We start from the raw sequence: 144,179 nt of genomic DNA on the forward strand, positions 1-144,179 counted from the left end.
GGCCAGAGAATAAGCTAGTGCACAAGAGGGCGCACATTTTAATGCCTAAAGAGCCAATCATTTCTATTATAAAACAAGTAGATAAGATCACCAATTAAATCTTCTATAAGCACTTCAGTGCCAGGGAAGTATACATCAGAACGCCTTCTCTCTCCATCACCTCTTGGCTTTAGTTAATTTTGAAATGATTGCACAAGTGACTTCATTTTTTGCTGTTGGTGTTGTGACTGGTTCTCACCCTGTAGTCCAAGTCGTCATAATCGAGGTTGGATGCCCTCTGTGTATCTCAGGCTGGCCTTAAACTACAGGTGTCACTACATTTTTATTCTATCAGCTTTCCCTTTGTCTGCAAATACTTGTATATTTTTTTCTGAAAATATCACTGATTAACCATGCTGTGATTAATTGTCCCTTGTTGCTAGGATAATATTCATCCCAGATGATCTGATAGGGTCTGGGGTTGGGAGTCACTGCCAATAAGACTTCTTTGGCCAAATTTAAGCAATTAAGAGGTTTAGAAGGATTGACTCTTAGGTTAGGCTTACCTGGAGCCCATTTATTAAAGTTTAATTCTGTGTTCTCTATAGCTAATATCCTAACATCTTAAAGATGCTGCTCAGGAGGCTTTATTAGAAGTTTCATTGGAGCTAGAATCATTTTCTATAAGTACTTATAAATACTTAAGAAAAAAATAAAATTGGGTTACAAAATTCTCATGGTTAGAAGTATATATGTATAGATTAGAAGTATATATATATGCATGGAGGGATTTAGGAACACAGGGTAGGATTAAGTTTGTTAGAAATAAACAAGAAAACAATTAAAGAAAAAATAAAAATAAGTTAAATTTCAGCGTGGAGCTGAATTGGATCCCCCATGGGACATGCAAAGTTTAATAAGTCAATTGCCTGAACACTTTGCTAGAAATGAATAATGAAAGAAATTAGTATTCTCTGCCTCTGTGTCTCTGTCCCTGTCTATGTCTTGTCTCTCTGTGTCTCTGTCTCTCTCTCTCTCTCTCTCTCTCTTCCTGTACTGGGGCATGAATTCAGGGCCTGAGCACTGTCCCTTAGCTTTTTTACTCAAGTCTGGCTCTCTACCAGTTGAGCCATACCTCTACATCTGGCTTTTTGCTGTTAATTGAGATAAGAGTTTTGTGGGCTTTCCTGCCCAAGGTGGCTAAGTTAGGATTACAGGCATGATCGATCAGCACTCGTGAGAAGTTAACTCTTGCATAAACTTCCTTATCATAATACTTAAGGTTATATCTCATTTTTAAACATGATCAAAAAAACATGGATAAATATTCTCCTAGGAGAGACCAGATACAGCAGGGATAGGGGAATAGGATTCTTGAATGGATGTAGTATGGCAGAAGCAGGTCAGCTGACTTAATTCTGGGTAGATAGAAAACTGTGGGTGCTGGGAACAAGTCAAATACTCATTTAAATACTCTATTGTATTCAGACTGATTACCCTGACACTTGGCTCAGTATTTATTCAATACATTTTGAGAGCATTGGCAAATGTGGGCCATGATCAATCCGTGGTTAATTTCATGATTTAACCTTTATTGCACAAACTTAACTGAATTTTTCAAGGGCTCAACCTGTAGGAAAATTTCCTCTTTAAAAGAAATTAATTTCAGCCCTCTCCGCCCAGCCCTGAGGCAGAAACGCGGTGGTCCATTCAGGTCCTTTTTTGCTCCGAAAGCCGAGTGCCGCCGAGATGCTGGCCTACCATTCTCTCACGGACCCAGACCCAAGCTCATGGGCAACATGGCGCTGCTGCCTATCCGAAGTCAGTTCAAAGGACCTGCCCCTCGTGAGACAAAAGGCACAGACATCGTGGATGAAGCCATCTATTACTTTAAGGCCAACGTCTTCTTCAAAAACTATGAAATTAAAAATGAAGCTGATAGAACCTTGATATCTATAACTCTCTACATTGCTGAGCATCTAAAGAAACTCCAAAAGTGCAACTCCAGAAGCCAGGGTGAGAAGGAGATGTACATGCTGGGAATCACCAACTTCCCTATCCCGGCCAGCCTGGGTTTCCCCTCAATGCCATTTATGCCAAGCCTGCGACCAAACAGGAGGACGACTATGCTTATTGCAGCATTCTTTACCATGGCTAAGATATGGAACCAACCCAGATACCCCTCAGTAGATGAATAGATCAAGAAAATATGGTACATTTATACAATGGAATTCTATGCCTCCATCAGAAAGAATGGCATTGCCCCATTTGTTAGGAAGTGAAAGACTTGGAAAAAATTATGTTAAGTGAAGTAAGCCAGGCCCAAGGAAACATAGGTCCCATGGTTTCCCTTATTTGCAATAACTAGTATATGTCTAGGACAAGCAGAAAAGGTCAAAAGCTATGTACATATGACCATATAAGATGATGTTAAGCGAAATGAACCCCAAGATAGGGACAGAGTGGTTTTTTTCTTTCTTGCTATTGTTTTAGTGTACTTATAATGTACTATGTGATTTTTTTGTTTCTTTTGTATGTTCTTCCCCCATGGTATAGCCCCTGTTTTCACTGTATTTGATTCTAGTGCCCTGCATCCTGTATATACATTTTTCTAATTGGGGGAGGGTAAGGGAAACAACAAAATGCTGAAATAAGGATACAAGTTGACCCACTGTAACAATGAAATGTACAAGACACTATGTTGAAAACGAACTTGTATAATTTCAGGGGGGGTGGTGAGGGAGCGTGGGCAGAGGTGGGGAAGTGGAGAGGGAAGGGATGCCAGGGGAAATACAGAGGAGGAGGTAACAGTGCTCCATAGGAAATATACTCATTACCTTACTCATGTAACCCCTCTGCACACTATTTTTACAATAAAAATATATAAAAAATCTTAACAAAATGTAAAATGTTTAGCTATCCATTTTATATTTGTGAGCGAAAAAAATGTTTTGACCCTAAAAGCAAGGATATGGACATGTGATTGTAAAGATCTTGTGAAGATTTCTATTCTTGACCTATTCAATAACATCAAAGTGTTTATTTTATGCACTTTTCTGTGTAAGCATTATTTTTACAATAGACAACATTTAAGAACAAAGCTCAGCAAGAGTGCCAGACCCCTTGAACTGAAGCCACACTGCTTACACAGAAACAAACAAACAAACAGAAAGTATGTTACTACTGCAAACAAGCTCATATGTTGGTGTACACACACGCTACTTGCAAGACATAAATAAAATATAGCATCATATATGCAAAAAAAGAAATTAAAGGTGTCTGGCTACTGCCATATTGGATAGACCAGGTGTAGCACATTTTTGTCACTTCAAAAATTTCCACTGGGCAGAAATGCCCTGGGGTGTACTTTGCATCCATCTTATCATCTCTTCATGTATGTATTTCTCACTTATACATATCATAGATCTATGACTCTATTGATATTATTTAGCAACAATTTGTAAAAGATATTCTAGGAAATTATATATTGTTCAAGCACGCAAGAAAAACCTGGAACTTAGTCTAGTATCTTTATCTCGCTGTTACTTTTCCAATGTTTCTGTCTTCTTTGCTTAAGCAGAAAATCACTTAAAATGTCTCAAGAGATTTTATATATAAGCAAGTCCAAAGGAATTACCTCTGCTTATATCATTTTTAATACAAGTCTATTGTTATTATAGGGTGTTTGAGTGTATTTCTTTCCATAGACAAGGTCAGCCCTTCCTTTGCTTTCCCCAGTTTCCCCTTCCTGTCTCTCCCCACAAGTTATTTTCCACATTGTGTCTACTGAGTAACATGACTGCATTTGTTCACCTTTCCTCCCCCTCTTTCTCCATCCTCCCCTTTACCAGTACAAAAATGAAGCAAAAAAAAAGCAAAATTAAGTCCTCTGTTTATAGTCTTAAAACATCCTAAAGGCATCACAGTGTAACATAGGAAAAACATGAGGAGAAAAACAATTAGTAATGATTTAGTATCTTGACATATTGAGATATCCACTTGAATTTTCATTTAATGCTTTAAAATAATTACATATGCTATGTGCACGTGTAATATAAAATGAACTCTAGGAAAGGGAAACGAGGCTTTTTTTTCTTTTTGCTGTTTTTGTTTTCTTTCCTTTTTGTTCAGTTTATATTTGTTTATATCTTGGGGAATGGAAGGGGAAGCACAGAAATGGAGAGATAAAGGGTGGACAAATGCAGCGATGGTACTCACTGGATACTGTGTTGAAAATGAACTATACAACTTGTGTGTGGGGTGAGAGGGAAAAACTGGGAGAGAGCAAGGGAAGGAGAGTCATTGTCCAAAAAGATACATACTCGTTACCTGACTTATGTAACTACAATCCTTCGGTACATCACCTTTATGATAACAAAACAAAAAAATTTAAAGTAATTACATATGAAAACTATACCTCTTTCTGGACTAATTTAAACTGTGTACTAACTGACTCTCTTTTTCCTGCAATGCCATCTACCAATATCTGCTACTTCCGTTCCACATTGTATAAAGAAGCAATGTCTGTCTTCAAGTGTCCATCTCCAAAAACCTTTCTCCAGGAGTATGGTTTGGTACTTTCCCCAACACCTGCCTCTTTATTTACATTTTTCCCCCTTGGTTGAATTTTAACAGATTGCCGCTAATAAGCAACAAAACCACTGAGCCAGAAGCTCCATAAACCCCAAACGACTTTTTATGCAAAATTATCCAGCATCAGTCATTTTTTAAAGAGATAGATTTAACAAGCTATAATAATTGACTAGCGCTGTGGGATTTCTGACCTTTCAACTAACTAAATAGAGGGGGATGAAATCTTGAAAGTATTTTTTCCATTAACTCTTTCGCTTGGATGGAATAATGACCATGACTGACTTCTTATTCACTCTAAAGCATGAATGAATGAACACAAAAATAAAACAAATTGATCAATCTAATGTTTCATTTTCCTTCCCAGTGTTCCCAAGACAAGGGATTCCTTTTCTCTTGAGAAGCCCATTCACCTTTTTTACACTTTTAACTGGTACAGATAACTTTTGTGTGAAATTATTTTCCTTAGTTTCCATCTCTATGGTGCTTATGTAGATCTTCAGGATCATTAAGCACAGATTCAATAATACCTGTTGATATTTTTCAAATATCAGAATGTATTTCTGTTTGCATCTGTAATCTTAGCTAGTCAGGAGGCTGAGATCTAAGGAAGGCAGTTTGAAGCCAGGTGAGGCAGGAAAGTCTGTAAGACTCTTATTTCTAATTAACCACCAAAGGGCAGGAAGTGGCACTGTAGCTCTAGTGGTAGAGCAGTACTAGCCTTGAACAAAAAAGCTCAGGGACAGCACCTTGGCCCTGAGTTCAAGCCTCAGAACTGGCATACACACAAAAAATTACTGAGCTGGATATAATTAATGTAGGGAAGAAAGCAAGTATAGAAGTAAAAAGTATAGAAGTAAAAAATATTGCCTATGTGTTAATAAGTATTGATATTGGGTGATTGAAATATAAGTAATTATTACATTCTTTTGCTTTTGTATATAATTAATATTTTCCAAAGAAGATTAAAACACTGTGATAAATTTTCATGACAATTGAATTCTTTTCACTACCTTTTAAATGTGTGCTTTGGTGCAATAATAATCTTTTTTTAAGAATGAGAAATCTGTTTTTATCAAACTCACCACCTTACTAATATGAATGGCAAATTACCACAGAATTCAGTACATTGGGTTTGACCACATAGCTATTTTACCCTAGAAAATCCTTAGTCAATCTTTTCTTTGATGCATTTTGAAATACAAGTTTTCTAGTGGCTTTTCAGTGAACTTTTCAGCACACAGTTCTTTCTGTTGAGCTCATTATTTAGATGTTTATATAAGCAAAAATGCATCTAAAATATCAGCTTTTGTTGGTAGGCATACAGAACTGAAAGAAGTCTGTATTCTTACAAAATATCAAGGCAGAGTAAATTACTCTGAAAATGATCTTCCCTAGTAGTCTTCTTTGCCTTAGCTTTTTTTTCCCTTTGACCATTTTGAGTATATTTCTGGGGAAACTACATTACAGTGTTTAGGCAAACTAAATAAAAATTGTTGGTAGTCTACTGAAAGCTAGAGACTATATAAAAAAGTAGAGACTTGTGGTAGTCATGGCTTTCAAAGTTTGTTTCCCTTTTTCTGCTACGAGATCTTTTTTTTTAAACTCAAGCCAAATAGCTTTGATTCCTTGAAAAAGGAAAATATAGTTGACCACCATCCTTCAGATTATCCATTTGAATAAGAGACAAATTTCAGTCACTTGAAATACATGTTGGGTGAAGGTAAGGGGTCATAAGAGAAACTGTGGGAGATAGGAAGAATATTATTATATTATATTGTTTGTGATTTTTAAAATTTATTATTATTATATATATGGTGCTATGGAATTGAACCCAGGGCTTTATGCATGCTAGGTAAGCACTCTAGCTCTAAGCCACATCCCAAGCTCTATATTGTTTATTATTTATTTCAAGCTAGTATGCTAAGATAAGGTCATCTACACAAATTTTACTTATGTGTTTTGTTTTAAAGATTTCTTAATGCAAAATGTTTATAAACTTAATAAATGTCTTGTAGTTCCAAGATGAACAGTCATCTTGACCTAAGAATCATCTGGAAATATGTTAAGTGGAAACATAAATTTAAACAGTGTCTATGAATAAAACCATTCTGTATTAAATTTTTTCTTTCTTTTTTCATAGTACTGTTGCTTGAACTCAGGGCATTACATTTGCTATGTAAGTGATCTACCATTTGGACCAGACCCCTAGCCCTTTTTGCATTTATTTATTTATTTATTTATTTATTGTCGGTCGTGGGGCTTGAACTCTGGGCTTGGGCACTGTCCCTGGGCTCTTCAGCTGAAGGCTAAGGCTCTACCGCTTGAGCCACAGTGCCACTTCGGTTTTCTAGTGTTTAATTAAAGATGAGTCTCACGGACTTTCCTGCCTGAGCTGGCTTTGAACTGTGATCCTCAGATCTCAGCCTCCTGAGCAGCTAGGATTACAGGCATGAGCCATTGGTGCTCAGTGCTTTCATTTATTTTTTAGCTACATCTTGCTTTTGGCTGATCATGATCAACCCCTACACGTGATTCTCCTACATTATTTCCTGTAGCATGGGATTTCAGGCATGAACCACACAGTAACTTGCTTTTAAGACAGGGTCTTGCTGTGGTGTGTGTGTGTACGTACGTGTGTGTGTGTGTGTGTGTGTGTGTGTGTGTGTGTGTGTGTGTGTGTGTGTGTGTGTGTGTGTATGTTTTAATGGCTAGGGCTGGCCTGAAACCATGATCCCTTTATCTCATACTCCTACCATAGCTGTGATTATAAATATAAAACACTACCCATAGTCCCTAACATATGCATACAAAAATATTTTTACAATGACTAAAGAATCCAGGTGAGAGTTTATAGCACCAAAATGGAGGACAGAAATAGGAGAAAATCCATTGAAGACAATAGGAAGGATAGAAATGTTTCACATCACCTATAAGTCTAGGCAACGTAGCAGGGAGAGATACACCCTCTGTAAAGTGAAGTGAGCTCTCTGCTTTACCTTGGACCTCAGCACCAGGCCTGATTCAATGAACCACAATGTTAGCCCCAGACTCCAAGCTTACACAGGACCCCATTGGAAGGCTAGATCCTTCACACACATGACTTCTATCTGTGCTCTGAGTGGAGAAAATATTTATGAGCCATATATATGGCTCACATGTGTATATATGTGTATATATACACACATATGTTATGATATATAGCTAATTCTCAGAATATGTAAAAACATATTCCACATGTATATACATGTGTGTGTGTGTGTGTGTGTGTGTGTGTGTGTGTGTGAAGTTCTAACAACTTTCAGGAGGACAAATAACACAATTGGACAACAGACAAAGGACATGAGCAGACATTTCTCAAAAGAAATTTCATCAATATTCCACAGTTTTATGGGAGAAATGATCATTATCAATACACAGGAAAATGCCAACTAAAACCGCAATGAGATAGTACTTTGTAGTGGTTAGGATGGCTATTGCCAAAGAGATTAAGGTAAAATAAGTGCTGGCAGAGTATGTGGAGATAAAATAACCCTTGAACATGGTTGGTAGGAATGTAGATTGGGACAGTTGGATTGAAAAATGTTACAGAAGCTCCCCCAAATCTTGTAATATGATCCAACCATTTCTGGATGCACAGCCAAAGGGTAGACAGAGGCATCTACATAGCTGTAATCATTGCAGCAGCCATATTCACAATAGTCAGCCTAAGGGTCTTTCAGCAGAAAAATGAATAAAGAGAATCTGTATGTATACATAGTGAATATTATTTGCCACAATGATGAAAATATCCTTCAATTTGTAATAACATGAATGAATACAGAGGACATTTTTCTAAGTGAAACAAACCAAGTTTAGAAAAGGCTGATCCCATTTATAGATAATGTCTTACAGCGAGTCCAATTGTGAGTTCAAGGATTCGGAGGTGGAGGAAATGAGGGGCTCTTTGTCACAGAGCCCAAGTTTCATTGAGTGAATCAACTGTGGAAGTCCAAAATGCAGCATGATTATTATAGCTATAGTGCTCTGTTATATATTCTGGAATCTTCTGAGATTCTGAGAGACTAGATCTTAAATGTCTAAACTATATCCAAAAATAACTCTATTTGAAGAGATGGACATGAGAGTTATGGTAATAATTTCAGTACACACACACACACACACACACACACACACACACACACACACACACACACCTAAATACATCGAACGTCTGTCAATTATAGCTTCATAAATCTGAAGAAAAAAAGTAATTCAAGTGACAAACTTTTGATTATTTCATAATCTGAAATTGTTAAGTATTTTTGTCAACAAATATACAATTACACATTTTGTTTTCTTCCTTCCTAAACAATTGCTAAGGTAAAACTGTACAATATAATAAAAATAAGTCATGATTATCAAGTATATAAGATATTGGTGTTTAAAAGTAAAACTATATTTAAGAATTCTTAGGTAAATAGCAGAGAATAAAACAAGTCTGGGAGAGACAAGCACTGATTCATTTTTTTCACCCCTGCAAATATGCATAATCATTAACTTTACTTAGTTTTGGTTTGAACTGATCTTTTGAATGCCCATTTTGTTTGACGTGGGCTCCCAAATATGTTTGGTCAACAAATGTACAAATATTTACCCTGACACCAGTGTAACCGCCACGGCCCCATTCCCGCAGAGGTGTTCTTGTTGAGAGTGCAAATTATTCCATAATTTTCCTTCCATATATTTATATATAGACTATATATACTTTATATATGTAGGTACTTTATATACGAAGGTATACGTAATATACCTTCTGTATATTTAAGTGCTAATTTAATAGCTTGCAACTTTTATATTTAGCATTAAATATGATTCACAACAGGATATGGTCTTAATCTGTATCGTGCTTTCATGTGTATGGACACCATTAAAGTAATTAGGCTGTCTTACTGTGGGCCTTGTGTCTTTGCTGAATTTTGCACTTTCAAATTATCTTGTGCACTGCCTGGCTATAATTTTTTGGGGGGGGGTCTGGTGTGGGGCCTGAACTCTGGGCCTGGGCGCTGTCCCTCAGCTGTTCAGCTTAAGGCTAGCGCTCTACCACTTGAGCCATAAACACCATTTCCGGCTTTTAATTTTTTCTGCTTATGTGGTGCTGAGGAATCGAACCCAGGGCCTCATGCATGCAAGGCAAGCGTTCTACCACTGAGCCACCTTCCCAGCCCCTGGCTATAATTTTTAAATTATAATTTGAATAGTTTTATTTATTTGAATTCAGTTGTTGATCTTAGTTGCTAAAAGCAGGTTTTGTTTTTAAAATGCATAAAATGTGTCCCTTTTTCAAGAGATTCTTCATATTCCTCATGGCTTTGGAGAAGGCAGAAGGAAGAAAAAGCAACCAAGATATCTTCCAGTCTATTTGTGCTCATCTCTGACACTCCACTATCTACCCATTTTCATTGTATAAAGAATGTTATACAATTAGTAATATTATAAAATTATCAACTTGCATATTAAATCAGATGTTCAATATTTATTATATTAAATTTATGTAAGATACAAAAGAGTGTTAGTTTGAAGAAATGGTTTGGGAAACTTCTGCTATCAAAGTTTTAGCACAGAGTAAAAATGATGGTGTAGGTTGATGGCAACCTCAGGTGATTGGTTTTGAATAGTGTTCATCCAGACTTCTGGAGATATATATATATGTATAATATATGTGAGATATATGTATCTATACATGTGAGATACATCTCAATATATATTGCATATCATCACACACCCACATATAAAGTATTATATAACAGATGTAATTTTAAGATAAATCCTTTGTGAAAATTGAGACATAATAGAAAGGCTTGTGACTTGACTATCTTCTCTTAAGCCAAATCTGTCAGAAGATTCTTCGATGTATACCATAACACTCAATGCTTACCCAAATCTTAGAACTTAACTGTTATTGTGATTACTTATTTGCCTACAGTATTTCCCATTATATCTTTGCTGTTTTGAGGACAATTCCAAACTCAGTGAAGCTCAGTTACCACACGTGAAGATGCTTGGGTTACTAAATCTAACTTCTTAAGAAGTTAGAAGAATATTAAGTTAGGAGGTATCTGTATTTTACACTTAGCTCTTGGAAAGACTTTTTGCATGAACTCGGAGATCGTTGGAAGTATCTTGCATTTGTGTTGAGCAAGTGAAGTCTCAAGGTATTAGTATTAGACAACAAAGTAAATGAATAAAGAAGTTACAGCCATAGGAATTAGGCAAAGAAGAAAACTCAGAAGTTAAATTTTTATTTTCTTCTTTGAGTGTTTCTAGAATCCTAAAACATTATTTCAATGCAGCATAGTAAAAGGGCTCATCCAATGAAAGCTCTGAATTGAAAACATTTCATTTGCAATGTCGTCTGTGGACCAATAATTATATGGCTCAGGAGTAGCTTCACCAGTAATCAACTGTTGACAGACTTTGCTAGGTGTAGGTTTGGTGAGTATCTTTCCATTAGCTGGAATAGAAAGGAGTTGATGAAACTCACCAGTGTCAAGCTATCTGAAGCTCAGAAACTTTCAGGAGCTGTTCTGGTAGGATATGCTTGCAAATAATGGATTATAGCCAGGCAAACACAAGAGTGTTTACTCATTAGTAAGAGTAATAGTTATTTTAAATATGACAGACAATTTGATAAAGTTTGAATAAATAGTCCCAGTGATTATTTCAGTACAGAATATTAGATGAATTGTAAAGAAAATAAAATTTAAGAATGTAAGTATTACCTGTAGAGTGGATATTTGGCAAAGTGTTTAAAAGAAAAGCAAAAGAGAAAAACATCCATGTTTTCCTATCATAATATTTTTTAATGAGAAGGAGTCTTGGAATTTTAATAAAGTCCACTCCAAGGGCCTCGGCAGGAAAGGAGGGTGTTGCTTAAGTTGGCAGAAGATCCTGTTCTCATCAGTAAGAACAATGAGAACATCAATCACTTGAATTTGATAGGATATGTTGAAATTTCAGACATAGGGGATAATGGAAGCTCTGTTAACTCAAGCAAACAAACAATGTTGAAGATCTCATACAACAGATGAGAAAGACTTTAGAGACAAACTCCACATTGATATCAAGATAAAATTTTACTGTGAGTCTTTACTTCCATTTGGCTAGGGATCATGCACCTGATTAGTGCAATCCTCTCTTTTACACACTTGGGTCAAATATAAAATTTGGAAAATCCTTAATGAATTGCATGATACATTAAAACATTATGTGTATGTAATTTTAATATATAATTTTTGATATATAAATTTTTAATATATAAAAATTTTAAATTCTGTCTGGTGTGCTTTAATCCGTGTTGCCAACACAATGCCAACACAACTGTACAACGCTCTGTTCAATTACATAATCAGTTTTCTGTGTTGAAACATCCCACGAATCCCCAAGACAATTGGATTCTGTCCCATCTGATCAGAAAACCACTAAGCAGAAAGTCTCCCGTGCATTTCCCTTCTCATTGAATTGGAATCAGGAAGGCCAGGGACAAAACAAACCCAGTTGTATAGGGGTTTAATTGGGCACAATTTCACTCTGCCTCAAACTGATGAGGCTTTCAGGGATGGTCTGACCTGGCACATGTACCTATAAACCTTTGCAAATCATTCTAGGGCATCATTCACATCTTGCCACTTAAACTGCAAATTGTTTGAGAATACATTTGAACAGTCTTGTGATGTGCAAGTTGATTAAACTTGCCTCAAATAATTCCGAATACAGACAAGTGAGGAAGCATCAGCCTAAGGAGGTGAGTTTTAAGGAGAACCCATAACATATTAAAAGGAATTTCTCCTTGGGTCTTTTGGTAATATGTTTTCTCATATAAAATTAAATTTGGGGGGGCTGAGAAGATGGCTCAGTGGTAGAGCTTACCTAGCATGCATGAGGCCCTCGGTTCAATTCCTCAGCACCACACAAACAGAAAAAGTAGGAAGTGGTGCTGTGGCTCAAGTGGTAGTGCACTAGCCTTGTGCTAAAGAGCTAAGGGACAGCGCCCAAGCCTAGAGTTCAGGCCCCCATGACTGCCAAAAATAAATAAATAAATATAAATTTGGTGAATTGTTCAAAACAGATATCTCTCCAGATCAAAAGAACAACTTTTCATTTATGAGTTCTAAGTTAATTTGTTGGTCATTGATCAACAATCAAATCAAAAATTGCTCAACAATGATTCATGACTCTGTGTGTGTGTGTGTGTGTGTGTGTGTGTGTGTGTGTTTGTGCCCATCCTGGGACTTGAACTTAAGGTCTAGGTGCTGTCCCTAAGCTTTTATACTCAAGATTAGCAAACTACCACTTGAACTACAGTTCCACTTCTGGCTTTTAGGTGGTTAATTGGAAATAAGAGTTTGTCATCCTGGTTCTTGTGGCTCATGCCTGTAATCCTAGCTACTCAGGAGTCTGAGATCTGAGGATCATGGTTCAGCTGGGCAGGAAAGTCCCTGAGTCTCTTATTTCCAATAGGCTACCCAGAAAAAGTCACAGTGGTGCTGTGGCTCAAGTGGTAAAGCACTAGCCTTGAGCAAAAGAATCTTGAGGACAGCGCCCAGGCCCTGAGGACCCACACAAACACCACCACCAAAAGAGTTTCATAGACTGTCTTGCCCAAGCTGGCTTTGAACCCTGATCCTCAGATTTCAGCCCCCTAAATTGCTAGGGTTACTGGCATGATTTTTAACTTAATAATTTTAACTTTTAATGTCTTTAGAAGTTTTTAGAGAAATCATCAGTTGTAAAGATTAGCTTTTTGATGTCATTCATTACAGCACTAATTATCGTGTGAAAATTTAAGTAATGTGAAGAAATTGTATAAATTACAATCATTTACACAATGACTATTCTACAGTTATCAAAATATTAATGATAGTACAAAATTCTTTTGATATTACACCTAAATTTAATAGAGGAAAACATATAAATGCATCAAAACAAAAAAGAGTGAAGTGTGTTATTGAATGTCTCTAGACAGTAGACTTAAGAATGATTCTTATTTCCTTACACTATTTATTCTTTCTTATTTTTCTACAATGATGATATATTGTTTTTAATATTGGGGAAAAAGCTTTAATAATCTAGTGGTTCCATGATGAGTTAGTCCCTATAGGCTTTACTGACATCAGATTACAGGAATGTGAATCACAGCTTTTTGTGATATTCATTGTGTTACTCTACAAATATATACAGGGGGCAAAAGATTTAAATGTTGCCAGGAAAATGTGTTTGAGAAGGAATAAAACATTTCCGTTATTCTTTCAACATAAAAATCAGTACCACTATTTTTTGCTTAAGTCATTCTTATCAGCTAGAAATATAATTTAAAATTTTATTCTTAGACTCTATTTTTATTAATATCTAAAGTATTTATTTCTAAAAGAAGTGTTTGTATGTTTTGATTAGACATGTTTTTAATTCAGGTAGCACTACCTGGCTGACAAGATGTTCTGGATGTTCTGTGTATGAATTACTAATGACAGAAATAAAACTACTTCCTTAAAGACTACATTTCAACTATCATACATGGAAGATTGGACATAACTATTTAACGTATATTTAACATCTTGCAGGTGTTTGATCAAGGCACAATTGGGCCTTACAACAAGATTTTGGCAAAAAAGTCTAAAATAACAAGATAATCAGATGCTTTACAATCAGATTATTAAATGTACATTTTATGTTGTGATTCACTAATACTGTAACAAACTTGGCACTTTTGGAACTGCTGCATTCGATCAGTGCAGAGCATTAATACTCAATCACTTAGATTTCATCCTAATGGTTTCCAAATCCTATCAATTCTGCAGGTGGTATTTCCCTTAGATAAACTGTGGATCTATAAGTGGGTTATTGGAACCATCTATTTTTTGAACTGGGGCTCTTTGATATGGACAAAGCAATAACTTATTCTGTAACGCTATGCCTTTCTTTTAAAGCATATTTCCTGCATGGACAAAATAGTTACGATTTCTCTTTTTTTATGGTTACGATTTCTTTTTTTTTTTATTGTGAAAATACCATACAGAGGGGTTACAATTACATGAGCAAGGTAATGAGTGCATTTCTTTTTTTATTTTTATTTATTTTTTATTGTGAAAATACTGTACAGAGGGGTTACAATTACATGGGCAAGGTAATGAGTATATTTCTTATCAAGCATTCTTACCTCCTCCTTTGTTTACCCTTCCTATCCCTTCTCATCTCCACCCTCCACCCCGGAGCCGGTCCCCCTTGCCCCCAGCCAAAGTTGTAAAGTTTGTTTTTCGACATAATGACTTGTACATCTCATTGTTGCAATGGGTCCACCTGTATCCCGTTTAAACAATTTGTTTTTTCCCTTCCCCTCCAAAAATTATACCAACATCAAATACAATGAAAACGGAGGTTAAACCATGGGGAAGGGACATACAAAGCAACAAAGAAATCATCTTATAAATATGTTAGAAACAATAGCAAGAAAGAAAAAACATTTGAGTCCTTATCTTGGGGTTCATTTCACCTAACATCAACTTATCTGACCGTTTCTGCTTGCCTCAGACATATACTAGTTATTGCAAATAAGGGAAACCATGGGACTTCTAGGTCTTCTTGGTACAAGCCGAAATTTTCTTAATAGAGATGCAGAAACAGAACAAATCAAAGAAAGGTTAGACAAATGGAATTGCATGAAATTGTAGAGCTTCTGCATGGCAAAGGACATAGCTAGCAAGATCAATAGAAAGCCCATAGATTGGGAGAAGATCTTCACTAGCCATACAACAGACAAGGGCCTCATATCTAAAATATACCTGGAACTCAACAAATTAAATCCCCCAACAACAAATCTTCAAAGAAATAACTGCCCAATAAATAAGCGGGCTAAAGACTTAAAGAGAAACTTCTCTGAAGAAGAAAGAAGGATGGCCAATAGACACATGAAGAAATGCTCAACCTTCCTAGCCATAAAAGAAATGCAAATCAAAACAACATTGAGATACCACCTCACCCCGGTTAGAATGGCTCTAATCAAGAACTCTAATAACAACAGATGCTGGAGGGGATGTGGACAGAAAGGAACCTTACTGCACTGTTGGTGGGAGTGTAAACTTGTTCAATCACTTTGGAAATGGTTATGATTTCTTACGCAAGTGACACTGTTACACAAACCTTTGCATAGGCTGACACATGCCAAATTGCATTCACCTAAATGTGTTCTTTAGAAATGTCTCCATGAATGACACATTCAAGATCTTGTGCTACCGTACATGTGAAATTCCTAGACAGAAGCCCTGGATTGCTAGATGAATGATGTTCTGTTGTGAACCATGAATGACAAGTTCTTTTTCTACCACTGCAGCAAAACCTGCAAAAACTCAAAATGGACATTCTACCTGTTTCATATCTTGGCATATCTAGTTGGACTATCGGTTCTGTTTTCTTACTGAGGATTCATGGCTCCATAACAACTCTTATGTACATGTACTGAATCATTTCCAGAATGTTCTACGCTAAATTTATATACACACATCTCCCATTGACTTTATGGATTCAAGTGTTTTGGGCTGTTTGTTTGAGATGGTTCTGGTTCTGTAGCTAAAGCTAGCCTCCTATTTATGATCCTCCTATGTCCACCTCTTGAGTACTGGGATTCTAGGTATGCATCACAATACTTGGCTTTTCCATATACTTCTCTTTCTTAAATGCTAGTCCTAGGGCTTGAACTCAGTGCCTGGATGCTGTCCTTGAGTTTCTCTACTCAAGGCTAGCTCTATACTACTTGAGCCACAGCTCCATTTCTGGGTTTATTGGTGGTAAGAGTCTCATGGGCTTTCTCCTGCCTGGAATGGCTTGAAACTGTAATCCTTAGATCTCAGTCTCTTGAGTAGTTAGGATTGCGAATAAAAGCCATTGGTGTCCAGCTTTCTCCCATATTCCTTTAACTATATAGAATACTTGAAATACACAGCCAATGTAAAAGCTGTATACACTATTGTTTCAGAAATAATAACAAAAGAAGAAAAAGTATGTTTTCAGGACAGTCACATCCATCATAGGCCTAACTACCTGAGACGTGCATGCGATGAGAACAATGCTCATCTGTGAGTGCTGGAGAGAGAGGGTTTGTGAAATGAAGCTACAGCAGTATACACATGCCCATTGGTTTGCTCATCTGCACTCAGCATAATGCTAGGTATGAAGCAAATTCAAGTTTTAATTTTTTATTTTTTTCCATAATTGTCCCCTAATAATTTCAATCTCTGGTTGATTGAATCTATGAAAGCAGAACTCATCAGTGAGAAGAACCAATGGAACTGACACTGAATACCAAATAGAAAGCCATTCTCTTTCATTTTGACAAGCTCTGGAAGGCACCACACAATTTTCCCCCCTCCATTATCATCATCTCCTCGATTTGGATTTTCTAAGAGCAGACTAAAATCTGTTCCTGTTCTCTGGGTCATCTAAACTGATGTTCAAGGAAAGTAGTCCATCTTTAGTTAAGGCAGCAGGAGGAAGTCAGCTTGGTATTTATGTTGTAGATTAGCATCACATAGTATTGTAGGACTCAGGATATCTCCATTTCCTCCTCTACATCATGTTCCCACAGGACTGAACTGGATGTAGAGCTGCCCCTGGATAACCAGCTGACAAACACCACTGCATTGGGACAGCTAGACTTTTTAGTTTTGTTTTTAACACCAACACAGGGGAAGGTATAACTAACCCACCTGATTGTTAACAGTGGGTTAACTTTGAGGGCTAGGGCGCACTGACAGCAGTATCAAATCCTGGAGAAAGAAGTTATATGTGTTTTCAAAAATTACACTAGAGAATTAAGATAGAACGTTTGGCTCATCTTAGAAAATGACTCTGTGACTTTTTTAAAGATGAATTTCTAACTTTCAAAATATCCTACATTCAGTAAAGATTCTATAAATGTTCATCATAGATAATGATAGTTCTTATCGCTATGATTATAGTTATTCCATTCTCTGGATTCTTTTTTCCCCAAATTTATTACTATGATTATTCTGAGGATGTGTGCCTCTCTATTATGTTTTAAAGACTGTTTTGTGCCTTATAAAATAAGAACCTATAAAATTGTCAAAAGATAACTTCTATCTTATTTTGAAGAATTCCATCCAATAGTAAAGATCTGGACATAAAAATGCCAGTTTTCAGTTTCTCTACATGCTTGGGCTGCTATAAAACAATGTTATAAACTAGATAGCTTATCAACAAGAGACAATTCTCACAGTTCTGAAAGGATAAGTTCAAGCAGAAAATGCCAGAAGACCTGGTTCCTAGTGACCACACATGCTTCCTGTTCCATAGATGACCATCTCCTTGCTCTGTTCTCCAGTGTCAGAGGGGCAAAGAAGTTTTCTGGGGTCTCTTTCCTAATCCAGTCTATGGAGCTTCAGAGCTCTTAGGACCTTGCTGCCTCCCCTAAGACCCACCTCTCATGTCTAAAAAATCCACCACCTTAGTGATTAAATCTCAGTGTACAAATTTGGGGGAGAGGGTGAGGTCGAGACATTTCTGAAATGAAATGAAACACGAAATGAAATCACAATGCTGATGAGTAAATATTTTGTCTGCAAAATGCTATAAGTAAAGAGGCTTGTCATAGTGTTATGCCTAGGTCGCAGGACCCCCCCACAAGAAGACCACGGAGAGTCAGACTCTACAGCTGTTTTATTTAAACGGGCTGCAGCTCGGGCCTCGTCCTACATTCAAACACAGTGGAGCCTAGGAGGAGAGCCCCAAGCTAAGGATTTGCATGTCTTATATAGTCACACAATCAACCAGCTGTTTTGATTACCACCATGCGTCACTGCCTCAAACTTTAACCTTTCAATGGTATAACCCCTGTTGTCACTGTATTTGATTCTGGTGCCCTGAATCTTGTATATACATTTTTCTAATTTGGTGAGGGGAAGGGAAATAATGAAATGCTGAAATAAGGTTACAGGATGACCCATTGTAACAATGAGATGTACAAGACACTATGTTGAAAATGAATTTTACAACTTTGGGGGGTGGAGAGAGAGAAGTTGGGGAGTTAGGGAGGAAAGGGATGGGATGGTAGGGGAAAAACAAAGGAGGAGATAACAATGCTTGATAGGAAATGTACTCGTTACCTTACTGCAAATGTAACCCCTCTGTACAATATTTTTACAATTAAAAATATACAAAAAGGAGGGAGAGCATTAGCCTTGAGCACAAAAGCTTAGGGACAGCAATCCAGGACCAGCAAAAAATAAAAAAAATTAAAAAGGGAAAAAAGAAAAAAAGTAAATAGGCTTCTATTTATAACTTCCTTATAGCTTCTCATCATGTGTAATAGCATTTTCTTCTAGGTTTTCACCAGAGCTTATGAAGGATGAAAAAATACTGAAGGAACATATTCAGCTGAGTGAATAATAAATTCTGCACTGTCTCAAAAAACAAAGGAGAAAGAAACAATGCTTGATAAGAAATGTACTCATGGAAGTGGCGCTGTAGCTGAAGTGGTAGAGCTGAAGAGCTGAGGGACAGTGCCCAGGCCCAGAGTTCAAGCCCCACGACCAACAAAAAAAAAAAAAAAAGAAAGAAAGAAATGTACTTATTACTTTGTTTATGTAATTGTAACCCCTCTGTACGGTATTTTCACAATAAAAAACTTTTTTTTACAAAAATGGTCGTTGTATATCAAGCAAAGTTCCACAGCCTTTATGTCAGGTCTTTTTGAAACCTGTCTAAGTAGAAGACATGAAATGAAATCTACCCAAGATGGTCTTGAGGTACTTCTTAAGAATTTAATTGGTATTCTCTCTTCCTAAAGTCTATCCTTCTGTCTCTTCCATCTTTGCTTGTCTTTCCTTTTTGTTGTTGTTGTTGTTTCAAATGTAGAATAATGCCTCCTCAATCTCCATACTATATAAGGTTGCCTTTCCAGGATAAAATTCCTATGCTATGAAAAGATATATTCACTACTGACTGATACAGTATGGTTTTGGAAGAAAGTTACTTCAAGTTAATTCATTCACAGAAAGAAAATTTCTATCTTTTTTTCTGTCCTGAAAGGGGCCCTAAGCAATCTCTGTAGGAGCAAATAAAGCCACAGGGCTGTGAGACACAAAGCACATGACTGTGTGACCTCATGTTTTGTCAACTGAACAGAGGTTTTCAAACATCCAAACTAGCTCCCTCCTAAGGGTGTGATACAATGTTCAAGATCATTTCAGATATTCTTCACACTGAAATAGGGGTTAGAAGAAGAATGAAAAAATGTAATTATTTCAACCTACTCAATTTATGTCATTTTTTTCTGTTCACAAAAAGAGCATATATATATGTATTTTCAGAATTTCTTCAAAGATCTTTTCCTTTCAAACTCATAAAGATTTCCTTTCAGACTCATTTAGATTATGGACAGATATTCTGATATAAAACTTGAAAGAATGAACTAAAAGGTCTAATCAGAGAACATACTCGTTAGAACTTCTTCAAGTTACAAATTCCTGCTAATAATGCTGATAATATAAGCTTGGTTTCCTGTTTCTCACATAATGCCTTTAGAATTTACACAGGTAGTTTCCTTTCCATAATTACTCAAATTATGAAATCATAGGAGAATTGAACAACTTTTATGCTTAAGATACTATGCCATAATCTTAACTGCCCTATTTTGCACTGTTACAGTGTGAATATAATTTGGGTCTATTTAAATAACATACTGAAAGTAAAAATTTCTTTTTCTATATAATGAAGAAATAATCCCATAACCAAATCAAACGGACAATTCTTTAAATATATATATATATATATATATATACATATATATATACTTTATTGTAAAGATTCTGTACAGAGGGGTTACAGTTACATGAGACGGTAATGAGTACATGTTCTATTGAGCATTGTTACCCCCCTCCTTTGTTACCCCCCTACCATCCCTTCCCTCCCTTCCCTCCCCAACTCTTACCTACCTATCCCCCCCTCCAGTTGTAAAGTTTCAAAAGGGCAATTCTTAATAGTAATATTCACCTATATTTCTATCCTCTCTTTTAAAATTTATTTAGTGATTTGATAGAAGTTCTTTTTATCTGATTTATGAAATAGGCCATATTCACCATGCCTGGGTCAAAGATGAATTTGAAAAATGCTCTTTCGTGGGATATATTGTTGGAAAGCTATTACGATTTTTGAATCATTCATTCATTCATTAAAAATATCTACTGAACAATCTTGTGTGCAGACATTAGGAATTATGCAATAACCCATGTTCTTATTTTCTAGAGGAAGAAATAGACAATAAATTAATAAATATCAGGTAGTGAGAAATTTAGTGAAGAAAAAGTTAATGTGGGAAGTAGAGAAAGTAGGAGAATAATGAAAGATGGTATCAGAAGAGTAGTTTCTACGAATACCTACTAATACCTGACACCTTCCTTTGATAACCATGCCCTGGTGTCCTCTTCCTCCATGGCACAGACTGACCAGTGCAACCAATAGGATACTGTGGAAATACTGGAGTCTGACTCTCCACAGAAGAGGCTGAGGCTTCCATATTCTTCACTACTGAATCATTGGCTCTAGGGATGTTACCAATCATATGAAGAACAGTCAAGTGGTCCTAAGGAAAGGTCCTTGTGATGAAGGTTCAAAGCCCCTGGCCAACAGCTAATATAAACAAACTTGCCAGCCAGGTGAATCAGAAGAACCAGCTGGCACCAGCTTGTCAGTAAGTGTGAGTGAGCTCTTGATGACAATGAGCTTCAAGCTGATATTCCTGAGTGAGGTCCCAAACTTCCTTACTTACACAAACTGAGATAATGAAAGGCTTTTGTTTGAAATTAGTATGCTTTAAGGATAATTTGCTATGTGGCAATTGATAACTAATCCCATAGGGCTCTGCAGTCCATGGGGAGGACTTCAGATTTTATTGTAAGTGAGAAAGAGGAACTTAATCTGACTTGGATTCTTTATTCACCATTTTGGCTTTTGTGTGGATAATAGATTTTTAGGAGGAAAGGGATGGAAGTAGAGGGGACAGGTAGACTTCTGTAATGGTGCAGATCAAAGAGGATTGTGGCATAGACAAGGCCGTAGAATCAGGGGAGGTGGTCGAAGGGATATGGACATGGATTTTGGACTTGTTTTGAATATAGAGATGAAGAAATTGATTTTACTGAGGTTCTGAATTTACTTCTATATTCACATGTATAATTTTTTTCTCTTCTAAAATATAGAATTCGTCAAAAAGTAGATCCATTAAAACTCACTATAAACCTCTGTCCGTCATTATCTCATTTTTATAAGTTATAAACAAATTATCAAGTGATTCACTCATCATTGCTGTCTTTGAGAACATGGGATGGAAATTTTTATCAATAAGTTGGAACAGGGGTACAGTGACAATTCATATGGTTTCCATGGACATCATAACTTTTGAATTCAACTTCTCATGCCATGGAATAGAATTACTATCCTAAATTGTGCCAATGAATTTAGATAAATAGTGTAAAATGATGAAAATAATACAAATTCATTATACTCATTTAAATGACTCAAATGCATTTAACAGTGGCCATCAATTTACTATATATGCAAATTGCTATCATGGAAGAGCTGAATATCCATTTTTGTTTCATTAAGAAGAGTAAGGTAAGGATTAGTAAATACAATTGGCCTTCAAATCAATTAAATATTATTGTCTCAGGGATTGTTGCAAGAGAAAAGGAGCAAAACATTCAGGGAAAGGGAGAGAGGATCTGGGATAAATGAAGAATATAAATCTCTTTTATTGTTTCCAATAAACTTTTTAAATGGCTAACTGTATTTTTAATTTATTATTATTATTAAGGTATTATGTAGAGGGGCTACCATTCACAAATCAGGTAATAAGTACATTTATTTTGGGGGAACAATGTCACCCCTTTACTCTCCCTCAGTTTCCAGCTTCCCTCCCTTCCCATAAGTTGCATAGGTCATTTCCCACATATTGTATACTGAATAGCATGATTGTGTCTGTTCAAGCTCCTTTTCTCCCATTCCACACCACCCCTCATATCTAATTTTCTCCTTTTCTTTTCAGTCATAGATTACTTCACATTTTAACCGATCACATTCCTGCCACCAGTCTTACAAGAATATACCTTATATGCCTTCTTTGGAGCTGGTTGTTTGATCCAGAGATCTGTGAATGGAAGTGTAGTGTACAATTTCTGTGCCCCCTCCCTGGTGAAGTAACCACCTGCTACTTCATCCTTTCCAGGTAGGCACAGGGAGGAGCCACTATGGACCAAGCAGGGAAGAACATCACTCTAGGACCTCCAGAGTAGAGAGACAGACCCACAGCAGAAGAAGCCCTTCCAGACCTGGAATACTCGCTTACCCCGCTTTGAAAAAAGTGGAATATATATTTCTCTCCTGTTGTGGACTGTCTTTATTATAACAACCTTATCTTGTGTTTTAACTCCCACAGTGAAGAGTTAATTTAAAAATTTAGTCTGTATCTTCATCTGATTACTGTTGCAGTGACAAAACACCCACTGAGTTAGCAAATAGGTTTATATGTCACAGTTCTGGAGGCTGAGAACACGGCACCAGTCTCACTGGTGAGGGTCTTCTTGCTGGGTCAGAACATGGCAGAAGGAAGGTAACACATAGTGACACAGAGTGCTAGCGTGGGTCTCTCAAAAAATGTCATCATAGAGGCCCCACCTTTATGATCTAGCCTGATCTTTAATTATATCCCAAAGGTCTTACTTCCAAATGCTATTCATGTGAATTTTAGTACAGTTTCTGACCTATAAACTATGGGTACACATTCAAGCTATAACAATCTGCTACCATGCTTTGAGATTTTGTGGGGGGTTTTTCAATTTTTTTAAAAAAATCTTTGAATGATTGTAAAAAGGATTGCTCAACTCCACATTTAAGTTTATGAATATAATGCAGCTTAATCAATAAGTTACCACTTTCAACATTCCTCCCCTTCTCTCTGAGTGAGTGTCAGGCATGTTAAGCAGCAGACATCAAATGATGATTAAATCTAATCTCTACCATCTTGAAATTTGAAGACCACTAGAGGAGAAATACAATAAACAATCATCATACAAGAAAGTAAACCGCGAAACTATGGCAATAGTCTTACCCTGGAAGAGTATTCAGGACAAAACTGAATGGAAACTCTCAAAATGGAAGTGCTTCCTTGGAAGTCCTTCCTGCTTCTTAGTGAAAAGTGTTTGTTCCAAGATGGCTTTCATGCTGACTTGCAGCTCCTTTGTGATTCAGTCTCTCATTATGCTTTTTTATACCCTTTTATGTGTAATGACCTAGTGGACTCTATTAATTCAGAGGTAGTCCAGCTGGCACACTTTGAGCCTGTACCAGTTTTCTACAACTACCGTAACAAAGTACCATACATTTAAGGTTTCATAACAGCATGAATTTATTCTCTTACATTTCTAGCAGTTCAAAATGGGTCTTATGGAGTCAAGAATAAAATGTCAGTAAGGTTAGTTGTTTCTGGAAGTTTAAAGATTTGTTTCCCCATTTAAAAAAAAATAAGCTTTGTTGTGGGGTGGGGGGGAGGATTGGGTGGGGGGTGGAGGGAGAGAATAGGAAGGGATGGGAAGGGAAAACAAAGGAGGACGCTACAATGCTTGATAAGAAATGTACTCATTATCTTGCCCATGTAATTGTAACCCCTCTGTACAGTATTTTCACAATAAAAAATTAAAAAATTAAAAAAATAAGTTCTAGAATCCGGGTGCTAGTGGCTCACATCTGTAATCCTAGCTACTCAGGAGGCTGAGATCTGAGGATTGCAGTTCAAAGCCAGGCAGGGCAGGAAAGTCCATGAGACTTATTTCCAATAAACCACTCAGAAAACCAGAAGTGGCGCTGTGGCTCAAGTGGTAGAGCACTAACCTTGAGCTGAAGAGCTGAGGGACAGTGCCTAGACCCAGACTTCAAGCCCCATAGCCAATAAGAAAAAAAAAAGTTCTAGAAGCCAGCTATGATGCTAGGTTGTGACCCTTGCTTATGTCATGTTACCTTTTCTCCTTCAGCTTCTTTTATTAAATCCTGTTTCAACATTTCTGTAACCAAATCTCCTCTTCCTTCTCTTGTGAGGACAATTTTTACATAATATTACATCTAAAGCCTACGTTGATAAGCCAGGATAGTCTTCTGATCTCAAGATTCTTTTTTTCTTTCTTTCTTTCTTTTTTTTTTGGGTCCGGTCGTGGTGCCTGAACTCTGGGCCTGGGCGCTGTCCCTCAGCTCTTCAGCTCAAGGCTAGCACTCTACCACTTGAGCCACAGTACCACTTCTGGCTTTTTTCTTTTTGCTTATGTGGTGCTGGGGAATCGAACCCAGGGCCTCAGGCATGCAAGGCAAGCGCTCTACCACTGAGCCACCTTCCCAGCCCTGATCTCAAGATTCTTAATATACTCATATTTACAAAACCTTTTTTAAACTATATAGAGTAAAAATAAAGGGTTACTGTTACCTCTATAGTTTGGGAATCATTATTTTTTCTATTATTACTAGACAAAACTTTAATTTTTTCATACACATTTTAATGGGTATTTCTCTTACCTTGTAATTAAGCACCTGGATTTTTAAAAATATTCATGTGTAAGGCCAGAATTCAATAGCCTTATCAAAATCTACTCATTCAATTTAATTCCTTAAAATATCTGTGAAGAAATTTTTGAATCTGTATTCTATTGCATAACATATTTTCACAATGTATTTATTTGATATCTGAAACATGGTATCACAGGATTCCAACTCAACATTTTTATTATAGTTTTATGTGTATAACCTAAACCTAAAATGGATCTATTATACATCAATGGTTCTGGGAGCAAAGCTGAAAGAATTGTCCTGAAAGTTAACAAGAATGCTCTTGAAAGTTATCGCTAACAATCTCCAGTCTTCAAAGGGAGTAGTCTTGGCTGTGTTAGTTTCCTGGAGCTGCAGTTCATGAATGGACCACTGAGATGGAAAAAGTTCTTCAGTTCGCTAACTGCCGTGATAGCAGGATATGATCTATTTACAGCAGAACCTGATCTGAAATGGAGAGCATAAGCAAAAGTGTTCTAATCTTCCCAAGGAAGAGAATTAGCAAAACATCTAAGTGCAGAATCAATCTAATTGAGGGTTTGAGTAAGAAAAGAGTGCTCACTATAAAACCAAGACATATTTACAAGCCAACTGGGAAGGTGATGGAAGCTTAGCAACTGAGTAAATGTCCTTTCCTCCACATTGCTTTCCAGAGTGGTTGAACAAGTTTGCATTCCCACCAACAGTGTAGTAGAGTTCCACTTTGACCACATCCCTGCCAGCATCTGTTGTTGTTAGATTTCTTGATTATGGCCATTCTAACTGGTGTAAGGAACCACTCCATTAATAACTGGGCTAAAGACTTAAAGAAAGACTTCTCTGAAGAGGAAATAAGAATGGCCAATAAACACATGAAGAAATGCTCAACCTCCCTAGCCATAATAACTGTTTGTAGTTATTTCTTTTTCTTTTGTATTTTTTACCCTCGGGTTTATTCCCCGTGGTCACTGTTTTTTATTTCTGTACCCCTTTTCTTGTATATGTTTATCTGATTTGGGAAAGGGAAGGGGAATCACAGAAACAGTGAGACAAAGGCTGAACCATTTCAGCAGTGATACTCACTAAACACTGTATTGGAAATGAATTTTACAGTTTGGAAAAGGGAAGTCAGGGGGGGAGGGAGAAAGGGAGAAAACAAGGGAGGGGGTAACAATGTTTGAAAAGAAATGTACTCATTACCTGATTTATGTAATGTAACCTCTCTATACATCATCTTAAAATTTTTCTATACTGGAGAGTATCTGGGGAAGATACAATTCATGAATTACAGAATAATTCTAGCCTTGAAAGAACTGTGATAAAGGTTCTAAGTGATTGATTTCGCTTCTTGAAATCAATCTACATTGATGCAAATCCCTTTGTTTGAGTTGTAAAATTAAAAGAGGGAAACTCAGACAAAGTGTTTAAAATTCTCCAGAAATAACATTGACTGATACATATGAGGTGCTTGCACATGTTGGGCATTTTTGTAAGTGATTTGATGCATTGTAAAGTATGTCAGTCTCACAATGTCTTAGAATGTATTATTTCACAAGAGGCAGAAAGTAACGCAAAAAAGAGATCAAATCATTTTTCAAGGTTATACAACTAACAGCCCTCTGCTCCAGAAGCCAACTGGTGACCTCCACAATATACTACCTTCTCTGAGAAAACCCCTACAGTGTACAATACCTTCCATAGAATCAAGGCCCAAGAAACATTTGTTGAAGTGACAGATAAATGGGAATGAACACATGGGTGGATAAATGGAAGAAACTCCAGCTGGGAGGTTACCATTTCCTTTCATCAAAAAGACAACCTGAGAATCCACCTATTATAGATTGATTCATAAAGTATCACTTCACTAATAGCCAATCTTCTCCATCTTTTATCACTAAATGCTTACAGTGAACTTTCCATAAGTAAAATAGGATCCAAATTGACTAAGTATCATGAACAATATATGCAAGTCTTTAAAAAAATCAGAAGTAAACATTGAAGTAACTAGAATAAGAATGTTCTGAGCCAAACATAGAAAATTGCCTATCCTCCTCTATTAACTTATTTTTAGTGTATTAAATTATTTCTCTAAGTGCTCATTATTCATATTTCTAGTAAAAGAAATTATGACTTGAATGAAGCAGATGCAGGAATGATAAGTTTTTGCATCCATGTTTTTCCTTTAGATATAATTTTATCTACATTATATTAACCAATTAAGTTTAGAGTTACAAGAGATTTTTATGGCATCTTATAATGCCTGATAATGCAATTTATGCCCTACTGCAATTTATGCTTGTTTTATTTTAGTATTTTGCTTGAGTAGTAATTACGTATGACTCCATTAAAAGTGTTCTTGATAGAGAATTTTTCCAGGTATCTTTTAGAGTGTAGGAGTGTGGTATTATAAGAACACATTTCTACTTAAAGTAGCAATTCTAATCATAACAAATATTATCCAGCTGGGTTTGATTGAAATTTTTTCTCTCACTTCTGGATCAAAATTATTTTCTCCTGAGATGGAAAGAAAATTAATAGGGGAGAAAAATCTGACTTTTCTTTAAGCATTCCCTCCAGGTATTGTTCAACAAGTCACAGAATTCTTTGCTGATCATTTGAACATATCTAAATTTTAGAGTCTGGCAGGTTTTCAATAACTAAAGGCTGCATGATGCCCTTGATAAAATTTACTTTGCACAGAATCTGTGATTCACTGTTGAGAAATCACTTGCCAGTTTTATGACTCCTGGCTTCCAGCCTGCCCAGCGTAGGCCTTGTCTGATCATCTAACCATATTTTCACAACAACTCAAGTGATAGAATCTTGTCCAGCAGCATCTGAAATGCCTCGCAGCTGTCCCCTGTAGACTTTCTATTTACCCAGACTGAGAGCAAAGGGCAAATGGTTCTCTCAGTTGAACTAAAGAAAACCATGAAACTTTAATTTTGTTTAGACATAACCCAGGTCATATATGCATTTTTTTTTTTTACTCTCTTCAGTGCCTAATGGCTTGATGACCTAAGTCATAGTGATTTTCTACAAGTCATGCTTCCTTTTATTATTTATTTATTAACTGGTTCATTCAACATAATTGTGCTGAATGCTTAACATGAGTGTCCAGTTTTATACTACCTAAGCAAGTAATAATTAATTGCTACTCTTGGACGTTTGATGATCTAATAGGAATGAGCAATGTATAAATAGACTTTAGATGATCACAGTCCGTGTGCTATTATGGAGGAAAAATGAGTACTTGAGTGCATGATATCTCATTGGAAAAAGGAATGTGGGTTTTGGCAGTAGAACGGAGAAGAACATTTGAAATAATCAGGTACCTATTAACATTTGTCATTTATTCCAACACATTTTGTTTTTGAGAGTCTTTTAAATATTTTTGTTTTAGCTAGGTACCAAAGATTCATGCTTGTAATCCTAGCTATTCAACAGGCTGAGATCTGAGTATTGTGGTTTGAACTCAGCCCAGAGAAACAAATCCAAGAGACTCTAATCTCCAATTAACCAACAAAAAGTCAAGAAGTGGAAGTATGGCTCTGGTGTTAAAGTGGCAGCTTTGATTAAAAGAACAAAGCAAGAGCTTAAGACCTTCAGTTCAAACCCTATTATTAGCTCAAGGAAACAAACATTACATATAGATTATATACATACATATATGTATATATGTATTTATGTGTATATATACATATGTATATATGTATATGTATGTATATAATCTATATCTATGTATATGTATGTACATACATGTATATACATAGACATATGTGTATATGTATACATGTATTTATGCATGTATATATGTCTATGTATAGTTTGTTTCATTTCTATCATGCTCTGAGGCACAGCATATACTGGAAAGTAAACAGACATAAAATACAAAATATAATTCATTCATCCACTATTTTTTGTCCTTGACAAATCCCAGACCCTCTGTGACAGGTGAAGAACACCATCATCTCTATAACACCAGGTCTACTTCCAAATTCTCTTATCTATTTACAAGAGTATTAGCTTTCCTGGAGTTTCAATGAGATTCCATTTTTTTTGGCAAAAAAATGAATGATGAAACTTACTCTGCCCTACTGTCGGAAGCTAGGATCAGCAGATCTGATCTCACCACAGAGCTTACATCTCAAGTAAATACCACAGCATTCCACTCAGGGCAGTGAATCTGGTAGTTTCTTTCAGCAGGAATATTCGGCAGTGGTGCCCAGGGTAACATCCACCCAAGCTGTTATATTTTATTTTATTTCCCTAGATTCTGCTCCCAATGGCATCTGCTCATTTTCAGGTTGGTACTCCAGCCTCTTCACTTTGAAATTACTTTTCTGATAAGTCAGTAAGGGTTCATTTCTGTTGCTCGCTGCTATGATTTCTGATTAAGATATACAGTTATTCCTGATTAAGACACACAGTTTGACAGTGCTTCTCAGTGATTAAAAAATGATAAGTCTGACAAATTCCAAAAGGCAGTAGGACACCTGGCATACTAAGAATTTGTTATCAATGTGGGATTTTGCTTTACTGTGCTGGGCTGGAATATCCAATACCTTGATAAACATATATTCTATACTTCTCAACAATGAGACTTAGGATGTGACCTTGGTTTTGAGTATTAACTTGATGACACATGCAATCACTGACATATAGAAGCCTTCTAGTGTTCTTGTTGACTATATGGTATAATATCAACTTATTTGTTCAGACATGCAAAAGCTGGAAACCCAGAGAGAGCCTGCATATATATACATACTGTTTATAGTGCTGTAAACATATCCATTAATAAACTGATTAATTCTTATCTTTAGGTGTGACAGTGAGGCAACCCTCTACTCTTAAAGAAAGATAAGTATAGAAGTGGGCAGAGAAAATGAAGTATTTTCTCTCTCTAGCAGGTGCACAATATGTAAAATTTAATGTTATTATAAAGTGAGCTCTCCAAATTAAAATTGTAATTAATGGCACACCTCATGAGCTCAATAAGCATCAACCAACATTTATTAAATTCCAGTGGTAGAACTAGACTATTGTACTTTTATATCTAGCAGTTGAATGGTGGTTCTGAGAGTAATTATTTTTTTTTTTTTTGTCGGTCGTGGGGCTTGAACTCTGGGCCTGGGCGCTGTCCCTCAGCTCTTCAGCTCAAGGCGAGTGCTCTACAACTTGAGCCACAGCGCCACTTCCGGTTTTCCTGTGGTTTATTGGAGATAAGAGTCTCACGGACTTTCCTGCCCTGGCTGGCTTTGAATCATGATCCTCAGATCTCAGCCTCCTGAGTAGCTAGGATTACATGCTTGAGCCACCAGTGCCCAGCTCTGAGAGTACTTTTAAGTGTAACTTAGCTTCTATTGGTCTTCTAGAAAATGACAATGAAAGTTGCCAAAAACTTTTATTTATGTGTGGCAGTTCTGGTGTTTGAACTCAGGGCGTGGGCACTGTCCTTGAGCATTTTTGCTTAAGGCTAGCACTCTACCACTTAAACCACAGCTCTACTTCTAGCTTTTTTGGTGATTAATTGGAGTTAAGAGTGTTATGGATTTTCCTGACTAGGCTAGCTTTGAACCGTGATCCTCAGATCTCAGGCTCTTAGGTAGCTAGGCTTACAAGCATGAGCCACTGGAATCTAGCTCCAACTCTTTATTTTGAAAGTAAAAAGAGCATAGTCAATCATTTCCAGATAAAGTCAGGTTGTGAACTGGTTTTGTAATAATGATTCTAAGGGTCCAGACTATAAAACTGTGATGATGCTAATTTTCAACCATCCCCATTGAGCCTTGTTTATAGTCCACACTTAAAAAGAACCAAAGTTTTTTTTTCCCAAATAATTGCCACAATGCTACTCAGTGTTCTTTTTCTTTTTCTTTTATTGTGAAAATACGGTACAGAGGGGTTACAATTACATGGGCAAGATAACGAGTACATTTCTTATCAAGCATTGTTGCCTCCTCCTTTGTTTCCCCTTCTCATCCCTTCCCATTGCCCTCCCCCCCCCACTGTCCTCCCCCCCCAACCAAAGTTGTAAAGTTCGTTTTTCAGTATAACGACTTGTACATCTCATTGTTGCAATGGTCCACTACTCAGTTTTCTTTAAGTAAAAAACACCAATTCCTATCATTGCTTCTTTTAAATAGGAATAGATTCATTTCCTAAGTATTAAAAACTGAAGTCGTAATATATAAAATGTAACCTACCGATCTTTCCTTTTATTTGTTCACAAAATATGTATAGAAGACTTATCAGAGGAGTGGGGGAGCTGGTGGAGGAAAAGGATAGTAAGAGAAAAACAAAGGAGGGGGTAACAATGCTCCATAAGAAATGTACTCATTACCTTACTCATGTAACTGTAACCCCTCTTTATAGCATCTTTACAATAAAATAAATTTTTTTAAGACATCATCTTCTGGGGCTTTTTCAAGAACTGAGGCCTAGAGATGATTGAGAAATTGGTATACCCCCAAGGAGGATAAGGTGTAAACACTGTAATAAGGTCATCAAGTGTTGTAAAAGTCACACTAGAATGTATGAGTCAATACATATTTACATTTTTGCCAACAGGGCATGAGGGTTCTTATGTATCCATATCTTGGATAATATTTGGTATCATTTATGTACTCATTTTAGGGCTTTTAAAATTTATTTGCTGATATTTAAATACACATTTCCTGATTACTATTAAGTCTGAGAGTCTGTGCATATGCTATTTCTTCCTGTAAATTATCCCCTCACATCTTTTACCTACTTTTTAGCTCCTTTCAATTTCAAATTCTGTTTACTCTAGATATAAATTTCTCATTTGTTTTACAAGTTAGGAAACAGAGTCCTCAAATCTGTCAATATCTGTCTTGGCCCACATTAACCAAAAATATCATTGTTTGGTAGTCAAACATACCCATTATTTTACCTTACCTATGTTCTTTGAAGTTTGGCATAAGAAGTCTCTCCCAGTCACTAGATCATATAGATTCTCTATTACATTTTCCTTCTATTGGGTTTGCAATTTTGCCATTGTTAATTCATCTTTAAAATGTGAACTGAAGACAGAAATTGAGCTTAAAAATTTAAATTTCCCAACTCCATTTACAAAATAAGCTATTCTTCTTCCTTGTTGCTGTGGTAGCATTATTATTAAATAGCAAGCATGCATGGAATATACATAAGCTAGCTTTTTGTCTGCTCCACCAGCTTATTGGTGTAGTCTTTAACAAGCACTACATTCTTTTCATCCTTTTCCCCATGTATTGTACCTTTCTGGGTAAACACACCATTTTGTTCTTTATTAAAATGAACTTTATATGAACCTTTGTTCTCTATGTTTTTAGAATTGATTGGAGAAAATTTTCAAATATATAGTGAAAATTCATTGTGATTCAATAATTTTCTAATATTGAAAAACAGAATTTTCCATTTTGCTCTACATTTACCCATTTTACATGGCCTATAATATTTACTTGAAAATAGATACTAATTCTTTAGAGTTTATTATTCCCTTATGGCATTGTACATGACTCACACTTTGTGGACAAGAGAGAAAAAACACAAAAATATGTCAAGGCAGTAGTCTATCTGTTCAAACTCAATGCATTATGCAAACATTTGGGGGGTTGCATAATTTTTGTATGGTTTCTTATAAACTCTTAACCATAATTATTGATTTTTACCTTTTCTTCCAGTAGTTTTTATTTAGGTATTTGAATGGTACCATGATTGTTTTATGTATATTTATTCCTTTTAAACATTAATGGCTCTTTGTTTTATGACTTAGCTCTCAAATTCTACTTTGACAGAAAATTGCTACTCACATTTTCCTTTTTTCAATAGGTTTATTTCAATGTTTCTGGACTTCTTGTTTTAAGAATATATTACATTGATGCTCTTATATTTTATTTTTTAAGATCCTTTGCTTGCTTGTTCGTTTTGCTGCTGGGTATCAGATCCAAGGCCTTGTGCATATCAGACAAGTACTCTACCATTGAGCTACACTCTGAGTCCCCTCTGCTTTTTATACACTATTTGTACTTGGTATTATTACTATTTTGATATTCTGAAATGTGATTTTTAAAAAAAATTACTGTTGGTGATGTTTTCTAATTTCCTACCTTCTTTTAGCAATATATTTTCTTCTACTTACTTGAATATCACTTTCTTAACCTTAAAAACTCCATCTTCTCCCCAAGGAAGTAGAGAGCTTTGATAAGCTTCATCTTCTTTCATGACTATGATTCTCAACAATTTCAGTCTCACTGATAGTTCTGCAATGTCATCGGCATGATAAAACATGTCTATGCTTTAGCACTTGGAAGCTAAGGCAGGAGAATTGAGAGTTCATGACTACCCTTGGTTACATAGCAAGACCCTGACTCTAAATCTTTTTAATGAAAGGAAGAAAGAGAAAGAGGGGGGAAGTAGGGAGGAAGGAGAGAGAGAATGAGAAAGGAAGGAAGGAAGGAAGGAAGGAAGGAAGGAAGGAAGGAAGGAAGGAAGGAAGGAAGGAAGGAAGACAGTTGTGTCCTCAATCTTTTTTTTTTTTTAATTTAATTTAATTTTATTTGTGAACATACTGTACAGAGGAGTTACAGTTACATGGGCAGGATAATGTGTACATTTCTTACCAAGCTTTGCAGCCTCCTCCTTTGTTTACCCTTCACATCCCTTCCCAGCCTCCCCCCTCCCCCCCCCCCGTCCTCAATCTTTTTTAACTATGGTTGTTTTTCTCAGTTATTTACCCACCCTAGTCTTTCCATCTTTAATCCAAGATCCTCTTGGGTCACTTTCTATCTCTGCTATTATACTTCACAAAAAAAATGCTTTCATGTTTTGTAGAAGACTTTCTGAGGCTTGAGTATTTGAGGATATCTTTATAGCAATTCATGCTTAAATTATTGCTTAACAAGATAAAAAATTCAATTTCAAAGTTATTTTCTTTTCAACACCTAGAAAATATAGTCATTTATCTTTCTCTTTTCTGTGTTTCTGTTCCAAAGTTTTATAACAATATTATTCTATTTTGTTCTTTCTCTCTGGAAACATTTGAGTTTCCTCTGTAATGTTTTGAAATTTCATAATAATTTTCTGTGATTTTTTTATTGCATTTGATTCTGGGAAAATTTGGTTCTTAATTTCTGAATATATGTTATATTATTATTTGATAGTATTTTGATCTTTAAAGCTTTGCTGTCCCTACTTTTTAGTTGACTCTTCCTTAGAAAAATACTTTCTCTTTTCTTCTCTTTCTTTTTTTAAATTTTATTTTATTATAAAGATACTGTACAGAAGAGCTACAGTTACATAGATAAGGCAATGAGTACATTTCTTGTCGAGCATTGTTTTTTCTTCTTTTTTCAAGCCATTTAGAAATCTTTCAGCAGATCTACAAATTCAATACGATACCTATCAATATTCCAACCTCATTCTTCAAGGAAATAGAAGAGGCAATCCAAAAATTCATATGGAATAATAAAAGGCCCCGAATAGCAAAAACAGAAAGAACAGTGCTGGAGGAATATCGATAACAAATTTCAAACTTTACTACAAAGCCATAGTAATCAAAACAGCTTGGTACTGGCACAAGAACAGACCTCAGGACCAAAGGAATAGAATTGAAAACCCAGAAATGAAGGCGCAGACCTATAGCCATCTAATCTTCGATAAGGGAGCTAAAAAAATAGAATGGAAGAAAGACAGCCTCTTCAGTAAATGGTGCTGGCAAAATTGGTTAACTACCTGCGGAAAACTAAAGCTAGATCCTTATATATCACCCTGCACCAGAATCAACTCCAAATGGATCAAAGACCTGGGAGTCAAAGCAGACATCCTGAAAACATTACAGGATGGAATAGGAGAAACCCTAGGTCTCCTTGGCACAGGCCGAAATTTTCTCAGTAGAGACCCAGAAACACAACAAATCAAAGAAAGGTTAGACAAATGGGATTGCATGAAACTGCAGAACTTCTGCATGGCAGAGGACATAGCTAGCAAGATCAATAGAAAGCCCACGGATTGGGAGAAGATCTTCACTAGCCATACAATGGACAAAGGCCTCTAAAATATACCTGGAACTCCAACAACAAATCCTCAAAGAAACAACTGCCCAATAACTAAGTGGGTTAAAGACTTAAAGAGAAACTTCTCTGAAGAAGAAAGAAGGATGGCCAATAGACACATGAAGAAATGCTCAACCTCCCTAGCCATAAGAGAAATGCAAATCAAAACAACACTGAGATATCACCTCACCCCAGTTAGAATGGCTCTAATCAAGAACTCTAATAACAACAGATGCTCGAGGGGATGTGGACAGAAGGGAACCTTACTGCATTGTTGGTGGGAGTGTAAACTTGTTCACCCACTTTGGAGATTCCTCAAAAGATTCCACATAGAGCTCCCCTATGACTGAGCAAACCCACTTTTGGGTATTTACCCAAATGATGACAAACAAGACCATACCAAAGCTACCAGCACAACTATGTTTGTTGTAGCATTATTTACCATAGCTAGGATATGGAACCAACCCAGATGCCCCTCAGTAGATGAATGTATCAAGAAAATGTGGTATATATACAGAATGGAATTCTATGCCTCCATCAGAAAGAATGACATTGCCCCATTTGTTAGGAAATCGAAAGACTTGGAAAAAATTATATTAAGTGAAATAAGTCAGGCCCAAGGAAACATAAGTCCCATGGTTTCCCTTATTTGCAATTATTAGTATATGTCTGAGTCAAGCAGAAACTGTCAGATAAGTTGATGTTAGGTGAAATAAACCCCAAGATAAGGAATCAAATGTTTTTTGTTTCTTGCTATTGTTTCTAACATACTGATAAAATGATTTTTTTGTTGTTTTATATGTCCCTCCCCCACAGTATAAGTCCTGTTTTCACTGTATTTGATGTTGGTGTAATTGTGGAGGGGAAGAGAAAAAAAACAAATTTTTAAATAGGGATTCTGTTTCTGTTTGTTTTTTTTGATAATTCTTCCTAATCTAGCAAAAAATATTCATATGTAATCTTGTCTTTAGTAAGCTGTGTGTTCCTGCTGTGCACTGGTGATTCACAACTGTGTTCATGAGGCTGAGAGTCAAAGAATGACGGTCCAGGCCAACCCAGATAGAAAAGTCCATTTGAGTCTACAAATAACCAGAAAAACAGTGAGGATAGAGGCATAATTCAAATGATAGAGTGCCAGTCAAGCAAACACAAGGCCCTACTACCATGAAAGACATGGGGAGATGTAGAGAGAGATGCACAGAGAAAGAATAGAAGAAAGAAGGAAGGAAGAATGGAAGGAAAGAAAGGGAGGGAAAGAAGGGAAGGAAGGAAGGAAGGAAGGAAGGAGGGAAGGAAGGAAGGAAGGAAGGAAGGAAGGAAGGAAGGAAGGAAGGAAGGAAGGAAGGGGAAGAATAACAAGGAGACAGACAAATTACTAGAGAATACTATGCTCCTTATATGACTGGTGATTATTCAGAAAAATTCAGTTTACTTTAGGGTAGAGGTCACTCAGGCTGGCGAAGGACATGAATACAAAGCACAGTCCTTAGCTCCTCTACTGCTCAAGACTCTCTAAGTGGCCCTGCAGAACAGATTTCCCTCAGAGAGTCTTCCTATATCTTTAATGCCATCACCATAATGTGTTGAGTGATATTCAGGGACTTGGGGTATAGATACACCTGCATGCCCCAGTTAGGCTGTGGTGCTTTCCTGATGCTATTCCTACCACCCTAGGTAGCTACTTTTCTACTCTTCATTTGCAGCACTCTGATCTGTCCAGGACCATATGGAGGTTCTGAAAGAGAACATCTCTAAAAGCTTTTGCTTTGCAGTCTAGGACCATAGTGTCCTCTTCCAGGAGGATGCCTTTCCTCTGCCATCTCCTAGGATAGAGCTATCTTCAGTGTTTTAATTTTATATTTAATTCTTACGATTTGCATAAATGTCCTATCACTTTGAAATCATCAAGTGTTGAGGGAGACAGAGTCTTCAGTCTATACAAGTTGGCCATTGTGATATTTTGTCCATTCATTGCAACATTCTTTCACCTTCAATCTTATCATCTGTCCCCAACAAAATATATACACAACAGCAAGACACACACTGGAATAGTGCTATTCAACCAAAATCCTAGGGGAGCAAAGGGAAGGACATAGACTAAAGAAGATACATATATAGAAAGGAACAAAACGAGTTTTATCTTCCCCTGTAACTAGTGACTCCTCAATTTTTTCTATATTCTTTTGATCATGGCTCTTAATCCCAGCTACCCATTGTAACCATCTGTAATTTCACAAAAAGGTGATTTCATGTGTAACCAGGGTAGAGAATTACATGATTTATGGTAACCAAGTTAATCTATCTTTTATGTTTGAGACAAAGGTCTCACTTCCCAGAGTGGCCTGGAACTCACAGTCCTTATGGAACTGAAGATCTTTATTTTTCAACCTTCCAAATACTGGGATTATACTCATATAATACCATAGCTGGCTGGAAATCATTTTAATGTTTAATATATATTCTCTAGCAATTCCAGACTGGCTTCAAGAATTGCAGACAGAATAGCACTACTAATAAGTTTTAGGCTCTGAAGGATGGGGAGGCATCAAATAAGGCTTAAATACCCACGGAAACAGTAAATAAATATAAACCTCAAGGGCTCGAGTTACTTCTATAATCATGCCACGTGATAGCAGATTTGTCATGGGAAATTTTTGTTAGAAGTGAAGATCCAAACTGCTCTGATTTAATATGAATTGTATGTAGCACTTCAACATCTGAGTTGTGGAATATCTCCAGAAAAGCAAAGTAATTACTCACATATGGAAAATAGAATCCCAGGGACAAAGTAAGTGCATCTTTTTTTAGTTATATCAAAAGTATTAATCTTTTCTGCCTTCTTAATTTTCATTCTTAAGAATTTTCCCCGTTCATTTTATAAAATGATTTAAGTACTATGATATGAGAGATATCTGGTGTTGTAAAACTGAATCTACAGGTAATTCAAGTGTCAATTTGCTGTATAGAAATGCTTTCTGCCCCATGTCAGAGAGAATCACCTGGCATTGCCTTTAAGAGGATGTGATAGGTGAGAAGACAAAAAGTTTCTCAAGAGTTTTGTCTCTGTGGCTGTGAACAAAAATAATTGGTTTCCATCTAGCTCTAGAAATTCATTTTGAGCCATTTTATCAGCGTGTCAGCAAATATTTATTTTAGACTTGCAGTATATGAGATGATTCTAAACACTCCTCGCCAGCTACTAAGCAGCAGTAAATCTCTACTAATTCCTCAATATCATTGTCTGTATGCTGGTAGAACTTTTAATTTTATTGGATTAATTTAACCTTTTGGGTAAATATGGTTAGCTCAAATTTCCTAGCAAGGATGCTCTGTCCTCTCAAATTATGCACCCCTCCCTCCACAGCATCTCCCATAATGAAACCTGAGCTTAAAGTGAAGCTTTCCGTTAGAGAACTCTTGTTCTTCTCTGCTGGGTTCATTGGATTTAGGTTATGTCTGCTCATCTCTGTAATGAGGGCATGATGAACTGTTGAAGCTCTAGAATTTGAGGGCATGATCTGTCCTCATGATGAGGGAATTCCAATTCCTGAGACTCACGGGCTCACCTTGCCTCCATCATGGCCTGCCCTGGTACTCAGATGCTTTGAGTCTTAATTTATCTCTCTTCCTACCTGTGCATTAGGTTTACTGTCCTCAGCCTCTGTCACGAAGGTCACCTCATCTCTCAGCTACTGGGACACACTTATCTCTCTTCTGTGGCTCCAACCCACACTGTCATAAGCATCTGTGTACTCAGTTTGTACAAAGACCACTCTGTACACTAGCTTAAGTTGTTTGGGGTTAACTGATAGCACTGCATAAGCACTTTAAAACATATTCATTAAATGGTTAGTAAAGGTTTGTGTCTGTTGTTGAAGAATGGGGAACAGTCCTGGTGAATGGAAAGTCAAAGTGAATAACTTGGAGTAACAGGAATCAGTGTGCTGAAAAAAATAGTTGCCATGTTAGTTGCAGTGGTAGCCACAGGAGCCAAGACATGAAATTGTCTAAATGTCCCAGTGGATGAACTGACAGAAGAAAATGTGGTATCTGTATACAATGAAATGCTATCTGACCTCAAAAAAGAAGAAATTATGTCATTTACAAAAGCACTGATGAATCTAGAAGATGCTGTACTAAATGAAGTAAAGCAAGCACATGCAGATAAATATGTGATTATGCATAGATGTGGAATTTTATCAAAAGGTAACCACAAAAGTAGACAATAGAATAGGGATTGTCAGATGTTGGAGTGGGCAGCCTGGGAAGACCACTGGAGAGATGTCAGATAAAAGATGCAAACTTCACATAAGTAAGAGCAAGGATAAGAACCACATGGTTATCTCAATAGATGCAGAAAAAGCATTCGACAAGATCCAACACCCCTTTATGATGAAGATTCTGGAAAAATTAGGAATCCGTGGAACCTTCCTCAATACAATAAAGGCTGTATATGACAAACCTACAGCCAGTATTATACTCAATGGTGAAAAACTAAAGCTATTTCCTCTAAACTCAGGAACAAGACAAGGATGTCCACTCTCCCCACTGCTCTTCAATGTAGTATTAGAATGCCTACCTACAGCAATAAGACAAGATGCAAACATAAAGGGGATCCAAATAGGGAAAGAAGATGTAGAACTCTCTTTGCAGATGACATGATCTTGTATTTAAAGAATCCCATGGACTCGGCTCCCAAATTACTCAAGCTGATTAAAAATTTTGGCAAAGTAGCAGGGTATAAAATTAACCCTCAAAAATCAATGGCTTTTCTGTATACTAACAATGAGAAAAGTGTGGCTGAAATCAGGAAAACAACTCCATTTGGAATAGCCCCATAAAAAATAAAATACCTGGGAATTAACTTAACCAAAGAAGTGAAGGACTTCTAAAGGAAAACTTTAAAACCTGAAAAAAGAAATCAAAACAGAACTTAGAAAGTGGCAAAAACTCCCATGCTCCTGGATTGGAAAGATCAACATCGTGAAAATAGCAATACTTCCCAAGGCTATACCTATCAATATTCCAACCTCATTCTCAAGGAAATAGAAGAGGCAATCCAAAAATTCATATGGAATAATAAAAGGCCCCGAATAGCAAAAACAATCCTCAGCAGAAAGAACACTGCTGGAGGAATATCAATACCAAATTTCAAACTCTACTACAAAGCCATAGTAATCAAAACAGCTTGGTACTGGCACAACAACAGACCTCAGGACCAATGGAATAGAATTGAAAACCCAGAAATGAACGCGCAGACCTATAGCCATCTAATCTTCGATAAGGGAGCTAAAAAAATAGAATGGAAGAAAGACAGCCTCTTCAGTAAATGGTGCTGGCAAAATTGGTTAACTACCTGCGGAAAACTAAAGCTAGATCCTTATATATCACCCTGCACCAGAATCAACTCCAAATGGATCAAAGACCTGGGAGTCAAAGCAGACATCCTGAAAACATTACAGGATGGAATAGGAGAAACCCTAGGTCTCCTTGGCACAGACCAAAATTTTCTTAATAGAGACCTAGAAACACAACAAATCAAAGAAAGGTTAGACAAATGGGATTGCATGAAATTGCAGAGCTTCTGCATGGCAAAGGACATAGCTAGCAAGATCAATAAAAAGCCCACGGATTGGGAGAAGATCTTCACTAGCCATACAACAGACAAGGGTCTAATATCTAAAATATACCTGGAACTTAAAAAATTAAATCCCCCAACAACAAATCCTCAAAGAAACAACTGCCCAATAACTAAGTGGGCTAAAGACTTAAATAGAAACTTCTCTGAAGAGGAAAGAAGGATGGCCAATAGACACATGAAGAAATGCTCAAGCTCTCTAGCCATAAAAGAAATGCAAATCAAAACAACATTGAGATACCACCTCACCCCAGTTAGAATGGCTATAATTAAGAACTCTAATGACAGATGCTGGAGGGGATGTGGACCGAAGGGAACCTTACTGTATTGTTGGTGGGAGTGTAAACTTGTTCACCCACTTTGGAAAGTAGTATGAAGGTTCCTCAAAGACTCCACATAGAGCTCCCCTATGACTGAGCAAACCCACGTTTGGGCATTTACCCAAATGATCACAAACAAAACCATACTAAAGCTACCAGCATGACTATGTTTGTTGTAGCATTATTTACCATAGCTAAGATATGGAACCAACCCAGTAGATGAATGGATCAAGAAAATGTGGTATATATACAGAATGGAATTCTATGCCTCCATCAGAAAGAATGACATTGCCCCATTTGTTAGGAAATGGAAAGACTTGGAAAAAATTATATTAAGTGAAGTAAGCCAGGCCCAAAGAAACATAGGTCCCATGGTTTCCCTTATTTGCAATAACTAGTATATGTTTGAGTCAAGCAGAAAAGGTCAGATAAGTTGATGTTAGGGGAATGAACCCCAAGATAAGTACTCAAATGTTTTTTGTTTTTTTTTTCCTTTCCTGCAATTGTTTCTAACCTATTTATAAGAAGATTTCTTTGTTGCTTTGTATGTCCCTCCCCCACGATATAACCTATGCTTTCACTGTATTTGATGTTGGTATAATTTGTGAAGGGGAAGGGAAAAAACAAATCATTTAAATAGGGATACAGGTGGGCCCATTGCAACAATGAGATGTACAAGTCGTTATGTCGAAAAACGAACTTTACAACTTTGGAGGGGGGTGGGGGGAGGGGGGAAGTGAAGGGGAAACAAAGAGGAGGCAACAATGTTTAATAAGAAACGTACTCGTTATCTTGCCATGTAATTATAACCCCTCTGTATGGTATTCTCACAATAAAAAAAATAAAAAAGCAAGAGAAACAAAAAAATGCAAAGTTTTAGACAGAGGAATAAGTTTTATTGCTCAGCAATTAATCAATTTTATTTGCTATAATAATAATAATAACAGCAATAATATGTTAAGACCTCAAAATTCCTATATTCATAGATATTAAATGCTTTCACCACAATTAAAAATTGTATGTAAGATGATAATGTTAATAGCTTAATCATTCCACAATATATACATGTAGCAAAGTATCATCTTGCACTCTACAAATTAATATTTGTCAACCTAAACCATGATATAATATAAAATTACCTGGCACTTAGTAATGGACAACACCATTGAATCTGTACTGGTACTGAGATGTAGGACAATGTTTTATAGATTTGCTCCCAGAATTGTTACATGAACTTTGTATTTCTAAGTCTTTAGTCTGTGTTTTCTCTCATTACTTCTGCCTCTTTCCCATCCCCTACCAGGGATTAAAAATCACTTGAGGACTTCCTGTTTGAGTGTTTACACTTACCAGATCCAGATTTTTTTACCCGATTATTTTATAGTATCTTTGAAATTTTCAAAGCTGTTTTAGAAATAAAATATCTTGATGTTCACAAACAAAATATTCCTTTTGTCTTTATCCTCCTTATCCTGCCCTTACTACCTTAACTTTCTATAGCATTTGTTGTTGTTGATAGTATTTTCTCCTGAATGGGTATATGCTAATAATGTGGCTCTTACCAGACAATGAGTTGTACAGAAAAAAAATTAAGATACTTTAAGATATTTTTTTTGTTTTTTTTTGGGGGGGGGGGGTCCAGTCGTGGGGCCTGAACTCTAGGCCTGGGCACTGTCCCTCAGCTCTTCAGCTCAAGGCTAGTGCTCTACCACTTGAGCCACAGCGCCACTTCTGGCTTTTTTTTTCTTTTTGCTTATGTGGTGCTGGGGAATCGAACCCAGGGCCTCAGGCATGCAAGGCAAGTGCTCTACCACTGAGCTACCTTCCCAGCCCCTACTTTAAGATTTTTGAAAGAGGAAGTTGAGATTAAGCTTGACCAAAATAATTGGCCACATAACCTGCATATGAGAGACAGAAATAAGGGGGACTCTGGCTTACTACTTGATCCACATTCGTTTCTTAATGTGTCCAATCTGTCTTGGCTTGGAGTATTTTTATGATGACTATATTCAATAAACAGAAGCAATCCTTTAATAGTACTAGGACTTTGGAATAGTATTCTTAGGGAAAGAAAAAGTATCTATTTTTATTTGGAATTCAGTTCTAATCCTAAATTAGCTAAACTTACCAATACCCTCAATTAAGTTACTAACGATTAGTCTAACCAGTCAGCATATACAAATTCTGTCTAAATGGAAACCTTAAAATGGATAACTTAACTCTTCCATATATTGAAATAAGCATCAAGAAATTTATTATAGAGCTATACCCTGCATAATTTAATCTATTTCTTTCACACAGAAATAGCACACTGAAATTTTCCTTTTCATTTGTCGTTACCTCCTGCCAGATCTTTTGTTTCATTCTGTTCTCTTCAGACCTGTATTTCAGTTAGAAGGGAAAGTTATTACAATATTATTTCTGAGCAATCAATAGAAATCTTTCTTCTCCTTTATCTATGGCTGCCTACCAACAGAAATGTATGGTTTAATAACACAATAAGCATCTTAGTACAGTCAGAAGAAATGTCACATAGAAAAACAATTTGCTCTGACTTTACATAGCAATTTTCTGACCTCCAAACATGGCTTGGTAGAATTGTTTGCTGGAGTAATTTTCCCAAATTACCTATAGAGCTGAAAAATTATGGCTTAAAAGCTGCATAATGAAAGCCAGAATAAGTTGGACTGGCCTATGTATCTAGGACAGAGACTTGAATCTCCCTTCTCTATAAGATGCATCTGGTGAGATGGGTAGGTTTTATAGGGCAGTTCACAGTGGGCAGAATAGCACATTGCATTCAGGCTATTGACCTAACTGTATGCTTTATATCATTGATGAGGAATGGAAAAGTCACATATCCTGCTTAGATCTGAGCTCCCTCAATTGTACACTAAGTGCCTGCTGCAAAACTCCTCTGGGAGCCTGGCATGACAGTGTGCAGCCTTCTGTCCCTCAGAACTGGGCCTTATGTGGACAAGACTAATCTGTTGTTGTTGTTGTTGTTGGCCTGGCCGTGGGGCTTGAACTTTGGGCTTGGTCGCTGTCCTTGTGCTCTTCAGCTCAAGGCAAGCACTCTACCACTTGAGCTACAGCACCACTTCTAGTTTTCTGGTAGTTTATTGGAGACAAGAGTCTCATGGACTTTCCTGCCCTGCCTGGCTTTGAACCATGATCTTCAGATCTCAGCCTCCTGACTAGCTGGAAGCTGCCCAGGCAGACAAGTCTGTAAGACTCCAATTAATCAGAAAATAGCAGGGCTGGAGGCCTTGCTCAAGTGGTAGAGTGCTAGTTATGAGTGAAAAAGCCAAGCCTTTAGGTCCTGGGACCTAAATTTAAGCCCTGGTAGCAGCATGCACACGAGCGTGCGCGCGCGCGCACACACACACACACACAGGTCAACATTTCTTGTATAATTTAAAGTGAAACTTCATTTATTTACATCAATTCTACCTTCTCTTCTGTTCCTCATTCTAAATCTGTACTTATAATTCCTATAAAGCATAACTGCTATTCTATTGTAACTATGGACTCAGTCGACCTGCAATGAGTTTATGACCTGTCATACACATTTTAGAAGTTGTTTGTCTTAGGAAGTGTTATTTTCTCCTTGTGTTACATTTATATGCCTTATTTCTCATAATTATAACGGAGAAATCTTTTGAAAACGCAGTCGCTCAGTTTTGTGTGCTCCAACATGACAAGACCTAAATAAAGACCTGTGGATCTGGTGCAGCAAACAGCCCCACAGCAGGGAGTGCTGTGTGTCATGAGCACACAGCTGGAATCATTTAGAGAGGAAGTGTTGTAGTTAGTGGTCCATCACTGAACATGATCAGAGTTTTGATGCTCAGATTGGTACATTTTCCCAGAAGCTGGGCATGTTTTTTTATTATGCAAATGGTAAATGTTCAATGATCAAAATAATGACAGTTTCCTCTTTCCATTATGCCATATTAACTATAAATATACCTAAATTCTTTCACAGCTAAACTTATGAGTTAGGTGGATCTATTTTCATCTATTATTATGTAAAAATTCAGTAGCTTTGAATAAAGAGTCAAATTTGCACCTGGGCCTTCAGGTTCAGGACTATTGGAAGGACTCTGTCCAGGAGTTTGTGTCCGATCCAGGTAGTGTTGTTTGAGGGGAAGATGGATGATCCCATATGAGAATAGCTTCTTCACACATGTGTTCACTATGCCCTTGGTTCTTGGCCTGTCTCTCTTCCCACATGACCTCTCATCATCTAGGTCCCCTCATATATTGGTCTGTCACAGTGTGGCCGTCTCAAGGTAGTCAGATGTCTGACAGAACAACTGGCTTCCAAGGGTCTTCCAAGAAAGAGGAAACAAGAATTTTTTTCATGTCCCAGGCCTGAAGCTTGAACAGCATCATTTCTACTGTGTTCTGTGTTCAGAGCCATTCTGAAACTGGCTGAAGTTTGAGGATAGTTCCTCCACTTAGGGAGGGAAAATTAAATAATTAACACCTCTTTAGATTAACACTTGAGTATACCATCTTCCTGTTAAGTCAGACTTGTGTATGACAGCTGTTAATGTGGTTGGCCTTGGCTATCAGGCTCTTTGAGCCACACTCCAAAAGAACACTCCCATTTAACTGAAACAAATTCCCTGAGCTCAACTAAACTGTAAATATTTTGTAGAATTGCATTGGAGTAGGTTAAGCTCAGAGGTTCCTCTCCAGCAGTGCCACAACCTGAACATGACATAACACTCTTTCCCCTGTATTTCTGTTATGTAGTTCAGATTTTATAAGCTGGAATCTGTGGTGTTTTTAGAATAGTCAGCATGGGCTTGGAATTCCTTGAAATTACAACAAAACTTTGTATATAGACATTGCTCAAATAAAAGACCTATTGGCCTCATCAGTTTTTTAGAACATTTTTTCAATGTTCCTAGCTTTAAAAACCACCCTGCTAAAGGTTTCCATGCTAATTTTCTTTTAACTTTCTGGTTTAAGGTGTATTTGGTATTGATTGAAGAGGACAGGTAGTGTTAATTCTCTGACAAGGCCAATTCTGTCCAGTTCCAGCTAAAATGAATGTTATGCATGCTGGATGTAAATTTAAAGTGGCTAACTAATGACCATGCATGACATTCTCAACTAAAAATTTCTGACACTTTAAATAAAATATTCAACACAAAATACCCAGGGCACATGATTCAACCCATACAGTTTTCGCCTGAAGAAATTTATGTTAAGTCTAATGACAAATACACTCTTCCCCAGGATTATCAAGATAGTAGTACATGGCATGATCCTGACCAAAACATGAATGGAGTCCAAGAAATGAATAGAGAAATGTACGTCTAATGACATCATATTTCTTCCTGGCTGTCCTGCTTTGCCTGAAGCACCACCTCCTCGAACACACACACACACACACACACACACACACACACACACACACACACACACATTTCTTTCCTTTCTTTCCATTTCTCCCTCCCTCTATTCATCTCTTTGCATAAGCAAGTTAGTGTTAAATTTCTGACTGAACACAGAAAACTATTTATTGATACAATGGGATCTTAGCCTTGCTAAAGACCTTCTCTACATTTGATTCAGCTAAAATATGATCCCTTACTGGCAGTTTATTTGATAATACTCAAGGATAAAAAGAAGTAGTGCTGTGGCTTAAAGTGGTAGAGTACTAGCCTTGAGCAAAAATAGCTCAGTGACAGCGCCCAGGGACCCGAGTTAAAACCCCATGACCAACAAAAAAAAAAGATTAAAAGAAAATTAAAATGGCATAGAATTATAAGACACAAACTGTTAATTTTAAAACCTTAAAAGTTACTTTCATTACTTTGGGAAGAAAGACTTCTACTTGATTTCTGTGAGACAGGCTAGCTATGTCCTAACTTGTCTCTTCTTCCTTCCTTGATACACAAGAGACTATCTCCCAACTTCCCAGGAAATTTATTTGGAAATATAAGATCAATCATGGCTAGTGAACATGGCTAGAAGCCATTTATGCTACTTTAAGATCAGACCCCTACAAGTTCTTTTGCATTCTCTGGTCTGTTCCTGCTTCCTTACTCTTCATTTGGTCAAGAATGAGTTTGGAAGTGCAAAATGCCAAAGACAATAGTCTTAGACATAAAAGGTACCATGTAAGATACCAAGTCTACACATATTGAGGCACATGTGTATTTAAGATGCTACTTCTGAACTAATGAAAATAATGGTATTTTTATAACACTGACTGATGCCTTTGACTATTCACTATGCTGATGTGTTGCTCAATTTTCCCACTGAAAGAAATGAGTGATATAAGTGGGCTACCCAAATATCTAGAAGCTTGTTACATGCACAAGAGACAACTATTTATAGTCTCCTTTCTCAGGTAAGCTCAAAGAAGATCCACAAAGCTGGGTTATCCAGATTGATCCTTTCTTATATTATTTATAATTTAAAACACCTCCAATGAACCAAAGCCAAAAATCTCAACATTTCTTGCATATAGCTACAAAGCATGGTTAAGATAAAATCTGGGAATGTGGCTTAGTGGTAGAATGCGTCCATAGTATGCATGAAACCCTGGGTTCAATTTCTCAGTACCATATAAACAGAAAAAGCTGGAAGGGGTTCTGTGGCTCAAGTGGTAGAGTGCTAGCCTTGAGCAAAATAAGCTCAGGGACAGTGCCCAAGTCCTGAGTTCAAGCCTCGGGACTGGCAAAAAATAAAAATCTTCTTCAGAAAAACAAACAAAATAGAATGGCTATAATCAAGAAATCTAATAACAACAGATGCTGGAGGGGATGTGGACACAAGGGAACCCTACTGCATTGTTGGTGGGAATGTAAACTTGTTCGACCACTTTGGAAAGCAGTATGGATGTTCCTCAAAGACCCCTATGACCCAGCAATCTCACTTTTGAGCATTTACCCAAATGATCACAAACAAGGCCGTACTAAAGCTACCAGCACAACTATGTTTATTGCATTATTTGCCATAGTTAAGATATTGAGCCAATCCAGATGCCACTCAGTAGATGAATGGATCAAGATAATGTGATACACACACACACACACACACAATGGAATTCTATGCCTTCATCAGAAAGAATGATACTGCCCCATTTGTTGGAAATGGAGACACTTGGAAAAATTATATTAAGTGAAGTAAGCAAGGCCCAAAGAAAAATAGGTTCCCCTTATTTGTAATAACTAGTATATGTTTAGGACAAGCAGAAAAGGTCAAAAGCTATGTACATATGGCCATATAAGATGATGCTAAGTGAAATGAACCTCAAGATAGGGACACAACGGTTTTTTTCTTTCTTGCTATTGTTTATAGTGTACTTATAATGTACTATGTGATTTTTTTGTTTCTTTTGTATGTTCTTCCCCCATAGTATAACCCCTGTTTTCATAGTATTTGATTTCAGTGCCCTGCATCTTGTATATACATTTTTCTAATTTGGGAAGGGGAAGGGAAATAACAAAATGCTGAAATAAGGATAGAGGTTGACCCATTGTAACAATGAGGTGTACAAGACACTATGTTGCAAATGAACTTTACAACTTGGGGTGGGGCGAGGCACGAGGGGGGTGGGGAAGAGATGGTAGGGGAAAAACAAAGAAGGAGGTAACAATGCTCAATAGGAAATGTATTTATTATCTTACTCATGTAAATGTAACCCTTCTGTACTCTGTTTTTACAATAAAAAACATAAAAAACCAAATAAATAAACCATCTGTAATATTAAGAGTACAACCAAGCTAATAAGGGCAAGTCTTATGTGGGCTCAGAAAGAAGCAGCAGGACATGTTTGACAGCAGACAGTGATGTCTCTCCACAGAAGACTGTCTTTCCTTGCCTGAGCCGAAAAATCTCTGTTCATTTAGGATAGAAAAGGCTGCCTGGGTCACTTGCTATTATCAATGAAATATTAGTAAAGCAATGTGTGTCACTCTGGGTAGAGCTATTTAAGAGCCATTCTATCTGTTTTTGTGGTCACAATTGAGAAATATCCTCTGACATCTGCTAGATAGATGATTAATACCACAAATTGTCCTCTAACGCAAAAGACAGACATACAACTAATAGTTACTTCACTCAAAATGTCAATGGTGACAAATTTAAGAAAACAATGTGGACCATTTTAGTTTATTCACTCAACAAGGTTTATGGAGTGAGCTATGACATGCCAGGAATTTTTCTGGATGCCAAGATAAACTGAAAGGAGATAACTATTCCTTGAACTCAGAGTTTGCATAGTAGTGGTAAAGGTAGACAATCAAATAAAAAAAAATTAAATGGAAAAGATGAGAAGTGCTTTAATAGGTAAGAATAAAAATCTCACATACTTCTAGAAAAATAAAGCTACTGAACAGTGACTACAGTAACAGCTAAACTGAGAGGTGATTATCATAAACTTTCTAACCCATCCATGGCAAATCTATGGGCATATAAACGAATAAATGCAGAACTAATTTTAAGCCTGTTTAAAGAACCCATTTCGAGAAACACACTTCTAGGAACACACACCAGCAATAAAAAAAATAAGCTTAGAAAGTTAGTCATCAGACAGCCTCAGTCATGTCAGAGAATTCACTTCCAAGACTGAGAGCAACTCATTACTTCTTTTACCAACTGAGAAACGCTTCTACGGCTAATTCAAACATATGCCACAAACTCTAGAACAACACTAAAATGCATGCCAGTTTTATTACGCATTTGTCCTCTGAGCTTTTAAAAATATTTGTCCCTTTAAAAATCAGTATCACAAGATCATGGATAAAATGTATTCTTCTAGGCTCAATCACATTTTAGGCCTTGATAAAGATGAAATACTCCCCATCATTCTAGCCACTCTGTTAAACTGTTTCTGATGTGTAACAATGCCGTAAATCATGCTCTCTTGCTGAGACAGGTTGAAAATCAGTTTGTGAAAGGTCAACCATCAATGAATGCTATAAAAATGATGGAGGCAAAGAAAGATTCAAACTGTGAAATAATTAAATGCTGTCTGATTAGTTCAGATTAAAGAGTAAAGAGGCCTCAAGCTGTAAAGAATGAGGTGAATTCTGAGTTCATGTTACTTTGAGGATTTATTCCCAAGAACAGGGAATTGGAAAGAGCCAAGAAATTGCTCAGGGAGGGGGGACCAAGATGGCGACGGGGCAGTAGGGAAACGCCACAGCTCTCTCCAACCAAAAAGAGAGTTCGAGTTCCAACGTTTAATCTCCCCAAGAGACCGACAACAACAAAAAGACGAACACTCAGAGAAAAACCAGAGGTGGAAAATAACAAAAAAAAGAAAGAGAGGAAAAGAAGAATTTCAGAACAGAGAAGAGCGAAGACCCCTCCCCCAACCTTTACTGGCCGCGCGGCAGTGCGCCAAGCCGCCGGCCAGCCGGCCCGGCGGGGGCTGCCGGAGCCACAGAGACACAGGGGGCTGCTTGCAGATCACCAGGTACCGGATTGCAGAACAGCGGATCGCCAGGAACAGAGAAACCTACCAGCCGGGAGTCTCCAGGAGGATCCCACCTCACCCATCACTCTCCACCGGAGCGGAGAGGCTCCATCCCGCCAAAGCCGCCCGGCACCAGCAGCGCCACAAAGGGACCTGTCTGCAGACCCACCCGCCCAATCGCGATCGCAACGACCCGGCGGGGGGCCGCCCAACCCAGCCCGCAACCACCCCAACTGAACTCGGACTGCAACAACAACTGACGGACTGCAACAACAACTGACGACCTACAGGGTGAGTACCCATCAGGGGACAGGGAATCCATCAAGGGAGACCAGAGCTGGAGGGAATCCCCAGACCCTGACCTAGACTCCCTACCCCAACACCCGGACCACAGGACCCACTAAAACTGGGAACTGTTCGAGAGCTCCACCAGCCGGTAGAGCACACTCTGCTGGCCAGGCCAGAGCAAGAGCGCCCTTGGAAGGGAACTTAAATGCTCAAGCCAGGAACAGTGCCCCTGGGTCAAGACTACCAACAGTAGAAGAAATTTGAACTGTGTCCTCCAGGCTGCATAACCAAGGTGGTATACACATTAGCACAGGCCTAACGAGCGCGCTCCAGGCTGGGGCCGGACCCAGGCCAGGGGACCGGCGCCTGAACAAAGCAAAAAGGGTCAGAAGTGGGGCTGTGGCTCAAATGGTAGGGTGCCAGCCCTGAGCTGAAGAGCTGAGGGACAGCACCCAAACCTAGAGTTCAAGCCCACAACCAGCCCAAAACAAACAAACAAAAACACATCAGGAGCCCATAGCAGACTCCAGTATTTGGGAGAGTGCATCCAGAGCATCTGATCTTCCCAAGAGCACCCGCAGGAGCAAACACAAGCAGTCCAGGCTGCTCAACCCTTCCAAAGGCGGGAATTGCTACAGCAGAGAGCTGAGAATCCTAAGTGAATAGCAGCTGGAAATAGGCTCCCAACAGAATCCAGATCAGGCACAGACTCTCTCTACCAATACAGAATCAGCAACCAAGCAAAGACAGACACACCAAAACAAGATTGAAGAGCAGTCTCCTGAACCCCCATGCGAAAATCACAGAGAAAAATCACAAGGTTTACCACTACCCAGGACAGCAAGCTCACCTCAAAAGCCAGCAGCCACGCAGGGGAGAGCCCCAGTGGGAGCAAAGCAGGAATGGAAGACAAAAACTACATCCAAGGGTTGCTGGAGGCAATGACTCAAGAAATAAAGCGAGAAATGGATCAGAAATTGAAAGAGCACAAGGATGAACTATCAAAAGATATACAGGACATCAAACAAAAATTGGATGCAAAAATAGAAGCTGCACAAACCTCAGTAAGAAGTGAGATAAACGCCAAATTAGAGGTAATGCATACTGATATCACCTCATTGAGAGGTGAGATCAGTACTCTGAGAACCAACATTGAATCCATAAAGGGATCCATTTCCACCATGCAAACCACAATAGAAGCCACGGTCAACAGAGTGAATGAAATGGAAGGTAGAGTGTCAGATACAGAAGACAGAATACACCAACTGGACCAAAAAGTGACAGATATGGAAAAATCACTCAAATTAAACCAAAGGGAAATTCAAGAGCAAGCAGATAATGCTAAAAAATTTAACCTTCGCATAATCGGAGTGGACGAAGGTGAGGAATTCCAGAGCAAGGGAATGCAACACCTATTTAACAAGATAGTCAATGAAAATTTTCCCCACCTCAAAAACGACCATCTTAACTACATCACAAAAGCTTATCGAACACCCAACAAGCAAGATCCCAGGAGAAACACTTCTAGGCACATAATAGTAACAATGATGGATCTGAATAATAAGGAAACAATCCTGCATGCAGCAAAAATGAAGAAGGAGCTATACTACAACGGGAAAAAAATTAGAATCACTGCAGATCTCTCCACACAAACAATGAATGCAAGAAAAGCCTGGGAAAGCACCATACGAGCCCTGAGAGCCAATAACTGCCAACCCAGACTGATATACCCGGCAAAGCTAGCATTCACATTCGATGGAGAACTGAAAACTTTTAATAGCAAAGAAAAACTAAATGAATACATAAACATTAAGCCAGCATTACAAAGAATTCTAAGAGGGGGGACACAACCTGAAGAAAGCAACCAGGAACTGGAACCTGCCCCAAACAGGCATTACTCAAAGTCTAACTGAGCAAGCACAGGAGGAAAGGAAAGAAGAAAAACTTAGGAAAACGGAATGGCAGGGACAACAATGCATCTCTCTATACTTTCTCTTAATATAAATGGGCTGAATTCGCCAATTAAAAGAAAACGAACTGAGGACTGGATCAGAAAACAAGACCCATCCATCTGTTGCCTTCAGGAGACCCACCTCTCAGCCAAACATACAAACAAACTCAGAGTGAAGGGGTGGAAAAGGATCTACCAATCAAATTCCCCCAATAAGAAAGCAGGTGTAGCTATCCTGATATCTGACAAAATAAACTTTTCATTAAAATCAGTACAGAAAGACAAGGACGGACACTACATATTAATAAAGGGAACAATCCAAGAGGAGGATATAACCATCATCAACTTATATGCCCCAAATATTGGTGCACCCAGATATGTTAAACAAATGCTCTCAAACTTACAGAATAAAATAGATCCCAATACGATAATACTAGGAGACTTTAACACGCCACTCTCACCAAAGGACAGGTCTACCAACCAGAGGATTGGTAAAGAAGCTACCGAATTAAGTGAGGCCATACTTCAAGCGGAATTAACTGACATCTACCGAGTATTTCACCCTAAAACAACACAGTACACATTCTTCTCAGCAGCTCATGGAACTTTCTCCAAAATAGACCATATCATAGTTCATTCAAGGAACTTAAGCAAATACAAAGGGATCGACATAATCCCCTGTATCCTATCTGACCACAGTGGAATCAAGCTAGCTCTCAATAACAAAGCATACCGCAGAAATTTCTCTAATACATGGAAATTGAACAGCACACTCCTTAACAAGGCCTGGGTAACAGAAGAGATCAGAGAAGAAATAAAGCATTTCCTAGAACTCAATGAAAATGAAAACACCTCACAAAGAAACTTGTGGGACACAGCAAAAGCAGTCCTGAGGGGCAAATTTATTGCCCTCAGTGCCCACATCAAGAGAATGGAGACAGACCAAGTAAATAATCTCATGTTGCAACTAAAACAGCTAGAAAAACAAGAAAAAATGGGACCCAAAGCTACTAGACGAAGCCAGATAACCAAATTGAGAGCAGAGATTAACCAATTAGAAAATCAGAAAACCATAACCAAAATAAACCAAACAAAAAGCTGGTTCTTTGAAAAAATAAACAAAATTGATGGCCCGTTGGCAAGATTAATTAAAAAAAGAAGAGAGGAAACCCATATTAATAGGATTAGGGATGCCACGGGAAACATCACAACACGCACCCAAGATATCCAAACAATTCTAACAGACTACTTTCAAAAGCTATACTCTCTAAAGGAAGAAAATCTGGCGGAAATGGATGCATTTTTAGAGAAATACAAGTTACCCAAACTGAGCAAAGAAGAAGTTAACCAAGTAAATAAGCCAATATCCTATAATGAGATACAGGAAGCTATCAAAAGTCTTCCAACAAAAAAAAGCCCAGGACCAGATGGATTCACAGCAGAATTCTATAAGACCTTTAAAGAAGAACTAATACCCATACTCCTCAAGCTCTTCAGAGAAACAGAGAAGGAGGGAGCTATCCCAAACTCATTCTACGAAGCCAATATCACACTCATCCCCAAACCAGGCAAAGACCCAACCAAAAAGGAGAATTACAGGCCAATCTCCTTGATGAACACAGATGCAAAGATCCTTAACAAGATTCTAGCTAACAGAATCCAGAAACACATAAAAAAAATAATACACTATGATCAGGTAGGCTTCATCCCAGAGACACAGGGATGGTTTAACATACGTAAGTCAATAAATGTAATCCAGCATATCAACAGAGCCAAGGTCAAGAATCACATGATTATCGCCACAGATGCAGAAAAGGCCTTTGATAAAATTCAACATTCATTCATGCTAAAAGCTCTGGAGAAAATAGGAATAGAAGGAACATTTCTAAAAACAATAAAAGCCATTTATGACAGACCAATAGCCAATATTATACTTAATGGGGAAAAGCTACAACCAATCCTCCTAAAAACAGGAACAAGGCAAGGATGTCCACTGTCTCCACTCCTCTTCAACATAGTCCTAGAACCCTTAGCCAGGGCAATAAGGCAAGAAAAAGACATTAAAGGGATCCGCATAGGGAAAGAAGAAGTGAAACTATCCCTTTTTGCAGACGACATGATACTATACCTCCACGATCCCAAAAACTCCATCCCCAAACTTTTAGAAATCATAAGTCACTTCGGCAAAATAGCAGGATACAAAATAAACCCACAAAAATCAGTTGCCTTCCTATACACTGATAACGCACAGGAAGAGAGGGAAATAAAGGGAGCAACCCCATTCACAATAACCTCCCAAAAAATAAAATATTTAGGAATTAACCTAACCAAAGATGTAAAAGAACTATTTAATGAGAACTATAAAAAGTTAAAGAAAGAAATTGCAGAAGACACTAGGAAATGGAAAGACCTCCCATGCTCCTGGATAGGCCGACTTAATATAGTAAAGATGGTGATACTTCCAAAATTAATATACAAATTCAATGCAATTCCTATTAAAATCCCAATGACGTACATCACTGAAATACAGAAAACAGTCCAAAAATTTATATGGAACAACAAAAGACCTAGAATAGCCAAAACAATTCTAGGGGATAAAGACAATATGGGAGGGCTATCCATGCCGAACTTCAAACTCTACTACAGAGCTATAATCACAAAGACAGCATGGTACTGGCACAAAAACAGACCCGAAGACCAATGGAACAGAATAGAAGATCCAGATATAAATCCACAGGCCTACAGCCAGCTGATATTCGACAAAGGAGCCAAAGACATACAATGGAAGAAACACAGCCTCTTCAACCGCTGGTGCTGGGAAAACTGGGCAGCCACATGCAGAAAACTAAAAGTGGACCCCAGCCTATCACCATGCACCAACATCAACTCAAAATGGATTAAAGACCTTAACATTAAACCTGAATCTCTGAAACTACTGCAGGACAGAGTAGGAGAGACACTTGAACTAATAGGCACAGGAAGGAACTTCCTGAACAGAGTCCCAGGGTCACAACAAGTTGGAGAGAGACTCGACAAATGGGACTACCTTAAAATAAAAAGCTTCTGCACAGCTAAATCTATCGCAACTAAGCTAGAAAGACAACCAACTAATTGGGAAAAAATATTTACCAGCAATATATCAGACAAGGGGTTAACATCCTGTATATACAGGGAACTCAAGAAACTAATCCCTCCCAAACCTAACAAACCAATTACTAAATGGGCAAGGGAACTAAAGAGGGACTTCTCAAATGAAGAAATAAAAATGGCAAAGAAACACATGAGGAAATGTTCATCATCCCTGGTGGTGAAGGAAATGCAAATAAAGACAACCCTGAGATACCACCTTACCCCAGTCAGAATGTCCCACATCCACAAATCAGCCAACGACAAATGCTGGAGGGGATGTGGAGAAAGAGGAACCCTATTACACTGCTGGTGGGAATGTACACTTATACAACCACTTTGGAAAGCAGTCTGGAGGGTCCTTAGAAAGCTAAAGATTGACCTCCCTTACGACCCAGTCATACCACTTCTAGGCATCTACCCTGAACAACAGGAACCAATATACAAGGACACGTGCACCTCCATGTTTATTGCAGCACTGTTCGCAATAGCTAGGATATGGAAACAACCTAGGTGCCCCACCACAGATGAATGGATCCAAAAATTGTGGTATCTATACACAATGGAATATTATGCAGCCATTAGAAATGACAAAATAATGGCATTTGCAGGGAAATGGATGGAGCTAGAAGGAATCATGTTGAGCGAGGTAAGCCAAGAACGAAGAGACAAACGGTACATGGTCTCCCTCATAAGTGGATGCTAAATCCAAAAGGTTAGGTGATACGACAAAACTAACAGGACTTAAGAAACAAAGAACTCCCGCTCATCTGGTTGAACCACTACTAAATATCCTCATGCTGCTGATCACAAATATGGTACATAACATGTGAACACTGTTATATATTACAGACTGTGGTAGACAATTTGCTCCAGGGAAGTTAGAATGAACTTGTGACTTTGAAATTATGTAATCATTTAATCACAATCAAAAAAAAAAAAAAAAAAGAACCTCGGGGAAGGGAGGGAGGGAGGGGATGGTAGGGGGAAAACAATGGAGGGGGGTAACAATGTTCAAGAGGAAGTGTACTCATAACCTCACTCATGTAACTGTAACCCTCTGTATAGTAGCTTTACAATAAAAAAAAAAAAAAAAAAAAAAAAAAAAAAAAACTTCAAAAAAAAAAAAAAAAAAAAAGAAATTGCTCAGATAGGTTACAAGGTAGTTACTGCTCAGTAGAGGCCAAATATAGAAGGAAGGAGGGTGAGACAAATTAATTTTGTATGTATTGAGTTTGAGGCTTCTGCAGGACAAAATTGGAGATAGCAAAAAGGGTAATGTCTAAGTACAATGTAAAGATATATAAAAGAATTATAAATTAGTATAAGAGAAAATATTGAAATATTATTTAGTCTATGTATGCTTCATTTAAGCCAATTGATATATATATATATATATATATATATATATATATATATATATATATATATATACGTATGTATGTATGTATGTATAAGTATAGACACAAGCTATGGTCTATCTTATTTTGAAAGGCTATTTCAATCTCTTAAGCATATTTCCAAAATTCCATAGTACACTTTCACTAACAAGAACTGTTGAACATCTCACTAATTTAAGAGGAAATCCAATCATACATTTTCTGTCTATTTACAGAAATAGTCACTTCAGTGGTGTTTCTGGAAAACTTTAATGATGCTATCATCAGTCTTGTTTCCAGTATTTCTTATGGAGTGCCATATTGTTTCATATGCTTTCACCTGAGAAAAGAATGGATCCGTGCATGGTAAGAATTGGCAGATGTTTGGATATGTGTATGACATAACTGAGATAATAATTAATAATTTTATCAAGCATTTACTAAAGGATAGCACGCCATATCTTACTGAATTATGAAAATAAAAATGAGGGCCTACAATATTCAATTTGGCCAAAGTCACAGAATTTGGAAATAGCCAAGTTTCCACTATACTTCTAAGTCAGGTGACTACCTGAATCACATAACTAGTATCAGCTTAGCTATGTTTTCAGGATGGGGGACAAATTTCCTAGTCATACTTTACTATTCTCATCTATACAATGGAATATTCAAAGTTCTTATATTATATGGAACTTGTGTTTTAAAGAGTTAATACATGTAAAGAATGTAAAAATCTAAAAAGCAAGTGGTCAATAAAGGTTAGGCATATAATTTGTTAATATTGATTTTCTTTCACTATTCTAATCTTGACTCTAATTGATCCTACTATAATTTCTGGAAACAGCTAAGTAAAGTGATACAGGTGATACAGGTGTTCTAGTATTATATCTAGAACTTCTTATTTGCTTTTTTTTTTAAATCTATTTAATGTTATAAGCTAAGAGAGATTCTCAGTTCTCTTACTACTGATATGTTTCTGTTTCATTTTGTAGCTCCTAAATTTGCTTTATGGTTTTCTTTCCCTAACTTCTGTTGGGTTGATATCAAATTCCATTTCTGTTTTTAGCTCATTTCAAAGCTATGGATATTCTTTTTTACTTATTTCTTCAATTTTCACTAAGCATATTTAATTATAAAAGTTCCTAGCAAAATAAAGTTCCTAGCAAGCTACTAATTTTCTACTGCTGCATAAGAAATGATCATTAATGCAATGATTTAACATAACAAGTATCTCAGAGTTCAGAAGATCAAAAGTCTGGCATTGACCAATTTGGTTCACTGTGCAGGGCCTTACAAGGAGAAAACCAAGATGCCAGCCAGACGGTACTCTCATTTGAAGGGTTTAGGGAAAATAAACTAGCAGGTCAAATACAAAGTTAAACAGAGAGCCTGAAAGCCTTCTGTAAACATCAACTACACATTCATTCTTCCTTTTTACAAGTGATATCCATGTAAGAAGTCCCATCTCTCTAATTATTTGCCAGTACTTAAGGAACTGTAATGACAGCATCTTATTGTTATATTGTCCATTGCAGTCACCATATAATCAAAGAACATTTTCAGATAAAAGCCTACTTGAAAACATTTTAGTTAATGTCCCCAGGTATTTTGAGCCAATTATATTGTACATCCATATCGTAATATATTCAGAGACATGAATTCTTAAGGACTCGGACATTATACATTGAGGTTGCAGCACAAATAGATTGAGCCTCTTCTGCAACATGTCTACTTTACCCAGGGATAAATTAGAAATAGGCAATTATCACTATGAAAATCCTAGTGCAAAGTAAAATGTAGCATACTCCATATTTTGGTGCAAGAAAAAGATTTGAGAAATCTATGACTCATTCGGCAAGGATATGAAGGTCACACAAGAAGGGAAAGAGTGGATAAAGAGGAGAAAGGGAGAGAATGAAGCCCCACAACTGACAAAATAAAAAGGAAAAGTGAAGGGGATGAGAAAGTGGCTCAGTGGTAGAGTGCTTGCCTTGCATGCATGAGGCCCTGGGTTCGATTCCTTAGCACCACATAAGCAAAAAGAAAAAAGCCAGAAGTGGTGCTGTGGCTCAAGTGGTAGAGTGCTAACCTTGAGCTGAAGAGCTGAGGGACAGTGCCTAGGCCCAGAGTTCGGGCTCCAGGACTGGACCCCCCCCCCAAAAAAAAAGGAAAAGTGAGGATTGTGGGTTGAAACTAATACAAGAGTATATTGAAAGGGATGATATTGATAAAACTGTTTTGCTTAATGGCAACTCTTTTGTTCAACTATTTAAAGATAATAAAATAATAAAAAAGGAACAGAAATAGAATGTTTCTTACAACCTAATCCTGTCCAATCTAAAGAAAGAAGAAAATGACAAGCAAGAAAGGCTATAAAACATTTATTTATTGTACAAAAAATAGTATCCAAAAAATATAAGCAACCCCAACAAATAACATCCTTTTAATAACAAAGACTTTTTTTCTTTTGATTATACAAGTAATCTGCTAGTCTGCTAACCAGTCTTGAAGATTACCAAATTCTAGACAGAATATTGAAGGTACTGGCAATGATTTTTCAGGAACTTCAATGGCACATTCATTTCCTACGGCCAAAAATGTTAAACTCAACCATTTTTAAGTTAAAATTTTGAAAACAAACTTTAATTAGATCAATCAACTTATTTTTCCATGCAAGCTGATTTTCCAAAAATATGATTATAATAGCACTGATTTAGGAAATCTTTTTCATCAGAGTGATTTTTCTACTAATATGTAGCTGGAACTACTTGTATGCTATCAGTTCAAGATTTGCAAGGCAGAGAGTTGACTACAGACATTTCTTCCTTTCCAAACATAAATTTTGGCATCCTTCTCCAGAGACGACATGTGCTCAAGGGTAGCTTCCCAACAATCATTGTTCATTCTTCTAGTCACCAAGCTTTTTCTGACCTTCATATTCATACAATTCTTGGAAAGTCATTCCTATAACAATACTTATTCATTCATTCATTCTGCAAAGATGTGTTAGGTTCTGTGTATGAGAAGCATTTGGCATAAATGAGCATTTATCAATGGCTTTACTGTATGCCAATAACGAGAAGAGCGCGGCTGAAATCAGGAAAGCAACTCCTTTTGTAATAGCTCCACAAAAAATGAAATACCTAGGAGTTAAATTAACTAAAGAAGTGAAGGACCTGTATGATGAAAACTTTAAAAACCCGAAAAAGCAAATTAAAGCAGAACTAAGGAAGTGGAAAAAACTCCCGTACTCCTGGATTGGGAAGATTAACATCGTTGAAATGGTAATACTGCCAAAGGCTATCTACAAATTCAATGCCATACCTACCAATATCCAAACCTCATTTTTCAATGAAATAGAAGAGGCAACCCCAAAATTCATATGGAACAATAAAAGACCCCAAATAGCAAAAACAATCCTCAGCAGAAAGAACAGTGTTGGAGGAATCAATACCAAACTTCAAACTCTACTACAAAGCCATAGTAATCCAAACATCTTGGTACTGGCACAAGAACAGACCTGAGACCAATAAAATAGAACTGAAGACCCAGAAATGAACCTACAGACCTATAGCCACCTAATCTTCGATAAGGTAGCTAAAAAATAGAATGGAAGAAAAACAGCCTCCTCAGTAAATGGTGCTGGCAAAAACAGCCTAACACCTGTAGGAAACTTAAGCTAGATCCCTCTATATCATCCTGCACCAGAGTCAACTCCAAATGGATCGAAGACTCTGAAGTCAAAGCAGACACCCTGAAAACATTACAGGAAGGAACAGGAGAAACTCTAGGGCTCCTTAATAAAGACCCAGAAACACAACAAATCAAAGAAAGCTTGGACAAATGGGATTGCAAGAAATTGCAGAGCTTCTGCTTGGCAAAGGACATAGTTAGCAAGATCAATAGAAAGCCAACGGATTGGGAGAAGATCTTCACTAGCCATACAATGGACAAGTGTCTCATACCTAAAATATACTTAGAACTCAAAAAATTAAATCCCCAACAACAAATCCTCAAAGAAACAACTGCCTGATAAATAAGTGGGCTAAAAACTTAATCAAAACAACATTGAGATTCCACCTCACCCCAGTTAGAATAGCTATAATTAAGAAATCTGATAACAACAGATGCTGGAGGGGATGTGGCCAAAAGGGAACCCTACTGCATTGTTGGTGGGAGTGTAAACTTGTTCAACGACTTTGGAAAGCAGTATGGAAGTTTCTCAAAAGATTCCACATAGAGCTCCCCTATGGCTCATCAGTCCCACTTTGAGGCATTTATGCCATAGTTAATATACATTTTTCCTAAAAGTCATATTATTTTTCTAAGAAGAAACTCTGGTCTCATAGCTTAAACAACAAAAAAGAAAAGTCGTATATTGATATGGATTTACAGTACTAAAGCTGTGAGCTTTTATTTATTTATTTAACCAATGTTTCCTAGTTAAAGAATTTCTGCCTCCATGAAAGACTGGCTCTGTAGTTCTTTCTTGAGGACTTTGAAATAATAAAACTTGTATTTAATATTTAAAAATAGAAATTAGCATTTATTTAAGTTCAAATATAGGTGACTCCTACTCAGTGGCTTGGAATCCTGTGGTGTTGGTTAAGTTGCTTATTCATCTATAAAATGGGATAATAATAACCATCCTTACACACAGTTCATATAAAATTATCTCCAAAATGAAATGAAATGATAAACTTAAGGCACGTAAGAGCTTACTTGACATTTCTAAATGTTCATATTATCTATTACTACTGCTATTACTACTACTACTACTATTCCTACTATTCCTACTCTTGCTGTTATTGCCTTGTAATTGTCTTGCCCAAAAGAAAACCAAAGATATATAAAGCATAGTTCAAATGGTAGAGCACCTGCCTAGCCAGTATGAAGCCCTGAGTTCAAGCCCTAGGTGAGCAAAAAGAGAAAAAAGAACAAGTACAAATACTACAGAATGTTCTACTCTGAAAGAGGAAAAGACCATATGTGTATGAAATATTAAATAATCAATATGAGTCTGTAAGAACCAGGACCATGAGACTCACATATGGCAGTATGGAATCGTGATTAAGATACAAACTGCTAAAATCGTTTACTTCTGTTCAAGTTGTGAGCAGCATGTGTCACCTTCTTGTGCCTCCATCTCTGTCATTGTGAAGTGAAATTACAGCATAGGACCATTCACTGAAGTAATACTTGTAAGGCACCTGTGTCAGTACTTGGAACAGAGTGGTTTATAAATATTAGTCATTATTACATCCTGTCTAGGCAACTTAAGACCTAGTTCAGAGAAATGCAACAAATATTTGTTGCAGCTTATCACAGTATTGTTGCTATTAAATAAAATGCTTAAATACGGATATAGGTTGACCCATTGTATCAATGAGATGTACAAGACACTATGTTGAAAAATGAACTTTACAATTTAGGCGGAGAGGGAGTTGAGGGGGGTGGTAGGGAGAGTAGTTGTGGAGGTGAGAGGGAAGGGAGGGTAGGGGAAAAACAAAGGAGGAGGCAACAATGCTTGATAGGAAATGTGCTCATTACCTTGCTCATATAACTGTAACACCTCTGTACAGTATTTTTACAATAAAAAACGTATTTTAAAATATATTAAAAGTGAAGGGAAGGGGCGGGGAAGGTGGCTCAGTGGTAGAGTGCTTGCCTTGCATGCATGAGGCCCTGGGTTCCATTCCTCAGCACCACATAAGCAGAAAAGGCCAGAAGTGGCACTGTGGCTCAAGTGGTAGAGCGCTAGCCTTGAGCTGAAGAGCTGAGGGACAGCGCCCATGAATTCCATTTCATGGCATTTCCTCCCTCTCCCCCCCCCCACATTATCTCCCTTGATCCTCCCAATAATATCACAATTAGAAAGGGCAAATACTTTTCCCCGTGTTTATGATACAGCCACAATGAAGCAGATCTGTAGGCTTCAAGTCCAGTAACTCTTCAAGTGACTACCCTTGGGGATGAACTGGATAACAAATTGAATTTAGAACTGATAACTTCAGGGGAGCAAATCTTCAGGGGTTTGCTTTTACCTTCATTTCAGAACGAATTTTTTGTTTCTGAGACAATCAAATTTATACCACAGTCACTACATACAGATGTCTGAAGGGCAGATACCCACATAAAGTGTTTTTCTTTTCTTTCTTTTCTGGTAAAGACAGCCTGGAAACAGCTCCCTCTTGCGGTCTATAAAAGCATGCTTTCACCAGAGTCAAAACCGAATAGTTGGAGACGTGTAGCCACATAGATTCCTGCCCTTTCCTAGGGTCCCTGGCAGACTCCTGCTGTTACCCAAGTAAATAATTAATAAGAAAACGTTTTCTTCCTTCTTTCCTAGCGCCTCTTTTGCACCTGAAGATTCCTGTTTCTCTCCTTGGAGCTCAGGCGCCTGGAAATCTGGCCCTGGACAGTATTGCCTTGGCTTTATGCTGATTGGCAGCTAGTCTTTTTCCACTCCAAAGAAGTCTCCAATGACGAAGTCTTCACCGACGAAGGCCCCCCCAGTTCCCGCCATCACTGCTGTAGCAATCAGGCTTTCGGAAGAAACTCTTCGAAACCTTGTTTTAAGAAACCTTTCTTAGTCCCTAGTCACCACAATGCGTCAGGACAGCCTGAAGACCTTTGGCGGAGCGCACCGCCACCAAAGGGCGGAGCGTGACAAGTCCACAAGGGAGGTCGAGTGACAAGTCGCAAGCATTCAGACGTCCCTGAGAAAGAGGGCTTCAGGAGCGGGGCGGGGACAGATGTCATTCCCCGGAGCAAAATTGCCTCGGGAATAAAATCAACCACACTGGCTGTCCAGGGACGCCTTGGTCAGAGGAAGAAACTCGGGCTGGAGGGGGGGGAAGGCAGGGCGCCAAGTTCAAGTGCGGGAGCGAGCTCACGCGGGTGCATGAACGCGGGATTGCTATGCACCGCTTTTACTACACCTGTTGAAATCAAGTGTGCAGTTGAGGTGGCTGATGGAGGTGTGAGATCATTGAAGAGCTCACGGAAGGCGAGACACGGCCAGTTCTCCAAGTGTGGGAAAGAGAAGAGCGGGAAAGCGTCCCCGGATCCCGCCCTCAGTGTGGAGGAATCGAAGGCTCCCAGCCCTCAATCCCAGCAGCTGGGAGGCAAAAAGGACAAATCGCCGGCGGCGATGGGGAGGGGCTAGGCGGGAGGGAGGCCCGAACCATCTCCAGCCAGTAGGACACGAGGAAGCAAACCCTCTCATAAATGAGTTGAGTTTGGAGTCCAGGGCTCCTGAGCCGCTTGGAGCGCGTTGCCTGAGTTGCAAACGGGCAAAGCAGGGAGAGGGATCGGAGCGCGGGAAGGAGCGCTGCTCAGGGGGCCGGGTGGGAGGTCGAGGCGGGCGAGCGCAGGCGAACGGACGCGCGCAGCAAAGGCAGCGCGCTGGGCGCACAGATCCCAAGTCCAAGGCTGCTCGCTGGGATTTCCAGCAGCGTCTCGGACGGAGGTCACTGCATGGACAGCATGAGTTTCTCCGGAGGTTCCGACGCGGGGGCCGATGGCAACCGTAGCCGCTGGTGGCCCGTGGCTGCCGAAGGTGCTAATGCTAGCCAAGAAACGGAAGGGCACGGGGGAGGCGGCGGGCCGCCGGAGGACGTGCGCAACGAGGAGCTGGCCAAGTTGGAGATCGCGGTGCTGGCGGTGACTTTCGTGGTGGCCGTGCTGGGCAATAGCAGTGTGTTGCTGGCCCTGCACCGCACCCAGCGCAAGACGTCCCGCATGCACCTCTTCATACGACACCTCAGCTTGGCGGACCTGGCGGTCGCTTTCTTCCAGGTGTTACCGCAGCTGTGCTGGGACATCACCTACCGCTTCCGCGGCCCGGACTGGCTGTGCCGCGTGGTGAAGCACCTGCAGGTGTTCGCCATGTTCGCGTCGGCCTACATGCTGGTGGTCATGACCGCCGACCGCTACATCGCCGTGTGCCACCCGCTCAAGACGCTGCAGCAGCCCGCGCGCCGCTCGCGCCTCATGATTGCCGCCTCCTGGGTGCTGAGTTTCGTGCTCAGCACGCCCCAGTACTTCATCTTCTCCATGATCGAGGTGAACAATGTCACCAAGGCCCAGGACTGCTGGGCCACCTTCATCCAGCCCTGGGGAACCCGCGCCTACGTGACCTGGATGACCAGCGGCATCTTCGTGGCCCCCGTGGCCATCCTGGGGACTTGCTACGGCTTCATCTGCTACCACATCTGGCGCAACGTCCGAGGCAAGACCGCCTCGCGCCAGAACAAGGGTGCCCGGGAAGCGGGGAGCGCCTTCCACAAGGGACTCCTGGTGGCCCCGTGTGTCAGCAGCGTGAAGACCATTTCCCGCGCCAAGATCCGCACGGTGAAGATGACTTTTGTGATCGTGACCGCTTACATCCTCTGCTGGGCGCCTTTCTTCATCATCCAGATGTGGTCGGTCTGGGATGAGAAGTTCATCTGGACCGGTAGGTGCTCAGGACCATGGAAGGACTCTATGTAGTAGGAGGCAGGGAGGGAGAGTGAGGGGTTGTGCAGACAGACAGACAGACAGACAGAGACAAAAAGAAAAACACAGAGACAGACAGAGAGCAATTGCATAGTATTTACCTTTGCATGCGTACCAGTCACATTCAGGAGGAGGAGTAAAAAAATAAATAAAAATGAAATTCCTGGAGTTTCCACTCTAGACATGGTAGACATTATAACGCAGTGTGTCTGCAGTGGGTTCAGTTGTACTGTTCAAGGTCCTAAGACCACAAATCTAGACACGATGTCCTAGAGTCCTTCCTTCACTTAGAAAAACAGCATAAGGACCTTTTGCCAAATAACTAGTTACTGTGTGAATATCCTGCTTTGGGGTCTCACGGGACTCAGAGAAGTATTTTTACTGTCATGACTACTTTTTTGATGGATTATAGAAAGTATCACAACAAATTGATTGTGTAGAAATTCTCCAGGGAGAAAGGTGAGCAAGAGGGGCATATTTTCCTGGGGATAATGAGGAAAGGATGTTAGTAAGTCAAGACTTCTAAATTAGCATTTAGTTCATGCTCCTTTTCTTGTTTTAATTTTTTGGCAGACCTCAATTCTGTGTACAAGGGGGGTTTGTTTTAATAAGTTTGTTTATATATTCACTATATTCTGTCAGTCTTTCTACCAGTGATAATTCCCTTTTTCCTGCTATTTTAAAGCAGGTCTATGAATAAACTAACTTATTAAACTAACTCCCTAGTCTTTCAGTATTATTTTGGCCACTTACTACTCACACCAACACAAATCTTGCAATAGAGTTTACTGGGAATTTTCTCTACATATAGTAGCATGTTTGGTTTTTAGTTCCTTCACAGCTAGAAATTAAAAAAAAAAATTTCACTTAGGCTTGCTAGAAATTTCCTATTTTGAATTTCATTTTAGTAAGAAAAAGTTGTTTCACACCCAATATATTACAGAAATATTTTTGATAGCAAATGTTCTGAAGACACAGATATCAGGGAAAGGTTATCTTTCATGTTTTATGATTGAAGTTGGATTCATACACCATATTGGTGTATGAAGTTGATGTAAACAAATAAAGGCTCTTGTATGCTGCATTACCACTAATGGCAAACACAATATTAACTATATTTTTTTTGTTTACCATGTCCTGGCTTTCTTGATTTTTAGAAACCTCTGATATTAACAAATAAAAAACTCAAGTCCTTTGTTTTATTGAGATTGACATCCAACTACTAAAACTTCACTTGCACCTAGATGTGTTGAGTATTTCTATTGTTTTTGTTATAGCCATGGGCCATGATCATCATTAGCAGCAACATCTAGCACACACACACAAAAAATAAACAATCTGTAATTCATTCTGCTATACTGTGGGTGAGAATGCCACATTTATAAACTAGACAAGTAATTGTCAGTGCTCAATGATGGTATTTTTAAGTATATAATGAATGCAATAGTTTCACTGAAAAGTTGTGCTATTTATGTGGTTTACCAATGCTAGTTAGCATAAAATATTTCATAATCCTCCTGCACGTTCTTAATTCTTCTGGTCTTATTATAATTTGAGCCCCAAAGATGGTCTTTTCCTAAAAGCAAGCCACATGTCTAATTACCCACAGAAGACAACACAACAGCTTGCTTCATTCTTCTTTTCTGTGCAGTTTCCATATCAAAAGCATACGTTCAAAGTTTAAAACTTTAAAACTATAAATAAAACCCAATATGTATGTATACAACATAGTATATGTAATTAGAGACTTAAAGTGTCATGGAAATTGTAAACCGTTCTGTAAATGCTTTGTCTATTAGCACTTGTGCATTTGGAAGGGAAGGGATAGTATACAGATTTTTTAAGTGAACCATTTCATAGCTTTACCCTCTTCAAATTCCCATTTGAAATGGTATTTAATTGTTCCAATCATGGTTTAAAAGCTTTTTCATTCATTTCAAATCATTTTTATAAAACTATTTTTATAATCAAGCATATTCCAAGCAACACCCATTTCTCTGAAACATTATTTTATTAGTTTGTTTTCTTTTCTACTAACTCAGAACCTGTTTCACTCCTCTTTGGTCTTTAGGAAAATGAGTTTATACAGTGCTTGATTTCTCACTTTTATGGTCTCTCCGTGTGTTTTTCATACAGATTCAGAAAACCCTTCCATCACCATTACAGCTTTACTGGCTTCCTTGAATAGTTGCTGCAATCCCTGGATATACATGTTTTTCAGTGGCCACCTTCTGCAAGACTGTGTGCAAAGTTTCCCGTGCTGCCAAAACATGAAGCAACAATTCCACAAAGAAGATACCGACAGTATGAGCAGAAGACAGACTTCTTATTCCAACAACCGAAGTCCAACAAACAGTACTGGCACATGGAAGGATTCACCCAAATCTTCCAAGTCCATCAAATTCATTCCTGTATCAACCTGAGGCCTAACTCATGCAGCCTGACTCTTGTTACTGACATTTTGATCCATTAGCTGAGTCCAGCTAGAAATCATAAGAACAAACAAACTTACATCAGACACGCAGAAATCAACTCATCGGGTACAAGACTTTGTTTCTAGTTGTGTTTTCCACATCACTATGACCAAAAACTATGAATTATTTTATATAGAATGTAAATACAAAAACACGCCACACTGAAATGTGCAGGCCTGAGTTCCAGAAATACAACCAGAGTTCTGTGGAATTCATAACTACCCTGACTTCATATTTTGTGGTTGGTTCATTTAATATTTTGACTTAGGTCATAAGTAAGGCTTGTTTGGTTGAAGTGTCATAGATGCACTATTTCTGAACAAAGTGAGCTCATGCTTTAGGAGAGACTTCAGAGAAATCATGTTTCCATCAGATAAAATCCATTTATTCTTTATCAAATGCAACTCCAAATGGTAATTAGCTGCTGGGTTCCTTGCTAGAGATTTGAGAGGCATATCGGTCAGGAGGGTGATGACTTCAGAGTGAAAATTACCAAGTTCTGTTACACTTTATATGTCACCCTGAATGTAAAATTATAACTTGATAACTGGCAGTGCCCTCTTTAGGTTCTTCAGGTTTTACTGGCCGCAAAAATATAAGTACTAAGTTGCTGAATGTTAGAGAAAAATGTCACTGTCCAAGACAGTGACAATTTTTCTTCCCACTTGCAATTGTTCTAAAATCAGATTTATACAAGGAATGTCAGCTTTTCTATAACATGATTGCCTAAGGTCATCTGTTGACTTTCTCTTGGACATTGTAAACATATTTGACTGGTGTAACAAGGTGTCCTGTGCTATATTATATTCATATTTGGTGAATCTGGATCCAACAATTAGAAAGTGAGTCAGATAGAAATACCCCCACCATGTCAGTGTAGAGAAGATGCAGGTGTGAAGTTAGGAAAAAGCGAATGAGAAAAGAACTGCTCCACATCTTCTCACAATTCCTTCATTATTAACTGTATGGCTTTAGATATGTTTCTTAAAAATACAAAGTCCATTTCATTGGCTCTACCATGGAGTTGGTACCCTCACCTCACAGGGGTGTTATGAGGACTAAAGAAATTTCTATGTATGAAGAGAACTTTATAAACACATGCTATACATATGTCAGTGATTGCTTTTATTGTACTCTCAAGACCTTCAGAATTGTACAGATTTTATTTTCCACTCACTTGTTTTTCATTAACTAGAATTGTTTGTCTCATGTCTGGGATATAAAATCCTAAAATTTAAATATAGATCTGCTGATTCATTGCACAGCATTGCCAGCAACCACTGAGATCGACTTCTCTTGAACGACTGAAATTTTCCAACATAATGGTAGAACTGCTTTCTTTTCAATGTAGGTAAACCAAAGCCAGCCAAGAGCATCCATGTCTGTCCATTTCCAAATAGAGAGAAATTACAACACTGTTTGGCTCTTGCTGTTGCATTTTTTTTTCATTCACAGGATAAATTGTTTGGTTTTTTTCCCTAGCTATTTTGTCTGGCAAGTTCTTGGAGATGCAATGGTTTAAGAATGCACCATAAAATATTTTTCATCTTTTAGAGGAAATGTTGTATTTTAATGATATTCTTGGGTTACGTTCTTCATTTAGAGATAAAAGACTGTGGGCTGAGGCCATCGGCTTTCCTCCTCTTCATTTTCCTGTCTTTCTAAATTCTCAGCCCATAAATTCCCTGGTTTGATATACTAAAAAATATTTTCAAATGTTCTTTAGATATTATCCCCTTAGGTTTTAGAATTCTTTTTCTAAAAATAACAAATAAGGCTAGAATGCAGCTCAGTGGTAAATCACTTGTCTATCATACCCAAGGATCTGAGTTCAATTCCCAACACTGACCCGCCCCCCCAAAAAAGCCACATTGAATAAAAATAACAAATATGTATCTTAAAAGGCTATCAAGTAATATAATTGCTTTTTTATTATTTGAGTTATAGCAGTACAACCATAATCACATCTTTATTAGATAGTGAGCTCTTTGAACAATTGCTTTTTGATTATTCAAAAACTAAAGTCTTTCGGATTGGAACAAAAATGAACTCACCTTTTCCTAATCCATTTCCCAAATACCAATCCCCTGATTCTTTGGTAGATTCTGTTTTAAAATGTTGGCATTTATCATCAGGTGAGGCAACCCTATTTACTTTATCTCTAGGCCATTTCTGAAGTAAGATGCACCATCAACTTGCTCTCTCTTTTCTCATTTTAAATGAACATGAGACAGCAGGAAACAGGTGGGAGACACGAGAAGATGAGGATGTGAGTTTTAGGCAGAGAAAATTAATCTATCGAGTTCTAAACCTGCTTAATGTTATGTGCCTAGAAATGCCATTCATCTAACCCGACATTTCAAGTTGGAAAACTTGTGTCTATTTCAGAAGGAAGAAAACTGGAGGCCTGAGGAGAAGTGTTCAGGGAAAGGAAACTTTTCTTTTCTTGACCAAAGGAAAGATCTGAGATATTATGCTTGATGAAGGCTTCACTTAAGAGTAGATATATTGCATTACTTCATGCTATTTCATAGGGTTTTCTGTGCAAATCTCTGCAAATCACAATATTAGTGTCTTTAATGTGGGTACCATGATTGGTTAAAAATCCACCAGTCAGTAAAAATGGTCTGTTGGATGTTTGATAAGCATAAAATGACTTAAATAAATAAAAAAAATCTAAAGTACATATTAACTTACAATCAGTTAATCTGAGACATATTTTAAAAGATATTTGGCTTTTTATTGTGAAATGTTGCTTTGAAGACTAACTGATATGTAAGAACAAATGTGAAATGAACATATATTGAATGCTTACTTAATATGTGGATGGTCTAAAACTCACAATGAAGTGATAGGTTTAATGGGAAATCACATTCATAATTAAATTCTTATAATGGAAACTAGAAGCTCTTCTAAACACAAAATACAATAGATACACACGCATTCTCCCTTTTACTTGCTTTCTCTCTCTCTCTCTCTCTCTCTCTCTCTCTCTCTCTCCCACACACACACACACACACACACACACACACACACACACACACACACACACACACACAGAAAATTAACTGAAAAGGAAATTCATGAAATTTCTTGGGTCAAGTAGATATAGAATTGCTATCCTCACTCAATAAGACTTATACCGTGGTTGAAAGAAGGTTTTGGTTTTAAAGAAAAAGTTCAAGTAAACTTCACAACACAAAGTACTTTTCCAAATGTATTGCAGTTCCTAGAATGGAAATGCACTCATTGTGAAGAACCACAACATCCGTCTGCTACTATACAAGTAGTCCAGTTAGCTTAAAGTTTCACATTTTTTAGACTCTAAAACCAGTATTACAATAAGTTATTTGGGCATTGGAAGCTTTAAAGTATAGCTCCCAGTATCTGACTTTACTATAGTATAATAAGATGTCATCTTAGGAAAAGGAGAGCCTACATAACCCCATGTACGTGAAGCAGGAGAGGACCTTGCAGATTATTAGGTTGGAGATAACAGCTCTATTTAGAGTGAGGTCTGGGCAGCACCATCTTGATGGCCATTGTCAGGATCCCAGAAGCAGCCATTGCTTCCCCCCCCCACCTCATTCCCCTGCCTGCCCCCAATGTAACCCTTCAGTGCCAGTCAGTGCAACCCTTGTTAACAAACTAACACAGGATAGTCAATATTAGAGAATTATCCTTGATTAGAGTTTGACATCAGCCATTTTGAGTCAAAATGTAAAGACTATTAGTTGAAAGTTATTTCCCAAGATAGCTAAAATAGGGGGAAATCACAAATTGCATGCATAGACATTGAAAGAATATTTCACAAGAATTTATATGAATAGAATACAGATGTGACTTATAATATGTTATCATAAAAACATGTATTATTAAAATTAAAAATTGAATGACATTTGTGTGTGTGTGTGTGTGTGTGTGTGTGTGTGTGTGTGTGTGTGTGTGTGTGTGTGGTGCTGGGAATCAAACCAGAGCTCTATGTATGTAAGGCATTCATCTACCACTATGTTGCCAGCCCTTCTTTGTGTGTGTGTGTGTGTGTGTGTGTGTGTGTGTGTATGTCTATGTTTTTTATTGTCTAAGTAAACATGAAAATGGAGTATTATAGATTAAATAATTTTGTGTCCCATGGTCAAATTAACACAAGGGAAAAATATGACTAAGTCTTATAGCATCAGAAATATTACTAATATAAAATAATTAACATTTCTACACATGAAAGCAGCTGATTTTATATCACAAGACTCCTGACAATCATATTGTATATCTATTATTCCAGTTTGGGAACTGTTTTTCAAATGCAATAAACATATCCTCCAACTTTCTATGCTATATAGGAGAATTTCAGGTGTTTGTCTGGCCTGATTATATGATTCTAGCTCCAAAATGTTTAGTAGTTGTATTTAATATTTGGCCCTTTACACAGCACAAGTGGTTTCTGGTATTATTCAGAAATAATATGCATTTATCTGTTTTATTGCACATTAGCTTATGTCTAGAATAAAAATATATGACTGATTTGCTTGAAATAATTCTTTTACAACTTACATTTTACTATAAAATGTATGTCAAGTTAACAAATTGATTTTGAAACAACAAAGATAGTTTTACATTAGTTGCTAATGATAAGTTTATAGTCAAGCGCAAAAACTTCTGGGTTTACACTGCTTGACAGTAGCAAACAAGTGAAACACTGTAAGTGCTTTTTTGATAATTTTTTATCAAGAAAACAAATTATTGCGTATGGTAGGACATGTGTGCATTCTCATCTGCTCAGGAGGCGTGTGTAGGAGGATTACTGTCTAAGGCTGGACCTGGAAGACAGTGCACATATCCTATCTGAAAAACAACTGAAGTAGAAAGATTGGAGGCATAGGTCAAGTGCTAGAGTGCTTGTCTGACAAGCTTAAGGCCCTAAATTTAAGCCCTAGTACTGCAGAGAGGTGGGGGGGGGGGGGGGGAGGGAGACATTGAGGGAGGAAGAGAGAAAAAAAGAGTGGAAGAGGAGCAGAGAGAGAAAGCAAGACAAGGAAGGAAGGAAGGAAGGAAGAAAGAAAAGGAGGGAGGGAGGAAGGAAGATAAAAGAAAGAGAGAAAGAAAGAAAGAAAGAAAAGAAAGAAAGAAAGAAAGAAAGAAAGAAAGAAAGAAAGAAAGAAAGAAAGAAAGAAAGAAAGAAAGAAAGAAAGAAAGAAAGGAAGGAAGGAAGGAAAAGAAAATTGCACTATGGTCTACTTTCAGACACTAAAAATAACTGGAGTTACTGGAGGTAATGTGTGTTATCTAGTACTTAAAATGTCATTTTTTGTTCATTTATTTCTGAAAATCGGTGATTGGCTTTAAGGACCCTAAGGATTAAGAATATTTCCGTTTTTGTAGTCTTTATAATTAGAATTGTTTTCCCTGTGGACTAATATATTCAAATGGTATTTACTTTCAACTCATGTTGTCTAAGTTTGGGGTTTTTATTTTACAAACTGAATCTTAACAACATAAAAGCAAATTGAGGATTTGGCTTAGGATCAATGCAGGTCTAGAATAGAAGAAAGGGCATTTGAAATACATATTTTTTAATGTGAAAGTACCATACAGAGGGGTTACAATTACATGGGCAAGATAATGAGTACATTTCTTATCAAGCATTGTTGCTTCCTCCTTTGTTTCCCCTTCTCATCCCTTCCCATCTCCCCACTTCCCCCAGACCCCCTACTCCCCCCTCCAAAGTTGTAAAGTTTGTTTTTTGACATAACAACTTGTACATCTCATTGTTGCAATGGGTCCACCTGTATCCTTATTTAAATGATTTGTGTTTTCCCTTCCCCTCCACAAATTATACCAACATCAAATACAGTGAAAGCAGGGGTGATACCATGGGAGAGGGACATAAAAAGCAACAAAGAAATCATCTTATAAATGTGTTAGAAACAATCGCATGAAAGCAAAAACATTTGAATACTTATCTTGGGGTTAATTTCACCTAACATCAACTTATCTGACCGTTTCTGCTTGTCTCAGACATATACTAATAATTGCAAATAAGGGAAACCATGGGACCTATGTTTCTTTGTGCCTGGCTTACTTCACTTAATATAATTTTTTCCAAGTCTTTCCATTTCCTAACAAATAGGGCAATGTCATTCTTTCTGATGGAAGCATAGAATTCCATTGTGCATATATACCACATTTTCTTGGTCCATTCATCTGGATTGGTTCCATATCTTAGCTATGGTAAAGAATACTGCAATAAACATATTTGTGCTGGGAGCTTTAGTATGGTCTTGTTTGTGATCATTTGGGTAAATGCCCAAAAGTGGGATTGCTGGGTCATAGGGGAGCTCTATGTGGAGTCTTTTGAGGAACCTCCACACTACTTTCCAAAGTAGTTGAACTGAAATATTTATTTTTAAATGCCACTTATTATAGAAGACTATTATACATGCTGCAAAATAAACAAATTTGTACCAATTCATATTTGTACAAGATCCTATGGATAGAGTAAAACTAAAATAATACTTCCATTATATACTAACAAACTTATAAATATGCTAGGGTAAAGATTTCTCCTTATTCATTCTTTCTTTGTCATCAGTTCTTTTAATCTCTAGTTTAAGTATTTTTGTTGTGTTCATAGCAAAACATTTCACAGTGTTGGCTGATTAGTATGAGTCTTCTAAGATATCATGATTAACTTGAGTATAAGCAATGACTCATTTTCATCTTTGCAATCTCTGTGTCCTATCATTAAAAGATATGCAAATCATATATTTACCACACATATATTTACTACACACATATATTTACTACACACATATATTTACTACATCACTTATATTTACCACATATATTTTTGTATGTATATAAATGTATATATATAATGATAATGTTTAAAAGGATAGCATTTCTTTAATGATTCAAAAGAGCATTGTTTAGGGTTGTTTTTTCCCAAAATTTGTGGGGGTTTATTATTCTTATTAATAAGTATTTTATTGTGAAAATACCTTACAGAGGGGTTACAATTACATGAGCAAGGTAATGAGTACATTTCTTATCAAGCATTGTTGCCTCCTTTAAAAAAAAAATAAAGTAATATAGGAGTCTTGCTTTTTCAGTCACAAGTCTCAATTTTTCCACCACCACCCCCCACAAAAAAAATTCCAGATTTGATAATCCACTGTAGTACTTGTGTTTTGACTATAGTCCTATAACTTTGTGTAACTCTGTCTACTGCCTGGATAGATGCCTCAGACTTTAACTCTCTATTTGGATGGTGCATTAGTAGGTGGGTTGTTGTGCCTTGTAAATTCATTGCCTATACCTTGATCCAAAAAGGATCCTAGAGATTATCTTGAATTTATTTCTGCTGAACATTAACATATTAATTTACTTCTCATGTTTACTTTTCCTCGAGAGTTGTTCTGCCCACTTTTCTTCTAATCACTCACTCTGAGTATTTAGCTGCCCTATTGGTCTGAGTCCCTGAAGGTTAGGGTATTGTGTAGAAGCTCAGAATATGCCTTAAAGACCTGAGTCATATTCTCTATCTGCAAGTCCATGAGCATTCCTCCAGAGGAGGTTTGTCTTTCATCAGCCTTTTTGCTGGAACTTGCTGCTTGCCATCTTGACTTGTCTTTCTACTCAGGACTCAGAAACCTTGGTTTCCCAACTGCCAGAAATAAATATTTCTTCTACACTTTTAGCTGTCTAAAATTCCCTTCCCTAGACTATAGCTTTGAAAGCAATGTATTGACTTTTAGGAATTATTTTTTTTCTGAGCAGAAGAGCTATCCCCATTCCCAGTGAAATGTTTTCTTTCTCAAAATCAAAGAAATTAGACTTTCTTGAACTTCAAAAATAAATTTACTTTATGTTTTGAAACCTACATAGATAGCTAAATAATTCCAACTGCTGCCCTTTTATGTATTGCACATCTTACATAATTAGTATTACTTTGTGATGATTTGTCAGCAATTCTCATAGATATACAGTTATAAGATCATCTCAACACACATCAGATACTCACTTCATAATCTTCTAGAAAGAGGCCAGTCTTGAAGAGTTGGCTTTTCTATCCATTCCTGAGGATGGTGCATTTTTTGCATTAATGTACAAATTGTATAATTTTTTTCCAGAAAAATTCCTTTGGTTGGTTGTGGGGCTTGAACTCAAGGACTAGATATTGTCCCTGAGTTTTTTTGCTCAAGGCTAGTGTTCCACGGCTTTGAGCCACCTTACCACTTCCAGTTTTCTGGTTGTTAATTGGAGGTAAGAGTCTCATGGACTTTCCTAACTGGACTTGCTTTGAACCATGATCCTCAGATCTCAACCTCCTGAGTAGCTAGGATTACAGGCATGAGCCACTAGCATCCAGCTCAAAATGTACTTTTCTTTCTTTCCTTATCTTTCTTTTTCTCTTTCTTTCTTTCTTTTATCTCTTTTACTTTCTCTCTTATCTTTCTTTCTCTCTCCCTCTTTTTTCTCTCTCCCTCTCTTTCTTTCTTTCCTTCTTTCTTTCTTGCTTGCTTGCCTGCTTTCTTGCTTGCTTGCTTTTTCTTTTCTTTTCTTTTCTGTTCTTTTCTTTTCATTTCTTTTCTTTTCCTTTCTTTTCTTTTTTCTGCTGGTCCTGGAACTCTGGGCCTGGGTGCTATCTTGGAGTTTCTTTTGTTCAAGGTGAGCACTCTACCACTTGAGCCACAGTGCCACTTTTGGCTTTTTTTTTTTTGAGTAAATTATTGAGTAAGAGTCCCACAGACTTTCCTGCCCCAGCTGCCTTGGAACCTTAGATCTCAGCCTCCTGAATAGCTAGGATTACAAGGCGTGAGCCACCAGGCACCTGTCTTCAAAAATGTATTTTAAGATACATTATACTCTTAATGTCCAGGCCCAAATCCTTGGTCCAGTTTACCTAAGAATTATTTTACATTTCAGTGTCATATAAAATATACTCTGCAATAACTCTAATATATGTTTAAATATGCCAAAACTCTGTCCTAACTAATCATTCTCCTGGGCAGATGTTATCCAAAGGGTTAATACTCCTCTTACTCACTTCCACATTCCTCATGTCAACTGTAACATGCCGTCCAATGTTGCTTCAAGTTGTTCCAAGGAAGAGATCATAGGTTTCCACAATCTGAACATGAGTAATGTCTTTCTTAAGCAATCAATAAGAAATATAAGAAATGTTTACTGATGGGTGTTCTGAGAAGCAAGAGAATATTCTAAATACAGGAAAAAAAACTTTTACAAAGCCCAAAGAATCCAATTTCTTTATTCAGAGATAACAAAGAGTCTGTCTATTTAAAAAAATCAGAACATGAAAGTTTGAGTACTTGGAAGGTATTTCAACAGATAATTATCCTTCAATTGCTTCAACTTTCTCACCATATACAAATAAACTACCCTTTCTCTAGCTCAAAACAGTGCAGAGACCCTAATGACAGAGACAGATGAGAAACAGGATAGAAGAAAAAAACTCAGTTAAAAGTTTTTCTTCTAAATATGCATATGTGTTTTCTTTTTTTTATTTCTAGTGTAAGTTACAGTTTGGTGAAAAATGCTGCAAGAACTTCATTAATTTAGTTGACTATAACAATCATACTCCAGAGACTTTTTAATTTTTTATAATGTATATTTTTATTGTAAAGATACTGTCTAAAGGGGTTACAGTTATGAGTAAGATAATGAGTATATTTCCTATGAAGCATTGTTACCCCCTCCTTTGTTTTTCCCCTTCCATCCCTTACCTCCCCACCTCCCCAACTCTTCTGCCTCCTCCCTCTCCCGGGGTTATAAAGTTCATTTTCAACAGTGTCTTGTACATCTCATTGTTACAATGGGTCAGAGACTTTTTTAAATGACTTACCTACTTAAGCAACACAGTAATTTCCTCAAGCAAACACATAGCTAGTCAATGAAGAAAGAATACCTAGCCGGGAGTTGATAGTCCACATCTATAATCCTAGCTACTCAGGAGGCTGAAATATGAGGATCTTCATTTGAAGTCAGTCTGAGCAGACTAATTTATGAGACTCTTAGGTGTACTTAAATAGCAAAATGCCAGTACTGGATGTTCAGCCCATGGAGAGCCAGCAATAAGGGGAAAAGCTTAAGACCTGAGTTCAAACCCCAGTACTGCACCCCCCCCCCCCACACACACACACAAAGGGAAAACGTAGGGCAGGAAAAAGGAAAAGAAAGTACATAGTATAGGAATGCATATTTTGAGTAGGAAAATTAGATATCAGCTAAAAAACAAAAGATCCAAAAACTGTCCCCTGACTTCTCTGCTTCTATGTGATAGTCCAGGAGATAAGAAACTTCAGGACCTTTGAAACAAAGGCAAATGCAAATGTCATTTAATTTCTATCAGGTAAAAGGTTATTAAAATTAGCCTTTACCACTTAAAATAATTTTGATTAGTACATTTGTCTGTAGAAAATAGAAATGTGTGATCAGCTGAGCAGTTCTATTGGTAAATGGGAGTGGAAAAGGACATGTCATTAGGTGTCATGAATTTTAATGATTCTTATGAGTGTTTCAGGCTTAATTAGGTGTTGTTTACTTCTTTTCAAATATAGGAAAGATGTCTCCAAGCATTTCAAGAAGAATGATTTCTCATCAGTAATCATAGCTACTCTAACCTTGAAAAGGTTCTCCATTTTCCCCACAATGTGTGTGGTTTTGTCATCGGTCTGTCCAGGGTTGAGCAGAGTGCATGCACTAACTACAAGTTTCTTAATTAAAATACTTATTTTCCTAATCTGTAAAATTCTTTCCCCCCACCAGTCACTAGCAACTGACACTAGAAAACATCATTTTTTATTGGTCCATTTAGTTGTTTCATGTAGCAACACTAGCACTCCCTTCTGCACCCCAGCCTTATACACACACACACACACACACACACACACACACACACACACATGTTTATTAGCTGGCTCTGACCAATTATCACCTGTAGATCAACTCCTTCTAGCCTCTCCATACAACTCTATCAATCCACCTGTCTCTGCATCCTGGATCTTTTGGCCGTGATTCTCAAATTTTCAAATGTAGATATGATCACAGGATGTAGTGCAGATATATATTCTAATTCAGTAAGGTTCGGTACGATAATGAGATTGTGAATTTCCAATAGCCACTTTTACACTGGTCTGGATGCTGGCCTGTGCCCTACACTTTGAATATAAAGTCTTCATAGGTCATAGGGATTTATTTTTTACATAACAATGAGGAATATCACCTAAGTGTTTTCAAGGTTGTATTTCACATAAGTTTCATATCTGGAATATGTAGTTCTTGAAATGTCAAGATAAATTGAATTGTTCGGTCTGGCCAATTCCTTAAATGTAATCTCTGGAGTTTCTTATTCAACTTCGAACATCACAATGTGGCCTCTGAGATTTCCATTTATAGGTATCAGATCCCAAACATGGGAAAGGCAGGAAAGGAATGGACCAGGGAACTCAAAAGCTGAAGTAAAGGTAATATTAGTTAATGAAAGAAAAATAAATACTGCTCCTGATAAAGGAAGTTTTATCCTCCAATGCAGAAAAATTCCCTACAATCACAGTCTCCTAACAGTGGATTCACTTGCTTCTTGAAGAGACACTTGAATGATTCTCTTATATGTTTCTCCACAGGCAAGATGACTAAGCTAGATTTCCATAACATCTGGATATGGTCATTTCACAGTAACATTGTTCATCTATCAAAAAGCATCCACCTTGGCTACTGAATATCATTACCTTTATCATGTTTATGCTATCATTCCTTTCCACTGTAAGTTTTTTTAAATTTTGACCATATAATGCTAACATATAACTGAAAAGCTGAGACACTAGGATGACAAAAAATTCCAACATCCCAAAGATAACTACCACTATACTTCTAAATAATATAGAATAAGAGTGGCAATTTAATTTTAAGTCATTATTTCCTGACTTCCAGTCATGACATGAGAAATTTTCCATTCTTTCCCTCATATCTCCTCTCCCATTCTGTCATGATAATTATATGAACATTTTAGGTAACTTAGTAACCAATAGTTCCTATTTGAAAAGTTTGTGTGATATGTATATAGTAATGAGAGCTGACATTTGACTAGGGCCTGTACTGTACATCTTTCTTCTTTTTTCCAACCCATTTGTGTCCTCATAACCTTTTTATATAAAGTAGTTTTCCTGTATACAACACATAATTGGACCCTTGCTTTTTTATTTTTATTTTTTTATTGTGAAAATACTGTACAGAGGGGTTACAATTACATGGGCAAGATAATGAGTACATTTCTTATCAAGCATTGTAGCCTCCTCCTTTGTTTCCCTTCCCATCCCTTCCCATCCTTCCCCTGCCCCCCCCACCCAATCCTCCCCGCTACCCGCCCCCCCCCCTGCACCAAAGTTGTAAAGTTCCTTTTTCGACATAATAACTTGTACATCTCATTGTTGGAAGACCCTTGCTTTTTCATCAACTGAGACAATCTCCGCCTCTCAACTGGAAAGTATAGTTAACTACATTTAATGCAGTTATTAGTGTTCTTGAGCTTAATTATATTTTCTTGCTGCTTCTTTTTGGTCTTCCACTTGTCTTTTGGTCTTGTTTCCCTTTTTCCTGCCATCTTTTGAACTAACTCTTTTCAGTATTCTTGTTTTTTCCACTTTCTACTATATATGCATGTATACCTCTTTCTTCCTCCCAATGATTGCCCTGAGTTTTATACTATATATGTACTTTACAGCAGTCTACCTTCAAATAATATGACCACAATAATGTGAAAGCTTCATTCTGTATTCTTCCCCTTCTATCGTGTCCTTTATCTTCATTATCATATATATTCTTCTTATGTTACATGTCTTAAAAATCATGTTATTATTTTTTATTGAGGCAAAGGTATGTAGCCTAGGCTGATCTCAAACCTCTAATCCTCCTGCCTCAAGCTTTCAAATGCTTGGATGACAGGCATGCTCCACCATACTATGTAGTCGATAGACTTTGAAAGAAACTTAAAAAAAACAAGTATACTATATTACATTAGTGATAATTGCACATTCATGTTTATCACAACACTACTCACAATAGACAAGTTTTAGGATAAGCCAAGGTGCCCATCAGCCAACTAATATTAAAGCAAACATGCATATACAATGGACTATTATTCATTTATACAGAACAAAATCATGTCATTTATAGGAAAATGGGTAGACATGGAAAACATCACATAAATAAAAATAAGCCACACTCAGAAAGACAAGTAACACATGTTTTCTTTCTCCTATGCAGAATCTAGATTCTAAAAAGAAGACATGAAAGTGGAAGCAAGATTATTTTGGAAGAAGAAGGAGACAGAGGAAACCAAGTTAGTAATGGGGGGATATAATCAAAATATGTTAGAATCATGTACAAAAATATAAAACACATTTTGTACATTTTATGTATGCTTTCTTATTTATCTACATACCACTGCTACTGCTCTTCATTCTATTACCATCTGGAATTCTTTTTCTTCTAAGAACCTCATTTCATGTTTTCATTGGGTATATATGTCCTTCAAATTTTCTCACTCCTTGTTTCCCAAAGAAGATTTTAATTTGAATATTTTTTCTAAATATGGATTTCTAGGTTAGCAGATTTTTCTTCCAGCAGTTTTAAGCAATTGTTCCATTGTTCCTTTTTTTCTGAAATTCTTTGTTCTTTTTTGTGATGTTTAGTAATTTGATTCTGATGTGCTTGGTGTGGTTTTCTTTGTGTTTTTGTTGCTTGGATTTTCATTGAGCTTTCTTGGATCTGTAAGTTTATAAATTCCAACAACTTTGACCAAATTTTTCCCTCTTTACAGAATTTCAAGTAGTTATAACTTCTGATATCTCACAGATGACTTGTATTTTTATCCTGTTTTTTTCCTTTTGGCCTTCAGTTTATATTTTTCTACTGCTCTATCTTCAAGATCACCTATCTTTTCTTCTGCACTATCTAATTGCTGAATCATAACTAGTGTTTTTTGTAAATCTGTGAGAGTATACTTTTATCATCTGTGAAAATTTTACTTGTTTTACAAATACTTCTCATTTATTTCTTCAATGTTCTCATATTTTCCTTTAAATATTTGAACATACCTATTATTGCTTCTTTGATGTCTATTGCTATTTTTATATCTTGGTTATACCTATGTCTGTTTCTATTGACTACTCTTTCTGCAAGTTATGTATTTTATTGATGTATATAATTATGTTTTTCTTTATGAGCTGTTAAATATGATCGATATTGTAGTGAACAAAAACAAAACAGCCTGAATGGAGAGGGTCTGGCACAAATCACAATTATCATTGATAACATTTCAAACTTGTATTTGACCCAGGATGGAATGGACCAATGGCCAAGGAATCAAATTTGATAAGATAGGGGTAAGAATCCTTCAACATTTTTTTAATCTCCTGAATAAAGGAGTTCTACACAATTGAATTTAGATACCAATTTTAGGAAAAAACTATGTGTTATTCAAAGACAAAGTTCGAGTTGAAAAACTAGAGTAAAGCTATAAATATCAAATTTACATTTTTATTCTTCTTTCACACATTGCCTTCATATGCAAGCTATTTAGAAAATACCACAGTCTTTTTAAAAAAAATGATTCCTAATGTTCAGTCATATTAAGAACATGTGAAAAGGAAAATTTCTTTTGCAGTACAACTGTTTTTAATGAAGGAAATTAAATCTTAGTTTTAAATAAGCCCTGAGTCATGTGCCTTTAATTCCTTGGGTCCTGTTGAAATAACTTTAAATGAAAACTTGTCCTTTGAACACATTTAGTTGATGGCTTCATAGGCCATCAGATTTAGGAGAATGTAAATGCATACAAGAAGAGCTAATTTTTTATTTTAGATTTGAATTTTAGCCAGATGTGTTTATTTATCTTTTTTTTTTTTTTTTGTCGGTTACGGGGCTTAAACTCTGGGCCTGGGTGCTGTCCCTCAGCTCTTCAGCTCAAGGCCAGCGCTCTACCACTTGAGCTACAGCGCCACTTCCGGTTTTCTGGTGGTTTATTGGAGATAGGAGTCTCACGGTCTCTCCTGCCCGGGCTGGCTTTGAACCGTGATCCTCAGATCTCAGCCTCCTGAGTAGCTAGGATTACAGGCATGAGCCACCAGCGCCCAGCTTGTTTATTTATCTTTTAACTCAGACAATTAGGAGGAAAACTCAAAGACAAGAGGAAAGAGGGGAAGAGGACAGGAGGAAGGGGAAGAGAAAGGAGAGCTGGAGGGAGGAAGAGAGAAGGGGAGGGGAGAGAATGAGAGGGAAAAGAATCTAGGCTGCTTAAAAGCATGACTTATTTTTTCTGTTTGAAAAATAGTTGTGTCTGCACATATCCACATGATCTGTACTTTATGAAACAAATGAGGTCTCCAGAAAATGTATTGATGTTCCAACATATCTGAGAACCAACAAAATCATGTCAGATGTACTTGTCAATCAAAGGTCTACCATGTCATGGTGATGTTTGTACCTGCTTAGTGTGTTCTTCTTCTCCTTCTTTAAAACACAGATTAGTGGAATATTTTAAATGTTTGTAGGTCTATCTTTGTATTTGGGGTCCTAAGTGCTTTTTTTTTTTAGCAGAGCAATGGCTATATATTGTATATGATATTGTCTTCCTGTTTCTCCCAAGTAATCGTTGGTCTTGTCTCTGTCCCCTAAGATAATATATTTCAGGGCCATAGAAGAAAATTCCAGGCATGAAAGTTAATTAGGAAATAAAATATGTCTAATTATGCCTACTTGTATATTTTCAAAGGGCATTAAGAGACACTGTACAGTTGCTTGTGGTCAAATCTGTTTGTCTTTAGCTTTTAGGGCTATCCTCACCAAACTTTTAGGCTGACAAAATTCTCTTCAATTCCAAATCTTGTTAAGGATTCAGATTGATCTTTAATTATTTACTTGTCAGTCATTCTGAATTTTACATGGGAGCACAGAACGAACTGAGAAACTAAACTGATTTATTTTGTTGTACATTGCCAAGCACTCATACCAGCATAGTATATTAGAGTAATTAGATTCATACTTTTATTGAGTTACCAGAACTTTATCATATAAAACTCATCTAAAATATGAAATAGAATGTATTTAGGAAAATTGTTTTAATTTCATCAGCTTGTCTGTCTGTGTCTGTGCCATTAGTCTTGAAAGACAAGAGAGGGCAGGTATCTAAATGACTCTTAAATTATAGGGATGTAGAACATAGAAACATTTCTGAAGTATAAGAAGAAAAACACTGAAGTTTTCTACTTTCCACTCTTACTTTTCCAAGATGTAACCATTGCTGAGATGTAACCACTGCCAACATTTTGGTTATACCAGGATAAAATTTCAAACATTTGATAAAGGTAAAAAAATGTTGTCGGTGATATTTTTATTTTTGGAAATGGGTTGATGCTTATATGTTAACTAAGAAAAAATGCATGTTATAAATATTACCATCCCATTCAAAATATATTACATTTATTTACTGGAGCTTTAAGCTCATACATTTCATTAAAAATTCACAATTTTATTTACAAAGATCTAAATTATTTTACTAAATTTATTCCAGATATTTTATGTTCTTGATAATATGATGAAGAAATTTCTTTTTAGATATATTTCCTGTTTGGCTAGTGATGATATAAATAAATGCTCTCTGAGTTTGTCCAGTAGTCTTTTGTTAATTTTAGCAGCTTTGGAATGGGTTGTTTGGAGTTCTGAAACTACATCATCTCCTCATGTGTAAATTGTGATGACCATATATCTCCTATATTTGTACCTTTATTTCTAGTTCATATTTTAATGGCATTTTGAAAACTTTAAACAACATTAAATAGCAGTGTTAATAGAATAAATTCCACTAATTCTGTTAGTCCTGAAAATAATTAGACTGTTTCTCGTTGAAGGCAATATGAAATTGCACATCTTTGTTGTAGGGCCAAATGGCAGAATGCCACAAATGAACCATGTGCAGCCTTATTGCTGAATTTCTTCTTCATGATTATCATTTTTAAATAATTGTTTAAGGGGGCTTCAGTTTAATAGTCCATTTATGCACATAATGCATCTTTATCAGTTACCTTTCATCATTCTCTCCTCCCACACATAACCCAGTCCCCTTAAATCTTATCAAGTTTCCAAGTTCCATTTTCATGTAGGTACGCTGAGCCTTATGACTTTATTCACCCACATTTCCTCTTTTCATTCACCTTTCCCCAAACCCTTAGTCAAGACACATTTCAGTTTCTTGATACTCTTTTTATTAAACTTGCCTGTTAACTGTTCAAATGAGTTCCACCACAAAATCTTATTCTTGTGTGATCATACCTCCCTTTGTTTGATCATAATATATATATATGCTTATGACTCTACGTGTTTATATGTATGTTTATATTTTGTCTATTTTATATACAAGAGAAAACATGGCCTTTCTTTCACTCAAATACTTCAGTCAATGTATTTTCCAAATCCATCCATTTCCTGAAAAGGACAGAATTTCATTCTGATGGATAAATGAATTCCACTGTGTGTATATACACCACACATGCATGAGCGCTCGCACACATGCACACATACATATTTTTGATCCACTTATTGTTTTAGGGCATCTGGACTATTGTGAATAGTGCTGCAATAAACACGGATGGTTCAGTCCTAAACTGGGATCTTTCTGCCTCACTTTCCTCATCTTTAAAATGGACTTTATGATAGTTTCTACCTCATGTGAGGAATAAATTAATTCATATTTTATGAATATCATTTATATGAGTTTTAGCACTTCAGAAAGCCTGCTGGTGGTTTATTTCACCATCTTTTTGACAACTTCCATGCAATGGAAAATCTGGGACAACAGCAATGTACTAGTTGAACACATTCAACCACTGAAGTGTAGCACTTTAGGGCTTGTCTTTTTTTCTTTTTCTCTTTTCCTCTTTCCATGCTCAAATATATTAAATTAGCTCAGTATTTTCTGTTACAACATTTTTCTAAGGAATATTGTTTGTTCTTTGGAGTCTGGGTAAATCAGAACCACTTGTATTTTTAGAGATGAAGTCTGCTGGGAATGGAGTGTTGGGGTTTTAGTAGTTCTAAGTGCTATAAAGCCTATTGAGTAACTCGAGTCCTCCTCTGCCTCTGTACCATTTACTCAAAAGCAGTACTGTTGTTTATTGTTTGAAGGAACTAGAAGTTGACCAAACATGGTCAATTCCCTCTTTACATCATACTCAGCCCACATACAGTTGGTAGAGGGCTCCAGGAAGATCTGACAGGTACATTTTGGAGTACGTTAGGCTCTGGCTTCAAAATGTTCTTTTTCACAGAAAGTCTCATGCCTTGTCTCCTGCATCCCCAAACAAAAATTTTATATCTATGCTAATGACTACAAATTTCTTGACTTCACCTTCACCTCCCCCTGCTATTTCGTGAATCCAACCACCAAGTTCTCATTCTTATTCCTATTGTTAAGCAGAGTGTTTCTAATATCACAACATTTAGTATGATGTCTGTTGATTTGAGCGGCAAATTGGTCGGGAGTTTTAAGTATTAGGTTTCAATGTCTGATACATAGCTCAGTTGTAATCGGTCTGAAACAGATCCTTCCCTGCTTTTCCTCACTAGAGTAAATGGAATTCTGTTCTTTTACTTGCTCAGGAACAAAAACTACGTTCTGTCACGTCATCACTGGTCATTTCACACCATCTCCCCACTACCATTCCTACCCAAGGCATCACCACCTATTCAACTATTTTCACAGCTGTCTCCCAACTGCTTTCCCTACTGCAGTCCTCAATACATGGTCTCTGTTCTCAACATGCTGTTAGAATAGAGACAAGAGTGTACATTCCCTTGTAATGTTCCTCTACCCCAAATCCTCCATTTGGTCTTCCACCTCAAATGGAATAAAGCTTAAATGTCATACCAGCTCCTCTCCTCAGCCCTGATACCCCATCTCTGATATTATCATAGACTACTCCTTCCACAAGAACCTCCTGAGATTGATCCAAAGTCAGCGTCTTTACTCTGGTTGTTTTCACTGCCTGCTAGGTGAGTTGATTAGATATCTAAAGAATCTCCCTCGGTGTCTTTTAGGTCTTTCTACTTAAAATAACTCCTGTTCACTATCTCTGTATTACCTATCTCTATATAATTTACTTTCATTGAACACATTTCTTGTCTTGTTGCTTACCATTTCTCACTGGCATATAAATTCCAGGAGAGTGGGGACTTTATTATGTTCCGGAATATAACCCCAGAATTTAAGAAAATACTGGCATTTAGTAAGTATTCAATAAATATTTGTTAGGTGAATTAACATTATAATGAATGTCCTTATAATAATGAGCATATGTTATGCTTTTTCAAGTTAGTAAATACCTGAAAGGGGCATGAAAACTAATCATTGCCATGTGTCTCTTGGTTGACATCTACTTAGTAAGGTTTATATAGTACTTCTGAGAAAGAAGCACATTGTTCAATACAGCCTCACTTCTTTTAGATAGAGAGGCGACCAGTGGCCTACAAAGGTAACACTATTTTTAATTTGAGAAGGTATCATACTGTTTTCCATAATGCTGTACCTTTTCTGTTCCTACCAACAGCATTCAAAAACGGCTTCAATTTCCCTGTAACCTCACTTATAATTCTCAAACCAAGGCTTGGGATAGGATGGAAATAGAAGCTGCTGTTCAATTAGTATAAAGCTTCAGTTCTTCATGATGAAAAAGCTCAAGACATTTGCTATGTTGTACTGTACACTTAGAAATCATTGACAGGGTGGGCCTCATGCTATGTGTTCTTAGCACAATGAAGTAAGTTAAGGCCTACTATTGGCAGGGTGTGTAAAATACTTCAGACCTAACTAGCTAAAGCATAAATTGCTACAAACTTCCTGAAAATGATCTGATAAACACATAAAATATACATTTAAAAAGCTTTAAAGTATACAAAGTAGACATACCTTCAGTACAGACTATATAGTTGCCAATTTTTTATATAGCTGTCAATTTTTATGCTCAGGGAAACACAAGAAGTTTTATTTTAATATTGTGACAAATCTCAATGATGAATTAAAGCAAAAATGTCCAATGAGTAACTGCATAGATCAAATGAAATACTCATAAATTTAAGTATTATGCATATTTAGCACTGTTATTTTAGATAAAAAAATAAAATCATCTACACATTCACAATACACTCATACATTTAAAAAACAGGATATAGTACATTAGAATACTTTTTTATCTAATAGTACATCTTGATTTCCATTGTTCTCTGTTGGGTTCACTAACAGAAAGCAACAGTGAGAGACTGGGTGCTGGGACTTCCTGAAAGCGTCCTTCACCTTCTTTCTGGATGCTTTCAGCATGCATATCAGTGGTTCAAGTACCAGTCACACAGTGACTCTAGACTTCCAATCTAGAGGCTATGAGCCTCCCCTACATAGTACCACCTAAGTACTACCACTAGCTCTCTAGTTGTTTTATATTTTATAAACAACTTATTTTATGCCTACTTGCATTGTGTAAATCATTTCTTTGACCAATTACCAGAAAAAAAAAAGGACAAAAGAAAAGGAGCTGGATGCTGGTGATTCATGCTTGTAATTCTAGGTATTCAGAAGGCTGAGATCTGAGGATCTTAGTTTGAAGCCAGTTCAGAAAAGGAAATCTGTCAGACTCTTATTCCCAATTAAACACCAAAAACCCAGAAGTGGAGCTTATAGCTCAAGTTGTAGAGCATTAACCTTTGAGCAAAAAAGTTCAGAGACTGTACACAGCCCCTGAGTTCAAGGACTGGCACCAAAGGGAAAAAAAGAGGAGTGAGAAGAGGAGGTATAGGAGGAAGAAGAGAAAGAAGAGGAGGAAGAAAAGAGAGAAAGAACAATATAAGACATAAGGAACACATTTCTGATATAATTATATGGAACACATTCCTTATATCACCAGGAAGATGAGGAGGAGCAATATACAATTTTATGAAACAAATTTTAAACATTAATCTGAATACTGGTATCCATAATGTCCAATTAACATGAACTAGTTGGGAATTAAAAGTTATATCCTAGAGGATATAAATATTAAATTTTAGAAGTCTGAACATTTGGCAGGCTTTTTTAAAATATAAAACACCTTGTAAGAACCCGTTTGTGACTTGTTAATAGAGCAAAGAAATTTATTCTTGAACAGGGCTATATAGTCTTTGTGTTCCAATACTCCATTGGCATCAACAGTCCCTCCTTCAGAAAGAAGTTCATGTCTGGAGGTTCCTTTAGCAACTGCTTATATGGTTTTCTGGCTCTGCACCAGAAATTTCAGGGATAAAGCATCTCATCCTTAATAAAGATACCACCTAATAATAAATCAGGGACTTTTTGAGGATTATATCTAATCCCGGCACCAAGGCCAGTATCAGGCATGCACAATACATTGACTGAAGAAATTTTCAAGACAGGACTCCATACAAAGAATACTATCCTTTTTAAGCAGAGGAGTGAGAATCAAGGGAATGGCTCACATCTACCGACTTCACAAACAACAGAATATTGCTTGGGCATCAGATGGAATCCTATGGCCTCAGGAAAGATGGGTTTCCCTTTCCTTCTTGTTAGGAAAAGAGACTGACTATTTAGTCAGTCCAGATGACTAATATCTAAGAGACAAATTTTGAGTTTCTGAAATGATCAGGTGGATGAAAAACAGATCTCTGTGACTTGTGCTGCCTCCTGCTTCCAATCTTTGATTTAGCTGTTTGATGAAGCAATTTCAAGCTGTCCTGAACCACCTTTGGACCATTGTCCCTTGTGTTCCGGATAATACAGGGGCAATAGTCTATAGCCTTGGCATCAAGAAGTTCCTAGGCATCATAAGATACAAAAAGAGAACCTCCTCCTCCTCCTCCTCCTTCTCTTCCTCCTCCTCTTGCTCCTCCTCCTCCTGCTGCTCCTCCTCCTCCTTCTTTTTTTGCTTAAGGAGATAAACACTGGACAGCCTTCATGCCCTATTGCTGAGCATTTTGTACCTATGAACTATGTCACTTGTCAAGTTGAGTATTTTTTGGAAAAAGAAAGACTTTTAGAATCATTGGCCTTCATATATAATTGCACAAATCTGAATGCATATACATGTATACTTTCTATATAACAAACATTCTGTACATGTGATCCCATCTAAGGTATAATCCAACAAAACTGAAATGAGTGGGCTAGACAGGTTGAATCCCCTTTTACATGCCTACAACTCCTTCCTGCTCTTATTTTGTCCCTCGGAAATCTTGCTGGTGGGTGCTCTTACTATGATACACCCCTGGGCATCTCATCCCAAACCGTATGGTGGTACGACCACAAATGCTGAAATGTATAGCATATACTAGATATACTAGATTGTAGTACTGCACTAATGACAGCATTGAGGCCAATATGCTGAAAGGCGTCACATGCAGAGCATCTTTTGTGTTTATTTCATTCCCTCAGCAACTATGGTGAACAGGTCCTCTGCTAATGAAAATGTGTACACTAAGAAGGAAAAAAGTAACTTTCCTGAAGTGTCTCAGTTAGTGCACTAGCAAGGAACAAATTAGGTCAGCCTGAGATGAAGTTCAGACTCAGCCACTGTGAAATTCTGAGACAGAATGTGAGTTTTCCCTTCAGTATCAGTTACCCTGTGGATTGAATCAGAACAAAAAAACTATTTACAGTTTATCTTCCAAGAATTCAACAGCTTGGTCCTGTAACTCCTTATTCATGGTGGCATTTTCCTTTTATGCTATTAAGATTTTGCTAAGTTTTACAAATAGATCTACAGAGTAGAGTTCAGGAACAAAAGAAAATATTGATTGGATCATAGTTCATGTTATTCTCTGAAAGACTTAAGACTACTGAGAAAAATCCATATACCAAAGGAAAGTTTATTAATTACCTCATAAATAAAATAGGCCAAGATAAGTTCAGGCAAAGGAATATGAGCCATGCCATCCTGTGAAGTGATGGAAAAATTCCCATCTTACATTTGCAGTTTCCTGGCAAAGAGATTCAATTACCTACAAGATTCGCAGTGTTCATAAGCTAAAACCAAACCCACTCTTCCAGAGAACAACTTGCTCTGACGCTGGGCAAAATCAAGAATAATTTTTTCAACACTTTCTAAAACTGAGGAGCAAAGATGATACACTTCAAAAAGCCTAATATTTTCTCCCTGTGTGCTTCATTTGTAAGGAAAATCACACTTGGCCTCAAATATCTACTAGAAATCTGACTTTGTAAACATTTCCCTATTATTTGACCACATCTGATAAAATATAGAGAGATAGATATGGATATAAATATCTGGGTAATTTTTGTACATAGGGTTAAGTTTCAATTGTTAATAGATCTTTTAGGGGTATAGGTTGAGAAGAAATTTAGATATTCCACAAAGAAATGATGTATCTAGATGTTTGAGAATAGTATTCTAGTTGAAATGAAAGAACAACGTGGCTAAGCGCACAATTTGAACTCAGACAGGTTTGAATCCAGATCCACCATTTACTACCAGAGTGAAAGTTGATGAGTTGCTTCATCTTTGTGAATTTAACCTTTCCTTCTTAGTCCCTCACAGTTCTCCTTCTATGTTCATTATTTTTGGAGGGTAGAGGCGTCTTTCTGAGTTTACTTTATTCCACCAAACATCCTCTTCAGTTCTATCCATTTTCTTGCAAATGATATAACTTCATTCTTTTTGTGGCTTGATAATAATCCATTGTATATATACTATATATAATGTATAGGGGTACCTAGGCTTATCTATATAATTGATTAATAGAAATCTAGACTGGTTTCATAATCAGTTATTGTGAATAGTACTATAAATAAGGGTATGCAGCTATCGCTACTGAATGCTACACAAGTAGTTACAAAAAAGGACCACAAAATTATTTATTTTGTTGAGTTATAATATTTTTTAAAATTTTATTGTCAGGGTGATGTACAGAGGGGTTATAGTTGCATAAGTAATGTAGACAATATTCTTTTGAGAAGACCCAATGAAGTGCATAATGAAGAGCAATTGTACTCACATGATTTACAAATGGATAAAATGAATGAAGTTGTATTTTTATATATGCTTATGGTTTTATATATGTGGAAATGCAATCACAGAGAAGATGTCAAAAATATGAATATTAGTCACAAAGGAATTGTTTTACAGGGCAACCACTTGTTCTAAATTATAGTACTCGTGCAAAAAGCTACACAAACAGCTATTTGCAATGTTAGTTTTATCCTTTACAAAAGTAGCACCAAATATTTCAACATTTAATTTCATATTCGTTAATAAGCTAAATTGGCAAGAATGTTTAAGAAAGTCTTCTCAAACAAATGTTATCATAGAGTTATTAAGTTAAGAGTAATCTCTTGAATAATACATTATTTTGGAAATTGAGCATCAGCAACAAAGAACAGCTTTAATATTATTATCCTACTAAGGAAGTAAAATGTCCCTACATAGGAAATTGTTTAATGAAATTTTCTTCATTATTAGGTATAATCATAGAAATTTTTAGTTCAAAAGATCAGCCAGGCCCAGTGACTCATATCTGTAATCCTAGCTACTCCAGTGGCCAGGATTCAGAGGATCGTAGCCAGCCCAGACAGAATAGACTATGAGACTCATCTCCCAAATAACCAATCAAAAGCTAGGCTGGAGGTGTGCTTCAAGTGGTAGATATCAGCCAAGCAAGCAAGCCACACAAATACAAGGCTCTGAGTTCAAACCACAATACTGGAAAAGAGTAAAGAATGAAACATTCCATTCACAAGGTTTATTTGAAACCTGAGTGGAATTTTTAGTAATTAGCTTTCAGCCACTGCAACAAAACACTTGAGATAATCAACTTAAAAAGAGGGAGGGTTCAATTTGGCTCACACTTATGAAAGTTTCAGCCCATGGCCAATTGGCCTAGTCGCTTTCAGGGTTATGGCAAGGCCATGTATCATGATAAGAGTGTGTGGCAGAGAAAGCAAAGGAAGGGCCAGGAAGCAAAAGAGAGAATAATGACAGACAGTTCCCAACATCCCCTTTAAGGTCTTGCCTTCATTATGTAACTTCCCCCTAATAGGTTTCTCTTAACGTTTTCAAGAGCTCTCAACAGTACCATTGATAGAAGACAAAGACTTTAATACATGAGGGGCAGGGGGCACTTGTGTGTTAAAAGGAGCTTTAAAGCCTATGGGGACTTAGACCATAGCACTTATGCTTAAAGAAGGCTATGGACATAGATTGGTGGCTGAACGCTTATCTGCCATGTGAAAAGTCCTAGATTCAATCTCTAGCACCAAAGAAAAAGAGACATAATGCTTGTCTTAAAAGAATTAAAGTCAAAGGGTATCAGGAGACATACCAACATAACTGTATCACTTTAATGTAATATTGATTACCAATTATTTTCAGTTCTTAATCTACAACAGTTGAGGAAAGGCTCAAAGATCACAATATGTCACAAATGTCACATTGCTTACACTTTTCAATGTTCCCTGGACTCCCTGGGTTCCAAGAAACTCTAGGGGGAAACTATAGAAGTGTAAAATGGTTGTCTTTATGATTGTTGTCTTTATTTTATTAGTGCAAAGAATGAAGGTAATGCAGCCTCTCTTCTTTATTGATGTGTCTTTCCCTACCCAGCTGTGTGGCAGTTGCTTGGGATTAGGATGAAGTGAAGAAGAGTTGGAACTGACTGAGTTTGGAATTTTTCCAAAATAGGTAGCCTTGCAATGGTGAGTCAAGAGAATTGAGAATGTGTGCCTTAGATGACAATGAACACAGCAACTGTAACTATTGTTTGCAAATTATGACATAGCTGTCCTTGCATTTGTCCATGCGTCAGAATCAACAACCATTTCACAGGATTTGTGTCTGTGGACCCAAAACTAAACTTGTCCTTCTACCTGAAAATTGAAATATCCCTTTTCATGGGAAGTGAGAAAGAAAGTGATAACATGACAACAGTCTTAACATTGATCTGTGGACTTGATTCTATTCGTTATGTATGTAACCTATGCAAATATACTTTACCAAGAGCATCTCACGAAGAACTTTACTGTGAAGGGCATGAAGATAAGTGGTGTGTCCCTTCAGCAATGTTCAGTTAGTCAGGGTGACTTCATGCCCTAGCAAGGTTCTTGACAAGGAAAGGACACCCTAATCCATCCTTTATTTCACAAGACACAGGTTCCTTTTGATCTCAAAGCAAATAAGCAGGTCAAGATAATTCCAGCCTTTATGTTTCAGAGCAACTTTTCTCTATGCGATTGAGTTTAAGGTCATCCCAATTGTGAAATCTCTGGTAAGTTTTTCTGCAGTCCTGTTGCCCCACATTTGGAGTGTCTAGTAAAATCTCTGGTGTTTTCTCTCTCTTAGCCAGATACATATTAGCTATAGCTTCTCAGAGATGTCATCAGCCAATCTATTGATAAAATAGTGGGTAAACACCTCTCCATAGTGGATAAGCACAAGTGGAAAATTCTTTCATGGGATGGAAGGGGGTGGTTTTATCACTGCAAAAAAGGATTTTCAGTTTTCAAAGTTAAATCTAACGATTTATGAGGGAAGAGGAAAAGCTTTTTAAAACCAAAAAGAACTTGCTACCAAGTAAAATCAGTAGTGCTGGATAAATGAATACCAAAGAAATTGATATCACATATGAATTGATTGTTATTCAATAAATTCGGCATTGTGGAAAGGCACAAGCAAAAAAAAATGTCTGTTAACAACTGAAAAATAGTATTAGGAAAGGAAATAAATAAGGACAGGATAAAAGAATATTTTTAAATAAAAGAATTTAAAAGAGGTATAGATGATTTTCAAAAAAATGCTAGGAAAAATTACCTTATAAAAAATTTACAATCTAGAAGTAGTTATTCAATTCACCAATTTTAAGAAAAAAATGTGGTAGTCACTTCAAACACCTACTCATAGTTTTACTTTTTTTTCCATTTAATTATAAGTAATGTGACATGAAGGGAAAAATTGTTGTTTAGAGTTAAAAAAGAGAGAGAGAAATTATAGCTACCCTTTAAGTATAATCTCCCAAATGGATGACCCTTTTTGTTTGGAAGATTCACATGACCTTTTAATTATGCAAAGTATTCACCAAAGTGGAAGAAAAACTTTCTGAGGCATAAAAGAGTTAAATGTCTCTGCATATTAAAGTGTCATGATGTCCATAATTTAGTTTAAAATATGTCATCATGGACTGAGTGATATTTTGCATTAGTTAGGCTAATAAAAACGTCTGCTGCATTCAGATGTTCTAATCAGGATTTCAGGAAAGTGATCCAAGGGAGATTGGGGGAAGGGGCAGCTAGAATTTACCAGAAAGCCCCCACACTCCTGGGGCAATGATTATAAGCTCATAGATGGCTTTCACTGATCCACAACAGATATTTTGGGAATTAATACAATGGTGAAATTGGGACTTTATTTGTCAACACGTTAGGAGTTAAAAACAGGCCCTCATCAGAGAAAACAGTATTAGTATCTGTAGACTGTCACATACTTCAGAACCAGCTTAGCAAATTCATGATTCTTTGGCTAACTACAGCTCACCTATATTTTAGTGTGATCTTTGAATACATTTTACAACTGGAGTGATCGCAAAAGGAAAAAACAATGTTTCTTGAATGTTCATAAAAATAAACTTTTATTGCAACCATCATTTGTTTACACATCATCTGTGGCAGAGGTCAGCAAATGTTTGCTGTAAAAAGTGAGATGGTGGAGTTTAGGTTTTATGTGGTATACTGTCCCAGAAATACTCAGCTTTGCCACTAAAGCACCAAGTTAGCTATTAAATGCAGTGCCCATTGGGGAACTATATTCTCATATAGCATCATCAGCAAACAGAGGTGGTGGGCAGGATTTAACATATGGTTTTGTTTGCATCCCTTGATCTGTGGCTGCTTTGCCTTAAGATGGCAGAGGATAGAAGACCCAAGGACTTGTGAAGCCAAAAATATTTACTAATCTGGTCTTTTACAGGAAAAAATATTTTTAAAGACTTTTTTAAATTGTAAAATACTATACAGAGGGGTTACTGTTACCTGAGCAAGGTAATGAGTACCTTTCCTATCAAGCATTGCTACCTCCTCCATTGTTTTTCTCCTACCATCCCTTCCCTCCCACCTCCACAACTACACTCCTCCCCTCCCCCTGCCAAATTGTAAAGTTCATTTTTCAACATAGTGTCTTATACATCTCATTGTTACAACGGGTCAACCTGTATCCCTATTTAAGCATTTTGTGTTTTCCCTTTCCCTCCCCAAGTTAGCGAAGTGTATATTTATTGCTACTTTTTTTTCTTATGCTGGATAATAAACTCCATGAAATCAGGGACCTTGTCTTACTTTTTATAATGTGTATTGATTGTACAAAGGGATTTTATTGGGATACTTCCATACATTCATGTAACATACTTGGATCAAGTTCACCCACTGTAATACTCTTCCTTATCCTCCCTTCCCACCTTAAAAAAATTTTTTAACAGGTTTCATTGTGATCTTTTCACACACACATATGATGAACTTGGATCATATTCAACATACATACTTGCTCCTTTCACCTCCCTGTTCCATTAGCTCTCACCCGATTGGTTCTCTCATTGTACAGCCTGTGTCATACTTTTCCTAAGGTCTGGATTCTGCATATGAGACAGAGCATGAAACACTTGTCTTTCTCAGTCTAGCTAATTTTATTATCTTGGTGATTTCCAACTCCATCTATTTTGCTACAAGTGACATAATTTTTTTCTTCTTGATTGTCATATAAGACACATTTTCTCTATCCATTCATCAGTTGATGAACATGTAGTCTGATTCTGTAGTCTACCTACTCTGAGTAGTGCTCCTGCAGTACGAGTATGAAGATTTCTCTATTGTAAGCTGGTTTATGTGATATAGCAGGATCACATGACAGGTCTGTTTTTGAGGGACCTCATACTGATTTCTATAGTAGCTGTGCTAATTCACAATCCCACCAAGAATAGACCAGGGTTTTACTCCTACCTACCATTCTCATCAACATTTGTTTTCTTAATGATAGCCATCTCCCTGGGATGAGATGGAGTTTCACTGACATTTTCATTTTCATTTTCTTCATAGCTAAGAATACTGAATGCTTCCTTATTAGCCATTTATATTTCTTTTTTAAGAACTCTGTTCATTTTGTCTATTTATTAATTAGATTATTTTTTGGAGTTTTTAATATTTGTATATTCTGGATATTACATCATTGAATAGTAAAGATTTTCTCTCATTCTATGGGTGATTTCTTGATTCTAGGAATTGTTTCCTTTGCTGTGCAGAAGATTTGTAATTTGACACAGAATAATTTGTCAATTCTTGCTTTTATTTCCCTCTACTACTAGAGTGCTTTTCAAAAGGTAATATTTATAACTTTAAGGGTTTTCCTTGGGTCATTTCAAAGATTAAACTCATAAATTTATAATTTTGATTGCTTTTAAATAGTAATCACTCTATTATTGTAATTATCTTTTGTATGCAAGTATCAATTATCCCCAAAACTGTTTTGTTTAGCCTATCTTTCCTCAATGTATGTTTTTGATGCTTTTTTGTATGTGTTTGTCAAGGTGGCTGTAGTTCTGTGGGCTCATTTCTGGATCTTCTATTTTATTTCAAAGATCTACCTGCCTGGGCAAATGACATAGCTAGCAAGATCAATAGAAAGCCCACGGACTGGGAGAAGATCTTTACTAGCCATACAACGGACAAGGGTCTCATATCTAAAATATACTTGGAACTCAAAAAATTAAACCACCCAACAACAAATCCTCAAAGAAACAACTGCCCAATAAGTAAGTGGGCGAAAGACTTAAAGAGAAGCTTCTCTGAAGAAGAAAGAAGGATGGCCAATAGACACATGAAGAAATGTTCAACATCCCTAGCCATAAAAGAAATGCAAATCAAAACAACATTGAGATATCACCTCACTCCAGTTAGAACAGCAAAAATCAAGAACTCTAACAACAACAGATGCTGGAGGGGATGTGGACAGAAAGGAACCTTACTTCATTGTTGGTGGGAATGTAAACTTGTTCAACCACTTTGGAAAGCAGTATGGAGGTTCCTCAAAAGACTCCACATAGAGCTCCCCAATGACCCAGCAATCCCACTTTTGGGCATTTACCCAAATGATCACAAACAAGGCCACACTAAAGCTACCAGCACAACTATGTTTATTGCAGCATTATTTACCATAGCTAAGACATGGAACCAACCCAGATGCCCCTCAGTAGATGAATGGATCAAGAAGATGTGGTATATATACACAATCGAATTCTATGCCTCCATCAGAAAGAATGACATTTCCCCATTTGTTAGGAAATGGAAAGGCTTGGAAAAAATTATATTAAGTGAAGTAAGCCAGGCCCAAAGAAACATAGGTCCCATGGTTTCCCTTATTTGCAATATCTAGTATAGGTATGAGTCAAGCGGAAAAAGTCAGAGAATGTGATGTTAGGAAAACGAAACCTCAAATATGTATTTTAATGTTTTTGTTTCTTTCATGCATGTGTTTCTAACGCATTTATAAGATTATTTCTTCGTTGCTTTGTATGTCCCTCCCCCACAGTGTAACCCCCGCTTTCACTATATTTGATGTCAGTATAACATGTGGAGGAGATGGGGACAAACAAGTCGTTTAAGGATTCAGGTGGACCTGTTGCAACAATGAGAAGTACAAAAAGTCATGTCAAAACCAGCTTTACAATGTCGGTGGGGAGGGGGGTATGATTGGGTGGGAGGGAGGGGGGAGGCTGGGAAGGGAGGTGAAGGGTAAACAAAGGAGGAGGCTGCAATGCTTGGTAAGAAATGTATGCATTATCCTGCCCATGTAATTGTAACCCCTCTGTACAGTATGTTCTCAAATAAAATAAAATAAAATTTAAAAAAAAAAAAAAAGATCTACCTGCCTGTTTTTGTACCAGTATCTTACTATTTTGTTAAATTTGAAGTCTAATATTGCTCTTTTTTGCTAAAAATTGCTTTGGCTATTTGAGAGCTTTTGTGCTTATATATAAACCTTAAGATGTATTTACTATTTCTGTGAAGCATGACATTGGAATTTTGGCAGCAATTATATTGCAACTGTAGAGTGCTTTTAGCAGTTCAGTCATCTTTAAAATATTAGTTCTCCTAGTCCATGAACATGGGAGATTGTTCTGTCTTCTAATGTCTAGTAGTTAAAATCAGTCTCCTTATAACTTCCACCTCGATCACAGGTATGCACTCCTCTACTATGTTTAAAAAATCTACTCTATCTTTAACTGCAGCTTCTTCAACTTTTTGGAGATGTTTCTCATGTTCCCTGAGTTACTTCTTTAGACATAGTCCTCTGAAGAGTATCTTGTAACTTTCCTTTCTTGATGTGACTTTTTAGTTCCTTAGAAGACCAGTAGCCCTACTGAAGATTAATTATCCACAAATCCTTTGTTTATGTTTAAAGTCTAACCACAAGACTAGGAACAAAAGGTCACTGTAGTAGGAATCTGCTAGTCAGTCACTGAGATGCATGCAGCAATGCAAAGTGTGATTCTTCTTTCAATGTCTAATAAGTAAAATGATTTGCAAAAGGCAAAGTATTCCTCTTACATGAAGAATATACATACATTATACAGTTCTATTCATCTAATTTTTCTGTATCTCTTTCTCTTTGGTGAGATATAACTCTTGAGAGTTTGTTTGTATGTTGGTCCTAGGGCTTGAACTCAAGGTCTGGGTGGTGGCTGAGATTCTTTTACTCAAAGATAGGGCTCTACAACTTGAGTCACAGCTCTACTTCCTGCTTTTTGGTAGATTACTGGAGATGAGAGCCTAATGGACTTTCTTAACCTGGCTGGCTTTGAACCTCAATCCTCAGGTCTCAACATCCTCTACTATGAGCCACCAGTGCCCTACCTACAAAATAATTCTGAAATAATTTTATTAAGCAAATTTGTTTTCCTGAGACATTATGCTTATTTAATAGGTAACAACTAGACAACTTATTTTATCTTTTATATCCTCATTGGCATTAACACAAATGCAATTTGTACAGATCTGTAATACAATCCTGTGGTGGCTTTGATTTTAGATCTAGTCTTTAAAAACTTCCAGCTTATTTTTAGTTGCATTGCCAATCGTATAGCTATGCGTTAGTGATTTATTTTTCCCCATTTAAGATTTCTCAGAACTTTCTTTCCCCTGTGTTTTCCACGGCAGAAAAACAATTTTAAGCTACTATGCTGTTCCCTAGTAGGGTGAACTGAGAGAAAGAGAGAGATAATAACATTTCTAATCTGGTAAGACATCTCTAATATAACTTTTCTGTTAATCAATGTATCTTTTACAACAGATGGGCCATTGTACAATATAGTTAGCCAAGACACATTGAAAAGTACAAATACTATTCTCTTACCTGGAGAGCTAGATCGAATTAGAGGAGATTATTTGAATCTAATAAAATCTAATAAAAAATCTAATGGAACTCCAACTATAGCCTCTGGGCCCCTAGTGAGCATAGATTGTGACGATAACTTTTAAGTTCTCCTCTAATCTTAAGATAGGATGCTCTTGTACTTGGTAGATTCTCATTCGATACTGTGAGACAAACACAAGGGGTAGGAGAGTATACTTTACATGGTTGTTATAGCTCAACTGCCATATGCATTTGGCTGGCAACTATTTTCCCACTTTGCTTTTCTAGTAACTTCAAAGATACCAGAAAATCAAACAACAACTTCAGATTTGGAAAAATAGCCAACCTCTTAGTATGGAGGCCTGTGGTGGAAAGACTGCATATTTGGCATTCAAAAACACCTAGCATTGCCTTTTGTCAGCTATGTGGTTCTGAAAACTTTTCTGCATGTAGGGTTTTTGCTTCTTTATTGTAGTGCTTCTGTGGGGATGGAGTGGTGGAGATATGTAAGTCTGATGTATAGACAACAGCACCCAAAGAAGAGCAGTTTCCTTTATTGCCAGCAAATGTGGAATAGTACCATCCCGAGTTCTGTCAAGAATAAGAATCATGAGTAGAAAGGGGTCAAGGTATGGTAGCATACATCTGTGATCCTAGCCTTCAGGAGGCTTGAGGCAGGAGGTTCTCAAGTTCAAGGCTAGTAAGGGATACATAGCAAGATCATGTTGTAAGCAAAGACTACTAGGCATTTCAGGATGTAAAATTTTCAGTGGTAACATCATAAACAAACCAAGACATACTGTTCAAAGGGCAATATTCATAACCCAGATGAAGTGCCCATGTGGAACTATTGGTTTCTTGAAGAGTATTTCCTATTTTTGTGTATGGGGTGAAGAAACAGGTATTCACCACTTCACTCCAGTTAGAATGGCAAAAATCAAGAACTCTAACAACAACAGATGCTGGAGGAGATGTGGACAGAAGGGAACCTTACTTCATTGTTGGTGGGAGTGTAAATTTGTTCAACCACTTTGGAAAGCAGTATGGAGGTTCCTCAAAAGACTTCACATAGAGCTCCCCTATGACCCAGCAATCCCACTTTTGGGCATTTACCCTAATGTTTACAAAAAAGACCACACTAAAGCTACCAGCACAACTATGTTTATTGCAGCATTATTTACCATAGCTAAGATATGGAACCAACCCAGATGCCCCTCAGTAGATGAATGGATCAAGAAAATGTAGTAGATATACACAATGGAATTCTATGCCTCCATCAGAAAGAATGACATTGCCCCATTTGTTAGGAAATGGAAAAACTTGGAAAAAATTATATTAAGTGAAGTAAGCCAGGCCCAAAGAAACATAGGTCCCATGGTTTCCCTTATTTGCAATATCTAGTATATGTCTGAGTCAAGCAGAAAAGGTCAGATAAGTTGCTGTTAGGAAAATGAACCCTTAGATATGTATTTTAATGTTTTTTTCTTTCATGCATTTGTTTCTAACGCATTTATAATATTATTTCTTTGTTGCTTTGTATGTCCCTCCCCCACAGTATAACCCCTGCTTTCACTATATTTGATGTCAGTATAACTTGTGGAGGAGATGGGGAAAAACAAGTCGTTTAAGGATACAGGTGGACCTGTTGCAACAATGAGAAGTACAAGTTGTCATGTTGAAAACGAGCTTTACAACGTTGGTGAGGGGGTGGGGGGGAAGGGGGGGGGGAGTAAACAAAGGAGGAGGCTGCAATGCTTGGTAAGAAATGTATGCATTATCCTGCCCATGTAATTGTAACCCCTCTGTACAGTATGTTCACAAAAAAATAAATAAATAAAATAAAATGAAAAAAAAGAAACAGGTATTCATGATGTTTAAAAATTATTTTTCCATCATTTCATTGAGCACTGTTGAATGCTTTTTACAGCAATAGTTCTGAATGGGGAGCTATTGTTGGTCTCTCATAAAAGGTTTGGTAATTCTAGAAACATTTTGTGTTGCTATAACCATTGCATGGTGAAGGGATCTTCTGACATCCAATAGGTATAAACCAGAAATGTTGCTAAACTTCCTACAATGCACAGTGCAGCATCTCTCTTCCTTCACTACTAGGAATTATCCAGCCCAAAATATCAGGAATGTGAAGGCTAAGAAACCTTTTGTCTACAAGCTAAACCATCTCTGCTTTTCTTCTATGTATTCAAAATTATATGTAAAGCTAAAACTAGAAAAAAAAAAACACTTCATGATATATCTGTTCCCTCACAGAATTAATGCCCTGTGTGATCCAATTATTAAAATAATAACATCTGAGATGCTTTAGAATTTACTTTCATATAATACCTCACTTAATTTTGACAATATTGTAAACATTCTATTATAAATAATAACCATTTCAGCTAAGGCATAGTAGCTATGCCTATAACCCTAGCACTCAAGAGGCTAAGGGAAGATGATGGTAAGTTCTTGGTTACTCTGGGCTACCGAGCACACTCTATCAGAAAATAATAACAGTAATAATATTAATAATAGTAATTACTCATTTCAGAGCTGTACAGACATTTTACCCAAGGTCATAGCTTAGGAGCAGCCCTAAGACTCAATCTAAAAATGTTGAGACTCAATCTCATGCTTTTTATGGCCTCCCGTCCCATTTGACCTTATTCTTCCCATGGGATTCTCAGCAAAAAGGATGTGGTCACTTAAGTTCCACTAAGCCAATGGATCTCAACTGCGGATACACATGAGAGATTTTCATATGTATTAGCAACTCTTCCACTGTATTATATCTGAAACTCTGAGGAGGCAAAACAGGCATATTTTCTAAAAGAACCCCTATGCATGTCCACTGCTGGTGTGTTGTCTACCTTCCTCCCATGAACCCCAAACTGGATCTAATTAAATTTTATTTTTAACAGAACTCTATCCAAAATAGCAAAATACACATTTTCTCATGCTTACATGAAGACGGACAAATACCACATGACTCACTTATGTGAAAAACACGTGTACTTGGGATATCGTGCAGAAAAAGCCAAAGCTAGATCTGAAGTTGATCTATGAGCATTCTGATCCATATCCAGGGAGGGTACCAGTTGATTCTTGTACCAAGAGTGGTCAATCTTTAACCACCAGCCCAGGAGATTCTTCAGATGACTGGCAGTTGAGATTCCATTTGAATGCAATTGTACCAGATGTTCCAAGCAAAATCTACATAGATCAGCTCTGTCTACCTGCAAACCAAGAGAGGTGTTTTGCCCTGAACATTGAAGCAGTGTATTTAGTAGCAACAAATAACTGAAGCACTGGAATACAAAAGAAACTACTCTCGCCAGGTGCTAATGGCTCATACTCGTAAATCCGAGTTACTGAGGAGGTTGAGATTTGAGGATCTCAGCTCAAAGCTGAGACTCTTGTCTCTAATTAGCTAGCAAAAAGCCAGAAGTGGAGGTATAGCTCAACTGGTAGAACACCAACCTTGAGTGAAAAAGGTAAACAAGAGCACAAGACCCTGAGTTCAAGACCCACTACCAGGGCTTGGAAGGTAGCTCAGTGGTAGAGTGCTTGCCTTGCATGCATGAGGCCCTGGGTTCAATTCCTCAGCGCCACATAACCAGAAAAAGCCAGAAGTGGTACTGTGGCTCAAGTGGAGTTCTCACCTTGAGCTAAAGAGCTCGGGGACAGCGCACACGCCCAGAGTTCAAGCCCCACGACTGAGAAAATAAAATAAATAAATAAACAAATAAATAAATAATAACTCCAATGGAGAAAGCATGACATCAGTAAGTTAACATTATATGAGTTAATTGAGAGAGCACCGAGTTTGGAAAGGGTGGGGAAGAACTTCAGCATTAAAAATTTTTTTAAGGAATATTAAAGCTGGACATATTATCTCCTTAGAAGATCAATGACATAATCATTACTCATTTCAAAAATAGAATTTGGACATGTAAAAATGAAATTGATATGTGAAATGCTTTCATGGGTAGTAAACACTGAAATTACTATAAACTGTGATTTAAAATTAAAGAATTGTTGAGAATAGAGTTGAAAATCCAAGCACTTTCTAAATAAAATTAGATGACAAAGTAATGCCTTTTCCTACAGAGCTCTACTTACTTGGGAATCTTGGCTATGAACCTTTATTGTGACCATAAATGTTGCATCATAAAATGACCAAGGACTATGCCCCTTTGGCAATAATTTCTAGAGTACAATTCTCCAAACAAGAACATTTCTAAATGTCAGTTCTTCGATCTGCCAGCTGAATCTGGCCTCTATCTGAAACTCAAGCTGTGTCCCCTCCCTTTCGCATTTAGTATTCTTTCAAAAAATAATGGTTCTGAGATTGGATTTGGATGATAATTGGTTTTGAATCAAAACACGCACAAAAAGAATACTACACAGATTATTCGCGTCCCAATTTTTACCACAATGCGCTGGCTCTGCAGTAACATGTGCTATCAAAATACATTTTTTGACATTATAACTGGCTTGTAAGACACATCCAGTGAAGGTGAACACTGCTTCAAGGCTCAGTTTGTGATTAATGTCCCTCTTAGACTCTTCAAATGAATCTTCAAATGAATCACCTTAGTTTGGGGGGGCATTCAGGTTCAGTCACAATGAAACTAAGACTAGAAATTGGTTCTTTGAGTCACCCTGTTACCTATGCACTCTCTAATAACTGTACTTGCTAAGCTACCTTGTAAGTATTTATTTATCAAAAGATGAAAAGCAGGAAATACTACAACTGGGGATAAGCTTTCATATTCCTAAGAAATATCCAAATAGAGGTCCAAGTATACACAGTTTCAATATCCCCTCTATGTACCATATTGGAATTTAATTGCCATTCTGACAATGTTAGAGGGTAAGGCTTTGGGCAGATGATTAGATCTGTCCCCCATGAATGAATAATGTTGCTAACCCCAAAGTAGCTCAGTTCTCAATGTTGCTAACCCCAAACTGAGCTACTGCTCAGTTCTCATGGGAATGGGTTCCTGCCAAAACAGTTGGGTTTGGCCTGATTTTGCTCTCTTGTGCATGCTCTCTTGTTTTCCCAACAAGTTCTAAGGCCCTCAACAGATGCTGGTATCATGCTCTTTGATTTCCCAGCCTCCAGAGTAATGAGCCAAATAATCTTCTATTGTTTATAAATTACTCAGTCTGTGGTATTGCACTACAGAATATAAATAAATAATATAAATAAATAAACTAAGACAGGCAGAAAATAAAATAAGACAAGGCACAATTAATAAGCATATATGCAGTCATTCTCCCTGTTATATCTGTGTTAGAAATTACCCAGTCAATGATGGCTCTCATTTTCCTGAGCCTGGGAAAATCCCAGAATTCTGACATCCTTGTATTGGCTACTTGATTATACATCATGAATATCATCTCTTTATACAACTAGTTTTATCTTTTTATTAGCTTTCTAAATTTGGTGAGTAGATTAGAAAGGGATCAATCACTCTATTTTGTGCCATGACTAGGCAATTTATAGGAAGCATTTTTTATTCTGCACATAAAGTAATTTTCCATTTAATATTACAAATACTCCTGGTATCTAGTTCCAGAGGTAGCTAAGATTGGTTGCTGGTTGCTCACACCTGAACTCCTAGCTATTCAGGGGGCATGAGATCTGAAGATTGTAGTTTGAAACCAACCTGGGCAAGAAAGTCTGAGCGACTCTTTTCTCCAATTCACCACCACCAAGTTAGAAATGGAGGTGTCGCTCAAATGGTAGAGTGCTAGCCTTGAGTTCAAGCCCCAGGATACACCACACACACATACACACACACACACACACACACACACACACACACACACACACACACAATTTAACTTTTACTTTAAACAGCACCAAGGTCTACATCTGGCTAGCTTGTAACTGTAAGTTCTTAAGACAAGACTCAGACAAACACCAGGTTTAAGAAAGCCTATCCAGATAAAAAGAACCCCAAATCTACCCAAATATTCTAAGTATACAGAATGTTATCCTATGAAAAAATATTTTTAGCTTTTTCTCTGTTGCTGCCAGTCAATTAGAGATGACACTCACCAATGACCAGTAAACAGGATTTTCTTCCTATTTGAACAGTTCAAATTTATAACAACATTAAGACATAGTACTGTAAACAAAATTACACGCAGCATGTAATACTTCTATATCCTGAATATAGATTCTTTATTCATTCTTTTCTGATAGAGCTACATATCTTAAGCCATGACAGAATTATCTCAACAGTAGAGACATTTTTGACTAATTTTGCGCATTATGCAGTATTCTGAGCAACCCAAATGGCTTTGGTTCATTCTGGAATTGAAAAGAAAACTTTGAAGCCAGATGCTGGTGGCTCACACTTATAATCCTAGCTACTCAGAAGACAGATCTGACCATCAAGGTTTAAAGAGAGCCTAAGCAGACAAATCATGAGATTTTTATCCCCAATTTACCAGCTAAATGCCAGCCAGAAACCATGGCTCAGGGGATAGAGTGCCAGTCATAACCAAAAAAGTTAAGAGCATAAGCCTTGAGTTCAAGCCCCAGCACTGGCACAAAAATAGATTAAATAAGTGAGTAAATAAATATATAATAAACAAATAATGACATTTGAACAAATCTGCTTATTTGAGATATGATACAGAAGTCACAAGCCCTCTTACTCTACCCAAACTAATCACTGTCTTGCTTTGAGTGAAGCAGTTAGCCTGTTATTCTGAGGACTCAAGTTGAAGCAAATCTCAAAAGAAAATATTCGATCTTAATCCATAAATATGGGACAAGAAAGTTGGTCATATCCAGGAAATGTCATGAGAATAGTTATTATAGGAACTATTAGACCCCTGGGAAATGGTAGGATTTCTTGGATTCAATTTTGGGGTCTGAGCCAAATGAAGAAAAGTGGATTGGTGACTAAAAAAAGGACTTAACTAACTTTTCTTCTCAATCACTGTTACTAACAAAAAAAATGATGGTTTTGTCACTGTCTTCTTACTTACATTTCTATTTCTCAATGACAGAACACAGCTAAAACCCTGATCTACCTAATCTATTAGTGAAAGTATGTCAGAATTATATTTTTGTCCATCAAGATTCCAACTTCAACATACAGCCCCTGGCTTACCCTTTCTACTTTCTCTCTCTCTCTCCCTCTCCCTCTCCCTCTCCCTCCCTCCCTCTCCCTCCCTCCCTCTCTCTCTCTCCCTCTCTCTCTCTCTCTCTCTCTCTCTCTCTCTCTCTCTCTCTCTCTCTCTCTCTCTCTCTCTCTCTCTCTCCTTCTCTCTCTCTCTCTTTTAGTCAGTCATGAACTATTGGCCTTCCCGCTGTCACTGAGCTCTTCAGCTCAAGGCAAATGCTCTACCACTTTGAGCCACAGGGTCACTTCTGGTTTTCCAGTGGTTAATTGGAGGTAAGAGTCTCACAGCCGGCTGGCTTTGAACCGCAATCCTCAGATCTCAGCCTCCTGAGTAGCTAGGATTACATGTATGAGCCACTGGCACCCAGCTCTACTTCATCTCTTTTATAACCTCTGGTTGCACCATTAATTACTGCCACTAGAAACCCAGTTGTCTTGTTTTGACCATCCTATGAGCTATTCTCACTGACCAGGATAGTCTGGCAGGTCTCCAGTCTATTCAAAAAGCCAATTCTTACTCATCCCTTAGAATTCAGCTCAGAACCACTGATGTGGACAGCCTCTTCCAGTTCCCTTGACTCCCATCAAGAGGTCATTCCGCTTCAACTTTCCATAAATATCCTGTGTTCACCCCTCCCAGAGAACCTAGTACTGAGTCACATGCGTCCATCACTGTGTCCAGTTCAACCACTGGACTGTGCGTTCTTGGAGACCCAAGACATATTTATGACTCTGAGATCCCCAAAATATCGTGTGTGTCACCTAACCATCACTAAGAGAATTGTGCAATGAATTCATGCGTGAACACAATTTAATAAATACTTTAAGCCAACTGCACTACCCCAGGTAGATGCATTGTCATTTGCTTTGATGAAAGATTTCTGGGCTTCCAGAAATCTTGTCCCCATTATCTTTACCACTCTGCTACCATAATCTCTTTCCTTTCTTTTTCTTTTCTTTGTTCTTGTGTGTATTTTTTTTGCTTTTATGGTACTGGTATTAGAACTTGAACTCAAAGCCTGAGGGGTGGGGGCGGGGGGGCTGTCCCTTAGTGTTTTCACTCTAGGATGGAGCTTTACCACTTAAGCCAAAACACTACTTCTAACCCTTTGCTGGTTAAATGGAGATCAGAGTCTCCCAGACTTTCCTGTTTGGGCTGGCTTTTCAGCCCCCTGAATAGCTAGGATTATAGGCATGAACCACTGATGCCTGGTGGCCAAACTCTTTCTGAATAATACCATTGAGCACATGGTTCATCATAATGTAGTCTGGGTTACTTCTCCAGTGTATTCTCCCACACTAGGTGATGGCCACATTCACCCATTTGCAGTTCCCAGGGTACAGTGTGTTCATTCTTGCACACAGGAAGCTCTCAGTCAATGTTTGTTAAATAAATGGGAAAGGTCAGCTATGTTGTAATTATGCTGAAGCTTGTCAGTTGCAACCAAATTGGGGAAAAAAAATCTTAGGTGCCTTTAGGGTCAAAACCTACCATCTGCCAGGCACTGAGTTAGGTACATACAGCACATTTTACATTCCAAACCAACATATATTTATATGTAAATGCATTTAACTGAAATAAGCATTTTGTGAAAATTTTAACCCATTATGTGCTAGGAATGCTATTGAAGTTCTATTCTGCTCTAATCTGATTTCGTTGTTAAAGCACACTTTTGAATAACACCTTTCTAGAAAATGGGATATTAAATGGACTACAGAAGTGAAAAGGACTATTGGGTAGCCGAAAGATACCCCTTGAGGTTAACAATGATAAATTAATCACAAGCTTAGTCTTTCTGGCTATAAGTTCCATGTGTGTGTGTGTGTGTGTGTGTGTGTGTGTGTGTGTGTGTGCTGGTACTCAAATTTGAACTCAGGGCTTTGCACTCTCACTTGACTTTTTCATTCACAGCTGTTGCTCTATCACTTGAGCCACACCTCAGTTCTGGATTTTGCTAGTTAATTTGATTTTGAAGATAAGAGTCTCTTGAATTTGTCTGCCCCACTTGGCTTTAAACTGTGATCCTCAGATCTCTGCCTCCTGAGTAACTAGAATCACAGGGTTGAGCCACTGGTGTCTGACATGGCTATAAGTTTTCACCCAGCTTTGTTTAGCTACAAGGAAGAGAATTATATTTAACTAGGAATGGGGATTTCCAAGACCTATGATGAAGGACAAAGGAAAGCATGAGATTATGACATTGCAGGACAACAGACAGAACTGAAGATCATTAGTGTTAAATCAAATGAACTGGACTAAAAAATTATCATATAATTTCTCCCCTATGTGGAATTTAGTGGGAGGAAAGGACATGATAGAATAAGGGGGACCACTAAGGATGGAGAAGAGAAAGGAGAAGCAAATAGAAAGGTTAATGGGAGGGATATGTCAAAGTCCAGTGGGAGGGGGTATGTATGTGTATGTGAAGGTCATAATAAAATCTCTCACTTTGTTCATTAATTTGTGCTAATAAAAATAATAATATCAAATCATGTAATCAATTTCTGATAAGACAACAAGGGAGCTCACAAAGGAGTATGAAAAGAGAAAAGGTAATGGAGTCAGTGGACTGCAGAGCTAAGAAAGTGAAGAAAGCAAATCAGGGGAGTGAGGTAGAAAGACAGACCAAGCAGGAAGGTACATGCCAGAAACAGAGTTCATGTGTTGTCCAGGTTAAACACCAGAGCAAAGGTTTGACGGTGGACATGGATGGAAGGTCAGGTAGAGGGAAACAGCCAGGAAAGAAAGAAGATTAAAGACCCTGGAGCTTATGGTGTTGAAAGAATCATCCGTCTGAATACTAAACTAATGAAAAATTATCACAAGAATTTTGGAGAAAATTGCAAGTGATCCAGGAGCTAAAAATATGAAAGGAGGAAAGAACTAGAGGAGATGATTGCAACAGGAGGGTTTGTGCAATCATCTGAGGGCCAGGACTTCGACGCTGGAGTGACGGGAGGTAAGAGGGAAAATGGCCAGGTGCACAGTGGGGAAAGGGTGGCCTACAGGACACCCACTGTACCTCTAGGGCTGGGACTAGGAGGGGGTGGGAGCCAAGCGGCTTGTGCCCATGCAGCAGGGAAACAGGCCCTTTGAGCAAAACATAAAAAGCTATTCCAAGCAGAGGCAAAAGATCTAAGAATTTTGTAGGTGACGGTCTCTGTCAGTAACCTGGGCCATGTTGCTCTGTAGATCTTATGTGACTGGACAGCTACTGAACAGAGGATTTTCTACAAATGGCTCAAGAAATAAAAGGCTAAATCAGATCATTGAAGTTCTATACCCTTCACTTACATCAATGTCAGGCTTTGTGAAATAAATGGTATGGAAAGATGCTTTGATTCCTTTTCCTATTTTCTACTATATGTTTTTTTATTTTTCTGAACATTTTTATTATCTTTAACTAGTTGTACAAAGGAGTTGTTAGTCACCAAAGCAGTTCATAAATAAAGTGCATCTTGATCAATGTCACCCACCCATCCCTACCCACCCCCTCCTCACTTTTCTTAATGTTCAGATTATGTATTGAATTTTTGCCACTTAACAAAGTAGTCTATGTATACAGTGTATCTTTATCTTTTCAGTAGTTGTATAAAGATGTTTCAATTCAACCTATCTGTTTGTGAGTACAATGCATCTTGGTCAATATTACCCCTTCCGATTGTTCTCCTTCATCTCTCCCAACCCCACCCATTCCCTCTAGACCTTTCTATGTTTGTATTTTTTATTTTTTGGTCCCAGTCCTGGGGCTTGAACTCAGGGTCTGGGTCCTGAGCTTGTTTGCTTACCACATTTCCAGATTTTGAGTGGTTAATAAGAGTCTCACAAACTTTTCTGCCTGGGCTGGCTTCACACCACAATCCTCAGGTCTCGGACAACTACGTAGCTAGGATTACCAGTAAGAACCACTGGTGCCTGGCAGACCTCTCTATCTAAAACAGATTCTTCTCATTCTTTAATATTTTTAGTTTGGTTTTTTAACCCAGAAAGAAGTATGTTATGTGTAGCAGTCTAGTTGAATTCCATACAGAGGAGAAACTTCATTTGCTATGCTAAAAAGTCATTCATCAAACACAAACACCATACTAAAAGGCTGAAGTTCTATGTTAATTAATACACTTGAAAGGAAAACCAAACTGGTGAAAAAATTCCTGCAAAATTCACCCAAGGCTATGAAAACGTCTGTCAGTTTCAATTTCTGCTTTTTGCAGCTAACAAAATGCAACTTGGATACCACCCACTGGATCTTTTGTATTACTGCAATATTACCCTTTAATGACAAGTAATGGATATTTTGTGGTTCATTCATTATTATAATCTATTAGTATATACTATTTCTTTATTGTCTTCTTCATATCAGAAACATTTATAGGCTAAATCCTATAACTTCAGACACTTAGTAAATAAAAACAGTAAATAAAGCATAAAACAAAAGCTTCATTTGAAAGAAGTCAAAAATTGCCATTTCTAGACTTAGAAACATTTCTCTCTGACAGTGTTCTCAGGGGTAATAAAATCAATCATTTCATGTGCCTGCTATACTTTTGCATCTAAAACAGCTTTATGTTTGTGTGATTGTAAGCTTTAGATTTTAATTTTCACTTTCCAAAAATGGTATCATGCTGTATTTGTTTGGGAAATGGCTTTCCTTTTCGATTTGTATTAAATTACTAAAGTTCTTTCTGTAGTCTGGCTCCTATGTTTCTCCTTTACAATGCTCTATAGTGGGAATTTCCACAGCTCATGAACCCACTCGCCCTCTCTTCCACTGATGAACATTTATATTCTTTCCATATTGCCTTAAGTAAGGGGGTAATACATAACCCGGGCGAACATACATGAGAGATGCTCCCAGACATAGGATTCACATGATATGAAAATGGTCCTCCTTTTTTAGATTATGGCCAGATATCACTTCAAATGGCAACAGCAAATTACACTTCCTGAAGAAATATATAATGGATCCTTGAAAAGCCAAATCCACACTTCTATTTTCAGATTTTTAAGTTTTGTATCAAATGCTGGTGTCTTGCACCTGCAATCCTAGCTACTCAAGAGGCTGAGACATGAGGATTGGGGTTAGAAGCCAGCCCCGGAAGGAAAATCTGTAAGACTTTTATCTCCAAGTAACCACCATAAAGGTGGAAATGGAGGTATGGCTCAACTGGTCGAGTGTTACCCTTGAGCAGAAAAGTTCAGGGATGGTGCAAATGCGGGGTTCGAGCCCCCAGACAAATACAAACAAACAGAAGGAAGTCAAGCCCATGTAAAGTGGTGCTTGACACGGTCTTACTGGGATTTCCAGTGATGTCATCTATGTCATCATGGCTTTCCTGCTCATATGTCCATCTCATGTGTACAATATTGCGTCCTGTTTTCTGTCCATTTTTTGCCAGTCCTAGGGCTTGAACCCAGTGCCAGAGCACTGTCCCTGAGCTTCTCTGTGCTCAAGGCTAGCACTCTACCACTTGAGCCACAGCACCACTTCCAGTTTTTCTGTTTATGTATTACTGAGGAATTGAACCTTCATTCATGCTAGGCATGCTCTCTACCACTAAGCCATATTCCCGGCCCTTCCCTCCATTCATATGATATGACATTTATACTCCCCTTATTGCCAGAGGTCCCAGTGTGCTCTTCCTTATTTTTCTTATTTTATAATAATTTAAACAGGAAAAGTTGAGAGAAAAATACATAACATTTCCATTCATATTCTTCACCCCTAGTCTATAGCAATTAACATTTCATCTTATTTGCCTTATCATTCTCATTTGCTCCCCTCCTCACCTCTCCCTACTTCTTCTTGTTCATGAATAAATATTTTTCTGATCCTGAGAGTAAGTTTCAAATGTAATGTTACATTGAGCAGGACTTTACTGTGTAATTCTTAAAGCAAAGATGCCCTTCTACAGAGGCAAATACAACCATCAAAAATCAAGATATAAATCTAAGAGCTGGTGGCTTACTCCTGTAATCCTGGCTACTCAGGAGGCTGAGATTTTAGGATTGCAGTTCAAAGCCATCCCAGACAGAAAAGTCCATTAGCCTCTTAATTCCAATTAACCACCAAAACACCAGAAGTGGCGCTGTGGCTTAAAGTAGTAGAGATCGAGCATTGAAGGAAAAAGCTCGGGGGGACAGCACCCGGGCCAAGTTCAAGCCTCATAACCCACCAAAAAATATTAAGAGATTACACTGACATAAGTCTACAAACCTCATACACTCCATTCATATTTTGTCAACTGCTTTTTTCATGGCTTAAGATGTAATCTATGGTTACATATTGAACACTCCCGCAAGTAGTTATTATGCCTTTTATCCATCCCCATCAACCTGGAACAGATCATCTGTCTCTGTTTTTCATGGCCTCAATCTTTATTTAAGTACAGGTGATTACTTTGTAGAATGTCCTTGTTAGGAGATTTTTAATCAAAACTGGCTGGAAGTCATTCATTTGGGGCCCCAGAACATTACAGGAGTGATGGGATTTCCTTCCCAGTGCATTGTGGGGAGGCACATGGTGTTCATTTGTCTCATTATGGATGAAGTTAATATTTACTACCTGATTAATGTAGTATATGCCAAATTTCTCTATTACAGGGTTACATAATAAGAACTTGGGTTTATTGGTTAATGCAATCACACATAGATAGTGGGTTTGTATGTGCATGTTATTATCTCACTGAGTTAATGACCATAGCTTCCTATTAGTGATATCTATATTCCACAAGTATCCTACTTATTTTTTACCCTTCCATGTAAGTTGTGAAATAAGCTTAGAAAGTTGCATGATTTTGGTTTCAATGACACTGAATCAATAATTCAAGTTGCATAGAGAATGGGCATATTGTACTGTCTTTTTTTTTTCTTTTACATTTTTTTCTTTTACATTTCTTAATGATGGGTTATGTTTTCTATATGGAAATCTTCTTGAAATAATATCCCCAAGGCATTTGAACTGTTGGTTTCAGGAGCTAAAGTTCTGAGAATTAGGCCAAAAAGAAGACCGTTTTTTTTTAAATATTTGAAACTGGAATTCACCCCACACTACACTGGTGTGGGTTCAGATCAACTTGACATGGATAATTGAATAGTGAATATTTGACCTTAATAAGTATTTAAGACTGGTGGTGAAATATATTTGGCTCATAATACATCAACTAGAGCTGATGTCCCACTATTTCTTTCACTATCTCTGACCTATAATCAGTATTTCTTCTTGTGCTGGGAGAAGACTGAGGAGAAGAAGGGGAAAGAGCCCATAGCTACAATTCTATTGTCCTAAATGAGAGGTGTCTTTAGAGACTAAGACAGTATGGGTCAAAAAGGACTGTGGGAGAAAACCAGGAGGAGGAGGGTGGGAGAAGGTGTATCAGAAACAAGGTAAGAGTCAGGAGGAAAGACTGGAGTTACTATTCAAAAAGTAATGGGTCATGGTTGTCAATCATTCTATTGTGGCCAATCAACCCAATGACAAATTACCATTCACAGGGAATACTACTAGCAGGTAGCCCCCAAGACCAAGAAACAAGAAGGAAAACCTCCTCTGGTTTTGCCCATTACCAGTTACCCATGAAAGCCAAAGAGAAAACTAAGTTTTATGCAAAATTTTTAAAAAAGAAAGCAAAAGCCTTACTAGTGAGTATAAATTTGACAGCAACTATCCCATGGTCATACAGATCCAAGATGAGTTCAGAGAGGAACATTCCAGGAGGACCAACAGCTTGTGGTCTCTCGAGATTTGGCTTGATTCAAAGTCAGCATCGTATAAAACCAGGGAAACCATGGCAACTTGGCATTCCTTTGAGAGAGGGTCATCAAGAATATGAAGTTAGTTCTCGCTTCAGAAGCACATACACTAAAATTGGAATGATACAGAGAAGATTAGCATGGCTCCAGAGCAAGGATGACACGCAAATTCGTGAAGCTTTCCATATTTTTGTTGTTGTTGTTTTGTTTGAGGTAGGGATGCATGGGAAATTGGGGTTTTTAAGTCCTCGAAACACACTTGAGCACGGAAATGCAGTACTGTAAGGAAGAGGGACTTCCAGCTTACACAGACACCATCTTCAGCCGCGTGACAGGGACACTTGCGTTGGCGTTTGTAAGGCACATTAAGCATGCTAAGTGGCCGGGATCAGAACTCTCCTATCTGAACATACTGGGGAGCAAAGCAGCGGTGACATAGGATCCTGGGGGGTCTCCCGTGTAGGAATGGAACATGACTGGTCTCCTAACCAACGTGCACTGAGAAGCAATCAACGGGTCGGTCGTGGCCACTCCTGGGGAGATGTGAGTGGCAGTCTTTGGGATAACCTTCGGCCTTTTGGAGTTAGAAGAGCCTACTATTTCAGATGCACTCACTGGTGGTCATTCTTTGCAGACAGTCCTTAAGGCTGAAAACACAGAGAATGGGTATTTCAAGAGGCTTTTCTTTTAAAATAGACTTTTGTGACCCACTAATTTAAGGTATTGCAAAGCGACTTTGCATATGTCTTGAAGTTGACTTCATTATTGGTTGAAGGCCTCAGAAGTGGTGGTTTGCTTTGATGGGAGCAGCTACTACTGTGGTCTTTCCTCCTTCTTACTTTTGCTTTTTCTCCTATCTCCACCATTTCTTCTGCACAAAGATGTCTAATGTTCATCCTGAACATTTTTAAAAATGCAGAATTTTATGTGACTGATTTTTTGCCTCACAATTATGCTGTGAATTTTACAAAAATTTATTTTCTTTTTTAATAATGTATTGTACCAAAGCTGTTTTCATAGCACATAGATGTCTGTAACCAATAATGTAGCAGTTCTGCACTTCAACACAAGGTGTAACTAGACCATTTTTAAAGATCAGACCCAGAAACAAAACAAATTAAAGAAAGATTGGACAAATGGTATTGCATGAAATTGCAGAGCTTCTGCATGGCAAAGGACATAGCTAGCAAGATCAATAGAAAGCCCACAGATTGGGAGAAGATCTTCACTAGCCATATAACGGACAAGGGTCTCATATCTAAAATATACGTGGAACTCAAAAAATTAAATCCCCCAAAAACAAATCCTCAAAGAACTGCCCAATAAATAAGTGGGCTAAAGACTTACAGAGAAACTTCTCTGAAGAGGAAAGAAGGATGGCCAATAGACACATGAAGAAATACTCAACCTCTCTAGTCATGAAAGAAATGCAAATCAAAACAACACTGAGACACCACCTCACCCCAGTTAGAATGGCTATAATCAAGAACTCTAATAACAACAGATGCTGGAGGGGATGTGGACAGAAGGGAATCTTACTGCACTGTTGGTGGGAGTGTAAACTTGTCCAACCACTCTGGAAAGCAGTATGGAAGGTCCTCATAAGACTCCACATAGAGCTCCCCTATGACCCAGCAATTCCACTTTTGTAGGCATTTACCCAAATGATCACAAACAAGACCATACTAAAGCCACCAGCACAACTATGTTTATTGCAGCATTATTTACCATAGCTAAGATATGGGGCCAACCCAGATGCCCCTCAGTAGATGAATGGATCAAGAAAATGTGGTATACAGATATACAATGGAATTCTATGCCTCCATCAGAAAGAATGACATTGCCCCATTTGTTAGGAAATGGAAAGACTTGGAAAAAATTATATTAAGTGAAGTAAACCATGCCCAAAGAAACATAGGTCCCATGGTTTCCTTTATTTGCAATAACTAGTATATGTCTGAGACAAGCAGAAATGGTCAGATAAGTTGATGTTAGGGAAATGAACCCCAAGATAAGGACTCAAATTTTTTTTTCTTTCTTGCAATTGTTTCTAACATATTTATAAAATGATTTTTTTGTTGCTTTGTATGTCCCTCCCCCACGGTATAACCTCTGTTTTCACTGTATTTGATGTTGGTACAATTTGGGGAGGGGAAGGGAAAAAACAAATCATTTAAATAGGGATACAGGTGGATCCATTGCAACAATGAGATGTGTAAGACGTTATGTCAAAAAACGAACTTCACAACTTTGGCCAGTGGGGAGGGGGGAAGGAGTGAGGGGAGGGAGATGGGAAGGAATGGGAAGGGGAAACAAAGGAGAAGGCAACAATGCTTGATAAGAAATGTACTCGTTACCTTGCCCATGTAATTGTAACCCCTGTGTACAGTATTTTCACAATAAAAAAAAAGAAAAACAAAAATAACTTTTAGTCTAAATCCAAGATGTAAAAGAGTCAAGTGCTATTTTGTAACACCAGTGGGCTGCCGCCTGACTTGACAATAAAAACCAGCATGATAACGAAAGGAGGGAATGTGTAAGGCTATATCACCCATCATCATGTTGGAGACGCACTAAATCAAATTACAACTTGTAACCTGAAATTTATGTTAATATATTTTGAAGCAAGAATAACCCATTTTGACTAAAGGAAAGAATGTTTTGTTTCCTTTAAAAATATAAAGAGCCCTGATTTCAAACTAAATAAATGTCTTAAAGAAGGCATATATTTCCTGGAATTTAATTTTCTGTGATTAAATCTTTTGAGGAAGCTCTGTTGGATATTTTTATAAGACAGCTATACGGAGAATATTTCAGTGGCATATTTTGGTTCTATAGTATTTCATTCCCATCCCCAGGGTTCTCCTTGTGACATATTTCTTTAACAAGTGAGTAATATTCTAAGGAACTTTTACTGCTAATAAGGTTAAGAAAGAACATATAAAAGAGAATTACTAAGCCTCTTTAGAATGCTTCTAAGTGCTTAGTGAAGTATTTCTAAATATGCATACATAAACATTTTAAGGAAATGAGTTGGCAAACTTGTGGAGGGAAAGCCATGGAGCAATTAAGAAAGGTCCTACAGAATAACAGAGAAAGCAAAATAAATATGGCATGTCTACAAGCAGTGAAATGCAGCCAAATGTGATGTGTGTGTTTCTCTCTAAAAGTTATATGGGCCATTAAGTTCTGAATTTATATCTAGTCAGAGTAGAAACTTCGATATTAGGGATTTTACCAACTTTATCACTTTCCTCTGAATAACTCTTAGTATAAACAAGACACTCAAAATGCTAATGTATTTATTTAAATAATGTAGGCCTGTGTATATGGATTGACAAATTATACCTTTTTCTTTTTGTGGGGAAGGGGTTGGAACAGGGTCTCACTATGTTGTTTAGACTTGCTATATAGCCTACAAGCTAGCCTTGACTGGTGATCTTCCTGTCTCAGTATCTGAAGTGCTGGGATTATAGGCATATGCTACCACTTCTTTCTTGATATTTTTACTTTTCTTTTTATCTTTTCTTCTCTTCCATTTCAATTCACTCATTAAAGTTCAAATTTTAGAAAATTTTAAGGTCTCTGTCTGCTCTAATTTCCATCAGCACATCTTAGATCAAATATCAGATGCTTATTCAACAAGCTTTTTTTTTTCTTGTGGCACTGAGTTTGAACTCAGGGTCTTGTACTTGCTAGACTATTCTTCTGCCACTGAGCCACAATGTCAGCCCAACAATAGGCTTTTAACTCATTCCACTGAACCACATCTACCTGTCTCCCAACTCTGTTTTGCTTTGTTCCTCTGACAGAGAGATCTGTCTAGAACTCACACTAGATCAGGTCTTCAGCCTGCCACAGCCTTTACAGGACTGCCTACTCTTTTTGAATGACCAGCCTCTGCCTACCACCTCAGACATTTTATTTATCCTGTCCATTTATGATCGCTGTTGTGTTTATTCAAAACAACGAGTCTCAGGATCCAGCTTAAGAGCATCTAGATAGCTTTATGGTGTGTAGCCATGACAGACAGGAAGAACCAACAAGAGGCAAGCTATAAATGCTTAACTCAATCAATTCCCAAAGGATCTTAATTAACATTTACAGACTCAAAATGAGAAGCAGTAGACAATGTCCATTGTGAACTCCAATGTACATTTTGAGACTACATTGTCTACATAGCATGGAATTAAGAAAAACGTCTTGATGCTCATATTGGTCAGTGGCAAGGAAAGAATCATATCTCAGATCAAGCCAAAATTCTCTGCCCAATGAGCAGCATCCTCAGTGCACTGGAATTTTTTAAAATCTCAATTTAATTGAGATTATAATCTTGATATTTCTAAGACAGTAAAACATATACCTTTTGCTGGCATAATGAGCAAATTGGGGTATGTATACCACTAAAAATCTAGGGTGAGCATCTTATACAGTTGCTATTAATTGTGTTCCACAGTTGTTTAGGGATACATTTGTACAGTCCTATGGAGCAGACTTTATGAATAAAGTACCTTTTATCTGCAAAACCAATATTAATACTTGTGTTTTCTGTTCAAGAGTAAATATGTATTACAGTTCTGATCAGGGATGTAACTGTAACTGCTCTTATCTGAGAACTGAGAACTTATCTGAGATTCTCAGATTTCAGCCTCCTGCGTAGGTAGGATTACAGGCATGAGCCACCAGTATGCAGCAGAATTGTAACTTCAAATAGGTAGATAGGTAGATAGATAGATAGATAGATAGATAGATAGAGGTATACACATATATATATATATATATGAAGTATATATGTATATGTGTGTATGTAGTATATACATATTTCATATACATATATACAGATTATATACATCTATAATATTAGTTGTACAAAGGAGTTGCCACTCAATAAAGTAGTTTATAAAGATAATATATCTCTATCAATGTCATCTCTCCCAGTATTCTCTCCCATTCCTCCCAATCCTACCCCTTCCCTAACTTTTCTTACTTTTGTAGGATATATATTGAATTTTATGACTTCATTCTCCCCCCTCCACACACATACACTTCCCCTTTTCATTTGTCTATCTCCTCCCTTTGATACTGCCCCCATTACCTGGTGTTTATTTTGTTAAACTACGATTTAGCCTTTTTAAGAAATTACGTTGTTTGAATTCTCCCCTGAACTTGCCATATTTCATCTAATACATGTGTGTGCACTTGCATACCACCCAAAGTGTTTAGATTTGTATTTATAAACAAGTTCTAACTTCCACGTATGAGAGAAAGCATGCAACATTTGTCTCTTCGGGCCTGACTTACTTCTCTTAACATCGCTTTTCCCAGGTCCTTCCATTTGTTTGCAAATGGTGCAATATTGTTCTTTCTAACAGATGAGGAAAATTCCACTGGGTATAAATGCTACATTTTCTTGACCCATTCATCCATTGAGGGGCATCCAGTTAACCTGTAACTGAAAATTGAAGTCAATCACTGTCTAATAAACATTACTGTCTAATATCTTAGCTAATGCCAACCAAAAATCGAAGGGCAAAAGGATCCCATGGATGGATGTTAGAAGATGGGTATGGTTGCAGGAAGAAGGTCCCTAGAAGTGTGTGTTTGAAGGGTATATCTTGCCCTAGGTCCTTCCTACTTGTTACCTACACACACACACACACACACACACACACACACACACACACACTCTCCCAATCTGGTCGCCATGAGTTGAAGAGCCTCTGCCACACACTGCTCACCATCATATTGTCTCAGGTCCAAAGCCATTAATGGATCCAATCAACCTTGGACTAAAACCTCTGAAACCAAGAGTCAAAATAAATCTTCCCTCTTCTTAAATTGTTCCTCTCAGGTGTTTGTCCCAGCAACTAAAAAACTAACCCATCTGGTTATTACAAAAAAGGTAACATTTGTTATTCATGCAATAGCAAAATAAGTTTTTCTCTGTAAGAACAGAGTGAAGCTCCAATGGCAAGCATGATGCTTCCAGATTACCTGGGTTTTAAAGTGGGACTTGGAAATGTAATGTCTGACCAGAAGAGATTAAAAAAAAAAAAAAAGACCAGCTTAGGGTTTTAATGTCCATTTTAGAACCTGATCAGAAAACCAAGGATTTTTTTTTGACTGGTCTAAAGGAATCTCTTACATCCTTCAACCACATGGCTTGTGTACTCAAAAAGCAATAAGAATATGATCCTGAAGAAGACATAATTCCATTATAAGTTTAATGTCAAGGCTCAGGCAGCTCTTTACATAAAGTACAGGAGAGTGTTAAAGAGAAGCTTCAGAACAGGAACTAGGTCATTGAATGGATCTAGTTGGCCTTCAGGACTCTAAACTCCCAAGTCCACTGAGGCCCTTCCACAGCTGCACTAGTTAGCTATTGCTTTCTAATAAATTGCCTTACACCTTAGTGGCTTTGAACAACTGACATTTATTACAACTGACATTTATTATCTCCTAGCTTTAAGGCACTTCTGACACAGGGTCTCTCACAATTAAGCAATTAAACAATAGTTAGGACTGCAGTCACTCAAGTTTCAATTGGTAAAAGATTCACTTCCGAGCTCTCTTACATGGCTATTATAAACCCTCGGGTTCTCACTGGAGCTTGGCCGGCAATATTTATATTCTCACCAAAGAAGAATCTTCTACAAAAGGAAGCTTAGCGAGTTGGCTTCACTTGGGCAAGTGAGATTGCCCAAGAGAGAAGTCTTATTCTCTGTTTAACATTATCTCAAAACGGCATTCAATTACTTTCTGTTTTATTTAATATAAGTGAAGAACTAGCCCCAATCCACACACATAGAAATCCCAGGAAGTAGGAATAATTAAGGATTATATCAAAAGCTGCCCCCTATAGAACAGAAATGGTGTCTCTTCTCTTTGCCACAGTTACTCCTGCCTTCCTTAAGACATTTTATGGAACTCATGTGACTTAACAGACAGTCAATTTTCCCCAGAAGACAAGGTACTAAAGTCATATCCTGGGAGTTAATTTTGCTCATCTCTCATCATAGTGGGAGTATCTGTATCAAAAAAATGGCAAATATCCTCAAACCAGGTTTGCCAGAGAGTTAGTTGACTTACAAGCTTACTCTTTTTTTTCCCTCCCCGACCTCCCACACTCCTCCCTACCCCACTCCATCACCCTCCCCCCCCCCCAGGGGGAAGTTGTAAAGTTGGTATCCAATATACTGTCCTATGATTATCCTTCTTGCAATGGGTCATCCTGTATCCTTGTTTCAGCATTTTGTTATTCCCCTTCCCCTCCCCAGATTAGACATATGCATATACAAGATGCAGGGCACCAAAATCAAGTACAGTGACAACAGAGGATATTCCATAGGGGAAAGAACATACAAAGGAAACAATAATAACAAGAAAAATAAAATCACATGGTACATTTAAAACAAGAGTAATAAAGACAGACCTCTTATGTCTATATATTGGGGTTCATTTACTTAGCATCATCTTATATGGTCATTTACACATGGCTTTTGTGCTTTTCAGCTCATCTGATAAGATTATCCTGTATGTATACTAATTATTGCAAATAAGGGAAAGAAATCATGGGACCTAAACTTCTTTGGAACTAAGTTACTTCACTTAATATGATCTTTTCCAAGTCTTTCCATTTCCTAACAAATGGGATGGTGTCATTCTTTCTGATGGAAGCATAGAATGTCATATATATCACATTTTCTTGATCCATTCATCTACTAGCATACTCTTGCATCAAACCTATAAAGTGTCAAATTTTTGTTTGCCATCAGGGAAGAAGTACAGAGACTGACCCTGGAGGATGAGGCTAAACGAATCACAATATTGTAATAATATATAAAGTTGTAGAAAACATGGTGTTAATGACTTGAAAGTCTATAAGAAGGGGGATCAGGGCAGTAATATTACACAATTGCACTAACTAGTAAGATTCTGGTATATTGGATGTGCCTAGCCAAACAGCTAAGAGGGGCTGGAAGACACTGAAGGTTGGCTGATTATCTTGATGAAGCCTCGTATTAAATTGAATGTATTATCAACAAAATTTTGAAGATAGGGAACACTACAGATAAAATAACCCTTGAATCCAAATTCAGAAACATTGAAATTACGCCCTGCATTCTCGCAGAACACAAGCTAATAAAATTAGAATTCAACACCAAAAGCCACCAAAGAAAATCCTGTAACACATGGAGGCGAACAACACACTGTTGAACTACCAGTGGGTCATGGAAGAATTAGAAAGGAAATTCAAATGTTCATGATATTTAATAAAAATGAACATATAAATTACCAGCTCCTCTGAGACACAGCAAAGGCAGTATAGAGAAAAATTTATAGTTCCGAATTCCTACATCAACAAATTGGAGAGATCTCAAACCAACAATTTAATAATTCCCCTGACACTTCTTGAAAAAGAGCACCAAGACAAACCCCAATTCAGTAGATGGAAACAAATAATTAAAATTAATTCAGAATTAAGTGAATTAGAGTCTAAAAAACCATGGAAAGAAACAACAAAACAAAGAGTTGGTTCTTCGAAAAAAAATAACAAAATTGACAGACCCTTAGCAAATCTTACTAGAAAAAGAAGAGAACACACCCAAATAAAATCAGAGTTGAGAATGGAAACATCACCCCAGAAACAATCAAGATTCAGAGCATTATAAGGGAATGCCTCTCAAACCTTTATGCTAATAAGCTTGAGATTCTGGAAGAAATGGATGAATTTCTAGCAAATATTGACATGCCCAAACTAAACCGAGATGATTTAAGCCAACTTAGCAGACCCATATCAAACATCAAAATAGAAAGAGCAATAAGAGACTTCCCACCTAAGAAAAGCCCAGGAATGGATAGATTTACAGCTGAATTGAAAACAGAACTCACACTAATACTCCTCCAACCCTTCAATGAAAGTATAAGTGAAAGTTCACTACCAAACTCTTTCTATGAAGCCATCATAACCCTCATCCCAAAACCAGACAGGGACTCATCCAAGAAAGAGGACTATAGACCCATTTCTTTGATGAACATCAATGCAAAACTTCTCAAAAAAATTCTAGTCAATTGACTTCAACAATTCATCAAAAAAACCATACACCATGATCAAACAGGGTTCATTTTTGGGATGCAAACTTGGTTCAATATATGCAAATCAATTCATTACATCAACAAGAGCAAGGATAAGAACCACATGACTATCTCAATAGACACAGAAAAAGCATTTGACAAGATCCAACACTCCCTTATGATGAAAGCTCTGGAGAAGCTAGGAATCCATGGAACATTCCTCAATATAATAAAGGTTGTGTATGACAACCTACAGCCAGCATTATACTTAATGGTGAAAAGCTAAAGCCATTTTTTCTAAACTCAGGAATGAGAAAAGGATGTCCACTCTCTCCATTCCTCTTCAATTTAGTATTAGAATGCCTAACCAGAGCAAGAAGACAAGATGCTAACATAAAAGGGATCCAAATAGTGAAAGATGAGGTAAAATTCTCCTTCTTTGCAGATGACATGATCTTGTCTTAAGCCAGATTCCTTAGCAGACCAAATCTTTTGTCATTGATGTGTTCTGGCACATTACCTTGATGTTTAAAGAAATGTTTTTGTTGAAATGGCTTGAGTTTCATCAGAGAGGGCCCAATTAGTTTTCCATCCCTTGTAGTTAATGCTGCATGTACTAGTCCTCTAGAAATATGTGTTAGGCTGACACAACTTGATGGAACTCCACAAGGCTTGTTTTCCAAAGAAAAGTGTACCATTTAGAGAAATACAAATAAACTTCCCTAGATGTTGTGTTAAAAAAAACATTAAAGCCACTCAGCAGCAGAGCTTGTGTGTGATGTAGTATGCTCACAGTGTGCTTTAAAAGGTGGCAAATACAGATGAGTTTTAAAAAAAAGAATCCCATGGACTCCACTCCCAAGTTACTCAAAATGATCTGAAATTTTAGCAAAGTAGCAGGGTATAAAATTAACCCTCAAAAATAAATGGCTTTCCTGTATGCCAATAATAAGAACAGTGCAGCTGAAATCAGGAAAACAACTCCTTTTGTAATAGCCCCACAAAAAAATAAAACACCTAGGAATTAACTAAAGTGAAGGACCTCTCTGATGAAAACTTTAAAAACCTGAAAAATGAAATTAAAGCAGAACTAAGGGAGTGGAAATACCTCCCATGCTCCTGAATTGGGAGGATTAACAACGTGAAAATGGCAATACTGCCAAAGGCTATCTACAAATTCAATATAATACCCATCAATATCCCAACCTCATTCTGCATTGAAATAGAAGAAGCAATTGAAAAATTCATATGGAACAATAAAAGACCCCAAATAGTAAAAACAATCCTTAGCAGAAATAACAATGCTGAAGGAATATCAATGCCAAACTTCAAACTCTACTACAAAGCCATAGCAATCAAAACAGCTTGGTACTGGCAAAGAACAGAACTGAGGACCAATGGAATAGAACTGAAGACCCAGAAATGAACCTGTAGACCTATAGCCAGCTAATCCTCAATAAGGGAGCCAAAAAGATAGAATGGAAGAAAGACAGCCTCTTAGGTAAATGGTGCTGGCAAAATTGGTTAAACCCCTGTTGAAAACTAAAATTAGATCCTTGTATATCACCCTGCACCAGAATCAACTCCAAATGAATCAAGACCTTGAGTCAAAGCAGACACCCTGAAAACATTACAGGAAGGAATAGGAGAAAACACTAGGGCTCCTTGGCACAGGCTGAAATTTTCTTAATAAAGATCCAGAAACACAACAAATCAAAGAAAGGTTGGACAAATGGAATTGTATGAAACTACAGAGCTTCTGCATGGCAAAGGATATAGCTAGTAAGATCAATAGAAAGCCCACGGATTGGGAGAGGATCTTCACTAGCCATACAATGGACAAGGGTCTCATATCTAAAATATCTAGAGCTCAAAAAATTAAATCCTCCGAAAACAAATCCTCAAAGAAATAACCACCCCATTAATAAGTGGGCTAAAGACTTAAAGAGAGATTTTTCTGAAGAAGAAATAAGGATGGCCAACAGACACATGAAGAAATGCTCAGGTTCTCTAGCCATAAAAGAAATGCAAATCAAAACAACATTGAGATTCCACCTCATCCCAGTTAGAGTGGCTAGAATCAAGAACTCTAATAACAACAGATGCTGAAGGGGATGTGGCCAAAAGGGAATGCTACTGACTGTTGGTGGGAGTGTAAACTTGTTCAACCACTCTGGAAAGAAGTGTATGGAGGTTCCTCAAAAGACTCCACATAGAGCTCCCCTATGACCCAGAAATCCCACTTCTCAGCATTAATGCAAATGATCACAAACAAGGCTATACTATAGCTACCAGCACAATTATGTTTATTGCAGCATTATTTACCCTAGCTAAGATATGGAAACAACCCAGATGCCCCTCAGTAGATGAATGGATCAAGAAAAGGTGATATATATGTGTGTGTGTGTGTGTGTGTGTGTGTGTGTGTGTGTGTGTGTGTGTGTGTGTGTGTGTGTATGCATACATATATATAATGGAATTCTATGCTTCCATCAGAAGGAATGACATGGCACCATTTGTTAGGAAATGGAAAGACTTGGAAAAAAATCCTATTAAGTGAAGTAAGCCAGACCCAAAGGAATATAGGTCCCATGGTTTCCCTCATTTGCAATAATTAGTATACGTCTAGGATAATTATATCAGATGAACAGAAAAGCTCAAAAGCCATGTACATATGACCATATAAGATGATGCTAAGCAAAATGAACTCCAGATATGGACACAAGAAGTTTTCTTTGTTGTTGTTTTTAAAGTACTATGTGATTTTATTTTCTTTCCTTTGTATGTTCTTTCCCCTATGGTATATCCCTTGTTATCACTGTACTTGATTTTGGTACCATGCAAGGCCAGTGCTATCAGAGAAGAGTAAATGGTGGAAAGGGAAGAAAAGGAGGTTGAGAGATTCCCCCAAGGTCAGATGGTAAAGAGCCTTGAAGGCCACCTGTGTGTAGGTTTCAAAGTAGTGTGAGTTCTTTTTTTTGGTGAGGCAGTATATGCCTATTTTAAGTATATTGGGAAATGTACAAAACAAGCTTTAAAAAATGATGTCACCAGCCAGGCACTGGCGGCTCATGCCTGTAATCCTAGCTACTCAAGAGGCTGAAATCTGAGGGTTGCAGTTCAAAGCCAGCCCTGGCAGGAAAGTCCGTGAAGCTCTTATCTCTAATAAACCACCAGCAAACCGGAAGTGGCGCTACTCTTGAGCTGGAAAGCTGAGGGACAGTACCCAGGCCCCAGGCCAACCAAAAAGAATGATGTCACCATCTCAACTTCATTATTACCTACTGATTTCCTTCTATGAAATTGAGAGGTCTTAACAACACAAACTTCTCATGCACAAAAACAATGACTATACTCAAGGTCTCTGAGAGTAGGCACAGGGCATCAAACAACTTCTGGCGACATTGTAGTGCTTCAGACAGCTTTATTATCCACTACTGATCAAATCAAGTGTCACTGTCTGTCTGTCTACTTGTCTGTCTGTCCATTTATAGATATGCCTTTCCACAGCTGCATTAGTTATCTATTGCTCTGTAATAAATTACCCTAAAAGTTAGTGGCTTTGAACAACTAACATTTATTATCTCAGATAGATAGATAGATAGATAGATAGATAGATAGATAGATAGATAGATAAATAGATAGATAGACAGACAGATAGATAGACAGATAGATAGATAGATATAATTGGACAGTAAACATTCAGTAGAACCACATGTAAATTATGAGAGACAAAATCTGAGGCAGACAATTAGGGATATCCTGAAAACTTATGGAACAAAACATAGAGAAAGAAATTCACAAACAAACTCTCACAAACCTTCATAATCATTTCTTCTGTCAAGTTTTGTGATGCTTATCACAAACTGGCCTAAGCCAACAATGCTTAAATTTCTCTGGTGAGTCTGGATGATGTTGAAAATTAAAGTGAGGGCTGTAGATCTCCTTGCTCATAGATTTTTGTCACTCAATCTTACAATGAGAGCAGAATTTACACTGAGTTCTATTCCAAGTACAAAGTTTTATTGCCAGATTCTGCTGTCCTATTTAAGAATGAGGTGAGCCAGGCGCCAGCAGCTCACGCCTGTAATCCTAGCTACTCAGGAGGCTGAGATCTGAGGTTCACAGTTCAAAGCCAGTCCAGGCAGGAAAGTCCGTGAGACTCTTATCTCCAGTAAACCACTAGAAAACCAGAAGTGGCGCTGTGGCTCAAGCAGTAGAGCACTCGCTTTGAGCTGAAGAGCTGAGGGACAGTACCAACCAAAAAAAGAAAAGAATGAGGTGAGAACCAGGACCTTATGGCTCATGCCTGTATCCTAGCTACTCAAAAAACTGAGATCTGAGGATCATGGGTCAACGCCAGCCCAAGCAGACAAATCTATCCAATTAACCAGCAAAAACTTGAAGTGGAGGTGTACGCAAGTGCTAAAGCACCAGGTGCCTTGAGCAAAAAAGCCAACAAGAGTTCAAGCAAATATTGTTTTGAATATCACTTATGCTAATTAACAAACTACTGCAGAGTTAGATAGCTATATTTGAAATACTCCTGTCAGCCATATCTCTAGTGGGAATTTTTGAACAGTTTTTCAAATGATAATTAACCACTCCTGGAGTGTGATAAAGACACTTCAAATGTACTAATGGCTCCTAGAGTGTAGATTAAACTGGCATACACTTTTACATCACCCCAATTTACACACTTGAGCATTTTTAAATGAGTTGCCATGGATTTGACATGGCCTCAATTAGGTTAACCTAGATAAAAATCCTTTGGGGAAAAGAAAATGTGACTAATGGACATCTTGTGCCTTCCCTTTTTATGCCCAATATTTTTGACTGACTGTTAATGTAAATTTGGGCAGTTTCCAGGGAGAGCTTTATAGTATCATTATATACAGCACAACAAAAATAGCAATTTCAAGTCTGGCCATCAGAGGACACTATGCCACTGCATATTTTTGTTTGAAATCTTTTTCTGAGAACATAAAAGTTCAATATTAATTAATATGCAGTATTAGCAGAGTTTCTCTTAATCTTTAAAGATGAAAAGAAATACCAATTCCCCAAAGAAAACTGAAAAGGGCTCTGCCTATGGGCAGATTTCTCAAGGTTCAGTTTTAAAAGATGTAGATTTGAAGTCAAAATATGATTCCTACTATTTGTATATATTATACTAAGTGCTCAACCTTAATTTTTGTAACTTCACAGTGATTTTTGAGGTATGTTATAACCCTATCTTAGTTTTACAGACTACAAATGCAATCATAGTAGGATACAACTAACCATAGGTTCAAAGTCTAGTTTATAACCCACAGTCATGTGTCTCTGAGTATGTACGTGTCTACAGATATACATGCTCTAGAATCTATCCCAGTCAAGTCTAACTTATACTTTCCTTACATGACATAATTACATCCTTTCTCTACAGTGACAATGGCACTATAAACTCATTTGAAGTATGAGTTTCTTACATCCAGCTTCTTACATCTCTATTCCTCCCATAGTGACGTGAATATAGTTAATCAAAAGATTGATTTGCTGACCAAATTGCTAAATTAATTTGTCTGGTCTCGTCTCTCTGTCTTCCCAGACTCTATCCTCTAGAGGATGAGTAAGCACTCACACAAAAATGTCTGTCTGTGTGTCTGTGTGTCTGCGTGTATGTGTGTCTGTCTCTCTCTCTCTCTTTGAGTCTGTCTGTTCACGCACACACACACACACACACACACACACAGAGTCTCTTGGGTATTTAACATAGACAAACCCTTGATTATAATCTGAACAATATCTGAAAACTCCTTCTATTCAATCTTATATGTCAGCAGGCAATTTCATTCACTAGAGAAGATCTTAAATTTCTTACCCCAGTGCGGAATATATAGATAACAAATATCTTTTTGTGTTAATGTTTATTTACATATTTAAATACCCCAAACAGACAAATTAGTATTATAAAGTTAAATATAAAAGTATTTTAAACAAATACTTACTTACTTTTTATATTAGTATATATTATAATATTCTATATTAGCAGAAACAGTTTTATTACCTTATAATATCTTGTGATATCAATTTGATTTAACATTTTTCTCCGTAGTCACAATTTATTTACAATAATAAATATTTAGGAATATATTGAGCTAGGCAAAAATAAATGAGCTAAAGATATATCAGATATTTTAAATGATTGCCTTTCTTCACTTTAATGCTACAAAGAAAGTCTTGTTTGCTTTCACATAAATTTTTCCTTGTTTTCCTGCAGATTGAAAGTCTGGACCCGTGGGTGCTGTTGGCTCATGTCCATAATCCTAGCTGCTCAAGAATCAGAGATAGGGAGGATCTTCGTTTAGAGCCGGCCCAGTTCATGAAACCCTACATCAATGAATATCCAAGTGTGGAATGCCCCTATCATCCCAGCATGTCTAAGGGTGAGATTGGGAAGATTGTGCTTGCAGGCCAGTCATGCCTGTTATTCCATCTATATTGGGAAACAAGAATAGGAAGATTGCAATCCAGACTGGCCCAGGATCAGTGGAATGAGAACTTATCCCTGAGATGTACAAGACAAACTTTACAACTTTGGCGTGGGGTAGGGGGATGGAGGGTGGATGGGAAGGGATGGGAAAGGGAAACAAAGGAGGAGGCAACAATGCCAGATAAGAAATGTACTCATTATCTTGCTAGATAAGAAATGTACTCATTATCTTTAGCTTCTCTGTTCGGTATTTTCACAATAAAAAAAAAGCTTCACAACAACAACAACAAAAAAATAACCAGAGGACAAAAAGCCAGAAGAATGGCTCAACTGATAGAGCACCTTAGTAGCAAGTGAGAAGCTTTGATTTCAAAACCCAGCACCAACAAAAATAAAAAATAAAAAATTCTCAGCCATTGTTGAGTTTATATGTATACTTGGTTTGCCTTGCAATAGTAACTAGAAAAGTAGCCCCATGAAGATGTTATAATATTTCATTCCTATTTCATATAGTAATATGTTCGATGACTTTTCATTCATCATATAAGGCTAGACTTTCATTCATGTCAATGTTATAAAAGGCAAATTTATCCAGTTGATTGTGCTGCATGCCTGTAATCCTAGCTCCTTAGGAGGCTGAGATCTCAAAACTGCAGAAGCCAGCCCAGGCAGGAAAGTCCATGCCACTTTTAATCTCCAGTAAACCACCAAAAAGCCAGAAATAGAGCTGTGGCTCAAGTGCTAGCCTTGAGCTCAAAACTCAGGGATAGCAGCCAGGTACTTGAGTTCAAGCCCCAAGACTGGCAGCAAAAAAAGAATCAGAAGACAAATTTCATACTAGCAAAAAAAAGAAAAAAGAAAATACTACCATGGTCTTGTTGATCAATTCTGTTGCACTCTTAGTGTTTTGTTAGAGTTTCTTTGTGGGAATCAGCATCCTTTCTATGCCATTGGCCCACTGGGGAAGATTGCTTTAGTTAAACTGGATGAAACCGTGATCCATCCACTGCCCTAGAAAAACATCATCTGTCACATGTCATGACACAGTGAAGGAAGAAATGACAGCCACTGTGAAGTCCTGCTCCTTCCCTGCTTCCTTTCTGTTCTACAAGTATCTCGTGTGTCACCTGAAACAACAAATCTATATACTGAATATTCCAGGAGCTTACATTTGTTCTTATACTTTTAGAACAAAGAAAAATAAAATATTAGGAAATAACAGTCTGGATTACTGAGTCCACAATAACACCAGGCAAAGACCAAAGCATGAAAGCTGTTGTATTTCTTTCCTACAGCTTCATCAAAATAGCACCATAAACATCCTAGCTTGAAACAATATCCACTTATTATCTCTTCACTTCCTGGGGTAGGAGCCCAGGCACAAATTAGACTTCTCTGCTTATAGTCCTAAGAGCTGCCTTCAAAATGTTGGCCAGGGCTGTGTCTATGTGTCCATCCTCTCTGAGGAAGATATCTGCTCCCTACTTGCATCAAGGTGACAGTCTCCAGGCCCTTGTCACTTTAGGGCCAAGAGCTTCTGGGTGTTGCTGATTGTTAGCTGGATACCCCTGCAGTTTCCTGCTATAGGAGGCTTCTCAGTATGGCTTTTTCGTTCCTCACAGCCAGCGAGGGAGAGAAAGAATCTAGCAAGATGAGAGCTAACACTTCATGTAATTTCATCTTATGATCGCTAGCATGTGATCACACTACTTCCATTTCCTTGGATATCATTCAAAAACAAGTCACAGACTCCACCCCCACTCAAGAGGAGGGGACCAGACAGGAGTGTGACAGCCAAGAGATGAGGATCCTGGATCACCTTAATTCTCACCTGCACATTCTCACAACACAGGTTGTCTGTCTTGGAGCGAGAGGGGTGGCGGGGTGGAGGGTGAAAATGATACCAAGACTACATTCTGATCATTACTATGTCTCCTATGAGTTTAAGTTGAAATGCTACGTTTCTGCAAATGAGCATACTAGCTCACGCAAATTTGAATTACACTCATTTTAAAAGGCTATCATGTGGTGGTTTTTGTTAGAACAAGTTCTTGAAGCTGCTTCTATTCTCAGTTCTCTATCTCCATTGCCAATGGGATTCTGGGTTCAATTTCTTCAGAAGGATGTACTTCAAGATTGAGAAAGGAGAAGGAGGAAAAACTTATTCCTTGCTCTTTAGGTTGATACCCAAGCTTCTGTGGCTAACAGACTACAGCAACCTCCAGACACTTCCCTTGGTTTCCCTAGCAAGGATCAGCTCTCATGCTCTCCTGCGATTCCTGCGACTTCTCAGCTCTCTGAAAAGTTAAAGGCACCCATGAGTGCTCGTGGCATCTTTCCTAACCTTGTCTTCTCCTGCTCGTTTCATAGCTAATTGAATTCAGTACTCTATTACTTGAGTCAATTAGGAATTTCTTTTTGTTAGTGGAACCCTGACTCTAAGAGTAAAAGCTTTATTTAAGGACTACCATGTCCAGTTCTGCTTGATTTCTTACTTCTCCTTTGACCCAGTTGTAAATACTGTCATCATTTTAGTGTTTTAAACTGTGGCACCACACACACACATACACATGCATACACACACACAGGAAGGGAGGGAGAGAGAGAGAATCTAGTATAGTGTATAGTGTGTTCTTCTAACACACAATAACACCATTGTAATTATTCTGTTTATTTGTCCATGTAGAAAAAAATATACAAAACTTACAGGTACAAAGCCACCAATATTTCTCATACATCTATGACTAATAGATCAAGCAATACAGGCCCAGCAAGGAAGCTCATCTCTGTTCTACAGTGACTGGGGCCTCAGCTGGCGTGGCTCAAAGGGCTGGAGATGGCTGGGTGCTGGTGGCTCCCACCTGTAATCCTAGCTACTCAGGAGGCTGAGATCTGAGGATCACAGTTCAAAGCCAGCTCAGGCAGGAAAGTCTATGAGACTCTTATCTCCAATTAACCACGAAGTGACACTGTGGCTCAAGTGGTAGAGTGCTTGCCTTGAGGTAAAGAGCTCAGGGGCCCAGAGTTTAAGGCCCATGACCTCAAAAAAAAAAAAAAAAAAGGCTGGAGATGGCTAAGATAGTTTGATTGGACCCATCTGCCCAAGACCTTGGTTCTTCTCCTCTCCATGGCACCTTCTGATCTATGCTATCCAAAATAGCCTCTTCACCCACATGCCTGTTGCCTAGACCAGGATAGCTAGAATGACTGGAACAGCCAGTGCTGGTGTTGACATCATCCTCTCTCCACATGACATTCCCAGGTCATCTGAACTTATAATATTAGATGACTCCATGCACACCAAGCAAGGGTCACTACAGCATGGTCCAAGAAATTGAGATGGAAATGCAATGCTTCTTAAGATGTAGCCTCAGAAATCCCAGATTCACTCCTGACACATTCTAATGGTCCAGGAAGTCATTCAGACCAGCCCAGGTTCAAGGGAAAGGAAAGACAGACTTGACATCTTGATAGGGAAAAGCAGATGTGCATATATAGTGAAGGAATTCAAGATGCCACCTTGAAGGTAACTAACCATAGTGAATACCATCCTGAAATGAGATTTTTTTTCACTCATCAGTGAGTCTTGAATATATGTGAACATTACATCTACCTCATTTCTCCTACTGGGTGCATAATATTTGCTAAGATTATATCACAATTTAGATATTGGCTTCTTTAGGAACAAATGGTCATTTCCATTTATCTATTTTATTTATTTTTGTGTGCATGTGTTGTGCCAGTCCTGGGGCTTAGACTCAGGGCTTAGATGCTGTCCCTGAGTTTTTTTGCTTAAGGCTAGTGCTCTACCACTTCAGCCACAGCTCTACTTCTGTCTTTTGTTGGTGCTTAATTGGAGAGAAGAATATAATGGATTTCTTCTGCCTGGGCCATCTGGGATCTGAGAAAGCTAGGATTACAGGCATGAACCATCAGTGCATGGTCATTTATCTATTTTAACATCATGATTGAACATAATTCTGAGAAGCAAAATTATATGTTTGGTATTATAGAATATAGTATACTTAATTGATGCTATCAAATTGCTTTCTGAAATAACTCATCCAGTTTACACTAACCCATGAACATATCACAGTGTCAGTTTCTCTACTGATCATTCAATACCATCAAACATTTTCATGTGTGCCTATTTGATTGGTGAAAAAAAACCTCTCTTTTGTTATTTTCATGTCCTTGTATTGTGAGTGCTTATTAATATTGAGCTTATTCTTTGACTACTCATATACTTGCCATTCTCCATTGTAATTTTTTATGCTTTTCTTTATAGAAATTCTCTATTCTAGATTCTAATCCTCTTATTTTCACTTACCCAGAACAGCTTTTGATGAAAGCCAGCATCCTAGCCTCGTGACTGGAGATTACGTGAAGAGGAAGATGCAGAACTCTGAAATTTAAGACCCAAAGTCACTACACCAACACCACTCAAGCCAAAATTTGTATTCCAGAATGAGGCAAAAGCTTACCAGAAAAAACTCCACCCTTGAGATTAAAAGTGATAACTTTGGCTATGTTTCTTGAAAATGTGGTTCTCAACCAGAGGCCTCAGAATCTTGTGGGTAGCTGGCCAAAAACAGAAAAGATTCCTGGGTAATACCTCAGGTCTACTACACCAGAATTTCAAGGAAAAAGTGAATGACGAAATCTTGCATTCTGAATTTTATACTGCTCACCACTAAAATTTGGAAATTATTACCTTGAATAACAGGTTAGAAAGAGAGCAAAAAGTGAAATAATATATTGTCTCCTAGTTTGCTCTGGAAAAGAAAAATAAGACTTTATCACAGAATCTTGTAGCCCTGTGGTATCTAGGTCCATCCACTAACAGCATTATTCAGATAGATTTGCCCAGACCATTAATTCATAATTTCTCAAGTCTGGGCCAGACACCTATATTTGTTTAAAAAAGAAAAAGCAAGGCTATGTGCCCTGCCTCCAAAGTCAACAGATATAAGCCTAAAATAAACCCTTGATTTACAGAAAAGGAAAAACAGGCCAAGCAAGTTTATTGCATTTATCTTTTTATTTATCTCACAGAAACTGCTGGCTGACAACTTTGTCATTCTGACCAGCTGTCCAATGCTCTCTTTGTTATATAACTACTCCTCTAAAAAGGCTGATTTTGCTTTGGGAAGATTAATACTGAAAATACTTCTGCCTAAAGTGTTTTACAATATTGGTAAATGTTCTTTTCTAAAAATCAATTCTTTACTTGGTGTCTGTATTTCTGTAAAAGCATAAAAGGAAAATCTTACATATCTTTTCCTGAAGCAATTATTTAGGAAGAAGTATAGCTATAATTATAATAAAGCTCCTTCTTCTGTATTTTTTCAAGTGGATTTTCAAACTAAACATTATATACCCAGACATAAGTCACTGATCAGAACCTAAGTATTTGTAATTTTTTCCTACAACCCTAAAATAGTATTGTCTCAGAGACACAAAGGAATTAAAAAAAAGTAATCAATCTTTCCAATTTTAATTCATTCTGTGCTTTCTTTTTTAATATTTCCTTTTCAATTTTTGGCCTTCTTCTGTCCATGTTTTCTTGTTTATAAGATCTGTAGCATACTCTAAAATAACCTAGGCTTAAGAACATCTTTTTTTATGCTGCAACATGGATAAGATAAATCCGTCCCTGTATACCTCACAGCAGCATGGTGAGGTATAATTTGTGAAAGTAGTTTATAATCACAATTACTGTAGCAGTATAGGCTTCTTTTCATGTTAAACTCTAAGAAGACAGATGGTATAAAACATATCCATTCGATGTCACATCTTGAAGTTGCATTTTTCAGGAGATGTGGCTTGGTCTTCAATAAGATGTCCCCAGAGGCAAAACTGTATAAAACCTGCATAAAACTGGGTAAAGAAAACAATCAAAGGTTAGATAAAATGCTGAAATAAGGATACAGGTTGACCCATTGTAACAATGAGATGAGATGTACAAGACACTATGTTGAAAACGAACTTTACAACTTTGTTGGGGGTGGGGAGGGAAGGAAAGGTAGGGGAAAAACCAAAGAAGGGGTAACAATGCTTGATAGACAATGAATTAATTACCTTACTCATGTAGCTATAACCCCTCTGTACAGTATCTTTACAATAAAAAATATTAAAAATCAATCAAAGGTTAGTTAGAAAGAGTGAAAATAGTGTTCATTGTTGTTGTTATTGTATTCTGAAGACTATCTCTCTGCAACGGACTGTATATGTATGTCCTTCCCCACCATCAACTTAACATGTTTAAATCCTCACCCTCCCCCACCCCCAAGTCATGGAGGTAGGCCTTGGGAGGTGAATAGGTCATTAAGACAGAAACTTCAGGGATGCGATAGTGTCCTCATTAAAAGAGACTGCAGCCAGGCACCAGTGGCTCACACCTGTAATCCTAGCTATTCAGGAGGCTGAGATCTGAGGATAGCGGTTCAAAGCCAGCCTGGGCAAGAAAATCCATGTGACTCTTATCTCCAATAAACCACCATAAAACCGGAAGTGGCACTGTGGGGGGAGGGAGAAGGAGAGAGCAACTGACTACAGGGAGATCCTTTGCCCCTCCCTCCTTGTGAAGACAGAGCAAGAAGTCAGCTACCTAAGAACCGGAAGTCAGATCTTCAGCAGACATGGAAACTACCAAGGCCTAGATCTTGGACTTTTCAGCCCCTAGAATTGAGAGAAATCCATTTTTGTTGTTTATAAGCCACCCAGTCTGGTAATTTGCCTAAATAGACTAAGGTACGCTGCTCCTTTATATTCTATACCTTTGTCCTAAATGTTTCCCTTAATTTCTTTTTCTCTCGTTAACCATTTTAATCTTTCTTTGACTTTCCCAATGTACAAAAAATACTGTTCAAAAAGAAATTAGAACAAATAGGAATTACTGCCTATGACGCTTAATTTTATATTTTTAATTGGATAATTGATAGGGAAAAGAAAACGTTTGCCTTCAGGCTTTACTGTCCTGGGCCCCTTGGGAACTTTCATCATCATAGCACAACCTGAATCACACTCTCCTGTAACTGACTCCCAGACATACCAATGAGCAACAGTCCCAGCCTTCTCCAACAGCCTTGTCCCTCCACACTATTCTGCCCCTTGAAACCTTAAAACCCTGTGGTCTCTCTTTCTTTCTGTCTCCTTCCCTCCCTATCTTCTTCTATTCCTACCCCCTCTTCTGACCCCAACCAGGACTTCAAAAGACCCTCTCAGGTTAGTTCTAATAAAGTCTGCCTATTGTTGAGGTCACTTCTATCTCTGACTCTATTTGTTCACTCTAACTTCTAACATTTTACTTGCATTTTATTGTGCTAAAGCCCAAGAGGAACTCATTCAAACCTTAAACACTTTTCTTTCAATTGCTATTGAAAGAAATAGTTAAAGAGCATTTTTTTCACATGCAGCACTATTCCTATATATAGAAAGAAATACCAGGTTTTTTTGCCTTTTGGGCAGATAGCAAGAGGAGTGCATACTAAGTATAAAAGTCTGAGCCCAGAAATGTGAAGAAACCATGCTAATTATTAGTAGTATCATTTATGCAGAATTAGTCTATTTAACATTTCCATATACTTTCCTTCAGGCTTTGTTATAGAAAAATAGACAAACACATATGGTATATGATTTGAAATTGGGAGCCAGTGGCTCACACCTGTAATCCTAGTGATTCAGGAGACTGAGATCTGAGGATCATTGGTTCAAAGCCAGCCCAGGCAAGAAAGTCCATTAGTCTCTTATCTCCAATTAACCAGCAAAAACTGGACATGAAGCTATGGCTTAAGTGGTAGAGCACTATCCTTGAGCAAAAAGCTCAGGGAAAGCACCCAGGCCCCGAGTTCAAGCCCAGCCTGGGACCAGCATGTGCACGTGCGCACACACACACACACACACACACACATTTTTTCTTCTATATGTGAATGCTATGTGTAAATGCATACAGAAGATATATATTGCAACTCTGGGAATGATTGAGAAGGTCAAAGTGGAGAGGGAAAAGAGAACTTTAGGTGATGAACAATATCCACATGCATTGTATCTGTGAATGAAGATGTATAAGGAAACACACTGAATACTGTTGAATAAGGGGTAGGAAAATCGGATTAAGGTATGGTATGAGCATGTGTGAAGTGCAATAGTGAAGCCCCTTTGAAAAGTTAACATTAATTTTAACTTTCACATGACTTCAACAAAAACGAATGTTAGGAAGGTAAAATACATCATCTCTGGGATGTGGATATTAGTGAGAAGATAAAGGAACAGAAGATAAAGGAAAATGAGTATGGTCAAAACACTTTCTGTACATGTGTGAAAATGGAACACTGATGCTTATTGAGATTGCTTTGGAAAGGGGAGAAGTAGTGGTAGAGGGGCTGAGTCTGATCAACGTACCTCATATGCATATATGGGCACGTCATAATGAAACCCTTTGTACAACCAATAGATTCTAACAATTTTTAATTTAAAAAACTTAAGATAGGAACTTCTCCTAGACCTCTTTCCTGATCGAGAGTTTCTCCTGCTTTCTTTTATGGCTTCCCTTTCACTTTCAAATAAGCTGACTGTCTATCTTAAGAACCATTAAAATTAAAAATTGAACATAAAACAATACAAAAGTGCTCTGAGGTTGTCACCTAATTAAGCCACTCATTCCTTCTATACCTATGGAAGAATAATTTTAAGTAGTTTTAAAAGTTCATAATTGTACTGTTTTGTTTTATGTTTAAAGAATCAAAACACCATCGAGTGCTTTTAAACAAATCCATGTACATGTTTGTGAGGTTTCTATTTCTAACATAACAAAATGTTATGGGAAACTATTTTCCATTGTTTAAAGCAAGAAAGCAAGGGAGGTAAGAGTCCCATTGTACATAAATCTTCTCTCAGAAGAGCCTCTAGCCAACGCCACTATCAGAGCTGCTACTTGAACCTTCATAGAAATCAGGCCACCCTCCCTGAAAAATAATGGAACAGAGGGTTGCAGAAAATTGAAAATCCAGCCTGCTTTCATCTTAGGAAGGCCAGAGTATTGCCTCTTAAATAAAAGCATACATGTTATAAAAGGGGTGGAGGTACTGATTGTTTGATCTCTTAACCTCCCGACATTCCATATTGGAAAAATAAAATTGATGTCACAATGTGTGAGACCTAGGGTGAGACTCAACTAACAAAGTAGTAATAACATGAAGCAAAGTGAAAAGTGAAGAGTATTTATTGAGTAGAAAAGTAACAGAATGAGGGAAGTCAGGTGGTATTTGTTTAAAGATATAGTTCTAAAAATAAAATTTAAAGGACTCATAGAAAGATTGTGTGAATTCCTCTGCACAGTCTTTGCATCAGCTGCAAGCAGAAAGCTGCCTTTCCTATTAAATGAGAGTATTCATGTTTGGTCTGTGTTTAATTCATACAAGTCAATATATAACATCTAAAAATGCTGTAGGGATTTTCCTGCAGAATAAATAGGGAGCCATTTCTTTGCAAACAATCATTTTTTTTAACCTGAAAGTATGAAAACATCTTTCTTTGACCATTTCTTCAGATTTCACTGCCTTATAGAACTAGATCCATATACATAGATATGCATATATACAAATACGTATGTACATATATACATATCTATGTATATACATATATGGGAAAGTAAAACGTGTTTCCTTTTGTTAGTCAGCCTTGTATTAATTTGATTCCTGCCAAAGATCCTGTATAGGAACCAGAAGTAGGGGGAAAGATTTCCCTTTCCCTCTCAACCTCTTCCTTCCCTTCCCCTCCTCTCCCCTACCCTTCCTGTTCTTCCCTTTCTTCCCTCTCCCTCTCTCTTCCCTTCCCTTCTTGTCCCTTCTCTTTCTCCTCTCCTGCCTCTTCTTCCCCCCACCCCCACCCCCACACACAAAGTCTTCTTGAGAGCTCAGTCTTCGAGGTTGAGGATTGCCTCCTGATTGGAAATGCTGCCGAATTACACTGAAGACTCCATAGCTGCAGGGAATACCACAAACAGCATTTGTAAGCAGTCTTGCTTAGTTTCACTTAAATGTTTCTGACAATCCTTAGAGGTAAGATTGTCATCTAGGCACATGTTTTGAGAAGAGGAGGTCCATTTTTAAGCATTTAAAAATCTTATGAGAAATATAGAAATCTTACTTGTTTTCACCTCTTTGGAAGAAATAAAAGATGTTTTCATATCTACTTTTCTCCAGTATCTGATTGTTACTGTCCTTGGTACATTGATAATTATCTATTGTATAGTGACTGAAAAGCCTTACTGTAATCAGCAGCAGCAGCAGCAGCAGCAGCATCATTCTCATTTTTAGAAATTAAAAGAAAACAGACTGTTACCTAGACAGGCACTGGTAGCTGATGCCTGCAATCCTAGTTAGGAGTCTGAGATTTGAGGATCATGGTACAAAACCAGCTTGTGTAGAAAAATCAAAAAGACTCTATCCTCAATTAGCTATCAAAATACTGAACTAGAGGTGTGGCTCAGGTGATTGAGTACAGACATGAGCAAAAACAAACAAACAAAAAATAACGAAAGCACAAGGACCTGCATTTAAGACCCAGTACCAGTTCATGGCACATGCACCTGCACACACACACACACGTGCTCACACACATGCACATACAGACACAAACCACCCACACACCCACACACACACACACCCACACCCACACACACACACACACACACACACAGCTTATTATCTGGTGGGTCAATGCCTGACACATCATCAAGGATCAAGCTCTTCTTTCTCAATACAGTTGGTCATAATTTTGAAGCTATTTAAGTTTTCATAAACACAGGCAGCCTATCATTTCTGAATCTTTATCACAAACCAAGTACAACATGTGCAGATCTCTTCTGAAGATGAATATTTTTAATATTTACCCTATTAAGATCAATGAGATGTATTAGACACTATGTTGAAAATAAACCTTACAACTTTGGGGAGAGGGGAGGAAGGAGTTGGGAAGGTGGGGAAGGAAGGGATAATAGAAGAAAAACAAAGGAGGAGGTAACAATGCTCAATAGGAAATGTACTCATTACCTTATTCATGTAACTGTAACCCCTCTGTATGGTATCTTCACAATTAAAAAACATAGAAGTTCTTAATTTGCCTCTCTCTTTTTCTCCCTCCATTTCGTATTTGTTTGTTTGCTTGCTTGCTTGTTGGGGGGGCAGCACTGGGGTTTAAACTCAGGGTTTCACACTTACTAGATAGTTCACCACTTGAGCCACACTCTACACTTGTTTTGTTTTTGTTTGGGGGGGGTGTTTTTTGTAAGTAGGGTCTTGCAGTTTGCCTTAATTGATTTGAACTATGGTTCTCCTATTTTACACTCTTCCCACCACATGGTTTGGATGAGAGTGAGCATCACCACTCCCAGTGATTGGTTGAGATGGAGTCTAAAGTTCTTTTTTCCTGGATAGCCTCAAAATGCTGCTCTCCAAAACTCTAACTCTTGAGCAATTAGCATGACAAGGATCAGGGTAACTAGCTGTAAATTTGGTTATTTCTAAGTGTCTTCTTTTCCTGTAACTTACTCTCTTTCAACTTTCTTTTCATTATTGCCACCGCTAGTCTTTTAGTCTTCTTTTGCTAATCGTCACCCTGATAACATTTCAAAACCATACATATACTATGCATCTGCTTTGTACATAAAATCAGGAAGGAAATTTTGCTTCTGTATTTTCTCAACGAAGCTCCGCTTCTTGACATTTTGGGGAATACATGTGCAGGGTCCTTTGCCAGTACCTGCCACACCTGCTCTCAGCACCATGATGCAGAATTAAGGCACAATTTGCCTGTATGCTGCTGAAACATAATTCAGGGGCTGCTGACACTACTCAATCTGTCTTCACATGACAAAAAAAAAAAAAAAAGAAGCATGGGGGAAAAGTCATTTTCCTTCAGAAATGAGTTTTTACTGACAGACAAAAGCCAAAGGGAAAGAAAATGCCAGTTATAACTGAAGACTGAGTCACTGCTCAGCAGTTATCAGACCCCCCAAACAAAATATATACCTACCCTTCCAGAAATCCACATATGCGGTCTTAGCCAGTACTGTTCCATTGCTTTCCTGAGCTTTCTGTGTGTGGTGTGTGCATGTGTACCTGTGAGTGTGTGTATTTGTGTTTGTGTGTGTGTGTGTGTGTGTGTGTGTGTGTGTTCATTATATAGCAATGAAACCTAATTTGAGTACTAATTAGTATTACCTCTATGGAATGTCTGTAGCCGATGATACGTCTGCATTATTAAATTCACTCAGTAGTTCTACATTCAATCTGGCCTCCAGAAGTAATGTCTCAGTTGAATTTCAGCTTTATTGATTTTTATTCCATTGCTAAGTCTCTAATACTAACTGGTTAGAAAACCACATAATAAACAAAACCTCCAAGGTATACTAAAATTGCACTTGACCTTTAAGCAACATGATATGATACCTGCATGTGTGTTTGAAAATAGTATTATATCATGACACAATCAAAAGCAAGTCTAACCAAAGGTAATTAGTATGAATATACTCCAGTTTTCTTAATGAATAATTTCCCAGATCAAATTTTGAGCCTTGGTTCTTTTGGGTAGGTGTAATAGGCTAAATTAAACCTTATTTTCTCTGACTGGCATTTAAACTTGAATCACATTTCTTGTTAAGTTTTTATGAAACAGTCTTGTTAGGAATTAAAATTAAGGGAAAATGATAGGGGTTTGTTCAGTCATTGTAAGCCATCTCCTTAGGCTACTAAATACAAGGAAGGATTCTTTGTATTTTCAAAGACAGAAAATCCTCAACTAATATCTGGGGATTTCCTGGTTAGGCTGGACTTCATTAACTATCTTGAACGTCTTAAAGCTTGAAGTCCTTGGCCCTTTAGACTGATTAAGTGAAATTGTTCAGTATATTTA

General features: G+C 37.5%; 1 protein-coding gene, 1 non-coding gene and 1 pseudogene across 2 annotated transcripts; all 3 read left to right on the forward strand.

The window, feature by feature from the left end:
* Positions 1–1,699: 1,699 nt before the first annotated feature.
* On the forward strand, positions 1,700–64,057 carry LOC122124287 (annotated as a pseudogene).
* Positions 64,058–64,621: 564 nt separating this feature from the next.
* Positions 64,622–69,985, forward strand: Avpr1a (arginine vasopressin receptor 1A). The gene is made up of 2 exons (XM_042699149.1): positions 64,622–65,845; positions 68,023–69,985. The coding sequence occupies exons 1-2, from the start codon at positions 64,867–64,869 to the stop codon at positions 68,307–68,309; spliced, it is 1,266 nt and encodes a 421-aa protein (XP_042555083.1). The 5' UTR covers positions 64,622–64,866; the 3' UTR covers positions 68,310–69,985.
* Positions 69,986–115,799: 45,814 nt separating this feature from the next.
* LOC122124424 lies at positions 115,800–115,906 on the forward strand. The gene has a single exon (XR_006150541.1). It is a non-coding gene; the product is annotated as a U6 spliceosomal RNA (small nuclear RNA).
* The last annotated feature ends 28,273 nt before the right edge of the window (positions 115,907–144,179 follow it).

The sequence above is a fragment of the Dipodomys spectabilis genome, unplaced genomic scaffold (genome assembly GCF_019054845.1).
Source record: "Dipodomys spectabilis isolate Male_0828 unplaced genomic scaffold, ASM1905484v1 ptg000234l, whole genome shotgun sequence".
NCBI classification, from domain to species: domain Eukaryota; kingdom Metazoa; phylum Chordata; class Mammalia; order Rodentia; family Heteromyidae; genus Dipodomys; species Dipodomys spectabilis.

Excerpts from the sequence above, each read along its gene's own strand:
- Avpr1a (XM_042699149.1), top strand. The coding sequence starts at position 64,867 with ATGGACAGCATGAGTTTCTCCGGAGGTTCCGACGCGGGGGCCGATGGC. Across the intron at positions 65,846-68,022 it reads TGAGAAGTTCATCTGGACCG|ATTCAGAAAACCCTTCCATC; the intron begins GTAGGTGCTCAG and ends TTTTTCATACAG.